The 144179-nt window shown below is 35.8% G+C and overlaps 5 protein-coding genes and 1 pseudogene across 9 annotated transcripts in view; 4 read left to right on the top strand and 2 right to left on the bottom strand.

Annotated features, from left to right (window-relative positions):
* The window catches only part of LOC109006157, a 13632-nt gene extending 8398 nt beyond the window's left edge, over positions 1-5234 (top strand). The window contains exons 6-9 of one of the 4 annotated variants that reach the window (XM_018985372.2): positions 361-449; positions 3271-3332; positions 3452-3548; positions 4781-5234. In XM_018985372.2, coding sequence (XP_018840917.1) covers positions 361-449; positions 3271-3332; positions 3452-3548 — 248 coding nt within the window. In that variant the 3' untranslated portion in view covers positions 4781-5234. Of the gene's footprint in view, positions 1-360; positions 450-3270; positions 3333-3451; positions 4085-4780 lie in introns of those variants that run through there. The other 3 variants (XM_018985350.2, XM_018985366.2, XM_035684692.1) reach the window with 3 other exon arrangements.
* Positions 5235-48560: 43326 nt separating this feature from the next.
* Positions 48561-50197, top strand: LOC109005901 (gibberellin 2-beta-dioxygenase 6-like). The gene is made up of 3 exons (XM_018984994.2): positions 48561-49024; positions 49170-49491; positions 49868-50197. The coding sequence occupies exons 1-3, from the start codon at positions 48561-48563 to the stop codon at positions 50096-50098; spliced, it is 1017 nt and encodes a 338-aa protein (XP_018840539.1). The 3' UTR covers positions 50099-50197.
* Positions 50198-52044: 1847 nt separating this feature from the next.
* On the bottom strand, positions 52045-55046 carry LOC109006181. Of its 2 annotated transcripts, XM_035683996.1 has the most exons (4): positions 54874-55046; positions 53505-53634; positions 52945-53414; positions 52045-52698 (listed from the first exon to the last, which is right to left on the bottom strand). In XM_035683996.1, exons 3-4 carry the CDS (start codon positions 53401-53403, stop codon positions 52270-52272), a joined length of 888 nt encoding a protein of 295 aa, XP_035539889.1. In that variant the 5' UTR covers positions 53404-53414; positions 53505-53634; positions 54874-55046; the 3' UTR covers positions 52045-52269. The 2 variants fall into 2 exon arrangements, with proteins under 2 accessions (XP_035539889.1, XP_018840929.1); XM_018985384.2 differs by lacking the exon at positions 53505-53634.
* A 15533-nt stretch (positions 55047-70579) lies between these two features.
* LOC109005822 (protein FAR1-RELATED SEQUENCE 4-like) lies at positions 70580-72326 on the top strand. The gene is made up of 3 exons (XM_018984871.1): positions 70580-70666; positions 70755-71426; positions 71745-72326. The coding sequence occupies exons 1-3, from the start codon at positions 70580-70582 to the stop codon at positions 72324-72326; spliced, it is 1341 nt and encodes a 446-aa protein (XP_018840416.1).
* A 17347-nt stretch (positions 72327-89673) lies between these two features.
* LOC109006188 (TIMELESS-interacting protein) lies at positions 89674-101334 on the bottom strand. Its single transcript, XM_018985396.2, has 5 exons — positions 100969-101334; positions 93351-93473; positions 91979-92078; positions 90512-90624; positions 89674-90040 (listed from the first exon to the last, which is right to left on the bottom strand). Exons 1-5 carry the CDS (start codon positions 101272-101274, stop codon positions 89831-89833), a joined length of 852 nt encoding a protein of 283 aa, XP_018840941.1. The 5' UTR covers positions 101275-101334; the 3' UTR covers positions 89674-89830.
* A 17418-nt stretch (positions 101335-118752) lies between these two features.
* Positions 118753-120408, top strand: LOC118344222 (annotated as a pseudogene).
* The last annotated feature ends 23771 nt before the right edge of the window (positions 120409-144179 follow it).

Here is a 144179-nt window from a genome sequence, read left to right as displayed (position 1 = left end):
TCCCATTTGATGTAGTCCAAAATTGTGGTACTTTTGTTATTTACATTTCTTGAACTATTAGCACTTTTTCCTTCTACAAGTTAGGTAGATCTCATGTATTGTTCTTATATACTGGGGTTGCACCCTTTTCATATTTAAATAAAATTCTACATTACTTTTCAAAAGAAAAATCTTCTGTAAAATCACAAATAATGCTTTTGTTACACATCTTTCTTTTCACACCCCTTAACTGATGCATGCTACCTCGTGCCTATCTGTTAAAGTTGCAAAGGTGTTGCTATTACTTTTTTATATATTTAATTGTTAATGCCATTGGTTGCAACTTATCCAGTTAACTGAGATTGTTGTTTTCTTTGGTAGTCTCTGGAATAGGTGGCCGAACAAAGCATCTCTTGGAACAGAATGCTCAAGCGTTTAACAAAATCACAGCTAATCTTTCTATATCCAAGGTGATTCTTTTACAGTAAATTTGCAAATGTCATTAATGCAAACCTTAAATATTAGATATGGGTAAGAAAAAGAATTGTGGAACTGTTTACCACCATGCGGAGTTGATATTATTTACTATAAGGGTGAAACTTTAGTTATTTAAAAAGCTCCTTGTTCATCCAAGATACAAGATAACTCCCATTGTGTAGTCCATATGTTCAAAGTGGCCTCCAATGAACGGAGATATACAGTTTGAGCACTGTGCACATGTAACATTGTCAATTTGAAGAAAAAATGACATCACTGGTAATTCTGCCACTTGTGTGGACCTGCCATTCAATACCATTCACCCAAAGATCATTTTGTGTCAGCTAATTTATTTGACTTTTATTGCTTTATTGGTTTAAATTTGGATAACTTATCCCCAAGGAAAGAAACCCCCCAAGGGCGGCAGATTCTTTCATATTTGCTGTTACCAAATTTTGCCTGTTTATTATGGAAGACCATGGACTCAACATGTAAACAACGTTGTGTCCTTTATATCACTTGGTGTTGATTCTCGTAATTCAGTGGGCCAACCTGGATCTGAACCCATGTTTTCCTGCAATAAGATGCTATAGATGATGATACTTCTGCTTAATAAAATATTTTTAAAAAGTAGAATGACAATATTAAAAAATTTCAAGTCTACTTTGTGAGAAATTGACAATGGCATTAAATTATGCATATTATTATCCATATCTAATTAGCAATTTAATTAGTAGCTTAGTATTTTCCGTAATTTACTAATTAAGAAACCATTCTCTTTTGGTCTAGTAGTGATATAATGGATAAGCATTAAGCACATAAAGCTTCCTATTCCTTTTACATCCAAAATAGCTATGTACTATTGGTAGAGCACTAGCATTGGCCTAGCCAAATGTCAGTGCCTCAAAAGTGGTCTGCATTGGAGTAGTCAAAACTCCAATGCTCCACTTGTGAGCTACAGTAAATCAATCCCTTTCTTCAAATCTGGCCTGCCACTATTCATCTCCAAAATAATATTTTACTCTAAAAATATTCCCAATGGCTACTATTGGATAATTAGGTTGAGAAAAAAAATAGTTGGGAAACAATAATTTAAAGTAAAAATTAAATTATTAATTAATATATGGAGTGCATTTGCAAAATATAAAAAAATTAAATTATTATTAAAATATCTAATATTATATTATTATTTTGACTTTTGGATGGATAGTCCAATGTCGATTAACCTCTCCAATGAAAAGCCAAAACTTCAACTTTTATTCAAATTTTGGACTTGGCAATGGCTAACCATTGCCAATGCTCATAGTGCAAATATGAAAATGGTATCAGGACATTCAAAATAAAACTAGCATTTGAAAACTTCTTTCTACATATATGGCTAGAGTAGCAAAGTTCTGCAGTGTAGTATTAGGCTCTGACCTACTTTTTATTTCTCCCATTCTTTAGCATCTGGTGCATGTTAGGATGTAACATGTTAATTGAAATTTCTATTTATTGATCTTGTTTAGCTCTTTTTTTTTTAATCTAAAAACAAGAGTTGTGCCTTTTCTTGTTGTAACGGTTAGTGCAAGCATGCTGGGTAATAGGGCACAAAACACGGAACTTGTGGTCCACTTGCTATGTGTTTAGATCATCTCACCAATCCTGATTAAAGCGAGCTTAAGCGCCAAGGCCAAAGCACTATGCTTACCATAAGTATATTTCGAAAAGTGCATATTAAGAGTGCCTTTTGGGGCCTTTTTGGGGGATGTTTAGATGTTAGATTTTCTAGAAAATTTCAACTTTTTAAGAGAACTTTTAAAATTGCATTTTATGAGGTTTTGTGAAAGTAGTGGGACCCATTTAAAAATGTTTGGATTGAAATTTTTTTTGAAAGATGTTTCTATTGGTGATTGGAAAGGTGGTGGGACCTATTAAAAATGTATGAGAAGAAGATTTTTGTGAGGTTTTTTGAGTTTTGTGAAAGTTGGTTTGGTTCTTGTTTTTTTACAAGAATCAAGATAAGATATAATTATTCTCGTGTAAAGATGTTTGGTTGAGAGTATGAGAAATTTGTGGAAATTTTCATACACTCCTTGTTCCCAAAGCCTTTAAAAACATTAGTTTTAGCTATTATTCGTTTGAACTATTAACTTACCTGTCATAATATTATTATGAAGTAGATGAGGAAGATGACGAGAGTTACAAATCTTTCAATGACAATGATGATGGGCTGATTCTGATTTCAATGGTTTCAAACTAATAGACAGAGTAGATAAAAAAATAATCTCATATAATTTAAATTTATAATAATTATATATAATAAATTATCAAATTTTTATGGTTGATGATGGTATTAATTTTTATGTTATTTGACAAAATAATCTATATACGTCACTTATGCACTGTATTGCGTATGTTACATCGATTTAAATGTATTCGATTCTTGTGCTATTTTAGTTATTGTCCTTGGGATGTTTAAATGTGTAACTAATTGATTACTTGATTGTCATGTTGCATAATACTCTTATTAACAAATTGAGTAATGGGTTAAATTTATACATTTTTATTATCTTGCTTTCTTAAGCCTTTTTGTTGTATGTTCTTAATATTTTGATATTATTTATTATTTATAAAAATGTGTACTTTACTTCATTTTAGGCGCGCTTTGAGCCTAGGCTCTAGGTGGCATTTGCCCTCAAGTGCGCCTGACACTTCAACACTGCTTCACACCCATATTTTCAGCGAGATCATGCTAGCCATATCTTCTCAGTTTCAGATAAGAATAATTGTAGTTTTGTAGCTGGAATAATAAATTTCTACTGCTATCAACAGGTGGAGGAAAACATCAATCTCTTCTGCTGTACGAGAAACAACATTGCTGCCATCCTAAACGAGTACGTGGATGCTCATTATATCTTAAATTTAATTTAAATGCTATCTTTCCTGTTCTGTTAGATGTTTGGGTCTGGATAAGAGTTCACTCTGTGTGTGAATTCTGTTTCAATCTTTGTAGCATGAAACAAATGCCTGGCATAATGAGCCGCATGCCACCGCTGCCTGAACCCATAAATGAGGATCTTGCAAATAGTATTTTGCATTATACAACTTAGGTAAGCCTGCACTTGAGTTACCTCAATATACTTTATTGTTGTGTTCTCTTATAGAGAGAGAGAGTTCCATTTATTTGGGTGGGAGCATTGTCTTTTCTCTTTGCTGAATGCTTCTCTTAGGAAGTCTTATCCGATATTTGACCTCAATCTGTTTGTATTGTGAGGAGATTATCTTTATCATCAAGCTTTTAAAAACAACTGACTGTTCGACTTTTACCAATTCAATGACCTCAAATGGAATGCCTTAAAGTGTCTGAGCTCAGCAGTATACAAGTTCTTTTTCTTTACCGGGAAGCCAAGTTGTATACATGCACTTAGGAGCCTTGCTTATTCGAGAACACTACGAACTGCCTCGTCAATTTTTCGGCTTCGACCTCCCCCGATGTATCGTGTTTCCTCTGCAGGCAGATGTATAAATAAAATTATTTTGTGGAAACAAATACCGATATATGTATAGATTGAGATGCCACTTTTCATTATTTTCAACTGTTAATTTTCATTTGTCATTCACGTTGTGGACTTAAAAGAGTTTTTAACTTTGATTGGAGTTCTTAGTTTTAGTTAAAAAGAGTTTTTTCTTTTGGCAGGAACATGTTATGTGTATATATTATTCCATCATATTTAACAGTTATTTCATAAAATCTATCTCAGATAAAATCGATCTCCGATTTATCTGCAAAGTCGAGTCCCTCAAAAGCACTGTTATCCCGGTTGTATGAGTTTTGCTTTTTGCATTTGGATTTCGAACATGTCACTCTGCTTTTTTTCATGTGGTGTAGATGAAAAGTTTATTGAAATTATAAAATGAATTTTTTTAACTGTTCGTTTTAACACCTAAGATATGGAAAAGAGGCAACATAAATAAAAAAGTATAGTATTTTCATAATTAATTAAAAAACAGGGCCATTGCTTTGAATAAAAATTTGTTAAGACGAACTTTTGTTAAAAAAACAAATGTGAGAACAAACTTATTCATGCAACCGTTTATTATTTGCAGTTGAAATGATGAGAAGTAACCGTTTATTATCTGCGGTTGAGATAGTACCGTTTAGTTTTGAACTCTTCTTCCTTTATATAATCCTTATAATCTCTCAAAAACTCACATATTCATCGCATGCAAGACTATCATACGTAAACACAAGCAGCAATAACAAGGATCGATTATCTTCATGCTTCGATTTCCGAAGATGCATAAGCTTCTTATACTTTATATGTTTGTTCTTTGTCTCAAGCTCTAGTGTGGAACAAGATGACAATGTGCTTGCTCCGAAGCCAATGACGTCGGCGCCACCAACGAAGTCTCCTTCTATGTCCATTTCTTCAGCGACTTCACCGATCACTTTTTTTTTTCCGGCTTTTGCTGGGCAAAAAGAATGTGCATATTGTATCGGTGGCAAGTAAATATGTCCAAGTTCATATCCTTTCCCATAAAACTTTTTATTTGTTAGTTTTATAGCATACAATTCAATTATGCTTTGCCCTACGGTGCATTTTGACAAACAGAACGGGTGCACCATTGCAGCAACAACCATCTCAGAGCATCAAATACAGAGCACTCACCATATACAACAGAATCCCACGCAACAGCTTCTAGAATAAAACTATAGAGAAAACTGTTATTGTTTCCTTCGGTTCTTACGAATCTTGTAACAACCAATATTCCATTATTCTCTCTTTTGATTGTATATAAATACACAACTGTACACTGAAGAAAAATCAATCAATGAAGAATTATCTTTACGTCTTTAGCTTGTTTTAACATGGTATCAAGAGCCCGTCGACTACCGTCACTCTGATCCATGGCCACCTCTTCCCCTTCCTCCAATCTTTCTTCCTTTTCTCATATCGTCACTACCAAATTAACAACAGATAACTACCTTCTATGGAAGGTGCAAATTACTGCCTATCTACGCGGACAAGAACTCTTCGACTACGTCGATGGCTCTCTATCTCGCCCTTCAGAAACTCTTCCAGAATCTACAACTGGCTTACCCAAAACAAACCCCTCCTTCACTACATGGCATCGCACAGATCAATTAGTCTTGAGTATTCTTTTCTCCTTTCTGTCCAACTCCATTTTGGGTCATGTCCTCTCTTCTACATCTGCTCGAGCTCTTTGGGTCTCCTTAGAATCCATGTTTGCTTCGCATTCTCAAGCCAAAGAATTCCAAATTCGTTTCAACTTACGAATCTATCTAGAGGAGACCTCTCCATGTCTGATTATTTTGGAAAAGTTCGTCTTCTAGCTGATTCCTTGGCTGCAACAGGAAATTCTCTTCCTGACAAGGAAATAGTTACCTACCTTCTAAATGGTCTAGGATCTTCTTATGAACCATTCATCACATCTGTGACTACCCGAGCTGCACCACTCTCTTCTACTGAGCTATATCAGCTCTTACTCATTCAAGAAGCTCGTGCTTCTCATTTTACACAATCAGTTGAACCCAGCGTCAATTTCAATGTCACTGGAGGACGGGATCAACGTGGTCGTGGTGCTCCTCGCAGCGGACGTCAAGGCAGAGGTCGTGGTCGTTATCCCCTTCAGAATCGAGGTGGCAGAACCTTCTCCTCCAACAATCCTGCACCTCACTACACAGCACAACGTCCCACTTGCCAGGTTTGCAACAAGTCAGGGCATGTTGCTTTACAGTGCCGACACAGGTTTGATCATTCCTATCAATTTGATGGTCCAAGGTCTTTTTCAGCTAATTATACAGCTCCTGGCTCTTTTTCTGATTCTTCATGGTATCCGGATTCAGCAGCTACGCATCATATTACTAATGATCTGAGTAACTTGAACATCTCTTCTGAACAATACAGTGGTGATGATATAATCCGTGTAGGTGATGGCACTGGTTTACCCATTCAGAATTTCGGCGATTCATCCTTCTCTCCTAATTCTTCAATTTCTTTTTCTCTTCGTAATATGCTTCATGTTCCACCGTTTGATCTTATGGAAATGAAAGTGGATGCCATGAAAGAACTAAGCATACTCTTATGCCATGTTAATAAAACCAAGTTTTGTCTCGGAAAGAAGATGAAGAGAAGAAACTGATTCTCATTGATTAGTTATTAACAAGATCAACTCTGTTTATATACAAACACCAAATGAAAGAATAGAGATGGAACATACAACTCTCTTTTGAGCAATGCTGCTGACTGGACTGGATTGCGCTGTTGATGTGGAGTACTAATAAAAAAAACTAACTAACAACATTTAGACTGGTCACAACTTGGGTTTGGCATCATCTATGGCTGAGGGAAGGCTGTGAGGGCGCCGCCATGAGGAGCTACGGTCCATCGTGCTTTGTTGCTGCGGTGCTCTGTTTTTGTGGGGCTAAAACAGGGGCATTCAGTTCTTCTTCATCCATGGTTGGTTCCCTCTACGTGCGGTTGTTTCAAGGGTGCAGTCTCCATGGACCCAGTCTGTGCAATTTCAGAATTCAGAAAGAGAATTGAACCGAGTCTGTGCAATTTGCAGATTCGAAGAGATATATGTTCTACCATCTGATGCATACAAGGATCTGCAAATTATGAAGATAAAGCATACATTGAGAAATCCATTACAATGAGAAGAAGTCGGTGAGGGAGATCATATGTTTAATGTATATTCGTGAAAAAGCATATAAATGAAGAGATATTATATTCTTACATGCCTCTCGCCATAGTTCAGAAGCACTGTTGGTCCACTCATGATATGTCCCATAAGAGTGTGTTCACTGCTATGTGATTCCACCATTGTTTGGATCCTTTTGCCAAACAGCCTCCTTCTAAAAGTGAAACTGTATCTGAGATTGGAGACTTTTTATTTAAAGTTATACTTTTCTTTCCTCTGGTTTTTTACATCCACTGTAACATTATCAATGGCTTCATGCTTTCTCCAAATGTGGGCACCTGTCAAAATGTGACGATCTTCCAGAAGAAGTTTCCCAAATGATGTTCCTGAGACGGGGGCTGACAAGGACCTCATGAGATATCTGGGGGAACCATTGATCTAACTAGTTTGTGGAAGTGAATCGAAGTGTTTTCTACTGATCTGCATGCATGTTCCTCTGGCTGGTAGAAATAATAAGGAATTTCTTTTCACTTTTATATTTAGTACTTGGCAAAAGATTCTTCCGTCACAATAATACAATACGTACGTTGCATTTTGGTATATTATCACCATGACAACATATGGTACTATATATCATCAACCGCCTTTAGTACTGCGGTTGTTCCTCAAGCAATACTGCTTCATGACCAAAATAATTATGAGGAATGGAAGGTTCGGGTGAAAACGTACTTGCTGTCTCAAGATCTTTGGCAGGACGTTCAACAAACCGACGAACCCTTTTCGGGAAGAGGACGGGAGAATTTCATGCGGCCCACAACCATTTTCGGATATTAAGAACATTATGACTGCCAGAAAAGCTTGGAAGACTTTGGTAGATACGTATGGAGGGCGGCATGTAGCTATCGAGCGAGGTCTCCTCTATTTCCTTCTTATTTTTAATGATTTTCCTTTCGGATCGATTTTGGGTTCTTCTGATTTTATTCAGAGTTTTGTTTTCAGAAATTGGATCTTTAAATTTTTAGTAGTGTAGGAATTTTTTTTTTTTTTTTAAGGACTTCCTTCCAACTTTTCTTTAAAAACTAAAAATTGTCATGAAATTGGCAAGGTGAAGCATATGTTTTCCCTATATCATACTAATATAATCTATTTTACTTTGTTTTAAATTGAACAATCATATATATATATATATATATATATTACATTTTTAATATTATAAATTGACTATGAAATATTTATTGGTAAAGTGAACTCTTTTATATATTCATGTTCTATTTTATATATATTTGATATACATTTTTTAATAGTTGTGAAAGTGATTATGTATAATAAACTATTTAGAATTATAAAACTTAACATAAATAACAATCCGCGCATTGCATGGGTTATATGCTCGTTTATACTCTATTTGAAGGACGTGGTAACATTGTGGAAATTTGTTAGTGGAAATTTATACAGGCCTATAAACAATTAATTAATTTTATAACTAAATGCATGTATAAAAAAAATCAATATTAAAATGCATGAGACATACATATACAACTCACTACATATTACATTGTTTGAACTAATTTACTTAAAATATTACAAGACATATACATTGCTTTAATCAAACTCTAATACACAACAAATTGTATGCAAAAAATAAAAAATTTTCCATCAATTAGCTCTTCTTCCAACAATCACAGGATAGTAGTTTTGAGTCTTGACAAGATCTCTTGGCTGAATCGGCATCCTTAAACCTAATTACAAACATAATGAAATCAGAAACCAAAAATCAGAAGTACAAAAATCAGAAATAAAAAATGTCATACAGGTGAGAAGTGCATCGTTATTGTTTCTATCAAAAGAAGAACATCTCTAATTTGCAAATTCTAAATCTGGTTTTGAACATCTTTATGATGCACATTACAAAAATTATATGTACTATCCTATCGTTCATGCTATGTTATGAAATGCAAACCACTGATTTGGAAATGCCTCTTAGACTCTTATATGCAAAAGTTTGGTTTAATATGATAAAGGAAAGTTGAGGCATTAAAAAAATGTTGAAGAGGATATCCATATGGATATTGCAATATATAGATATTTATTTATTATTTTTTTTTTTTACTAAAAAGCATTACCACTTACTAGATCCAAAACGTATTGGAAGCTCCTGGTTTGCTTCCCATCGCCGTAGACAATCAATGGGAAAACAGAGACATAGAAAACATAAAGAATAGAGAATAGAGAAATTGTTAGCACTCTCTTAAACTCTAATTAATGTATTAACATAAAGAATCCCAGATATAAATTGTTAGCACTCTCTTAAACTCTTTAATTATTGTGAATAATTAGAATAGAGAAAACAGAGATAGAGAAATATAAAAGAAAGAACCTAGGATTACCAATTTCAACACTGTTTGTAGGAGAAAACAGACACAGAAATAATACCTCCTAGAAATTAATATAAAATAATGATTACCAATTTCTACTACAGAGCTCTCTTGTTGATTGGAAGAGTTATCATGATTTTAAATAAAAGTACATACTAGGATGAAATAGTACAGATAATTAAAGCGTGCAAGGGCCTATGCTACATAAATTAATAAGAACAAAATGATCAATAATGCAACTGATATCAGACAGAAGATCATCATCATAAACGTCATTTGAAACATGTTTTTTTTTTTCCAATTTTCTTTTCGGCAAGTGAAAGAAAAGGCTACATAAAACTAATGTAACAAATAAATCAGTGTCCATTTAAGAGAGAATCAACTCATATTTTTAATATCATTCAAGTATTAATGGAAGGACTAAAATTCTATACGAGTTTAGTGTCAAATCTATTGTAAGAAAATGGGTTCAACATCATCTAAAACTTATGCCCACGATTTGGATCTCACAAATCCAGATCCAGATCTTATTAGGAGACTCTGTGGTTATGGATATTTTCACTCTTCTCCTCTTCTAGGTCTCACAAATCCAGATCTAACTCATAAAAACACTACACAAAGATTACTCCATTCAAATATTCACATCAAAATAAACCTAAAATCAACAGACAAAAAAAACCAAGTCGCAGAGAGGCCATTTTACTAGCAAAATAACAAAAAAAACCCAGATCTATCAAACTAACATTATATATTTTATACCCATGTTTAACAAATTATAAAAAAAAAAAAAAAACCCAGATCTAGCACAAAATGTTGTAGCCGTAGCAGAAGAAGAAGGACGCTAGCACAAAATGTCGTAGCACAGATCTTACCTGAACAAATGCTACCCAAGCCGTAGCATTTCATTATCGTCAATCCAAGGTATCTGACGACGCGAGATAGAGAGGGTGAGAAGACAGAGAGATCGAGGGTGAGAAGAAACATCAGCATATAGCATTGTCTTATCGTAACAAAATAGACCCAAATCAGAATAAAATGGACCCAAATCTCAGAGAACAAACCTTGGGTCACGAGGATGAGGCGAGTCGACAACGACAATGATGGGGTCACAAGGATGACGGGGTCTCTTCGTCGGCACTGAGGGAGGGAGGCTAGCATTTCTTTGTCGAGGGAGGGAGGCTAGGGTTTCTTTGGATTGAGAGAGAGAGAGAGAGAGAAAGGGGAATTGAAACCGTAACTTATGAGTAAAAAAAAAAAAACCCGGGTACCAGGTTTAAAATCTGAGTTCCGGATATTAAACCCAATACCCGGCCCGGCTATATTCGGGTTTGGTCATCCGAGTACCGGTCTGGATTAAATCCGGGCTGGAACCTGTAACCGGAACCCGGTTATCCGGGTTCCGGACCGGGCCGGAAAAAAATCCGGCCCGGATGAACAGTCTTAGTCTAGAATACAATTCCACCAAACATCCATACTTTCAACCTTAAAGGCATTTCTAGCCAACTTATAAGCTATCATATTGCCTTCCCTATATACATGGGAAAAAATAATAGGCTTGCAAAACATGTGGCAAGCTTCTTAATCTCATAATAAAGCACACCTAACAGGGAATTAGTCAAGCTATCATCATTTAGAGCATCAATACTTAACAAACTGTCACTTTCCACAACAATATTGGAGACACCCATAGTAGCACATTGTTGCAAGCCTCTAAAGATGGCTAGTAGCTTTATTCCTTCTGAACCCTCCATAGGAATTTCTGCTCGGCTAAGTGCCATAAGGATTCTACCATTTTCATCCCTCAACACGGCTCCAACACTTGCCTTATACCATTTAGGAAATACAACAACATCAACATTCATTTTCAGCCAACCAGCTTGGTTTGCCATTTATAGTGTTTCAAAATATGAACTCTTGTCTTATGGCTAACTTGATCATGACTTCTCAGCAAAACAAAGGCATTTTCGGCAACAATTGCAAGACCTAACATATCCTAATCATGCACAAACTTGTTTCTGCAAAACCAGAAACCCCAGGCCAAAGCAAATAAAATAGCAACTTCTCAGACATAGTCCTTTCACAAAGCTTCAGGGCCATCTCAAATAATGACAGCTGTTTATCAACTATTAACTAAGGAAGATAAAAATGCCACATATGTTGAACAGCCTCACAATTGACCACTACATGAGTGATATCTTCCTTTTCTGATAAACAAAGTCTACAAGTATCATCTGTTAGGACAAAATTTTATCGTATTTGGCACTTTCATTTTCCACAAATGTTTCCAAAATTTCTGTTGAGCCTACATATTTGAAGATTCAGCACACTGAAGACCAAACTGAGCAAAGATGAATCTATAACAGCTCCGCACACTGAACAACCCATTACATTCATGAGTCCAAACCCTTCTATCTTCTACATTATCAGAACATAAATGAACTTTTAGAATATCTGAGACTATATTTGGATTGACGAGAGATCTAAGCTTTCCCCTTCTGATATCAAAGATAGCTACCCTGGAATCCACTGGTCTTGCCATATATTAATAGACCTCCCATTCCCTATTCGCCACCTACACCCACATCTAGCCATTTTCGTGTCTCCCAAATACCCCTCCAAGTATAAGAAGGACATTTGCCTAAACCTGCCTTCATAAAACTGGTATGAGGAAAATATTTAGCCTTTAGTAATTTATGCAATAAGGAACCTTCATCTTGGGATAACCTCCATCCTTGTTTTGCGAGTAAAGCAAGATTAAAGATTCTTAAATCCTTAAAACCCAGCCCTCCAAAGTTCTTTTTCTAACACAATTTGTTCCAACTCAACTAATGAATTTTCCTCTCATTTCCTTTTTGACCCCACCAAAACCTTGACATCATACTTTCTAACTTAGTACAAAAACTAGAAGGTAGAAGGAAGCAACTCATTGTATAAGTTGGTATGGATAGGGCTACGGGTTTCAATAGAATCTCCTTACCACCTTGTGACAACAACTTCTCCTTCCAAGCTTGAAGCTTTTGCCATACCCTTTGTTTTATAGACTAAAAGGCACTCTTTTTTGACCTCCCAACAACAGGTGGAAGTCCCAAGTATTTTTCATATCGTTGTATTTCACCATTACTCCAAAGATTCTTAGGGCAGGTTTGGTAACCAAAACAAAACACAAAATTCTCATCTCATCTCATCTCATCATTACACATTTTTCAAATCTCCATACAAAATATAATAAACAATTCAACTTTTTTAAATCTCAATACACCTTTTTCAAATCCCAAAATAATAATAATATTAAAACATAATATTTTAAACTTCAAAACAAAACAAAAAATTCTCATCTCACCCCCCCAAACTTGCCCTTAATCTCATTTTGAATATCCACGCTCACATTGCCACTAAACACAATAGTTGTTTTCTCTTTATTTATTCTTTAGTCTGAAACAGTTTTGTATCTCTCTATCAACAATTGCACCCTTTTATTTTCTTCCACCTTCGCAAGACAAAAGACAACACTATCATCTGCAAAGGGTAGATGATTTATATTTGGTGCCCCTCTACAAATCTTCAAACCATAAATTTCATTTCTCAGCCCCACATTTCTTAATAAAGAAATTAGTCCTTTAGTACATATGAGAAATAAATATGGGGATAATGGGTCTCCTTGTCTTAATCCTCTAGTTGGCATAATGGGACCCCTTGGCTCTCCATTGATCAAAACAGAAAAAGATGCAGATCCAATATAGTACATAACCAGCTCAATAAACCTCGGATGAAACCCCATCACTTCTATAACAGACTTTATAAAACTCCACTCAACCCGGTCATATGCCTTGCTCATATCTAATTTTAAGGACATAAACCCCTTTTTACCTTTCTTTTTGTGCTTTAAGAAATTAACCAACTCATAAGCAATCAAAACGTTATCAGAATAAGACGCCCAGGTACAAAAGCACTTTGACTCTCACTAATTATGCTTGGCAGTACAGATTTAAGTCTATTCGAAAGAACCTTGCAATAAGTTTATAGGCCACATTACATAAACTAATGGGCCTATAACCACCCATTTTAATCGCACACTTCTTCTTAGGAATCTGAGTAATATGAGTACGATTCAATGTAGAAGGAAAAAAAATCTGAGTTGAGTACTTCAAGTACTGCTGCAAAAATATTGTCACCAACAACATGCCAATATTTTTGGAAAAATATTGGAGACATGCCATCAGGTCCAGGGGCCTTTGTAGGGTTCATTTGATTCAAAGTCTCCTTAACTTCATCCGCTGTGAACTCCATCATCAAATTTAGATTCATCTCATTAGAAACTCTCCAATGATTCTAATAAAGCCAAAGAACTAGTATCAACAAACAGAGAAGAGCTTGTGAAAAGGGTTTGAAAATAGTCAAGAATAACCTCATCCCTCTGAGAACCTTCCTACCAACAGCCATTATCATCTTGGATCTTTAAAATCTGATTTTTCCTCTTTCACTAAGATGCCTTCATGTGAAAATATTTAGTATTACTATCACCCTCTTTGAGCCACAATGCCTTTGAACGTTGTCTCCACATGATATTTTTCTCTCCAACCAAAATTGCACCTCACCCCTTGCAAAATTCATATCTTCTATAGGAACCAATTTCGGGCCCATCTCCTGTAAACTGTGTAGCGTTTTCTATGCTTTATTGAGCTAAGTTTGAACATTTCCAAAGCAGTGCTTATCCCACCCCTGTAACTGAGCTCCACAATCATTAATCAAAACAGAAACAACATCCATATTAGTTGGACCAGCACACCTCCCCCAAACACCTTTCATAATATCTTCACAAACTTTATCACCAACCCACATGCCCTCAAATTTGAAAGACTTTTTAACGTAACGGGAAGAAGTTGCACCCTCCAAATTTACCCAAATAGGTAAATGATCTGAATAAACTACCACACCATGAGTTATCGAGCATTATGAAAACTGTCCCACCAAACATAATTGACCAAGAAACGATCAATCCTTTCACTAATGCATTGATCCCCATTTCTCCTATTTGACCATGTCAACTTTGGACTTGAGAAACCCAAATCCCTCAAATTACAATCTTCAACAACCTCTCTGAAAGCGTAAAGCTGTCTTTCAGGCCTAGGTTTACCCCCACATTTTTCATGAGAATACAATAGTTTATTAAAATCCCCATCACCAGCCAAGGTTCATCATTAGCTCTACATATCTAAGCAAACTCCAAGTTTTATGCCTCAGGTGAGTCTCAAGAAAACCATATATAGCAGTTAAATACCAGTGTCCCATCCTCAAATTTGAATATTTAATAACAACATCAATATGAGTAGAAGAATAGTTAAAAACAAACAGATCAACATTGTCATCCCATAACAACGCAATACCCCCTTTTCTACCTTGAGAACTAATAGCCAAACAATTGTGAAAACCTAACTTGTACTTATAGCATTCAACTTCACGAGTGGAGAGTCTGGTCTCCTGCCAGAACACTACGCCCGGCCCCTCCCTCTGAATTAAGTCACAGAGGGTGCGAATGCCACGTGGGTTCCCAAGCCCATGGGCATTCCAACTGCAAAGTTTCATGGCTCTCGGCAGTGTTGCTCCACAGCCACCGCTGATATCTCAGATTTTGTAACTGACTTTGCAGCATCATCAAGAACTTGAGCTACTTGAAGACACTTTGATGACCTTCCACTAGAATTGCCTTCCTCTAAAGCCCCCTTTCTTTTTTTGGCAACCCCCTTCAACGAACCTCACCTAGAAAGAACTTCTAGATAACCAACGGGTGTCGTTTCATATAGCAGAGAAGTGTGTTTCCACTTCTTACTCCTAAGCCCATCAGGTTTTTGGACACTACCCCTCCTGGCCATCCACCTTGTCATTATAGCTCATCCATTCTGGCCCACCAGGCCCAATAACAGTACTGGAAACCTTACTTGACTCTATGCCAGATGCTTTCAGAAGATCTTTCTCAGTAACAATCGTCCCTAACTTCTCGCCCACCTCAACCTTCCCATAACCGCTTTGTTCCTGCAAATCCGCACCCATCTCGGCCGTAACTACCATTGGTTTAGGTTGAATTTCTGGTGGAGAAAAAGAAAACAAGCCTCCTTCCTCCATCGTATCTGACCCAATCTCAATTACATCCTTTGACCTAGAAGCAGACTGATCTCCAGATGGAGAAATTGGAATGTGTTTTAAAGGATTAGGTCCTCTATTTTTCCCTGCAGATGCGATCACCAAACCCCTTGCCTGCTCAAAGCCACATACCATAAGGAAAATCCTTCACTGTATGCAACTCAGATCCCTATATAGCATTGGAACAATCCCTCTCACCATGTCCCAAACATCCACACCAGTAGCAGAAATTCGGTAATCTCTCATAAGAGAACCGAACCCACACTGGTTCTCCATCCCCAATTATCAATTTTGAACCTCTAAGCAGGGGTTTATCAACTAGCAAAGTAACTCATACTCACAAATACTCCCCCCATTCCATCTCCCCTACCTCCACATCCACTTCCTCAATAGATCCAAGTTTCTCACTGAATAAACTACCAACATAATCGGTACGAGCCATTAAAGGTAAGTCATGAATCCGTACCCAAAATGAAGCCATCTTCATCTGAATCTGGTGAACTTGACTCCGACCATCAACTTCAAACATTAAAACCAAATGTTTATCAAACGACCAAGGACCCTCTCAGAGGACCTTTTCCTTATCCTTTATATTTTCAAACTCAGCAAGAATGAGAGTGGAATTCAGGTCCCTTAACTTCACCCCCAACACCAAATGCCAAGCTTTCTGTATCGTACTCTTGAAAACCTCTTTATTATAATGCCTCGCAGTGAATAACTTCATTATCAAACACTTACCACCACTTAGAAGAGCATCTGCCAACTTCTCCGGTTCCACCACCACCTTCGTATTTTCTTTCTTAGTCAATGTGAGACGCTGATAGAGATCATGGAGAGAGTCCTCCATTAGCAACAAGAAACCTAAATCTAGAAAAATAGGGCACTACACAGACGGCAGTGGAAGATGGCCTCTATATAGATAACCCTCACAAACCTAGAGAGGAAATCGTGAGGGAAACGTGCCACTCACATTTTATTATAATTTGTACTTAGAACTATACTTACAACTAAAAAATATATGTCTGCATAAATGCGCATATGTGTGTGTGTGTGTGTGTGTTTGTATTTATGTGAAAACAACTTCATTAATAAAATTGAATTACAAATGATTATTAGTCCAGATGACTTGAGAAATAAAATTTGGAAATGACTCCTATCATACATTGATATCTTCCACATTCCAAGCATATCAGGCAAGTTTATAAGTTTTTTCACTTTCCATTATGCCCTCATGTTGAGTTTTGCATCTCGAAAAGCTCTGCATTAGTCCTTGAATATCTTTGGTGATATTGCCTATCAGTGATCCTGATTCACCAGTCCCTTGGATTTGTTGGACTATTAGAAGAGAATCACTTTCTATTATAAGCTCATGTAGTTCCTGACGAATGCACATTTGCAAACCTCTTAATATTGCTATAAGTTCAATTTCTGAGGGCTCAGTTACTTCATGTTCTTTTTTGCTAGCTGCCATTATAACTTCCCCTTAACTATTTTGAAAGATGATCCCCACACCTGCATATTGTTGGTCATGGAACATAGCTCCCTCCACATTCAATTTCATGGCATCCTGTGGTGGTGGTTTCCATCAACAACAGTTCTTAATACTGCTTAGAGATTCTCTTTTGGTGTCTTTAAAAGTTTTCAGCACATATTGGGCATGGTTGATCACATATCCAAGTGTCAGGCATTTACCTTCAAACACCGTCTGATTTCTTCTAAACCAACAACCCCATGCAATAAGGAAAAATAGCTCCAAATCTTCCTTGTTGCCTCTCACTTATCTATCGAGCCATATACACATGGTCTTGAGTAGGAACAGAAGTATTTAATGTAGGTAAGTGTCAGATCCAGCTCTCCTTCAGGGATGGGCAATGATACAAGGCATGTGTTGTATCTTCCACTATAGTGGAACAAAACTGGCAGTTGTCTTCATCTAAGGTTTTCCACTTATTCATATTGGATTTTGTAGGCAATCCATTAGTACAAGCTCTCCAAGCCAAAACTTTCACCTTGTTCGGAATTTGCATTTCCCAAATTTCCTTCAATATGCTTTTCTGCCAACCAGCATTAGAATTTTCCCCTTCCATTCCTGTTTTTTGCTCATATATCTAAAGATATGCATTTCTCACTCTAAAGTTTCCATCTTTCTCAAGTGCCCAAATATGTGTATCTTCATGTTCTCTAGAGCTAATAACCATCTTCAACACTTTAGTGGTTGGTGGTGGTGGTAGTAGGCTTCTCACTTTTGATACATCCCACCACCTTGTTTGGTTATCTATCAGTTCCTCCACTTTGGCCTCCCTATTCGTGATCTCCTCCTCTCTCGTGTTATCTTAACCTCCTAAATCAAGGTTTCCAAAAATTATTCCAGATTTGGATTAATTTCCCATTCTCCACCCTCCATCTGTATCCATTAGCGTCTTTTCTTTTACTCCCCAAATGTCCTTCCAGACATAAGAAAGATTGTGTCCCATTTTTTATTCTAGAAAAATCTCCTAAGGAAAATATCTTGCTTTAAAATTTTTTTTGGAGTAGTCTGTCTTCATTCTACATTAATATCCATCCCTGTTTGGCGAGTAGGGCTCCATTAAAAGCTCTTAGGTCCTTGAATCCCATTCCATTAGCTTGTTTAGGAGCACACATCTTTTTCCACCTCACCAATTGGATTTTATTCTCCTCTCGTCTTTGGCCGCACCAGAATTTGGTCATCATCTGCTCTAGTTCATTGCGAAGAGATTATGGCAACTTAAAGCAACTCATGGAGTATACAGGGGTTGACAAAACCACAGTCTTAATGAGAACCTCCTTAACCCCTTGTGACAGTAACTTCTCCCTCCAGCTTTGAAGTTTCTACCATACTTTGTCCTTGATGTCAGAGAAGGCCTTGTATCTTACTCTCCCAACTATAGGTGGTAAGCCTAAGTACTTATCATAATTTTGGAACTCTTGAATACCCCAAAATGATAGAATCTCTTGCTTCAATGTAGGAACATTTCTCTTGAATACCATAGTTGTTTTCTCTCTATTAATCTTTTGGCTAGAACCCATCTTATATTTCTCCAGTAGATTTTGCACAGCTACATTTTCTCGTAGATTTGCTTTGCAAAATAACAAATTGTTATCTACAAAGAGTAGATGATTCACCAAGGGTGCCCCTTGATAAATTTTTATCCCACTAATTTGTTTTGCATGCTTAGCTTGTTGTAGCAAAGTGATCAAGCCTTCAGTGCACAACAGGAACAATTATGGAGACAAGGGATCTCCCTGCCTTAAGCCTCTAGAATGGGTGATAGTTCTATCCATTTTGTAGAAAACCACATCTTAAGCATACTTCTTCTAAGTAGCCCCATTCTAATCTATCATAGGCCTTGCTCATATCCAGCTTTAAGGACACATATATATATATTTTTGCCTAATCTTTTATTCCTTAGAAAGTGTATCATTTCGTAAGCAACCAAGATATTATCAGTAATAAGCATGTCTGCTACAAATGAACTCTGAGAGCTAGATATAATATCAAGTAGCACCATCTTAAGCCTATTTGCAAGCACTTTAGAGATCAATTTGTAAATCAAATTACAAAGACTAATAAGCCTGTACTCTATCACTTTCTTAGGATTGTTTTTTGGAATCAAAGTATGATTGAGTGAGCTAGGAAACTTACCACCATTAAAAGCTTGCAATACAGCACAAGTGACTGATTTACCAACAATGTGCCAGTACTTTTGAAAGAAAATGGGCGACATTCCATCAGGCCCAGGAGCTTTGGTTGGGTTCATTTGGTGCAATGCTTCCACCACCTCAGCCTCAGTGAAGTTTTTCATAAGCTCTCTGTTCATCTCCCCAGTGATTCTTCCGTTGAGTGCATGTAAGAATTCCATATCTCCTCTCTGGGTGCTAGCAATGAACAAGTCATGAAAATATTACAAAATAATCCAATATCTTTCATCTCTCCCTCCATACCCCTTCTCCATCCTTTAGTCTAGCAATTTGGGTTTTTTTTTTTTTTTTTTTCTCCTACAAGAGGCTTTACTATGGAAGAATTTAGTATTTTGATCACCTAATTTTAACCACAGGACCTTGGATCATTGCCTCCATAATATTTCATCTCTTTCTATCCAACAATGTAAATTATTCTTGGCCTCCTGATGGTTCTTCACTCTCAGATGTAGAGGATTACTATTTTGCATCTGTTAAAGGTCAACTCTTGCCTGTTGTATCTATTTTGCCTGTTGTATCTTCCAAAAGATTGCTTGTTCCATTTCATCAGGTTCTCACTACACAGATATTTTACTAATTACTTCTCCCATGTCAGCATGCCCAAGGTTCCTATTCCAAGAATTTGCAATGACTTTTTCACAATCATCCGCTTCAATCCACATAGCTTCGAATCTGAATAATCTTCCACCACTTCTCTTGTATTTGTCTCCCTCCATTTGCAAAATTATTGGTGCATGGTCCGAATGAGCAGCTGAACCATGTACTACTTTAGCATTGGAATACATATTACACCACTCATTGTTGGCTAGAAATCTATCCAATCTCTCACTAATGCTATTTTTCATTCCTCTATTGTTCCACAAGGTATATTTAACCTCTTCATATCCCATCTCAATCAACTCACAATCATTCACAACTTGTATAAATTCCTCCATCTATTTTTCAGGTTTGTTTCTACCACCTTACTTTTCAATTTTACTTAAGGATCTCATTAAAGTCTCCAAACACTAGCCATACTTGGTTTCCTTCCCCCTTCATCAACCTAAGTAATTTCCAAGTTTCAAATCTTCTTGCTGTCTCAAATTAGATTCCTCTTAACTACCACTCTCTACTTACTCTCCCAGCTTCTATCATCCTTGTATCAATAAGGTGTTTAGAGAAGTTCTTAATAGTCAATTGCACATCATTCTTCCACATTAGAGTCAGACCTCCACTACAACCTTCACTATCTACAGCTAAGCAACAATCAAACTCCAACTGAAATTTCAAAGTCTCCATCCTCCTAACTACCAATTTAGTCTCTTGCAGGAACAATATGTCTGGAACTTCCTTCTTGACTAGATAATGAAAGACTCGAATTCCACGTGGATTCCCAAGCTCACAGGAGTTCCAGCTTATGATTTTCATTGTTCCTAGTGGGACTAGGATCCAGCCTATGTAGATCTAGCAATTTTAGGTTTTCCTTGCATGATTTCAGAGTTAGGGTCTTCTTTCTCTATCTCCTTCCACTTCTGTAGTTGTTCATCTTCTCCTTAATCTGTCCCTTCATAACATTCCTTTTGTGCCATTGCCATTTCCTACCTTCAGTTGATCTATTCTTCTCAATAAACTGGGCTATTGGGACCATTATCAAAAAGGAAAGGAGGGCCTTCCCCGTGAGCCCCTCCAAAGGATCATGCTAGGCTCATGTGGCTCCAAGCTCCCCTCTTCCTACGGCCCATTTACCCTCCTTTCCTTTTTAGATAACGGTCAAGTTTCATTCAACTCAGCAGCTACCCCTGGTTTTTTTTCCTTCATAACTTTATATATACACATTCTGCCATTTTTTCCTTCATAGTTGCAACTAGCCCTGTTCGCATCCACTAACCAAGTGGAAGGCAATCCTCGTTGAATGAATCCTTCTGGTATTGCCAACAACTACAGTCCCTGTGATTACATCTTAATCTTACACAAACATAATAGAAATTGGGGAGTCTCTCATATACAAATCTAACCCAACATGATCCATGCGGCTCTAGGTTGATTCGTTTACCTCTCATTAGAGGTTTCGTGATATTCAGGCGAACCCTTACTCCGAGAAATTCTCCTCAAGCCACTTCCCCATTTTCGATGTCAATCTTTTCCACACTCCCAATAGTTTCTCCAATTAGTCTCGCAACAGTCTCATTCATAGCATGCAGTGGTAGATCATAGAGTTGGATCTAGAATGAAGCTTCTGTAATCATGATTTCATTTATTTGTTGCTTCCCTTCAAAATCTTTCATCAGAACTAGGTGCCTATCAAACGACCATGGCCCTTCTCTCTTCACCCTTTCTTTCTCTATGCAATCTTCAAACTCTACTAGCATCAATCAAGAACCCAAATATTTTAATGATATTTTCATAACTGGACGCTAAATCTTCCTCATTTTTTGTTTAAAAGCCTACTTGTTATAATGTTTCTAAGTCAACAGGGACACAATCAAGCACTTTTCACCTCTATTAATCGAGTTCCCAAGTAGGTTTGTATCAACTAGAATCTCCTCTTGTTCTTGCTCAAAAAGAGAGTTTTCTGCATAGCTCCTCTATGTTCTCTTCCATTCCTTTCGCTTTGTTAATATCGTAGTCTTCACCTAGATCCCAAAGGACCTACCTCATAATAGGATTGAAATCATGTACCAAGATACGGAAGAACCTCTATGAGAGCAAACCTCCTGAGAGGAAAAAGTGGTACTTGGTTTTTGAAATGAAACAGTTTATTATATATATGTATATATGCATACACAAGTACATGTTAATGTATATAGTTTTATATTAAATTTTTAATATATCTCACGACTTCATATCTAATACACTACGTGCACATAATACTTACATACAAGCTTGTTCATGAATATTAATCGAGTCAAGTCGAGTTTAATACAATTTTTATTGTTTTATTATCAGTTTTATCATTTTATAATCAATCATAATTCCATGTTTACGCACAGGCTCATTTAACAAATAAATCGAGTGTGAGTTGAGTTTAATCAAGTACAGTTTGAGTAGCCATTTCAGATTACAGTACTTCCCGTGGCTATGGGGGAGGGGGGCACGTTATTATATTTGTTTTAGGTTTTTATTTTATTTTGAATGACACATTATATATATCATAGATATAAACTTTTAGGAAAAAAATACACAAACTCTTCTCAAATTATTATACAATTTCACAACATTATTAAAAGTTGACCCAATTAAGCACAATACTCAATAAAATTGCAAAGCTCTCTCTCACTCTCTCTCCCTCTCCTGATGACTTTCTCAACCTCATTCCTTGTTTTTTCAGCACATTTCACTTGAAATAAACTTCTTGATTAAGTTGAGCGTTGTTTAGAAAATGCTATAAGCATAAGTTGGGTTTAGTGAGAAGATTATTGGTAGATTCCAAGGTGTTTTTTATTTTCCAGTGAGGCTGTTGAGTACGTTTGTATCATGGAAAGAAAGCAAAAAAATTTAAAAAACTCATCACCATTGGTGATGGAACAATGGTTTGGCTAGTGCAAACAGTAGCTACTTGTGTCTCACCTATTGGTAGCAGTGATTTCTATAAGCCTTCACGGGAGGCTAATCGAGCTTTTGTGATGCAACGTCGTGTCAATTTCTACGGCTGCTATTTGTTGAGTGTGGAGTACGAGGATGGAGGTAGGAGTGATTGTGTAGCTGTAACAACCTGCCAGAAATTCAGTCAAGGAATTCCTTTAGGCTCCAGGAACATCGTGAAAACATCGAAAATGTCTCACGAATCGAGCAATTGCATAGGCTTTAATCTGTCAACATATTCAGTTTCTTACCCACTTAGGTGTAAGAAATGCAATTCTATTTATTTGAGCTACTTAGGAGTGTGAGAATGAGAAACGGTCTACACTATTAGTCTCAGATGAATATTTAGGATTTTGCAGAGCAATAAAGAGATTTTCCTTTTCTGGACAACAACTGTTTGAAAACGCATTTTGATTTATTCGATGCACTTAGGAGTTGAAATTCACGACAAAAAGTACACCACTAGTTTCGTATGATTATTTAGGATTTTATGGTGCAAAATTACTTTCACAATTTTTGGAGTAAATAGTAAGTTTCATATTAGCACGCAATCCAATCCCTTTCGGATCACAATGTGAAATGTCCAAATCAGTCTAGAGAAGTTTCAATTGGACACTTGGCAAGATCTTAACCACAATTGGTGAATAGTATAGAACACTTGGTACGAAGACGAACTATAAGATGGAAATGTGAAGAAAAGGAAGGAGAAATCAAGCTTTGTGATCATGTCACCTTAGCCAAACATTATTCCATCCAACCATTCATTTTTTTTGCAACCCAAATAGGGTTTCAACATTAGCGAAACTCCAAATATTTACAATCCAATTGAATTCCCAAACACCTTGTGGAAACCAAAACCCTATATGGTTTCCCACACCCTAATTGAAGTCGATTTTAGTTTAGTACTTAATCATTTGATTAAATTACTTCCACATGCTATTAATCATTCAAATTCAAGTCATTACACCCTTATCCATTCTTTAACACCATAGTATTTTCATTGGGCTAAGAAAAACTATATTTGGGCTTGTTAGAAATCGAAACCCCAAATGAGGACCAATATGTTTAGTCCCATTAAGGCCCACCGAAACCCTTCAACTATGCAAGGCTTCTTGGAGAAGTTTTCCCACTGCCATGAGTGTACTTCCACTGCCCATTTCAATCCCAAATAGTGGTTGATGGGAGGGCAATCCGCCACCTAACCACCACCCCATCACATGGCAACTTCAAGGCACAAAACCATGTGTTGTAGCCCCTAGTTTTGGGCATGGTTTTGGCTAACAACCCATCACCAAAAAGTCACCCTCACATCCCCTCTCAACCCCACCAGTAGTATATGAGTCATACATGGCTTGTCCTTTAGACTTTTGTCACTTTTGAAACACTTTCTTGGAGAGAACTTAAGGAGAAACTTTAGACAGCTTTTCTAGCCTTTCTTGTTCGAATTGTTTGAAGCCATTGTAAGCAGATTCTCATAAAAATCTATTTGATATAAGTTTTTTATATTTGATTATAGTTTCCAATGCTATATTCTTTGTGATTTTTCATGAAGTTTTTATTAGTGAAAAGTTTATTTAAGCATGCAAAGGTCATATTAGTCAATAATCTAGACAGTGTGTGATTCTTTGATTTTTTTTTTTTTTTTTATGAAGTTCTTGGTAAGATCTTCGTCTGATCTTTTTATGGTTTAGATTTAACATATTAACATGCAATTTGGATTTAGATTTGTTGCATATTGAGATTTTTTACTAAGAGTCTTGCATGATATGAGAAAGTTGGAAACTGGTGGTGTAAAAACAGTTTCTGTTTTGAGTTAGCTTGGATTTTTTGTTATGAAAGCATGCTCCTATAGTCTTGATATTCACATATGTTGTCCTTAGAACTTCAATCTATGTTTTGAGTTAGTAGGGGTCCCCCTCCCCTGCCCCCGGGATTCAAGCAAAGGGTCCTCTGCCCCGGGCGAAATCCTCATCCACCTCGCCCCTAGCCAACTCCAATAGTGTCAATGGCCCACTAGGCCCAAAAATTATTCTTGGGCCCAAAAGTGATAAAAAGACTTTTTTTTTTTTACCCAAATTCTAAATTTAAACTTGTAAATATGACCATAATTTAAAAACTAATAACATAGTTTTTAAATTTGCTAGTGCATATTTTGTGCAAGTTGTAGCGTAGTAGGTGTGACCTTTATAACGGAGGTTTATAAAGGTCAAAGCAATACATGTGTCTCACTTAAGTAATGAGGGACTCTTGTATTGCCTGACAAGGCACCTTGTTTCCAAGAGGTAGGCAGAGGCTCAATTAAAACTTGTGGGGTGGAAGGGTCTCTAGGCCATATCTCGAGGCTCAGCGATGAGAAAGGGAGGTAAAAAAAATGGGTCAAGCCTTTGGAAGCCAACCTTGCCCTTTTCTTGGTGGCAGGTCAAGCAATATTTATGGACTCTATGGGTTTGCCGTTGCTGAACCATTATGCGCCAGTGGATGCTTCTTTAGCATAACCCAGAATAGGTTGCCGATCAATTTTGTTCCTCTAAATAGTGGTTTGTCACCAATGGGAGAAGTTGGTGATGTTTCACCTCGAGAAAGTGTTTTATGTGCAGATGACAAAGGCTATGGCTTGTGTATACTCTTTGTCACTAGGGTTCTTTAGAACAGGTCACAAGTCACTTCAATTTCCCTAAATAGGGTTTCGTCATTAGAGGGTGAAAATGGTTGTTTCTCATCAGGAAGTTGTTCTAAGTGTAGAAGACGATAGCATATCTTGTCCTACTATGCTCTATCATAGAAAACTATAGGGCACTTGTACGATTGTAGAGAGGCTTTGGCTTCATTCTCCCCTCATTCACCTCGATATTATGTGTCCTATCCAAAAGCAAATAATAATCTGGCACTTCAAGGGACTAGTCCTCCACAATGCACACAAGGCAATGAACAAAAAGATTCAAATGCTTTCATTAAACATAAATTGGATATTTAAATACAAAGTCTCCATAATAATCAGATTAAAACTAATAACATAACCCATTAATTAAGGTAAACCATTCACTACAATTGAACTTACTAACAAACCTATCATTTTCGCCATTAAGCCCTTTATTCCTAAAGACCAAGAGAATAACCCACAAACAGACCCACATTTGCTGGACCACTAATAATAAATAGTACATGAACTAATAAGTCAATAAGAGATAAAATCATATCCCATAAACTGACTTGTTGCCCCTGGGACTTAAGACAAGTGGTGGCTTAAGTGCGTATCATTGAGCTATTAGATTTCTTGGATAGTTCAGATGGCTCCACATGTGCAAGGGTCATGACAAGCCCCCTTCTTCAAGAACCTTGTCTATAAGGTTCCAAAATTTCTCCCTAAAATCAGCTAGGTCTTCCCACGATGCATCTTCAGTACTCATGCTCGCCCATTTGACCAGAACCTTGGTGACACGACTACTCTAGTGTCGTGACATCTAAGCCTTCTCTGCAAGAGCTTCTTTAATGTGGCATGTATGAATCATCGATGCTTGTGGGGGCAATTGCGGTTGAGGAAGAGAGGCGATATCGAGATGTTTCTTGAGGCAAGAAACATGAAAAATCATATGAATCTTGGTCTCTGGCAGTATAGGTTAAGGCAGTATGCAACTTTTCCCACCATAGCAATAATATGAAAAGGGCCAAAAACCCTTGGGGCTAGTTTTTAGTTCCATCGTATAGTTGCTGAGAGTTGCTGGTAGGGTTTCAAATGGAGGTAAACCCATTTGCTTGTTCAAAATTTCTCTCCATTCATTTCAAATCTGTAAAATGTGTCATTATTTCTTGCGATTCCTTGAGATTATCCTTCAGAATTTTTAATATGTCATCCTTGGTGCGGAGGTTGGCTTGGATTCGTGTTGTGCTTGGTGTGTACTAAAGGAGATGTGGGGGAGGAAACCTGTACATTACTTCAAATGGGGTTGTTTGTGTTGTGGAATGCTCAATGGTTTTGTCTCAAGACACAGCTAACAACAACCACTTGCTCCATTCCTTGAGATTTTCTCTAGTGAAACGCCGCAAGTATCCTTCTAAACTTTGACTGATGGCCTCCAATTGTCCGTTGGTTTGTGGATGATAGGTTGTGCTGAGATTGAGCTGAGTTCTTTGTAGGTGAATTAGCTCAGACCAAAATCGAGAGGTGAAAATCGCATCACAGTCACTTACTATGGACTTGGGCATTCCGTGGAGTCACACAATGCCTTCCAAAAAGTGGTTTGCCACTGTGCTTGATGTATAAGGGTGGTGGAGGGGAATAAAATGTGCCTACTTAATGAGGTGATCCATCACAACCAAGATAATACTTTTGTCATGGGAGATTGGGAGCCCCTCCCCAAAGTCCAAACTAATGTCTTGCCATGGAGTGTCGAGGATGGGCAATGGTTGGAGAAGGCCAACAGGGTGAAGGTGTTCAACTTTGGTTTTCTAGCAGATACCACAATCTCAGATGTGCCTACAGACTGATATCTTTAACCAAGGCCAGTAAAAATCTTTTCAAACCCTTGTTAATGTCTTGTGATAACCTTAATGCCTAGCTAATGGACTATCATGCATCTGTTGCAGGGCTAAGTGGTGAAGGTTAAGAGAGTTACCAAGGTGGAGCCAACCCTTATAAAAAAAACCACCCCAACCACAAAGAATGGCAGCTAAGAGTGAGTCCTCTTGGTACACTTACTTAACTTTGTCGATTCATGGTGTTCATGGTTGAGAGATTGTTGCACCATAGAGTGATCCCTCCTTAGTGTTGATTCTCGAGAGGGCATCCGCAACCTTGTTCTCCTGGCCAACTTTATACACCACTGTAACACCCAATTAATTTAGAAATCCATTTCTGTTGGGTGGGTGTACCAATCCTCTATTCAACCAAATATTTGAGTTCTTGCTAGTCTGTATGTATTTTGAATTTCTGACCCAATAGATAAGCACTTCACTTTTGCACAACCATCACAAGAGCAAGGAGCTATTTCTCGTAGGTAGAGTGCTAAAGTATTCCCCTTAATTCCTTGACTTAGATAGGCCAAAGGCTGTCCCTCTTACATTAGCACAATACCAATGCCTTGTCCTGAGACACCACATTCAATGACAAATGTTTTGGAGAAATTTGAAGTCCCAAAATAGGAGGTGTATTCATAACTTGCTTAAGTTTGTTGAATACTTCAATGGTTGTTTGATCTCAGTGAAAAGCGACCTTGCGTAACAACGCAGTGAGGGGGGCGGCAATACTTCCATAATATTTTATAAATGTGTGGTAGTAACTAGTGAGACTTAAAAAACCCCGCAAAGCCTTAATACAGGTAGGGACTTGCCACTATAGCATGCTGAAAATCTTGATAAGATCAACTTGAACTTCCTGTGAAGAAACAACATGACCCAAATATTCTATCTCATAACACCCAAACTTACACTTAGTCAGTGGTGTTGTTGGAGTAGTTTAAGCACAATTTTCAAGTGTGAGAGATAATCATTCATGAGAAAAATACAAGAACAAACTTTCAATAATAGGAACGAGAAATATCACTCATAAGGCTTTGGAAGGTTGAGGGTGCATTCGTAAGACCAAAATATATCACTAAAAATTCATAATGACTTTGGTGTGTTTGGAAAGCTAGTTTTTGTACATATTTGGGATACACTCAAATTTGGTGATACTTCGACCGTAGGTCCAATTTAAAAAATATGGAAGCCCCACCTAGCTCATCTAAAAGTTCATCCATGATCGGAATAGGATGCTTATCTTTGATGGTCACTTGGTTAAGTGCTCGATAGTCGACACATATACGCCAACTATTGTCGGCCTTGAATACCAAGAGTACTGGAGATGAATAAGGGTTTTGGCTAGGGCAAATGACCCCATTTTCCAACAACTCATTTACTATTCGCTCAATTTTCTCCTTTTGATAGTAAGGATAATAGTAATGCCTAATGCTAACAAGTTTGGCGCAAACCATTAAATAAATGTTGTGGTCTCAACTCCTATGAGGAGGAAGTCCCTGAGGCTCCTTAAAAACTTAGCTGAATTGCTTTATCAGTGGCTGCAACTCCTTAAGGATGGTAGTAGAACAAGTCCTCTATGAGTTCCCTAAGATTGTAAATAAAAACTTTTAGCATCTTCTATAGTGAGACCCGAGGGACTAAGCCCTTGGAGCTAAGTTGACTTGTCATGCCAGTTAAACTTCATGGTAAGCTTGGTAAAATCCCTGAGAATTGGTCCTAGTAAATAGAGACAATTCACACCTAGAACAAAATCACATCCCCCAATGGCAGTAGGTACATAGTGGTAGAGAAAGAATGACCTTGTAAATAAAAAGGGACTGCCTCACAGTAGTCTAAACAAAGTAATCAATCCCCATTAGCCACCATTAACATGAGATTGTGGCTTCCCTTAGCACGTAGCTTGGCCCCTCTTGCCACATTCAGATTTACAAAGTTGTGGGTGCTCACTGTATCAATTAGGAAAATTATTTATTAGTTCTCTAATATGCCCCCACAATCACATCGTTTGAGGAGCTAGTGTTCCTAAAATAGCATTGAGGGAAATTCCTAGCAACTCTCTTTCTTCGGGGGCACCTTGTATCAAAACCACAATATTCAAATTTGCAAAACACAATACAAGAGTTGTGGTCAAAAGTATGTGCTCTTTCCTAAGTATTTCCTTCATTACATAGAACTATTCACAAGAATCAAGCTCCCTAATTTAAGCATCTATTATAGACATAATTGCTTAAAACTATTCTCTCTAATTATTGTATGTATAATAAATGTGAAATATTTCTAATTATGGTATGTACAATAAATGTGATTCCTAAATATCTTTGAACCCCCCCAACAAAAGTGATGTTGGAGAGTCAAGGAGCATCAATTTGTTAACAAAGCACTGATGCCAAGCACGAGGAAGTGCCTTGGTGAGGATATCAGCAATTCGCAAGTCGATAGAGATGTGGGGTAGAGTAATAACATGCTTGTCAAAGGCTTCCTGAATTGAGTGATAGTCAACTTCAATATGTTTCGTGCGCTTGTGGAAAACTGCGTTGGCTACAATCTGAATGGCACTAGTGTTATCTGCACGAAGAGAAGTAGGATCAGTTTGAGGAAACCCAAGTTTAGAGAGTAAACCATGCAGCCAAGTAATCTCAGAACATGCTAAAACATTGCGCGATATTCAGCCTTTGTGGATGATTTAGAGACGTGGTCTTGTTTCTTACACTTTCATGAAATCAACGCACCATCTAAGTATATACACTACTCAGTGGTGGAGCAACGTGTATCAAAGCAACTAGCCTAATCGGCATCACTATAGGAGACCAAGTTAAGAGCTGAGCTAACAGGAAAAAATAGACCACGAGTAGGAGAGCCAAGAAGATAACGAATGATGCGTCGAATGGAAATTAAATGAAATGACGTGGTGAAGTCATAAATTGGCTCACAAGATGAACGGCAAATGAAATATTGGGCCAAGTAATCTTCAAGTAGACAAGGCTCCAAACTAATCATCGATAAAATGTGGGATTTAGAAGGAACTCACCCTCATCTTGATGATATTTGACATTGACTTCCATTGGAGTACCAACAGGGATAGAATCTTGTAATCCAGCCAAAAGAATGATGTCATTGATGTATTTGTGTTGATTGAGAAATATACCTTTGGCACCTTTGTGAACTTCAAGTCCAAGAAAATAAGTGAGAGGTCCAGAATCTTTCATGTGGAATGAGGTATGCAGGGAAGCTTGAAGTTGCTGAATCAAAACACTGTTAGTCATAGTGATAATATTGTCATCCACATAGACAAGTAAAATAACAATGCCCTTGGAAGTTTTATGTAGAAACATAGAGTGATCATACTGACTTTGGACAAAAGAAAGTTGAAGAAGTGTTTGCCTGAATTTTTCAAACCAAGCACATGAGGCTTGCTTCAGCCCGTACACGGCTTCTTTGAGATCCCCATTGGTTGTTTGGATTTGCAAGTTTCCATTATATGGTTTGGTATTGACAAGATTAGCCGATAAAAAGTCATGCAAGTTTCCATTATATGGTTTGGTATTGACAAGGTCAGCCGAAAAAAAAGTCATGTGATTTGAGGTTGCGGAATCAAAGAACCAAAGATTAGAAATTGATTTTTTGTTATCTGTGAGACCAAGAGCAAAAAAAAGCAAAGAACATCATTTGCTAAACAGCCTTTGGTGTGAGCGAAGGAGCTGTAGGCTAGGAGGTCATCAGTGTGGCGGCTAAAGTCATAGGTTCAGAAATTGGTTCTTCCACAGAGGTATGGAAAGCTCGAGGATTGTGATTTTGTGGTCGTTTCTGATATTCAAAAATAACGTGTTATTTGCCTTTGCAGTAATTGCAAAAAACATTTTGACACTGAATTGCAATATGAACAAATTCCTTAAAAATGTAGCATTGAATATTGGTCATGTCTCGACCTCGTTATTTTCCTTATGCGGCATATGTAACATTTAGTATGTTGGAAAAACTCCCTTGTTGTTCCAAGGTGACTTGAGTCGAACTCTTTCTTCGCGAAGAAGTTCATTCAGACAAGTATCCAAAGATGGGGATGGAGTTCAATCCATGAGATTTGAACGAACATTTTCAAACTCAGATCAAAGTTTCATCAAGAATTGATCGCGTTGACTGGTTTGATGAACATTCTCAATAGCTAGAAGAGATGCATTGGGTATGGAAGAATATACAATATATGTATATTCAGTCCATAAGTTAATGAATGTCGAGTAGAACTATTAAATTGATAAGCTGTCTTGAGTATAGTTAGCATGTTCATATTCCAATTGAAAACAGCAAGCAAAGCTGTCTTGATGATAAACTTTTTTTAAATAATCCCTCATAGCCTTTGCTATCCAATGTGGTCGTAAGTTGAGAATAATAACAGGATCCATGGAGCTCAATATCCAACTCATAATGGGAGCATATTTTGCCTCCCATTCCATAACCTTGGTGGGGTCAACGGGGCTTATGATCAGAACCATTGATGTGCCCCCATAATTCTTTTCCCTTAAGATAAATCTGAAATTAAAATTCCCAAGCACAGTAATTCTTACCCAAAATTCTGATTGTAGGTAAATTCATATTTCTCCATGATTGCGTCAAAGAAATAAGTCACAAGGAAAAGGATCAGACTAAGATGACTCGAGTAACAATAAGACACACAAAGGCACCGAGATAACTATGAGAAAACTAAGATGGTTAGAACCCAAAAAGGGGCTCTGATACTAGGTCAAAACCACAATATTCAAATTTGCAAGACACAATACACGAGTTGTGGTAAAACGTGTGTGCCCTATTTTGAGCATTTCCTTCATTATATAGAACTATTTACAACAATCAAGCTCCCAAATTTAAGCATATGTTATAGACATATTCATCTAAGAATATTCTCTCTAATTACGGTATGTACAATAAATGTGAGATATTTCTAATTATGGTAAGTGCAATAAATGAGATTCTTAATATATTTGGCACCTTGAACCTAATCCAAATCCAGTCTATTGGAAACTTCCTAAAAAAATTCTTCTTCCATCTCTGGTTCCAGCTCTTCCAGTAAGAAAAATTTAGGTGTTCAATACCTATGTCTAGGAGCCCATTTTTCATAATAGTAGCAAAGTCCACGATCACGTCTTTCCTTCATTTGGCTAAGATAATACGTTGAACAAGGAGGTTGGTTTTGGGGTTGGTGTTTTGGTTTTGGGCGTGGAGGCTGGTTTTCTATTAGATGAGGAGGATTAGGTGTGTTGGGTGCTGTAAGTCTAGGAAAATTATTTTTGGGAGGGAGGTTTGAGATTGGGGTTGGTTGGGATAAATTGAAAGGCCTCTAGTTTCTGAATTTGTGCCACACCTCTTCCTCGTACAATCGGGCTAGCCCAAAAGCCTTAGGTAGAGTGTGGGTTGAAACATAGTAACCATAATTAGAATGTCGTCCCTCAATCCACTAAGAAATGTGCTAATCCAGAAGTCTTCTGGGAGGCCTAGGATGCGGTTGGAGAGAATCTCAAAATGTGTTTGATATTTCTCCATCATAGATGTATGTCATAACCTAGTGAAGTCAGCCACTAGATCATCAAAGGGTGTGGCTGCAAAGCATATTTGCAAAGCTTGCACAAACTCAGGCCAGGTGGAAATGGGATGGAAAACCAATAACCACTAGTACCAAGTTAAAGCTTTGCCCTCCATATGGAAGGAGGGTAGTTGAATCTCTTAGGTGTCTGGGGTATTATAGTATGCAAAAACTTGTTAGGCCCGAAAGACCCAACCAATGGGTTTAGATCCATTGAATTTGTGAAAGTCAAAAACTGGTTCCGCCTTATGCTTCAAAAACTGGGTTAACATGGTGGTGAGGTAATCTGAAGTGGCTACTGCTGCTAGGGTCAATGTTTTGGGTATGGGAAGAGTTGTACAATGGATGGATTATGATATGGGAAAGGTATGTATAACTGGTGGCAAGGCTGCCAAGTTGTTGGATGAGCTCTTCCAACAAGGTTTGTTGTCGGGCCTAAGCATCGTTCAAGCTAGCATTTCAGTTTTCAACTAGGCAACAGATTCAGAGAGTTGAGATAGTTAGGTCCTCTATGTCATGGAAACCAGCCTGGCTCTGTACACCAATTGTTATGTGTCCCAGTCAAAAGCAAATAATAATATGGTACTTCGAGGGAACAATCCACCACAATGCACGCAAGGCAACGAACAAAATAAGTCAAATGCTTTCATTAAACGTAAATTGGATATTTAAATACAAAGACTCCATAATATCCTGACTAGAGCTAATTACCATAAACCATCAATTAAGGAACACTAACCCACTACAACTAGACTTACAAACAAACCTATCAATTGGGCGACTAAGCCTTTGATTCCTAAAGACCATGACAATACCCTACAAACAGACCCACGTTTGTTGGGCCATTAATAATAATTTGTTGGGCCACTAATAATAAAAGTATATCCCATTAATTGATGTGTTGCTCCTGGTAGGATGTAACAGGTCCAGTCCAGCTTTAGACAAAATTTAATACTGAACCGGTATGCACTGATTTTTCATTTTTCAAAACTGATTAAGCACTAGTTATCCTTCTAAACCAGTACCTCCAGTTTTCGGTCCTGTTCGGTCCGATTTTCTAGTTTTAATAAAATGTAAATTTCTCATAAAAAAAAATATGTTTATAAAAATTAAAAAAAAAACTACTTTAAAAATATCTGTTTTATTAAAAAACTGTTACTATCTACAAAAATCTGCTATGTAAAAAAAAAAAAAAAAATTGCTATAAAAAATCTACTTTATAAAAAAAAAAATTTTGCTATTTAAAAAAAAAAAAATTGCTATAAAAAAACTGCTATAAATTATGCTATATAAAATCTGCTATAAATTCACTAATAGTAATATTATATGTTATATGTTATGGAATATATATATTATATATTATATAATAATATATTGATACTAAATTATTACTAATACTATATGCTATACTAATAGTGATATTAATACTATATAATAATATATGGTCATAATGACATTGTAACACTCGGACCCAACAAGAAATTCGCATCCGAATTTTTTAATATGGATGAAAAGTCCACTTGGATTTTAACGAGTAGTTCGGCGATTTATGAGTTTTTATTGAAAGTGTTAATTAGGTTGAATTCAGCTAATATTTTATGGACCAGGCATGATTTATTTTATTTGGTTTTTGGCCCAACAAGTTATGTAATGAGTTAGCCTAGTTGAAATATGAGTTGAGGCCAGTAGTATTTAGAATATATTCGATCGATGGAAATACGAATAAGCTACGAAGATGCTTTGGAATGCCTTAGCTTGTCAAAACCAAGTTTTGTTAAGCCCCATGCCGTGCACATTTCCTTTCTATTTCTTTTTCCTAGGTTTCAACCACCTATTTAGGCGTCATCTCAAGCACGGAGAACCTCCCTCAACTAGGCTTACTCTTTACGTCAGTTTCTCCACGGCATGCACGTTCCTATCCCCACAACATTCACTGCAACAACTTGCATTAAGAGATATACTTTCACGTTATGCAGTTTTCTCCCTCTCATTTTCTCTTGGGTTTCTAGTCATATAAATAAATATATATATATATATATATATATATATATAAGTGAAGATCCTCAGCATAGCATATAGAAGATAGCCCAAGACTCCTCCGCCTCTGCACCTAGATGGACTAAAAAAAAAAGGAAGCTAAGCCACCTTCAACGTTGCATCGTAGCCCCTCCCTCCACCATAAAAGAGCAACACCAAAGCCCAAGACCACCACCATGCCAACCACCAAAAGTTTTGAGAGAGTACTCTATTTTTGCTTCACCGAAACAAAGGAAGTGATCTTCCCCATCGTGAGCTTCAAGCCATCCACCCACACTGCCACCCCGTCGTCCCCTCACAGCACACAAAAATTGCCACCCGACACCTCTCGCCACCATAAGTCGCCACTCTCGCTCTGTAAGGTCACGTCATGCCACGGTTTCCTCTCCAATCTCTCTCACCATTTTTCGAATTCTCTCTCCCACCACTCACTCTCTCTCGCTCATCACTCTGTATCTCTATCTCTCAGTGCTCCGCCGCCGTGTGGACCACCTGCAACATCTGCCCAATCCTGCCGTTGCGTCCTTCCTTCATCCTCAATAAGCATGGCCACTATTACGTGTTTGTAAATCCCAGTTTTGTTTTCAAAGAGCCATGCATGTTATATTTTATTTCTCTTTCCCAAAATGCCCTTAAATGGGTGCTTACTATACATGTTTTTATAAACCTGTTGTACATAGGATTTGTTTGTAGTATAAAATTTTATATGGAAAATATTTTAGGAGTCTAGATTAATGAATTAATTATTTTTTTTACAACTAAGTTTAGTAAGTAAATAGTAAGTATGAAATTTTTATGTTAACCCTTTAATAAACTAATTAGTCTATTTTAATTAAATGAAATATTTGCCCTCCTACTTTAATCAGTTTTGTTATAATGAATCTTTAAACCAGGATTGTATTTTGTGGCTTAGTTGAATTTATTACTAATATTATTATACAGTTTTAGAAAATGTCTTAGAATTTAATAGCTTAGTCAGAGCATTTTAAGTGCTTATTGATGGATTTGGAGAAGTGATGGCATTTCAGGGTTATAGGTTTTGAGAAATTAAAATAGGTTATTTTAGCATCTTAGGCTTAAATATTGAAATATGTGTTCAATTGGAAATTTACGAGAATTACGTGATTATTTTATAGGTGACGATTAATATTTGTTCGGCATTGTTGAGGAAATTTTCGAAAGACTAAGAAATCCAAGTAAGCGGAGTTCCTATGCTAAACTTTGCATGAAAAGAAAATGAACTGATGTTGATTTATGAAAATGTGCATGATGTATTTGTTTTTGAAAAGAAACGTGAAAATAACATCAGTTATTTGCTCTACATTACTCATGAGATCCATAAGAAAGAGAAGAGTATTTTTGTCATGATTGGTGTAGATATGAGCTAGTTTTTGTGCATTCTGTTTCTGATCTGGAAAAGAGCGAATATGAGTCTTTCTTTTTGAAAGTTTTGTTTTGATGAAATAAAGATGTATGATCCATGAGATCTAAAAGTTTTGCTTTGAATAAATGAAGATGTCTGTATTATGTTTATTTCGAACATGTGGAATTATCTAAAGTTGTTAAGTATTTGGTTTTTTATATGATGTGGCATCTGAAAATCTTGGCATGAGATTCTGATTCTGTATTCTGATTGAAGTCTGATTCTGATGGTTCTATTATGTTCTGACAAGGCCCAACCACAGGTTGTAATAGTGAATACGGCCCTTCCATGGTTATAATTGTGGTTCATAACCTTACCACGGAGATTAAATATGGTATACGGCCCAACTACGAGTGATAATAATGGATATGGCCCAGCCACGGGTAATAATAGTGGCATACGGCCCAACCATGGGTGATAATAGTGGATATAAACAAATCACGGGTTATAATAGTGGATATGACCCTTCCACGGGTTATAATTATGGTTTATAACCCTACCATGGGAGTTAAACATGGTATATGGCCCAACCATGGGTTATAATAGTGGATACGGCCTTTCCACGAGTTATAATGGTGGTTTATAACCCTACCACGAGGGTTAAATATGGTATATGTCCGGTTGTGATGCTCTAGTATGATATGAAGATGATGTTTCAGATTTTGTTATGCCAAAAGATTTTGAATAAGAAAGTTTTCTTCAAGCTTCACTCTGAAAGTTTTGGTAACATGTTTTGATTTTCATTCTGAAAGCAAATGTTTTTAATTATGCATTATGAAAGTAAATATTTTATTCTGCATCCTGAATTTTGAAAATGCTCATGTTTACATACTAATATATGTTCTCTGCTTACTGAGTTATTGATAACTCAACCCCTTATCTCCATAATATTTTTCAGATGATTATGATAGTCCTGCTGGCGAGTAAGAGTAGACTGTATTAGAGAAGTTATGAAGTTCGTAAAAGAATAAGTACCCGAGGGTACAAGTATTTATTTGCGAGTCTCTATAGTTGATTTATGATTTTATATTATTTTAGTACTTTAAGTCGTGGAAATTTCGAGACTGTGTGGAATTCTAATTTATTTCTTTGAGGTAATTAGTTAGTGTCTTGATGGAGGAACATATATTTTTATTCTGAATAAATGGATTTCGTATTTGGATGGAATATCATAGTGCAAAAATCTGTTATGGAAGATGACGTTAGGTTACAAAAGCTAACTTTCCGGACTTCCGAGAACGGGGCGTTACAGATATAGTCAAATTGATATTAATACTATATATAGTTATAATGATTTAGTTATATTGAATCATTGGTTAGTATAACTATATAATAGTATTAGTATTAGTATAACTATCTACTAGTATTTGTTATAGTGATTTTAATTTAGTATAAATATATAATAGTATTTTTATCAAAATATATATGTATGTATATATAATAGTATTAGTAAAACTATCAATATAATATAACTATATCACTGATAGTTATATATATTAGTATTACTATATCACTAATTTACTATGGTATCATATAGACTTATAGTGATATAGTATTAGTATAACTATTAAATTTATCGATACTATAATAATTTATATAGTTCTTTATATATAGACCTAAAGTAGATTACTAATACTAATACTAATAACATTATCTTAAATTTTGAATAAATGGAATGAGAAAGTAATATTAATTACGCATTTGTGGGGTGCCAATTGCTTTGGAGTGCATGTGGTAACAGTTACTCTGAGATGTGACATGATTGATTTGGACTCTAATATGTCGATCTCGTCCTTTTGTGCAAGATGAGAATTAATTAATTAGAGTATCATTTTCTGTTATAAATTATTCCTACAGTAAATTATTTATTATCTATCTAAAATAATTTATATAATTATAATAATATTATCTTCTATATAACTATAATTTATATTATTATATATAGTATTATATATAATTATAATTTATATTATTATACATAAAAAAAATATTTAATATAAAAAAATATTATAAATAATATTAAAAAAATTAATTTAAATATATAATATAGTGAACTGGTCCGATCCGATTCTAAAAATCTTAGAACTAGAACTGAACGGATTTCAACCAATTTTGACATTTTAAAAACTAGAAAAATTCTTGTTGCAACCGACTGGGGGAATCCCTGCGTAACCGGCGTCCACTTAGAAAAATAAAACTATACGTTTCATATACACAAAAGTTCCAAACGACTGCGTTCCATCATTTCTACCCTCCCTCCCGAAGAACTGCACCCATCGTCCTCCTACATAAGAACACCAATGACCAGAACCAGAAACTGAAGAAATTCCATTAAAAAAAAACCAAGGAAATGAAGAAACCCCAAAACCCAGAAAACGAAGAAACCCAAAAATAAAAAATGAAGAAACACCAAACCCAGGAAATGAAGAAACCATTAAAAAAAAAAAAAAAACTGGAACCTGCACTTACAAGATAAAAACGACAGGAAACAAGGCAATTTCGGGTGGATGTGGGAAAGAAAAATCGGGCTTAATGATGGGAGATTCAGCCGAGAAGCAATAGATGTGGTCGGGTGGAGAGGACAACTTTGTATGGTCAACGTGTGTTCCAGAGTTTTTTTTTTTTTTTTGGTTGAATTTTGGACTCGAACAATGAGTTTCAATCGGTTTTGAGTAGACTTTTCAATTTTGTTTTAGTTTCTGACAGATGCTGGCATAATGGTTACGCAATAGTTCCGCACGCCGGTTGTACATAGCAACTCTCTAAAAACTAATTCCAAACTAGATCTGTTCAAGCTAGTTTGAACCGATTTTCAGGTTAAAATTTACACTCCTAACTCTTGGACTTCATACAAGTGGTGGCTGCGTATCACTGAGCCATTGGAATTTTTGGATAGTTGAGATGGCTCCACGTTTGCAAAGGTCATGATACTCTAACCCTTGCGGCAGATGGTAGGGATGATTGTATAAAGGGAGGAGCTTGAGTTATGAACTCCGGACAATACCATGTTGACTACTAAACGTGCATAGCAATATAAATGAGTTTTTTTATTTTTTAATATTTTTTAAATGTCCTTAATTATTAAAAAAATAAAAATAAGTAAAAATAAAAATATATAAGTGACACATACTATCAACCTATGAACTCCCCAAGTTTCTCATTATGTCGTTGGGATGAAGAAATTCAGATGCTTTTAGGGGATGATTAGAGGTTTGTGGATTTGGAATGAGGAACTAAGGAAATGGAGGGTGTTGACTTTGGATTTATTTTTTTGGAGAGAAGAGGCTGGTGTTGTACCCATTCCCTTGCGGCCTTGCGTACCTTTCCCCCAAATACAAGTATGAATAAATCCTCTGCAAAATGGGGGCTTCAGTAAGTAAAAGAGATCGAAGATTGTGCGGGGATATCATTTGAGTAGGGGTGGGCAGCGGGGCCCCGGACCCCACTGACCCGCCCCGTTCGCCTCGCCCCCATCCATGCAGGGCGGGGGCTCCGGCCCTCTTAAGCGGGGTGCGGGGGGCCCCGCCCGCACCCCAGGGAAGATGCGGAGGCGAGGGGCGGATGGGGCGAAGCCCCGCCCCGCTTAAGTTATATATATATATAATATAATTAAAATTATATATATATAAAAAAAAAAACAAATAAGTAGAGTGAAACGGCGCCGTTTTGTCATGGACAAAACGGTGTCGTTTCACTTAGGACTGGTAAGTGGTAAGCCGCCCCAACTAAAAGTGAAACGGCGCCGTTTCACTTTTGGTTAAGGTTCCCCCCCCTCCCCCTTCCCCGCGTCTGTTTCCCTCATTTCTCCAACTCTCCTCTCTCACTCTCTTTGAGTCTCTCACGCGATCTCTCACACTCACTCTCTCTGAGTCAGTCTCGCACTCGCAGTGCCAGCCTCTCTCCCTCATTCGAATCTTCGTCTCACACGAGCAGCACCAACGCTGCCACTCAAAGGTAAGAAGTCCGAAACCCATTCTTTTTTTTTTTTTTGGATTGGAGATTGGAGGAAGGTTGGGTTGAATCAGAGATGGAGGATGGGAAAATTGTGAATTTGTGTGCTGTGGAGAATTTTGTACTTGTGTTTGATTCGTGTGTTTCTTTGTACTTGTTTGTTTGTTTTTGTTTGTAGATTGGAACCCTAAATCAATTTAGGGTTTCAATCCGAAACCCTAATCCGAAACCCTAAATCAATTTGTAGATTGGAACCCTAAATCAATTTACTTGTGTTGAACCCCTCGAATGAAGGGGTTCAACATTGAAGGGGTTCACCCCGTCCAATTGGGGCGGGTAGCACCCCTACATTCGAGGGTTATGAAGATCAATTTAGGGCTTTACCCATTGCCATCGAAGCGGGGCTTTGTCTTTCCTCACTTCAAAAAGAGAGAGAGAATTGAAGAAACTTATCAATGGAATAAATTATGATGTGAAAGAAGGGAGAGCAAGCCGAGGGAGGATCAAGGGGAGGGCATCAAACCTTGTTTTATAAAGCCTAAGATTCTCTCTTCACATGTTACGGGGTTGAATGATGGCTTTGTGTTGGAAATTTATTATGTCAATTGAAGGTGGATATCATTTGTTTGTAGGAAACAAAGCTGAGATTTATTAATTGAAGTATCATTAGAAGCTTATACTGTAGTTCTTATGTGGGATGGGTTTTTCTTACTTCTATGGGGGCTTCGAGTGATATCCTCATGATATGAGACCAGAGGGTAGTAGAACTTATTGAGAGTATATTAGGGACTCCTTGGTGGCTTCCTTTAAATTACTGGTACTCCAAGCTTTATATTAGTCGGCAAACTCAAAGTTTTGAAGAATGACTTGTAGAAGTGGAACGTGAAAATTTTTGGGAATGTAGATTGTGTTAAGAATGCCCTTTTTAGGAGTTGTACGGCCTAGAGGGCTGGAAGACAATTGGGGCTCTTTCCTGGCAAGGAAGAGGTTTGTGGCTATTGAAATTAAGAAGATGATCTCGATCCTGTTGGAATCTCATGGAGGCAAAAATCTTGGGATGTTTAGCTGGGAGAATGGGATAAATGCACAATGTTCTTTCATTGGGTGACCAACTCTCATTGAAAGAACAACACTATTGAGATGCTCCAAATTGATGGTTGCGCACTCCATGACCATTTTGAGATCAAGGATCACATTGTTTCCTATTATGAGAGGCTCCTCACAGAAAAATTTGGTTAGGGGCCAAAACTTGATGGTTTATTGATTCTTTCAGTGCAAATTGATTGGAACGAGGATTTAAAGATGATGAAGTCCACCTTGTGACTAGAAGAATGTGTAAAGATAAAGTTCTTAGACTGGATGGTTTCTCCATGGAGTTTTTTAAAAGTTGTTGGGACGTCGTGAGGGAGGATATTATGAAAGTCTTTCATGAATTTTATTCTTTCAAGAAATCTGAGAAAAACCTTAATACTACTCTCATTGCACTTATCTTGAAGAGGGTCGGGGCCTCAGATGTGAAGGATTATCACATCATTAGCCTTGTGAATGAGATCTACAAGACCATATCCAAGGTCCTAGCTAATTGTATGTGTACAGTCATTAAGAAGATTATTTTGAACCCTTGAATGCCTTTGTCAAGGGAAGACAAACTCTAGACTTGGTGCTTATTACCAATGAATATTTGGAGAGCATAATCAAAGCTAGGGTCACAGGCATCTTATAGAAATTGGATATGGAGAAGGCTTATGATCTTGGAAATTCAGAATTCCTAATTTACTTGCTTGTGAGATGTGAGTTTGGTGAGACGTGGTGTATGTGGATCAAGCATTGTGTGACCACAGTCAATTTCTCAATTTTGATGAATGGCATCTCATTTGGGTTCCTTAACAGCTCCTATGGATTGAGACAAGGGAATTCATTGTCTCCTTTCCTCTTTGTTATCATCAGAGACACGCTTAGTCAATTGTTGAAAGATGCTGTTAGTGGAGGTTTCCTTTCAGAATTTTCAATTGGAACAATGGTTTTGTCAATGTTTTTTCATCTTTTTTTGGCATATGACAACCTTAGTACTGTTTTGTGAAATGGCCCAAAGCCATGTACAATCATTGAGGACCCTCTTGCTTTATTTTGAAGTTGTTTCCAGGTTTAATGAACACACTGGATTTGTCTTGAAACAAAGCACGTGGAGTATTGGTAAAGGTGCTATTAATTTTTGGTATGAAATTGGGGGATGGATGGTGCTATATACCCAAAACGACTGCCAATTTCTCAACCAGATATTCTTCTAAAATATCTATGAACTTCTGCAGGTCCTAATATCTCTTTATTCCAACTGGCATTTTCTCTTTAAAATCAGCCTCGGATTTGCTTTGGAGCTCCTCTCCTACTTTCCTTCTTTCTTGCTTGTGTTTGGAATTCTAATCTACCTCCAAAAATTTCTATTTTTGGCTGGAAGTTATGGAATAATGCAGTGCCAGTTGACTATGCTATTCAATGTTGTGGAACGCCAATAGCCTCCAAGTGTCTGTCCTGTTCTGATCATTTGTTTGGTTTCTCTTATTTATTGAATTTTTCATGGAAGGCCAAACTAATTCAACGGTGGCAATTATCTGCAAGGAAAGATCAAATTAGTTTGTTGGCAAGCATAAACGAATGCTTGTTTTGTAGGAGTTATGATTAGCAAGGAATAATGGAGTGTTTAATTGAATTTCTGCACTACCCTCATCAATTATTAGTCATGTTATTCATTGGCTACATGACTTGAATGGAGTCCTAAAGCCCTCCAAGCTTCCCAACTTTAGATGTTCCTGCCCTCTAAGGACCTTATAGCTTACATCAATACCAATAAAGATCTTTTTTTTTTTTTAGATGTCGGGAAACCTCTCCAAGGCAAGGCCCTTCAGACCCATCTCTACAGAGTAAACTCCGGTCTCGTGCACCACACCTCGGAGTATACCAATAAAGATATGAAGGCCATTGTTATTGCACTGGTGGCTACCTGGCCTTTCAATATAGATGGTGCATTTTTTGGTATCTCAAGAGCTGCTAGATGTGAGGGAGTATTGCATGATGACTGTGGAAGCCTTATCTTTGGTTTCTCATTTTGTTTAGGATTGAGAATCAACACTTTTGCTGAAATAATGGCTTTAAAGCAGGGGCTATTATATTGTCTTCAACTTGAACTTTTTGAGAGATTTTTTTTTTTTTTAAAAAAAAAAAAGCTAACTTCATGGTTCTAGTTAACTGGTTTTGTGGAAAACCTTATCCTCCCTTGGAGTTCAATGCTGTATGGGAAGACAAATTGTCTTTCCTCCTCTGTGCAACACTTTTACAAGGAAGCCAACTCTGTTGCCGATGATGAGCTTGCCAAATCTGGTGCAAATGGCTGTTCTAAGGCTTATTTCTTCTCTTCTCATTTGCCGAAACTATCATGGCGAAAATATAGGTTAGATTAGATTCATCTTCCAAAATTTAGACACAAAGCTTAATCACATGTTGGTTTTAGGACTCGTTGAAATCGTAATCCCGAAAGATTTACTTTTTTATAATATAGTATTCATCTGTCATAGATGAGAACATCTAATAAAATTGGGTACCGTCTTCTTCTCTAAAACAATATTTTCATAATCTTATTTGTCCGACAAAAAAAATGAACTATGACATAATCTTATTTTCTAATGACAAAACATTTTGTGTGGATGGAATAAATACCGATCGAAAAGTGACAAAACTAATCAACCTCAACTAAAGAGACAACAACTTTCCCTACTGAGAAAGCAATGTTTTTGTTCTCATGTTCATCACCTTGTCGTTGAAAGCGAATCAAAATGGATTCATTCTCCATTTCAAATAAAACGAGAATGCAACCAAAACAATGATGTGTAGTCTTATGTATATATAGCAGTTGTTCTTTAAAAATCATTTTTTTTTGGGTCAATATATATTTGTTTGAATGTTTAAATATATTCATAAACCTCGTAGCCTTGACTTGTAGATACTTTCCGGCGCCTGAAATTTTATATATATATATAGGTAAAAGTTTTTTAAATTAATATATATATATTATTAAATAATTTGGAGTGACAAATGACATGTTATTATGTCTTGGCCTTGGAGGGCGGCACCACTTTGTTAAATCCTTGCTATACTCTTTCGGGCGGCACTATGTCTTTCAATTGTTATCATTTTCTTGGTTCTCTTCACGTGTGCTTTGAAGTTAAAACCAGATCACCATTTTTTCCTTTTTTTCTTCTTCTTTCTTTTAATCTATCAAAGCTATTAGAAATATCAGATAATTGAGTGAGATTTCCAACTCTTAGCCTAATTTGTTTTCAGAGATGAAATGAAATAAAATTTTTTGAGATATATATGAATAGTATTGAGATATATTGAGTATAGATTGAGATAAGATAAAATTATGTTTGTTTATAGAGATGAAATGAGATTAATTTAACATTTTTGTAAAGTATTTATAGTTGTGGGGCCCACAATCATTTTGTTTTCTTTTTCTTTTTCTTGGACTGTGTTGCGTTTTGTTTTTTTTTTTTTTTTTCCCTAACATTTCGGCATTTTCCTGCCACTTGGACCCACTAATATTTACCTCTTGCCACAATTCGGCAGATTCGTTGTTTTGACCATTTTTTTTTCACACATTTCGGCGTTACTGTCACTGGGACCCACTCATAAAAACTATTTACTTCCGAACACAAGAAAAAGAAAGGATAGGCCCCACTGGTAGCTTTTTCTGTGTATAGTACAATTGATGAATAGTGATAAAATAATAAGAGATGAAATGAGATGAGATAAAAAAATAGATATTAGTTTTCAAAGAGTGTCTGACCGTACAAAACTTAGAAAATTTTTCAAAGTTCTGTGTTTTATCTTTCAAAGCAAACGAGGCCCAACATATTTCTAATAATATTACTCATTCTTTTTTCGAATATTGAGAGAAAAATAATTAATAAGTAATACTACATACAATCGTTTTGAAAAAGTATTGGATCCACTATTAAAAAAAAAAATTAATGAGTAATACTACATACAATCGTGAAGTGTGCAAGTATCACGCAATCATTTTGAAAAAGTGTTGGATCCACTATTAAAAAAAATAATAATTTTTTATGTATGCCTTATATTTACTCAATTTTTTTCAAAAAATTACACGTTCTATGACTAAAAATATCAAACTATTTGAAATATAAGCTTAGTGAAATTTCCAACTCTTAAGCCAACATATTTCTAATAATATTACTCATTATTTTTATAGAGTAATGTAAATGGAGAAAACAGAAGGAGCCCCTGGTAATATATATAGACATATGGAAAATATTAGATGCCCCGCTAAGGGCTCCCGCTGGCCCTAGCGTTTTTTTATATGTGTTTTTTTTTTAATTTTGTTTTATATAAATATTTTTAATAATTTTAAATATTTTAAAAAATAAAATAAAAATTATAATATTATTAAAAAATATTTTCTTAATCACGAAATAGAATAAAAAATAATATTTATTCTACTTCGTGATTAAGGAAGTATTTTTTAATGATTTTTTTTTTACTTTCTGATTAAGGAAGTGTTTTTTAATAATATTTTAAATTTATTTTATCTTTTAAAAATATTTAAAAGTGTAAAAGAATTCTATATAAAAATAAATTAAAAAAATGCACATAGAAAAATACATACTAAGCCCAACGAGAGCCCCCAGCGAGGGCTGTAGCATGACCATTTTAAATATTTTTAAAAAAATATAATATTATTAAAAAATATTTTCTTAATCATCAAGTAAAATAATTTTTAAGAAAATATAATAGAAAATATTTTTTATTTTAATTCGTGATTAAGAAAATATTTTTTAATATATATTTTTTTTTACTTTCTAATTAAAAAAAATATTTTCTTAATGATGTTTTAAATTTATTTTATTTTTTTAAAATATTAAAAAATCTATATAAAAAATTACTTAAATAAAATACATGTAAAATAATATTACATCCCTAATGGGAGCCCAGCGGGTGCTGTAGCATCACCCTAGACATATATATATATATATATATATATATATATATATATTTATATATATATATTTATATATATATATATTTATATAGGAAAATGCTACATGCCCCGCTGGGGGCTCCAGCTGGGCTGTAGCCTTTTTTTATCTATTTCTTTTAGTTTTTTATTTATATAGATATTTTTAATAATTTTAAATATTTAAAAAAATAAAATAAAAATTATAATATTATTAAGAAATATTTTCTTAATCACGAAATAGAATAAAAAATAATATTTATTCTACTTCGTAATTAAGGAATTATTTTTTTTAATAATTTTTTTTTTACTTTCTAATTAACGAAGTGTTTTTTTAATGGTATTTTAAATTTATTTTATTTCTTAAAAATATTTAAAAGTGTAAATATATATATAAATTAAATTAAAAAAATACACATAGAAAAGTACATACTAAGCCAAATGGGAGCTGTAGCATATCCATTTTATAATTTTTTATTTTACTTCATGATTAAGAAAATATTTTTTAATATATATTTTTTTACTTTATGATTAAGAAAGTATTTTCTTAATAATATTTTAAATTTATTTTATTTTTTAAAATATTTTAAAATATTAAAAGGTCTATATAAAAAATTATTTAAATAAAATATATATATATAATAATATTACAACTCTCAACGAGAGTCTCCAACTAGAACTGTAGCATCACCCATAGATATATATATATAAGAGATTTGCTACACAACCTCCACCACACTCCACACTCCACACTTTTTTAAATTTTTAAAATTTTTAATATTTTTTTAAAATTTTCTTTTGAGTTTATTCTTTTTAAATTATTTTAAATTATTTATTCATTATTTATATAATAAATATTTAATAAAAGAAAAAATAATAAAAATTAAAAATAATGTGGAGTGTGGAAATTGTATGAATAGTAGGAGGATGAGTAGATTTTTTATATATATAAATATATATGTATGTATATATATATATATATAATATATATAAGAAAGATAAGAGACATGTTGGTGACAGATTCTTCATCATAGAGGGCATCATTTCTGTTAGTGTATAATGCAGGCACAGTAAGGTTTTATCTGAAAACAATCATTTCACATGGCTACTTTATTGCTGCAACATGCAAGGAACCCCCAAGATTCCTGTGCAAGAGCTAACCACAGGAACATGCAAAAAAGAAAGAAAAGGCAGGCACGCATATCCACTCCAATTAAAAGCGTTGACAATTGGATTAACTCAGGTGGCTATTCCCATTTACACTTTGGATAAGTATGGTGAAAGCTTTCTATTCCATTTTAACCAATGTCAAAACAGAATTATTGCATGTAACTTATGAATTATGGTGTAAATACAAAATTCTATATAGAAATAAGAAAGTCAAAATATAAATTTTTTTTTTTATGTCGAGAAATCTCTTCAAGGCAAGGCCATTTAAACCCACTTGTACTGAATAAATTCTGATTCCGTATATCGTATTTACGAAACTGATTAAATCGTTAACTTTTTAATAGAAAATGTGGTTTCAAAGTCAAAATATAAATATTTCACATTAATAATGTGTTTGACTTTGATTTGATGTGTTAATAAACAGTCTCATAAATAGATATTTCTAACTGATTGGTTGATTGATCGATATTCGCTCAATCTAAGCATTGGTTCCTGAAATTTTGCTTGAACTACCGAAGGAGATTCTCGGTTTCTATTGCTTTATTGGGGGACAAATTTGCCATAGGACAGGAAAAGTACCTTTTGATGTGGTTAATAAAGTCAAAAGGGGAAATTAGGTTTGGATCCAACCTTGTTATCCTTTGTTATCATTTTCCAACTTTTGTATACTTTAGGTGTGTGAACGTTGAACAGTTTGGCATCCATCTACTGAGACTAGACAAATAAATCCAAAGAGAAATGCTCTCCTTCTGACAAGTGTCGCAATTTGGGAGCTCCCCCCCTCTTTCTCATTTGGTACTACTTTCCATTGTGGTCTTTGTCCTCTACCATTGCTCATTGGAGTCCAACTTCTCTCTCTTTTCTCTCTTTCCCCATCTTTATAAGTACAACTAGCATTCACAATTTCACCCTGCTCTAGTTTTTCCCAAACAAATAGCAAACTACTTAAAGCCAGAAAACAGAACAATGCTGGAATCAAACCCACCTCTCCTGCCGCATTACAAAGCGCTTTTGAGCCACACAGCTGATGAAGTTGCTGCACTTGAGTACTGCAATGTATGGAAAGGTGGAGCAGTAATGGAGGAATGTCAACTGCCATTGATAGACCTCGATGGTCTGAAATGTCTTGATGCGACGGAGAGGCTTGCTTGCTCTACAGCAATATGTAGAGCATCATCAGAGTGGGGGTTCTTCCAAGTGGTGAATCATGGGATAAGCAGTGAGTTGCTTGGGAAGATGAGAGGAGAGCAGATAAAACTGTTTCAAGCCCCTTTTGAGATGAAACAAACTTGTGGGCTTCTAAATAATTCCTACAGGTGGGGAACACCAACTGCTACTCTTCCAACCCAGTTTTCATGGTCTGAAGCATTCCACATTCCTCTCACAAAGATCTCTGAAGAAGCTTGCTATGGGGAGTTTGGCTCTCTAAGGTATACAATAAACACTTGTTTTTTTAAGCATAATGCTTACAGATCAGTTTTCAATATCTACTGTAGGACCCACTTTATATGTCTATTCTAATCCACAATATTAAAAAAACAGACTAATGCATGTTGTTTTTACTTGTGGCAACAGAGGAGTGCTGAAGGAATTTGCAGAAGCCATGGCAAAACTAGCAAGATTGCTTGCAGGGGTTCTAACAGAGAATTTGGGCAACAGAAAGGAAGTGATTGAGGATATTTGTGACGAAAGCACATGCTTTCTTCGCTTGAATCGCTACCCTGCATGTCCAATATCTCCAGAAATTTTCGGATTGGTGCCCCACACCGACAGTGATTTCCTCACAATCCTTTATCAAGACCAAGTTGGTGGACTTCAGCTCATGAAAGATTCCAAATGGGTGGCTGTAAAACCCAACCAAGATGCTCTCATTGTCAATATTGGAGATCTTTTTCAGGTGAAGATTTTGCATTATTTTTTTTTTAAATGCTCTTAAACAAATTATTTTCTCACCATCCAAACAGGGCTGTCTATGTGATGTGGGTTACTGTTAGTCAATTCAAACAATACTAGTCAAAGTTGCCTCGTAGGCAATGACGTGCAAGATTGCCGTCGGTGCTCCTTTCACAACAATGATACTAGGTACTAGGTAGCAACAAACAAAAACAATTAATTAAATTAAATATAGAATCTTAGCTAATTAAAATAAACTTTTTTTTTTTTTTGGCATTTTATGTTCTGTGCAACCAAACCAAGCAAACTTTTCAACAAATCAGTAGAATGATATATATATATATATATATATATATATATATATATATTTACAACTACAGGCATGGAGCAACGATGTGTACAAAAGCGTGGAGCACAAGGTGATGGCTAACACGAAGAGGGAAAGATACTCAATAGCATACTTCCTTTGCCCTTCCTATGACTCTTTAATCGGGAGTTGCAGAGAACCTTCAGTCTATAGAAAGTTTACTTTTGGAGAATACAGGAAAAAAGTTCAAGAAGATGTCAAACGAGACGGCTACAAAGTAGGCCTTCCAAGATTTCTACTTTAGGATACAGATACACATCGACACTGCACAGGGATTGAAATACCAGATTCACAATGCAGGGTGGAGAGAGAGAGAGAGAGAGAGAGTCTTTAGAGTCTTGTGTTGATGGGACAAACCCTAGTTCATATATATATTATATACACAAATTATATATACATACCATTCGTAGCTTTTAGACAAAAAGAGAGGAGAAAACAAGAGGCAAAAGAGAAGAGAGAATACAGCAGTGCACATGGTGTATGTTAAAACAGAAACTATTTATACTTTGTATTCATGTGAAAATCTCACTTCTTTGTTTAAGGATGTAAAGCATGGTTTGGTTGAGGCAACTAAATTTAATTAGCAGTGATGATTATATTGGCCTAATCATATCGAATAAGCGACAATGATTATCAGCCTAATCTTATCTAGTTTTTAGAAGTTGGGAAAAATATCATAGAAGGATAGGAATAAGGTTATCACAAAGACAAGGTTTTCAACTACTAGAAAATGTGGTCCCATGACTGGGAAGAACAAAAGAAAATCTATCAGTAACAGCTCCAAAAGCTGTAGCTAAACCAAGGAAAATTGCTAAACATCTAGCAACAATAACATCATCACATAATGCTCAGTGTTCATTGTCTTCTTCTTCTTCTTCTTCTTTTTCACTTAACAAAAAAAAATGTTCATTGTCAAGAAGATGAACTGGTTAGCATGCAAATAGGACCGAGATCTCATCCAAGGCTATATTGTCTGTATATGTGTATTGAGCACTATATCTGACCAGCACAGATATATATTTGAAGTTTTGATGTCAATTCTATTGATTAAGTCAACAGATGATTCTGAAAACCTAATCACCTAAATGCTATTTAAATCTGTACATCAAAACCTTAGCCTAATTACACAAATGCAGAAAATAAGTTGGAAGCAAAATAGGCTGGTTCTATGTTGTTAAATTGAAGTCGCAGTATTTCTACTCTAGCAATGATGTGTTCACTTCTAATTGAGAGAGAGAGTTCAGAAAAAGGTAGGCAGGCCTGTTGATAGGAAGGTCGAAATACTTCAAAAACATAAGGCATCTATGAAGTACATGGATATAAGCCTAACAGTTGAAGAACGATCTTCTCGGAGGAACCCAAAAGGAAAATTCTACTGCAACACATAAAAAAAGACAAAGGGGTAGCTTTAATAGAAGAGAAAAGAAAAAGGAAACAAAGAGAGGAAGTTAGTTTGGCCATATACACCGTGGTTGACAAGATGCAGGTAATGACTGAGCATGCATAGCCAACTAGCGTGCACGTGCATGCGCGCGCGCGCGCACACAGATAATGTGCCGTAATAGAGTAGGTACAATGTAGTAGAAAGGCATCAATCACCAGCCTCTTTCAAATACTCGTCCTCTTTTCCCATTTAACTAAAATTCGTTTAGGAATTCTGTTAATATGCATAGAAAATATGATCTCTGAAATTTATATATCTATCAGTTTGCAAAATCATTGAGATAGGATAATTTGCTTTTAGCCCTCATCCAATGAACATCCAATATGTTTTTTTTTTTGTTTATCGGTAACACCCAATATGTATCTGCAGTTAAAAAGATAATGATAAACAATTGGAAATTTGGAACACTTTTTAGTGCTGTCTCCTGCACACGGTACACATTTATATGTCCAGGAGTTTGTAGGGCATAAAACATTGAAACATCTGCAACTGTCCTACATCTCTTACCCATAAACTTCCACCAACTCACCATTTCTAATATAACTTCCAAGCTGAGTTCGGACATCCACGCTTTTGGAACTCAGGGCTTTTACAAACTCGTGAAAATTCAAGTCGATATTTGTACTTATAAACCTCAAAGATCATATTCCTCACTGCTAATAAATAGAGACATATAATTACCAAAATTATACCATACTAGCTAAATTCCTATGTCAAATCAAACTAAGTTATCTATTTGGTGGGCACAAAAAAAAAGGTCAGTTCAGCCGTCTTTAGCTCTAAAATATTTGCATAAAAGAATGCCTTCCAGTACAAGACTTCGACCAAAAAGATATACATCTACTGGAGTATCTTCTGTCGTGAGACTACAATAACAAGTCAGCAGAAGTTGACCAATTGATTGACAGAAGCACTATTTACATGGAACATGTGATAATGTACTATACAATAATCTAATTTGAATATCTGATTCAGTCAAGAAACTTTGCTACCTTCTCGCTGAGACTGCTCTTCTTTTTCATCAGGGGCTCCGCTTGTTCTCCCAAAACATTATTCTGATTTAACCTTTCAAACTCATAGGCAAATTGCATATCTTTCACAAAAGGTTTATTCTCCTCCTTGAGGGATTTCTTAAGCAAGGGACCCAAAAACAGATCCAACATGTCCTGAGCAGGATCCCCAGTTCTCATGTCAATGATGGCAATTTCTTCACTGGCCCCAGTCACATTGGAACTATCACAAGCAGTCAAGTCATGCGGGGGTGAACCTCGATTACTATTTGGGACATCAAGCAAGCCCCCTGAATCGTTACGGGAAGAGAGTTTCGTTGGAACTTTCCTTCTGGAACCACATTCACTATTTGATGCTTGCCAATCCTTATTCTTCTCAGCTTCAACATACTGCAAACAGATGGCAGATACTCTAGATGGCCGTTCAATAGATCTACATAATCTTGATGGATGTTCTAGGAACAAATCCCTAGCTCAAGTGTTCTTCGCTTGTTTATAAGTATTACAAAGAATGACATTCCAAAAACCAGGTTATCAATTTAGAATTGTTAAAATATGCTGTATGCAAATTTTACAAATCAGATAAACACAAACAGATTTTCATTTTACTTATTATAGGGAGAGAGAGAAAATAACCTCTTCTGCAATGGTCATCAGATCATCCATTATCAGCTCCACATCATCATCATTTTGAGGCTGATTCTCAAATTCCTCATCCCTTCCAAAGTCAGAAGCCTTTTCTTTTTGCCTTTTACATGCAATAGATTCCTGAACTTTCCTCCTACTCTTATACTTTTTCTTCTCTGAAACAGTTTCAGTGATAATATCATCACACTTTGCTTCTTGTTGACTTGATTTTCTTTTTCTCTTTCTTTCACACTTTACAAAAGAATGTGAATTTACACCCGAAGTGTCCTTCTCTTGAAACAGATTCCCATTATCAGGTCCTTTAGCCACGGTCTTTGAATTGGAATGGTAAGCTTGGGGCATAAGTCCTTCAGGTGCGTGGTTGTTGTTTTCGTTGGCAGCAGTGACACCCAGCATCCATAATGGTAGATGCCGTCGACTTCCATCATCAGTAGCAACTCTAATCATTTCTTTCCTTCCTAGAAAATTTTCACATGTTTCTATTACAATATCAAGCATCATAAATATAAATATAATAACATACACAGTAGGCCAGAGACAACACGCACAGTTGAGTACACAGCACATTTTCCTTGATTGACCACTTCATAGCCTAAAAGATTGGCATAATCTCTCCTAATCAGTTGTGTCCTTGATAATCCCAGTTTTGCTGAAATTTTTGGGTGTAAAACCAAAAAACTAGAAACTACGAGGGTTATTAAGAAGAAAAGACAAGTTCATCTTATAACAAAAGTATAAGGAAGCCCAACAATGTAAAATATATTAGATTCTAGACTCAGTTGATAAAAGAAAAGCAACTGAATGTTTGTGTATTCAATCCAAGCGTTTAAGCGCTATAACTTATATTCGTGTGAGCCCACCATTCTGGAAAAATATTGTTCATAGACTTGGCTTACTTGGGAAGGACAAATCATGTATGGGCTATTTCTTGTTCAATGTTAAGGATCCCCTATAATCTCTTGAATAATCCAGTTATACCTAGTAAAAACCAGAAGTGAAACTTAATGCATGTTTGTGCAACATTTTCACAATCCACCCAATGACGCACTCAAGTGACTCAATGATATCCCTTTTCAAGGCTACAATGAATAGATGGCACCAGATTTTTTTAGAGTAGGCAAATAAGCATTTTATCAAACTCTTGCACCAGAATTTGGAGTATTACGTCAATTCACAGTGTGCAACAGGCAGTAAAAGAAGGGAGATGGTGAAAAAAAAAAAAAGGATAACGACTAGGGACATGACATGCATTGAGTACAATTTTCACGGCATAAGGCCCCACATTTCCTCTTACAACGGAAATATCGCTAAAAGTTAAAGAAATAGAAGGTGAGATGAATATATGTCAAAACTAAATTTTCATATATCCAAAACAAGGAACAATAAACCATTTCAGTGACTAAATATTAAAATAAACCCAATAGAAGTCTTCTTAAAAAAAAACCAATAGAAGTGCAAGGAAATACAGATATTTTACTAAATTACTTGCCCTGATCTTGAACAATTTATTCGCTTCAAATCCTCTCTTTTTTTTTCCGGCGTTGACAAACAGTGGGCAGAAATCTCCGACCATGCAGAAAACAATTGAAGTTGAATTCCTTTAAACTCTATTTGTTTGCCGATAAACCGGACATTCAAAAAGAAAAAAGAAACCCTAAATTCTACAAATTTATGTTGCTTCTTTTCTCGCTCAATCTTCCCAGTGATTATACGGGCAACGAACTAAATCTGATAAATTTTCCCTATTAATCCAAAATTTCCAGGTTTTGTAAGATGATACCCGAAAAAAAAAAATTCCATTGAAATTCTAGCATAATCAGTTAACCAAGTGATCACAAAGAAAAGAATAGTAAACGAACGGGAATGAATCTAGGAAACGAAAAAAGTAATCAGTGTTCTTCAAGGCTTTATACGTACCTGAGCAACTGATACGACACGGATAATCAACAAATCATCCCTATCTCCCCTGCTTCAGATGAATTTCGCCTCCCTCTCGAGTATTCCAAGCAGCTCTTTAAAATGATTTGATTGATGGGATTTTAAATCTTGGAATAAATATACCTTTCCTAGAGCGTTCTGTACTTCGTGGGTGCCCGTATGATTGTTGGATCATGAAAATTCTCTAGACTTATATATTATTTATTTATATATGGAATCAAATAAAAAAAAATTCGTACTCCTGCGTAACACTATCTTTAAAAATATAATTGTTTTAGATGTTTTTAAATTAAATTATTTTATTATTATTTATAAACTAAAACATTACTATCTATAAATTATTTAAAATATAATTGTTTTAGATGTTTTTAAATTAAATTATTTTATTATTATTTATAAACTATACATTACTATTTATAAATCATTTAAAATAATTTTAAATTACGTTCATTTTTTCTTTTTTTTTTCAACAATCATAATTAAATTAGGCCGCAAAAACAGTTACTAATAATTTAAAATTCTAATTTAATAATTTTAATAATATGATATATAAATTTTGGAGTTTATATCATATTACCTATTTTTCATTTATCTAACAATACAAAATATAAATTTCAGTAAATTATACACTCTCATCCACTCTTTAAGGCCATGTTTAGGAATATATATGATATCATCTCATTTCATCTCAAAATTTCTCATAATATACTTCTTAAATATCACTTATACACAATGTTTTTTTATTTAAAGTTTTCAACTTTTTCATCTAGCTATTACCCAATCATTCTAAGAATAATATTAAGAAATTAAAGCAATGTTATACAATATATTCTAATCCTATTTTCATCCCATTATATAAAATGTGACACATTTATCACTAAGGTTATAAAAAAAAAAACCGGTATACCGGTAAACCGAACCGAACCAATGGGTTTGGTCTAGTACTGAGTTTGGTTCGGTACGATATTGGTTTTATTTTTTTTTAAATCAATCATAATCGATTCAGTTCCGATTTTTCTTTTTCTAAAACCGGATCATCAGTTTTGCTATTAGCATTTCCAAATTGTCTTGCAGAATTCGATCGTGCAACTCTGACAACTTGCTTAGGCAACCCTGTTGCTGCAACCAAAGCAGTAAAGCCTCCAAGGCTGTTTCCATCAAAACTATAGGCCCCTTCACTATCTCCTCAAGAAGTCCACTAATTGAATGCACCGAGTCATCACAGTCTTCACTAGAGGGCCACGTATTTGGGGTACATATATGTCATCAATTAGCAAAGCCTTCTCAGGCATATCATCAAACAACTGAGGGGCAGAAAGTTTCTTGCTATTCAGAAGAATTAGAGGAGCAACAGACTTTCTCGAATCCTTAACAGGGTCTATCATTGCCATTAGCAATATGTTTTCTGGTTTCAAATCAGTGTATATGATAGAAAGTTGTTTGTGCAAGTAATCCAACCCCACTAAAATATGAAAACAGACATCCTTCGCCCTATGAATGGGCATACCCCGATAATTAGTATACTTGATAAAGAGTAATGCTACATACAGTCGTGAAATGCGCAAACGCCGTATAGTCACTTTGAAAAAGAGTAGGGTCCACTCATAAAAAATTAATTGCTTTTCATGTGGGTCCCATATTTATTCACTTTTTTTCAAAGCGACTGCACGACGCTTGCACACTCACGACTGTAAATATAATTTCTCCTTGATAAAAGTCATAAGATTATCCCCCAACTACTCAAAAACCATACAAACATGCTGCCCATTAGGACCCGAATGCTTGAAATTATCTAAAAGCTTCACTACTACTATCCCTATTGCATTTGACACTTTCAGAGGAAGAAACGTAATGGAAGGAATGAAAGTAATGTCGAAGTCATTGGCATAAACTCGAATTTCATCGGAATCATTAGCAAGCTTGGACCCCTCCAGCTCTTTCAAGCGCCTCTGCATGTCTTCTAGAATTACCTTGCAGGTCCAAGTCATAGATGGAGAGGGAGAGGACAAGTGCTCCCATATCTGGTTGATCTGTCGACACTATAGGAGGCGAAGACGGGAGGTGTCTCCATGGTTGTCACTGCTTCCTCAATGTGAACTGCGACAAGAACTGTGGAAGCCCCAGCTTTCTGGGCATTCCAAACCCTTAAAGTGAAAAGGCCATATCCACGATTGACCAAAACGAAGGTCGGGAGAGCACCGGGCTTCGACCTGAAGGAAATCTCGAGTTGAGCACAGAGAGTGAGAGTGATTTTCCCATTCTCGAGTTGCCTTTCGTTGAAGATGATGTGATGTTTGTTGGGTGAGATGCCCTTTCTATCTTTGAATTGACTTGGATTGGGAGGCGAGTTGAGACACTGAAAATATAGGCGCCCGGGATCAAACTCTCATCTGATAGCTATGACTTCTCTTCTTATAGTTGGTGAGTAGTTGTTGCTAGTGGCGATTGACAGAAAGGAAGAAGAGAAAAAATAATTTCTAAGATGAAGAGAAGGACACGAGGTTCTTATGGAAGGATTTAAGAACGATGGAAATGGTTTCTGGCTTTAAATGGGATTTTTGGAGCCATGAGAAAGAGTAAGTTGAGCGGGGTTGAATACCTCTTTTTCTTCTGTAGTTGCCGTGTATTTTTCCTCTTTTTGTAGAGCGTAAAGTTGGTTTTCCAGATTTACAAAATCTTGCTCGAAGTTGTTCTGGAAATCTTCAAAGTCGTTTTTTATATCTTTGAATGTTTGCAAAATAATGTCATACCGTTGTTGTGATTGTACGACTCGCTCTATGATATTGAGTACAGATGAAAGGATTTTTTTTTTTTTTTAATTTCCATGGATTGATTAAGTCGATGCCAGGGAAAGCCTGTCTCTAGATACCACTTGTAACACACCTCAAATTACTTACAGAGAAATACATAGAAATAGATCACTTCGAGGGGAGCACATCCATTGAAGAAAGGAAGAAGATGATAAGAGAAGAGAAAATAAAACTTGCATTAACTTTCTAGATGATGAACCCTAGAGCCCTTGGTTCTTACATAAAGAAGATGACCCCTACATGGGCCCAAGCTAACACAACTAAAGGCATGCAAGAGAATAAAACTAAGGCCCAAGGCCCACTAGCTATCTTGTAGTCCAAATACATGCTGAATTTGAAATTGTAAAGAAAATTAAACTAGCCCAAGGCCAATAGCCCATGTCCTTCATTCGGGGATTGTGACATTATCAATCTTGATTTCTCATCAGCCTTCTATGGTAGATGCGTTCCTCCACACTCTTATATGTCCCACTCGGTCCTCAATTGAGGTCGTTCGCTAATCTTTTTGATATGGTGTTTGGATTGCTTCTTAGGCCAAGTGATTTCTAGATCCTCTCAATATATTTATTTTCATGCAAAAATTCCCTTTGGTTCAATATTGCTGTTCTTCTATTAGAGTCTCTTAACATTTTTTGTGTTCTGGTGTTATGTTTCTAGCATTGGTGTTTTAGCTTCAATCAAAATGGTACTTTTCGATGTCACTTGCCTAATCACTAGATGCGGATATTAGCCCATATTGTATGCGCGTTGTTAAAACTAGGAGGATAGCCATGAGCTTAATTCTTGGTAGTGCGACTCTCGGATTTGGAGCACGGAGGACGTTAGGTTGTTGGAATCTTATGGCTGAGGCTGAGCTTGGGAAAAGCTGGGTGGCAACCTAAGAGGACTTAACAAGTGCTTGCGGTGGTGAAAGGGATGGTGCCAATGTTTTGAATATAGCACCGGAAGCCGTACCGGTCAAGGCACTGGAACAAAATATTTCGGTACCAGTACCGTTTCATATACCGTTTCGGAATAATATTTCGGCACCGATACCGTTTCAGTACCGGTACCGTTTTGTGTACAGTTTCGGAATAATTTATACCTGGATAAATTATATATATACAAGCATTAATTGTATTCCAAAATAACAACAAAATAAGTCATAAACTCAATACTTCTCAATACAAGTCTTAAGTTTTAAGTTACAACTAACATAAAGTTATAAACACCAACATTATCATGATAAAATCATTAACGTCACCACGTCATCAAAAATAATCATCCTCATCAAAAAGACAATAAGGATCAGGATTCGACATGTTAATCAAAATATTTTCATCAACGTCATCACCGTCATCAACATCAACATCAACACCAACCTTATCATTGTCTTCCTCATTTAGTGAGGCTAATGGCTCATCAATACTTGCCCAATCCAAATCTTCTTCATCAATAAGCTCAGATTATTCACCCACCCATTCTTTCATTAAATCAATATTTTCAAGATTGATTGGATCTAAAGCATCTCTTCCTTTTCTTATACTCCTGTCAAAATAAAATCAAACATAAGTGAACATGTTATATACTTTTCAACAGTGAAAACATCAATATTAAAAAAGTTTACCTCTCTCGCAGCTTCAAGTTATAACGAACAAATACTAAGTCATTTAAACGTTTATGCACTAATCTATTTCTCTTCTTCGAATGAATAAAATCAAATGTGCTCCAGTTTCTCTCACATCCAATTGCACTACAACATTGACTTAGTACTCGAACAGCAAACCCCTGAAGTGTTGGAGCCTCGCAACTAAATTGGGTCCACCATGCAACTAAAATAATAATATAATTATAAATTATTAATTAAATAAAAGTAAAAATAAAATAAGATAAAATTTAAAGTACAAAGTCACTATTTAACAAATAATGTTAATAAATGATAATACCTGGATTAATCTTATCACGCTGGCGGATTGCTAAAGAATGTCCAAACTCACCTACTGCATTCTTATACAAGTCAAATTCTGCAACGATTTTGTCTTGATAATCGGGATCAAGTTTCATCTTCATAACACAGCTGTTGAAGCCTCTAACAACATCATTTTTATTTCTAAAATTGGAGTTTTAGTAAATTCCATGATTTAGAAAACAACCCACCGCATGTAATGGACTGTGAAGCTGCTTATCCCATCTAGAATCAATGATACTTGTGAATGGACTGCATAAACTAACTTTATTATTGCATCTTGCTTTTATGTTCTCTTTGGCTCTTTTCATTGCATCATACAAATATCTCATTGCAGGCTTTTCATCCCCGTCAACAAGTCATAGAACACGAACCAAAGGCTCACTAACTTTAACAATAAATTGACATTGAGCCCAAAACTCTTTATCTTCTAAAACGGTCTCAGCTATCTCCTTCCCTATATTGCTCTTAGAATGACTTGATGCAATCTATTTATCACAAGTAAACATTTGTCTGAATTCTTTCTTAAACAAAAGCAAGCATTGGATACTTAAAAAATTTGCCGCAAACCTTGTAATTGCAAGATGACACAAATCATGACCTTTGGTAAAATCTTTTCTCATCAATGCCAAAACCCAACCATGGTTATAGATGAACTTTGTTATCTTTTTTGCCCTTTTATAGTATCATCAATAAGGGAAAAATATCTTAGATCAGAAAAATTCTCCAACATTAATTCTATGCAATGAGCTGCACATGGGGACCAGTAGAAAGAGCCATACTTTTGTTGTAACTTTTTTCCTGCAGCTTTATAACTTGCATCATTATCCGTTATGAACTGCACAAGATTCTCAGCTCCAATTTCTTGACCAACCTCATCAAAGATATTAAACAATGTTTCAGCATCTTTTTTAAGGCCAGATGTATCAGTAGACTTCAAGAACATTGTACCTTTCGGACAATAAACTAGAAAGTTGATTATTGATTGTTACTTCTGGTTTGTCCAACCATCTGCCATTAGTGAACAACCAGTCTCATTCCAGACCTTCTTAATTTGTTGCAAATAATCTTGAACCTCATCCACAACCATCTTTAACAAATTTCCTCTCAACTCATATAAAGAAGGTCCTTGAATCTTGGCCCGATGGCAGTCATAGCATCAATAGCTAGTTGATAAAACTTGGATTGAGCCGCATTGAAAGGCAAATTAGCATCATACTACCAGCGTGCTACAGCCATCTTTGCTTTTACAATCATCTCATTTGAATACATAGAACTCTTAATTAAAGGTTGGGCCCCATGAGTTGTTCTTGGAGCAAAAAATCTACTCAATCCCCCCACTGACTTTCTAGTTCCAGATTCTTTCAACTTCCCTTACCTTTTGAAAGCTAAAACTGTCCTTCCATACTATTACTATCATCAATATCATCAGATGTTAAATCTATATCGCCTCCAATCTCTGACCTTATTCTTCTTTTCTTCTCTTTGCTTTTTTTCATTTCATCAAGCAACTCCTTCATTTGCATTTTACATCTTCAGACATCTTTTTACATGCTTTTACATCGTCTGGAATCTCAGCTAGATGATACTTCAACCGAGTGATCCCGCCACCTCTAATTACTTTATTACAATATAAACATACAATATTATTTCTTGCCCTTGGCACTGCACGTGCATGGGCCATGCTGGATCTTCTGATCTTATAGGAGCAAGTGTTGGAGTTGAAGTCATACCACCGGTTGATTGACAACTAGACATTTTTAACTATTAAAGTATAAAAAATTAACACTTATAAGTAAGCAAAATTAAAAAAAGAAGAAATTCAGTAGCCATTAAAATTAACACTTATAGCCAATAAGAAGATATTCATCAAATCCAAACATGATTAGTATTAAAAAAACACCAAGCTCATCAAAAACCAATATACCAAACAAGCAAACACCTGCATCCCATGTCTAGATCCAACACAAAATAACGGGGATATATATATATATATATATATATATATTAATTCAGTAGTCAAGTGTGACTCATATATATATATATATTAGCTAATACTTGAACAATGATATTTTTTTTTTTTATCACAGATTTTATAAGTCACAAAATACCTCATATATATAATAAAACATCTGCATATATGGTACAACTCAGGCCATTTTTCATGACAACTTTCTTCTAATTCAGCACTATATATATATATCTACGTGTGTGTGTGGGGTAATTACAATTACTAATTGCGATCATTCCTATATTAAAGTCAATGATAGCATAAACAAATCAGACAATCACGGATCACCCCAAAGCTATAGAATCATAGATACAATGTAGAATCTAAAAACAAACAAACACTATAAAAATATAATTTAAAACATCTATAAAAAATAAAAATACAATCATGATTTATTTATAAAAAAAAAGTAACAAAAAAATCAAATTAATTTCGAAAATGACCAAAGACGACGGCGACTGTGCGACTACGAGCTACTGGACGATGCGAGCTGACAAATGGTGCAAGGCTGCGAGCTGCACTACTACTGCTGCCGACTAAAGGAAAAGGATGGGCTGCTGAAAAACTTTGCACTTTGAGACTGGGTTTGCGAATTTGGCCTAGCAAAACGAAACTGAAAAGGAGAAAGAAAAGTTAGAAAACCCTAATACGTGAAAGTCCAAAATTGCCCCTAAGAGTTTACTAGGCCGAAACATCAAATACAGGCCGATACATCTGGTATTTTAAACGGTACAGAATATATATATATTATCGGTACCAACCAAGTAACCGATATGGCATATACCGTCCGTACAGGCCGGTACGGTATGGTACCAAAAATAGTGGATGGTGCACCTTGTGCTAGTTCATAGGGTGGCTGGTCAATGGCAGTTATGGAGACAGTGAGCATGGTTCTTGACCAAGCTTTTGGTGGCAATCAATGGTGTTGCCCAGATGACTAAAACAAATAGGGGAGAATTGAGTTGTCTTTAAAAATCTATAATTATAAACCAAATACACAATAGAAAATATGAACAAAATACGAAACAACAGTAAATATAAAGAGTAGGGGTAAGAAAAAGCAAATTCAGTATTTTAACGAGGTTTAGCCTCACTGCCTACGTCCTCGCCTCAAGCTACCCCTTGAGAATTCTCAAACACACTATTCAACCTCTTTCAGGTAAAGATAGAAACCTATTACACCTTTGAGCAGTACCGCTACAAAGAATCTATGTAGAACACCACCCTCTACACTTACAATCAACTTACACGTGGTGATTCAACTATTTCTTGTGTAGAACACATTTTACACGCACAAGGGTTATACACACCATTTTACTGATACAAGAATTGATAGTGGGTAGATTATCATAAAACACTCTTCAATGAGTGGAATAAGAACAATACAGTGCAAATTATATCTCTCTCAAAATGAACAACGGTTAAGGCTCAATGCTTAGAGAATAAAGATTGAAAGTTTTGAATGAATTTTGTAAAACTTGCAATTGATGTGTGTATGCTCTTGTTGTTGTCTATGTTTGAATATCTAAATTAAGCTATTTATAGGCATATGAGACTTTATTTTCAAATTTAAAAAGATTCACATGCCAAAAAAGAGCACCACTCACTTTTCAAAACTTTCAAATAAAAGTTTCTCCTTTTATAATTATCAAAGACAACATCATTCACTTTTCAAACTTTTCAAACCTAATCTTTACTTTTCGTATATGACAAAATGAACATGATTTACTTTTCAAATTCTCAAACAAAATCATCTTCCCTTTGCATATGTTAAAAAGAGCATAAATCACTTTTCAAAAATTTCAAACTTAATCTTCAACATTTTGTATATGACAAAATGAGCATGATTTACTTTTCAAAATTTTCAAACAAAATCATCTTCTTTTTGCATGTGTCAAAAAGTGCATCAATCACTTTTCAAATTTTTTAAATAAAATATGCACATGTGAAAGATGACAATCAATCATCTTTCAAAATTCAAACTTTTAATCATGTCATGCATATGTAAAAAATGACAATCAATCATCTTTCAAAATTTTAAATTTCAAACTTTTAATTTTCAAATATGTCATGCACATGTGGAAAATGCAATTTAATATTTTATGAGAAAATATTAATTTTGAGCCTTAATCCAATTTCAAATTTTATCAAAAGATGTATAAAATTACTCTAAGAGCTTTATTTATAAGGTTGTTCCCTTTTTTGTCCATGCTTGATTCGTTGATATGCTTGGCCCCATCGTGTGTAAAACTTGAGTTTGAGACTCCTTTATGCTTGAATTCATTTGTTATCATCAAAATCTATATATAGATATATAATTATATGAAGTTTGAAACCTTGGAACCTTAGGTTCAACAAATGGCCTCCAGTGGGTGAGTTTGTGGTGGCAAGCATAGGCCTGCCAGCTTTTGGCACACCTAGCTACAAGGTATAGGCAAGCAAAGCCTCACCACCCCACTCAGTGTTCCCCCAGCACAAGGGACGTTGCATTTGCCTAGTGAGGCATGGTGGGCAAGCATCGTGCTCGCCCAATACAACTTCTATAATGGCGAACAGACCTCCCGCTACTTGGGGTATGGTGAGGAGCTTCAAGCTCACCCATTGAGAATAGTGGTGACCCTGAACTCACCTGGCAATAAGTTCAGTGGTCACCATACGAGTCTCGGTTGGCAAGGAAGACTCTGACCCAGTATATACCATCTGAGTGCTTGTGTTTTGGCGTGCCTGCTGGTGTGAGACCGATAGGAAAGGTCCTACCATCTTTGTTTGTGTGTTCCAATGTGGCGAGCCTGAACTTGCCAGCCATGGACTGCTGGCAGGGTCCTCCGGCTAGCTTTTGGTACATGTGGAGGCGAGGGACAATGGGATGGTACTGCAGTCATTGTTTGCCTGACCCAATGGGACGGATAGGGACTCGCCCCTAGTGAGAAGACAAAAAGCACCTGTGCCCACCTCTGCAAGACTCTGGGTGCAAGGCGCAGCTCCATGTGAGGCTCAACCAGCAAGGAAGACTCGAGCATAGTGTATGCGTCAGCGTGCCCATCTATCGATATGAAAGGTCCCGTCTACCTTACTAGCCATGCGGATGGGGGGGATCGTCGTCAGTGAGGATACTGTGGGCACATGTGCCTGCCCTTGTAAGCCTATGGGTTCAAAACATGTATATAATATAAATAACTATGGTCTCCGCATTCTCTGTTCTAGCACTTTGGACCTATGCATACACCTTTTCAATGCAGATTGAGTTGGCTGCCCTACCCCTAATTGCTCAACCTGTGGTGCCTCATCCCTCGTGTAAGAGTTCAAACGAGGTTTAGTGGTGCCAAGGGTGTCAGCCAAGTGGTCAACACCTATGAGTTTCCTCATCCAAATGGAAGGGCACGTGTAGGATATGGATATAAGATTGCAGCGAAAAAGATAAAGATTTATTCAATAACTAGACCTTGCAATACCAAATTCAAACACATTTAAAAATAATGTTACTGTCGTTTCTTATCAACAATAATCCTTAGTTACATACAACCCAATGCAGTGGTCGCCCATTTTCCAAAGACTAAGTACAACTCAAAATAGTGCATAGCACCTACGATAGAGACAGACCTCAGTCATCAGGGTTCAGACGAGGTAGGCTCTTCCTCCTCGAGCATCACTTCTGGTCCTAACTGTGTACCAAAGTCTATGGTTTTGAAAATGAAACCATAGGTAGGTTAGATAGCCACGACAAAACTGCTAATGAAAGATAGTACTCCTAAAGATGCAATGAACAATTGATGTAAATAGTGAGGGGCACATGCATATATGCATTGGCAAGGAATCACCCTCAAAGGCATAAACACATGAGTCTATAAAACATGGTGAGGAATCACCATCTTAGTTCAATACACATATATAAGCACAACAAGAAATTACCCTCTAATACAAATTATTTTTTAAGGCATGAGTTCTAGTTAGGCGAGGAATCATCCTTTTGCTCCATTAGGTAAAATCCTTAAAATCATATTGGTTTCACTCGGTATAACTGTCATCACAAAGAGATTCATCACATAGATATTCATCACACAGACATTTTGTCGCTTGATGGGCAAACAGGGGATGAGTTGCTTCACCTCTCGACATAGGGGAAATCCCTTCTACCCAATCGTTCTTGTGCAAGCCAACTCACGTATGCCCCAATGCAGGTTGACTTTCACATAGAGACAACATGTTGCATCGGGGAACTTCTACCCGACCAACCAACTCAAAGACACATGTGATATGTTGAGGTATTCTACATCTCTACTAGTGTGGCCAAGCATGATACCGCCCACCCCAATCATTCACGGGGAATTCATCTACCCGTTTGAAGCTCATGGTGACGTCTCGCACAAATGGGCACAAAGAACTTCATTTCACCCCCATGAAGGTTGAAGCACGGTACACAACACTCACACAAAGATCTAGATATTTACAATGGGATCATGATTCAATGAAAATACCAAATACGTTCAAAGTCTCGGAAAAAATGAAATAAATATAAGACAAACATAATACTATAAAAAGAGAATTATTTATGTTCAGAAAGAGGGAAAGATTACAGAAATGTGAATGACTCTTACAACAACATTCACCCCACATTCTCCAGCCATGTCATAGAAGTTAACCTACCTTACAACGTTGGGCTTGCTACTTAGTTGTGTCGCTCCTTCCTTGTTCCCTTGGCAGCTTTCGGCTACACGAGATCGCAGGTGTCAAGATCTTAAAATTGAGATTTTTTCCTAATGTCCAAATCCCTTATATAGGGTGGGACCGTCAGACGTCTTTCCTAACTCCAAACGTGCTTGCATAGGAGGCATGTAACCTTGAATGTCGTACTGCATAATGACATAGATAGATGGACAGGGCATGGTCCACACTTCCCTACGACCTGCCAACTCCTTAGTCCATCCTTGAGTGAGGATCTTCCACATGGCATCAAGTCATATCTCTAGGTTCAAATTATATGACTTCTCGAGTCGTAATCCCTCCAGCAAATCCACTTTAGAAGTGACCCTTCAGTGGAGTGTAGGTTTCTGCGTACAACGCTACCAGTCTTTTGAGCATTTTTTGAGTTGTTACGAAAAGCTCACATACTTGATCTGGCTTCTCCTAAGCCATTGCTCGCTTGGGGCGAGTAGCTCCTGTCTTAACAGAGTTATTGACCTCTTCAGCTCCTCGTTCTCGCCTTCATCGCAGGTGACTTTTCTAGCTCGCCTACCATGGGACGAGACACTCATCTTTACCTCTCTCTGGGGACATATTTTTCAGGAGATCCACAAGGTGCTTGCTCACCTACATACTGGACTAGCTACACTTTACATCAACCACAACAATTTTCTTCGCCACACTAATGAAGTGTCCCTCTTCTTTTCCTTCCACTCACCTCCAATGGTGGTAACACCCTTGCACTGGCGGGGTCCTTACATTACGACTCCAAACAGGGGCTCAAAAACAATATCTCCATCTTGCTGTAAGTTTGGGCTCGTATTCGAACACATTCTTTACGACTCCACTCTCTCTCTTTCTCTTTCGTTAGTTCTAACTTCCTCATCAGAAAGGAGACCATACTTCTCTAAAGCTTAAGCTCGCACACGTATGGACTATCAAGGTCATCATTGGAAGCTACTAAGGAGCCAAGCCGCTAACGACCAAGCTCGATGAGCCTTCACTATAAGGTAACTATCTTCTTTGACGTAGAATGTGTAACCAAATGCGACAAGCATTTAGTTTGAATATAAAACTTATGTATTGATTTACTGGAGAAAAAGTCTTATTATCTCACACCTCGTTATCTCACTATTCTACTATGCATGTTATATTATGTTTTCAAAGTTCATACAAAGTTTATTCATGCGATTCCATGACTTTACCCCACATTATTTTTCAGAATGTTTTTCCTATATATTGTTCGTGGGTTTTGGTAAATCTTACAATGTTATATTTTGATTTTGAGTTAAGTTTTAAAGAGGGTATTGGTTGTTTGAGTGGAAGGGGATGTGTGTTTGTCTCATGACCCCAAGCCAATATGGGGTATTATCTTGGTAGAGTTCCCTTGGTCACTTAGGAGCATGTAATAATGGAGTGACATCCCTTGAGTTAATGCTGGGCAACAACAGGCTTGGGCAAGATGGTAATGCTCTCAGGTCAAAATCATTGCCTTTCTGCTAGTTGAGGCTAGAGGAGTTTGTGGTCAGGCGTCACTTGTAGTGAAGTTATAGGCACACTTGTTACCCATGGTGTGACGAAGAGAGCTTGGATGTGTGCACAACCATTATAGGAGAAGTTGTGGTGCACACATTAAAAGGAATGAATGGTTTAAGATGATTACTAAAGAAATGGGAGGGTCTAGGGTCCTCAGTTGTTTTGGTTAATGGAGAACCTGGAATTCTCAAATTTATGAGCTTTATACATTGATGTTGAGCATTGGATGCTCATAAACGTTTATTGCGTTGAAGTTTTATTATTTATGATTGCTCAAGAATTTCATGGCTTGATTTTAACACGATACTTGGGTTTCAGATTCGTTTTAAGGTTGTAAGGTTATGAATAGTACTTGCTCGGTTTTCTCGTTGTCTTTGTAATTAAAAGTATGCATATGTTTATTCTTTCTTGTTGCTCGATGTGCTATTCATCCCTAAGGTGAAATATTGTTTGTTCAATTTTCTCATCTCAATAAGCATGCATTATTGCCTGTATTTCCATATGTCTTTCCTTTTCACATTTTTACTGTCATTACATATATTATACGCATAACAGTTTTAATTTACTAAGATTTCTTGAAATCTCACTATAGTAGTCCCACTACAATTTCACTCTTCGACATCATACATTTTGATGCAAATTTAGGAAATGATGGCGAATACAAGCAAGAAGACCCATCATAGTCCCAGGAAAAAGGCAAATGTCCCCACTTGGGCTAATTTTCTGTTATCACCTAAGTTATATAATTTAAGTGATTTTGAAGAACAGAAGTATGGGTTGTGATAATTTTAGCTAATTTGGAGTTTGAATTATGGTGACGTATGGATACCCATCCGCCCTCCCCCACATGGGTGGGTGATTGAGCTAAATTATTGCATATTTTATACATCCAAAATTAATATATTTCAATTATTTCATGACATTATTATTGATTTTAGATGGAGAAATAGTTAAGAGGCATAAATCTAAGTTGTAATTTGGATTTGTTACTAGCATAGTTTATGGTTAATTTTATAACTTGTGATTTAATTGGTCAATATTTATTCACATGCACAACACATCTTTAATATTTTATTCTTCCTTTTTTATTTTTCTAATTTTTATTTTTTTCATATAAATCAAGACATGCACTGATACAAGACGAGAGAAAAAGAACCAAAAGAATTCAAATGGAAGGAAAATTAGGGCCTGTTTGTTTTTGCAGATGAGTTGAGATTAAAGTTAAAAAATTGAATAAAGTATTGTTAGAATATATTTTTTAATATTATTTTTATTTTAAGATTTGAAAATTTTAAATTATTTATTTTATTTTGTATTAGAATTTAAAAAAATTATAATTATTAGATGATATGATATGAGATAAGATATTTTCTGAAAACAAACCAGACTAGAACTCATGCATGCAGAAAGTAGAGAGCGTGGGAAGAAATGAAAAAAATTCAAGGGACCCAGCATATTTATTTTTCTTGCTTTCTATGGAGACGGACGGAAGACACGAAAAAAAAAAAACAATTCTGCTATGCATAGTCGTCTTATGCAGACGTTGTACAGTCGGCTGACGTGGCGATGAATTAAAAAAAAAAAAAAAAAAGCGAAACCCATTTCACCATTTCGTTTCCCGCTTCTGAGACAAAAATCTTTCAGACCAACTGACCAAGCCATTTCGTCTCGAGCTCTCGTGTGGGTGCAGGTCCACAGGATCCTTCCGTCTCGTGTTGGTGCGATTTGCGGTGGGTAGTGGGTACTCCGTTGGGTGCGTCAACCGAAGGCCGGTCTGGTGGGCTGGGTGTGGGTCAGTTTCGTGGGCTTCGTGTGGGTAAGTCTCGTGGGCTTGGTTTGGGTCAGCTTCGTGGGCTTCGTTGGGGTGAGCTTCGTGGGCCAGCATCAGTTCGGGTCAGCTTCGTCAGCCAGCAGCAGTTCGGGTCAGCCTCGTCTCCATACCGTCGCCACCAAAGGTACCATCAAGACAAATGTTTGCTTCAATTTGCAATAAAAAATGTTTTAACATCTGCAAGTTTGGATGTTTGTTGGATGAAAATAAATTGCGAGTCACATGTATTAGTTTTTGTTTTTTCAAGTCAGTTCCACAAGTTTGGATGTTTGTATGATCTATTTTGGGTTGGTTGAAGATATCAATTTTTTGGTTTGTAGATATGTAGATCATCAAGTTCAAAACAACAGCTCCCAAATGAGATTTTGTTTTTCCTACACATACAAAACAAGTAATTGTATTAATTAATTACGTAAAAATTAAAAATATTGAAGTTTGATGTTGGTAAAGTTTGATTAGTGTGGTCCTTTTGAGAAATGTCATGCTTGCCCCTTTGAATATATTGCATGGGTTGGTTAGCATCAATTGTCTGACATTGTAAATAAATCTTATTTGAATTTTTATCAAATTTTGATCAGTTTTGTAATTCTTGGAAGAAATATGTACAATATTAGTCCTCACTGGTGGTGGATTGAATTAAATTTCCTGAAAACTTATCAAAGACTAACCTTGGATATTGAAGACTTGAACAGGGCATGGGAAAAGGAGAACACTCATCTCAGCTAACACCATCTAGCTCAAATCCGTCAAACTTAGTATGTTATTTCATCATTTAAAAATTTATTGCAACTCAATGTTTAACGTCCTAATTATTATTTTTATTTTTATGTTAGGACATCCCTCAAACTGGTCTACTAAATTATCCAAATTACATGCATGGTTACTTTGGACCAATGCTTGCATGTTCACCAGCTTTTCTGCCATATCCAGATGACAACAAAAATCCAAGCAACATTCAGGTGGTTTTTCAACTTCGTTGTTGTCTTTTAGTTATAACATAACTAACTTTTTATTACGGTTTAAATGTTTTTAGTTTTTTGTTTTCAGCAAAACGTTGGTTACCCATTTCAATATGGGATGGGACCTCCGAGGCCAGTTATCGCTACAAGCTCCGCAACAAGTGCTAGAGTTAGTGAAGAAAATAGGCCCGATTGTTTAGAAACTAAACCTCCATATTCTTCAACTAGAGTTGATGAAGAAATTATATTGGATAGACCAGATGAACGGGAAATTGACGATGGCACTACCGGTACACCACGGGTAGTGCCATCATTGGATAGTGATGATATCATTGAGGAGCCAAAGTCGGGGATGGAGTTTAATTTGTTTGAAGATTTGTTGAGCTATTATAAACAGTATGCAAAGAAATGCGGGTTTGGGGTGATGACACAGAGGAATGAGAGGTCAGAGGATCAAAGTGTCAGATATGTCACCATTGGTTATGCACGGGGAGGGAAGGCCCGGAATAAGAGTTTGAATGTCGCCAACCCACGTCCGATGGGGAAAACGGACTGTAAGGCAAGAATTAATGCCTTAAGAGTTGAGGGAAAGATGCGGATAACAACTGTGCATAATACACATAATCACGGCCTCAGCCCAAAGAAATCCCACTTTTTTCGATGTAACAGAGAAGTGAGTGAGACCGTTAAAAGAGTCCTAGACACAAACGACTTAGCTGGCATTCGATTGAATAAAAGTTACGGTTCTCTTGTTGTTGGCGTAGGTGGTGCTGGAGCACTTCGGGATTATTTTATGAGAATGCAGTACAAGAATAATTGATTTTTTGCATTGATGGATTTAGGCGATGACGGTAGATTAAAGAATGTTTTTTGGGCAGATCCGCGTAGTCGGGCAGCCTACCAGTATTTTGGTGATGTAGTTACATTCGACACCACATACCTAACGAATAGGTATGGGATGCCCTTTGCACCATTTGTCGGTGTAAATCACCATGGGCAGTCGATTCTTTTGGGAGCTGGGTTGATTTCCAGTGAGGACACGGAGACATTTACATGGCTATTTCAAACCTGGTTGCAGTGTATGGACGGTATAGCTCCAAAGGCTATTATTACTAATCAAGACAGAGCAATGAAAAATGCAATTGCTACCGTCTTTCCAGAAACTCGACATAGATTATGCCTGTGGCATATACTGAAGAAAGTCCCTGAGAAGCTTGGGTCGTATGCTACGTACAGAAATGGGCTAAAAACTAAACTGATGAAATGTGTGTATGACACACAAACTATTGAGGAGTTTGAGAAATGTTGGGCTGGGTTTATTAACACATACGACTTACATGAGAATGTGTGGTTGAAAAGTTTATATGTAGAGCATGAGTATTGGGTACCGGTATTCCTGAAAGAGCACTTTTGGGCTGGAATGAGTACAACCCAGCGCAGCGAGAGTATGAACACTTTTTTTGACGGTTATGTTCACTCGAAGACAAACTTGAAGGAGTTTTTCGACCAGTTTGACAGTACGTTGAGGAAGAAAATTGAGAATGAAAATCATGCGGAATTCCAGTCATTTAGCCAGGTCATTCCCTGCATATCTAGATCTCCAATTGAAAAGAAATTTCAAGAGTTGTACACTAACGCTAAATTTAGGGAAGTTCAGTAGCAAGTAATTGGTCTGCTCGATTTGGATCCATCTCTACTTACATCAGATGGTGTAATGAAGAGTTATTTGCTAGAAGATGAAGTTCGTATTGAGGAGTTCACTAAACCAATGACATTTTCAGTGGACTTTAATGAGGAAAACTGCAGTGCTAAGTGTTCATGTGGGTTATTTCAAATGAGAGGGATACTGTGTAGGCATATTTTGGCCGTATTCAAGTCTAACAGTATAAAATCATTGCCAGACCGGTACATCCTAGACCGATGGAGAAAGGACATCAAGCGGAGGTACACGTTCATTCGCATTAGTTATGACGCAGGGGAGCAGAGGCCAAATGGTCATAGATATTCAATTCTTTTAAATATGTGTTATGGGATGATAACTTATGCGGCGGATTCTAATGAGCAATTCGAAGATGCAAAGAAGAGGATACAGGAGATGACTGAATGTTATCGCGGGCAAACACGCAACTTATCTCAAATCCAAACAGGTTCGATTCCGATGAATTTTAAAATAAGTTAATCTGGTTTACTTCGTATTAACTACTTAATATCGACATTTTAAAATTTTTGCTCATAACAGGTTCGAATGTTGGTTTGATGACAGAGGACAAAAATACAGTTGGTAGTTCACAACAAGTGAAGAGTCCACTTGTTGTGAGAGGGAAAGGAAGACCCCCATCTCTGAGGTGAGCATCCAGGATGGAGACGGACATGCGAAAGGTTAAAGCCAAACAAAAGAAAGCACAAGTCAGAGGGAAACGCAAACAGGTGAATGTTTTAAGATTGGGAGAATAATAAAAATAAAAAAAAAAAAAAAAAAAAACATAAGTGTAAATGTGTATTACATTTATAATGTTAATTCGCAAAGAAAGAAAATTTACTACTTACTTTTTTATTAGCGAGAGGGAGATACACCAGAAGGAGATATACTAGTAGTGGGGACGTGCAGGAATTTATTTGGGCCATCAGAAGTGGATATCACCAATCCTGTACAAGTGCAGGTATTAATTTTTCATGCTTTTAATATTTACGAAGAAATTTCTTTAGTATTGTGATCAACCTCCCATTTTTAATATTTACTAAGAAATTTCTTATTTATAAACAGTCTGTTATAGACAGCTGCATATTTGATAGTAGTGGAACCCAAAACCGAGAAACAGTATTTGGCAGCCAAGAAAGTGTAACATTCCTAAACTTTGCATCTACTAATGTAATATTTAGATGACATTAATATTATTGAACTTTGCATGTACTAATTGTAATATCTGCATACTAATCCATGCAGATTCTTTTGGATTCGATGGCGCTCAACCAGACCTCCTTGGGTTCTGATGGATCACAACCGGTGCAAGAAGGCTGAAATTTAATTTTTGCAACCATGGAAGTGATTTGTTTTGTAATTATTTTTGTAAGAAGTTATTTGGTGGTTATATTTCCATCTCTGAGGCAAGCTTGGCAAGTGATCTATTTTGTAAGAAGTCATATTTTGTTTATAGTAAGTAGGGAAATTTTTAGAGGACGAAAGATTTTGTAATTAGTTTATATTGACAAAGCTTGGAAAGTGTCAATATTTCCAATGGAGTATTTTTGGAAATTTGTATTTATTACGATTGTGATTATTTTTGGTAGTGATAATGTATTGCCATTAAACAGGTTCATTTATGTGTGCACATGTACTGAGAATGCATTTGTATGTGTAACAGGTTCATTGCAGTGTTATGGTTATGGGTATTGATAGTGCATTGCCATTAGGCCAACAGATTTTGTAAAGCTAACAGGTTCATTTACGTGTACTATATTTATTGAGAATGCATTGTAATTGCAGTGTTATGGTTATTGATAGTGCACCACATTAGGCCAACAGATTTTGTAAAGCTCACTGGGTTGATTTACATGTAATATATTTACTGAGAATGCATTGTCATCGGATGGTGTTATGGGTATTGATAGTGCACCACAGGTATGCCAACTATGTTGGCTCGCAGCTTTACGTGTGCATTACTAGTGCTAAGTGTGTTGACATTTAGGCAACACTTTCAGCCAACATTTACGGGGACGTTCAGCCAACATTTACGTATGCACGGGTACTGATCCTGCATTTGTTTTGTAAGCCAATAGATTCATTTCATCTCTGCATGTAACTTGGTTCCCAGTAAATCATCAGACTCATCTGTGTGTGTAACAGGATTGACACAAATTCATTTCATTTTAGCGATTGTAAAGTTTTTATTCAATTCTCATGGAAGACCAAAACACGTATACAATTAGACATAAATACAAATTCAGACTAATTATACAAATCTAGTAACTAATAACTAAGTAACTTACATCACACATCAAATAACTAACTTACATCACACATAAGTACAAATTCAGACTAAAAACTAAAAAACAGAAACCACTACCTTGTCAATAAATAGCAGCAAAAAACTAAAAAAAGACCAAAATACACCCGGGATTGCGTGCGTGAATGCCTTAGGACAGATTCTCTTTCAAGAAGCACCAACTCCATCTCTCTCTTCTTAAATTCATCTACTATCTTACGGAGCTTAGTTACATGGATTTCAACTTTAAAGGGTCTCTTCTCGAGCTCTTCCTCCTTCCTTGACAATTCATTTGCATATTCTTGTAGTTCTATATCAGCCCACTTAAAATATTTACAGTATGGTAATCCCTAACAAGTGACAATAAAAATTTAAAAATTGTTAGATGTACGTAACAGTGTATGAATCTATTAAACACGGAGACATTTATTTGGGTTGTAGTTACCTTTGTATTGTACTTTGGACATCCTAAGAAGAGTCGTCCTGGATTTGCCTTAGTATTTGAGTATCTCACTACAGCTTGAACCTCACAGAAGCACAATGGAGGAGCGAAAGTACGTTTGCCAACAGATGAAGAAGACAGTGATGACGACAGCATTCTAACCTCAACCATAATCACAATGGAAAGGCACACATATCAACAGAATTACAATTAATTTTTTCAGAATAATAATAATAACTTGCAAAGATTAAGAAAGCCCTTTCTAGGCCAGAAATAAACATCCTTGGTAGTCAACAGAGGGCAATAAAAAGATCTCATTTTCTTAACGAGATTACAAATATGAGGGAAACAAATAAGCAATTGAACATGTAATCATATCTCCATTCTAAAGGCGAGCTTTAAAATCTAGACTGAGATCTCCTTGCCCTTGAAAATAATCCAAGCACAATCTACTAGATATACACCAGAAAAACTACCACAGCATCATTGCAAGCATACAGTAACAATTGATTGAACCATAGGCATTCTTGTCTACCAGGACCATAATATCCATAATCACTCATAAGTTACTGATACAATTTAAAAGAAACACCACGTACAGATTCAAATCAGGATGCTAAAACAATTTTCATGCCCCTTAAAAAATTGTACAACACATTGAAAACACCATTATACAGATACACGAGAGCTGGCTAATTGGAGCTGATTGCATTCCCCACCTTGAACAAACAACTGCTTCAAAAAAGAATTGCCTGGTTTTGCTTCATTCTATTTCATTCTTACTTATGAAAAACAAAAAAACTTTTACCATCTTTATTGAACAAGAGATTCAAAAACACATTAAAATGAATACTCTTTTCCAAGTTAAACTGACAGGTCCTAACACATGAAATTTTTTGAGAAAGACTACCAAGAACAGGCTGATGTGCAAAGGGAAGGCGCCTCATCTCCCTCTCATTTGCAATATTTATTGACCATGGGATGCAAAAAGACTTATCAAAATGAAAAATCCTTTTTTCCAAGTTAAGCTGATAACTTTCCTAAAATGATTAACATGGACAGGTCAATTTGTGATGGGAAGGTCGAGGCATCTACCTCTCCCCAGATAGCCACATTTCAATTAGATGCACACTCAAGAAGGATGTTCTTTTGGATAAGTACTCAATCACGATATTTGCAAAGTCATTTTACTATTTTTAGTACGAACAAGGGCAAGCCCATTCCAAACCACTTAATGGGCCAAAGGAATCATTTGATTGATGTTCAACTCACACCATGAATCCAAGGATATAATGCACAACAAAGGTACAGAGTAAATTACACAAGTACACCCAAACAACCCCTAGAGATTTGTTTCAATTAACCCATGCGCTGAAAGCAAACATGTAGTTGCAGAAAGGTAATCAAATGCAAACACTTTGTTACCAATTACACTGAATTTGGCACTCATAATCCTCACTCAATGTGAATTTTCAAATGTAACTCTCACCATTTTTGTAGTTTTTAAGTGTTCATTTAGCTTTCAGCATTCACAAAATAAGATCATGAGATGTCACAGGTTCGACTTCCCTTGGGATCAAACTGCATGAACCCAAGTGATAAGGACGAACTTGTGTGCATGAGCCCCATGTCACAGGTTTGATTCCCCCTGGGATCAAACTGCGATTTAAGTGGGAGGAAATGGCGGTGGGTTAATGAATTCATACAATTGCAAAGTTGCCATTTAGAAATTATTTAATTTTTATTGTTTTTTGGGGCATAGGCAGTTGATTTATAATAGTGATGGGTCATCTCTGTTGTGATTTATTTGGTCATACAGATTATGCCTCAGCCTAGTAATTCCTCTTTCTTTAAATTAATCATACTAATCCTTCATTACAGCAGATTAAATAAGAATCATAAACCCAAATTTCTTTTACTGTCAAATCCGACACATTCACTAGTCCAATCATGATCCAAGCATTCAAAAGGAATACAATGCATGTATATCGGATGGCACAACCCATTCACTAGTCCAAGCATGATCAACATAAAAAACTCCAAACCAAAATAGTTGAAAAGTTAAACAAAAGCAACCAACAAAATAAGGAAAAAAAATGCATAATACAAAAAGAAATGTACTTGCCTTCCACTTGGACTGGACATGGGCGACTGTCTTCCTTGTGCCTTGATGAAGGATAGGGGCTAGGGTTAGGGATGAGGGAAAGGGGATGGTTAGGGTTCGGCCTAGATTTAGGGTTAGGGTTTCGAGATGAGGGAAAGGGGATGGTTAGGGTTTCGGGATGAGGGAAAGGGGATGGTTAGGGTTCGGCTTAGATTTAGGGTTAGGGTTTCGGGATTAAGGGAAATGGGCTGGGTTAGGGTTAGGGTTATGGTTACGGTTTCGGGTTAGGTCTATTGGGTCATCTACGAGGGAGGTGAGAAGTCGGGATGAAGGGAAATGGAAGACCTTTGCATTTCGAAACACAGAGAGGAAGGGGCTTCAGGCTTCGCTAGAGAGAACGTAAACGGCTTCAAGGTCTTCGCCAAGAGAGCGTAAATCGCTTCAGGGGCTTTGCATAAACACAGAGAGGAAGGAAGGGGTTCGCGAGAAAGGGGGAGAGGTGTCTTCGAGGAAGGAGAAACATAGAACATTCGAGAGGAAGGAAGGGGTTCGCGAGAAAGGAGAAAGGGGGAGAGGGGTCTTCGGGGGAAGGAGAAACACAGAATGTTCGAGAAAACAAAAAGGAGAGAAGGAGGGAGGGCTAGGGGCAAATGGGTCAAATACAATCAAATTAGAACGGCGTCATTTTATTTTTCCACGTCAGCCGCCGATTGCAAGCTGTTTACATACGCGACTGTAAGTAGCGTTTTTGAAAAAAAAAACAAAGAAGCAGCTTTTCATTTTTGGATGGACGCAGGATGCGCTGAAAAGAAAAGAAAAGGCACGCAGGACCGACCGGGGGAGCTTGCTTTTGGTTTTTGGAGAGATTTTTTTTCTTTTTCGTTTTTTTGGCCTGGGACGCAAAAGGCCAAAAGCAAAGGTCTTTTTTGGGTTTTTACGAAAGACGCGCTGGGTTTTTTTCTCGGGACGAAGCCGCTGCCCAGCCTTTCTCTAGTGCCTGTCATCTCCATTGGCTTGCTCTTTTTATTTTTTATTTAATTTTAATTTGAAATTTATGGTGTATTTTTTAGATCTTTGACTTAAAACTATTCAATTTGGGCATTTTTTTTCCTGCTTGTTTAACTTGATGCTAGTTGGTTTCTTGCTCTTTTAAGCTTCCATTAGATACGTATTACAATGGTTATGGATTGATTTTAAGAATTTTATAATTTGAATACAAACCTTAGAGTTTTATTTTGAGACTTTTCAATTTTCAGCTATTATTGCATAAATTATTTTCTAATTTAGCTTAGTTCATGGCTTAGTTTTATTAATATTTTAGTTTTGTTGCATATTAGATTGATTAAATGTTAATTAGGACTTAATTCATTTCAATTTATTAATTAATTTTCTGATTAATTAAGATTGTTTAGCTTAGTTGGTTCCTTGATTGTTAATTTCAATTTGTTAGTCTCTTACATTTCATTTTGATGCTAAAAAAATATAAAAATATTAATCTAGTTTGCGACTAGTGTCCTTTCATTTCCGTTGGACTCTTCCATTCATTACACATACCACCACTTTTATTTTCTCTTTGTGAATATTTTCACCATTTTAAACAAGTTTGATTTTAAGCAATTTTTCTTAAGGAAACGATTTAGGAATTTATTCCTAATTATTACACGACATCCTCACGCACTTGGAACAGCCTTTATGCTGCTCATTTTTTAGTGAGTCAAGTTTTTAGCGCCGTTGTCGAGAAATAGTTGTTTGACGTTATTTTTAAACTCGTTATTTTTATTTTTATCTTTATTTTCATTTTTTTATCTCAATTGTTTCTCTCACTATCTTTATCTCTGATCACACATTTTATTTGTCACCTACTACTTAGTTGCTTGAACCTTATTTTTGTTATTTGGACTGATGTTTCATGTCTTGGATGAGAGACAATTCACATAGGTTGCTTAAAGTTACATCAAGCATTGAGATGAGTATACACAGCTCAGAGATAGATACTTATTATGTCGCTTCTACAAGCGAGAACACTGAAACTAAACAAACCATGGCTACACCTGCACCACGCACTCTTAGGGATTATTTATGGCCCATTACACATTCATGCATTGTTTTACCTGAAAATGCACCTAATTTTTCTATTAAGCATGGCATGATGTTAGTGTTACCTCAATTCCACGAGATGGATTTTGAAAGTCCTTACCAACATCTGACAGACTTTGAGTTGACCTGCACTACTTTTAACAATAGACCCATTACGGATGAATTTATTAGACTTCATTTGTTTTGTTTCTCTCTAAAAGATAAAGCAAAATTTTGGTTTTATTCTTTGAGGCCTAATTTCATTTCTAGTTGGTCTAATATGCAACATAAATTCTTACAGAAATTTTTTCCTTTTCAAAGAACTCAGTTGATATAAGAGCAAATCAGCTAGTTCAATCAGAGACCTGACGAGACTTTCCAGGTTAGTTGAGAAAGGTTTAAAGATTTGGTAAACATCTGTCCATATCACGGTTTTGAATCCTGGAGCCTGGTGAATTATTTTTACACTAGTCTCACTTCATAATGCAAGCAGTTTGTTAAAACTATCTGCAATGAAGAATTCTTTAGCAAGGAACCTAATGAAGCATTGTTTTACTACCTTGCCGAGAGCACACAATAATGGAACACTCAGACTGATCGAGTTTCGTCGACAGCACAACCACTGAGGGCTATTATTAGTGGGGGCAAATATGAGCTTAAGGAGGACACTGATGTTCAAGCCCGAGTAACTGCATTAACTAGAAGAATGGAGGTCATGGAGATGAAAAAAGTGAAGGCCGTAAAAGCAGTAGAGACATGTTCTCTACGCACTGATTCGAACCACAAGACTCAAGACTGCCAATGTAACACCCCGTATTTTAGTGTATTTTTTTAATTGAAAGATTTTTTGTTATTAATTTAAAAAGTTATTCTCTTATTTTAAAATTGATTGGATTTTTAGTGGGTTATTTTTATGTTTTTAATTTTTGTGAAAATTATTCTGAAGTGCTTTCTTATAATTGATTATTGTAATACATTTAAATTATTTTTCATATTAAATTAGCTTATTATTGGGTTTAATTATTTATTTTCATTTTAATCACTGCGTTTGAATTATTTTATTTCACCTGCTGTTTTAAAATCGTTTCCGTTGGATCATTTTTGTGACCCAAGATGTGAGGATTGGATCTCATTTCTTTCCCTACATTTTCTCTTTCCTCTTTTCTTTTCTTCCTTTTTCTTTTTCTTCTTTTCTTTTCTTTTCTTTTTTTTCTTTCTTCTTTCTTCCCCTGGCTCTCCCGCGCGTCGCAACCCCCCTCTCTCTCTCCGTCCGTTCCTTCGTCCACCCAGCCCTGCCGCCTCGCGCCGCCGTACGCAACACCGCCCGACCCACCGTCCTCCCCAGCCACCAGCGACCACCCCCCTGAAATCTTAGCCCCAACCGCATCGTCGTTAGCTTCCACTCCTTGCGCCGCTACGCCGCCGTCGCGCCACCTCCGGCCACCATCTTCTCACCACATCATCATCAACCTCCTAACAACCCAATGGACCCAACCCCACCTCCGATTTGTCACCGGTGAAGCCCCACCATCAATATTTCCATTTTGGGTGTTTTTGCACTTCAATCGCCTATTGCGCCGCCACCCACGGCCAACCACCACCACCACTAGTTTCACCGACATCCCTAAACCCTACCCTATCAATCTCAGGTCTTCGTTTACACCCGTTCAAAAGTGGGTTTTTGAGACCCACAGCCACAGTGCATTTGGCACTGTTTTGTTGCTGCGTTGCCGCTTCTAGCACCTCCGTGATCTTTCAAAAATTATATTATAGCATTGTAAGTATTTTTCCCAAAGAACTTTTAAGATTTAAATGTATTTCTGCGCTAATTCATATTTACTATGAATTTATTAGTTGTGCCAGACTGAGTCCGAGGAGTAAGAAGATCGGTTGGATTGGATGATGGAGTTGTTTGTGTGAGATTGGTTTATGCTATGAAATTTGTTGGCTGATTCGAGTTTAAATATTGGTGTTTTGAGTTTGACGTTGGTCATGATGAATATTGATGATTTTTAAGAGGTGATGATATATTTTTGGATTATTGGTTTGGTGTTTTAGAAATGTTTAGAAGGGTTTGTTGGGGCCTTTTAACATCTAGAAGTGTTGAGATATTTTTTTCCTGTTGTGGAGTTGTGAACGGAGAGAGAGTAGTGTGTAGTGTCATCCTGGTTAAATTGTTGACGATTGCTTGGGAGTATGAGCTGCTGAAATAAGTGTGAGTTAGTGATAATCGGAGTTGACATTGGTTTTGATGCTTGTATTGGACAATACTGAGATTGGTATAGAATATTTTTGGGTCGAAGTGTGGGCTGTCCAGATTGTTATTTGGTTGTTTGAGTTGGATTAAACTTGCTGAATTATGGTCTAGAAATTGGGTCTTAAGTTGTCTAAGACCAATTTTGTGTTGTTGGACTTTAATATTTAGTTTATATTATTTTTATGAATAGGTGACGAGACGGATAGAGACCGTATTCAAGTCATAGATAATGCGCTGCAGGAGTCAGGTAAGCGGGGTTCCTATGCTAGGCCTTACACGAATTATTTGAGACTGAGGTTGATTTTCTGAAAACTTTGCATATTTTTGTGGTGAAATGAGAACTTGGGAAAAACAAAACCAACCTCGGTCGTTTATTTGCATACTCATGAAATCTGTACGAAAAAGAGAAAAATATGTTCTGACATGCATTGTGTAGACATGAGCTAAATTCTGTCGTGTGGTTTCTGAAATCTGAAAAATGAGCGATATTGAGAATATGAAAAGTTGTGCATTTATTTGAAAAGATGTTCTGGCTTTTGTGTTCAGTGTGTGTAAACTGTCTGATTCTGTTTTGATACTCTGTATTATTTTGATATAACATCTGAAAACCTTTGGCATGGTGTACTGGTTTTCGTATCTGACTCTGTCTCTGCTTTGCTCTGCTCTGCTCTATTATGCTCTGCTCTGTTTGGGTTGGTACCAACTTCTCTGTCTCTGAGTGCACCCACTTTGGAAACAAAGTGGTTTTATTGTGGTCTTTCCTGTGTGCACACTCGGGACTCCGAGAGGAATAAATGAAAGATTTCACCTCTGTCTCTGCCTGGTTTGGCCACCGAGGTTAGCACAAGCCTACCACGGGGGTGAAACATGGTCTATGCTCTGTTTGATGCTCTGTTTGGATCTGATGATGATACTCAGTTTATGTTATGCCAAAGTATTATGGGTTTTACTTGTCTTAAAACCATCGCTCTGTTACTTTTGAAAGTATGTTCTATTCTGCATGATAACTTTGAAAAATATTTTGTTCTGCATGCTATTCTTTGTAAATGCTCATGTTTGCACTCTAGCATATGACTTCTGCTTACTGAGTTGTTGATAACTCACTCCCTATCATTATAATATTTTTCAGATGATGTGGAGAGTCCAAATGAGAACCTGGATTAGATTGGTGAACGTGTTTAAGCTGAGGAGATGTTGTTAGAAGAAGGACTTCTGATTCTGATGTTCTTAGTTATAATGTCTTTGAGTTTTATTTATATCTTGGGTTTCAGTAAGATTTATGAAATTATTGGTTGGGTTATTATGACTACCGGGAGATTTCGGACTCCTTAGTTTATTTTACCTGCAGTAATGACTTTGTGGAGTTTTCAATGTAGTTATTTAGAACTCTTGATATTGAGTTTTGCTATTAAAGATTTGAGTTTTATTTTAGTTGTGTTGGAACCTTATAAATAGCAAGAACTTCTCCTTTCCAAGTAATGTGAGATCCCATACACCACGTACCCTTATTCATATCATATGGGGTATCACAATCTACCCCCCTTAAATTCCCGACGTCCTCGTCAGGCCTGTCCATTGTAGGTGACATGGCTCAAGTCCCATATTTCTGGTTGGAATAGGCTCTGATACCATTTGTAACGCCCCAATGGAAGGCCCAAACAACATGGCCTATACTCCAAAAGGACTAGTCAATGATACAATTGGAGTCCCATTGAAACCTTATAAAGAGCAAGAACTTCTCCTTTCCAAGCAATGTGGGATCTCATACACCACCTACCCTTATTCATATCATATGCGGTATCACAGCCAAATATGCCAATATTTTAGGAGAATGGGTCTAAGCAGATGCAATCAACTAACTGGGTTAATAGAGCACAAAATCAGCCTTTCTCCAACACATAAAATACGGGGTGGAGGAATCATTCAAATTTCTCATGGAGGAATGATCAGTCTGTCCAGTCTCCGCCACCTTCTCAGCAGCCATTTCATCAGGCTGGTCCTCAGCAGGAGCTGGAAATTCAAAAAAGTGGTCTCTTTCACTATTAATGGTCAGCGCCTTAAACCTTTTATTTCCATGTATGATCCAAGTGGCGAAACTCTTTTTGTCCAGACACCTTGTGACTTTTGAGTGCTGTTTCTTTTATTGATTTTCTTTGCTTGTTTTTTTTACTCTTTGTTTAATTCCTTGTGTTGTTGTTTCTCTTTACATTGCTTTCCTTTTTTTTAGCATTGGGGACATTACATTGTTCAGTTTTGGGGAGGAATGCAAACCATGTGATGTAATGCTTAGAGCCTTAATGTGATTAGGCTGACTAAATAAATTGTTGATTCATAGTTCGATATTGATTATTATTGAAATTTATCAATGCATGATAGACAACCTTTCCTTCATAAGCATTCAGTTTTGACACTGAAGAATCATGGATGGTGATAGAACTTCTCTGATTTCTAGTTTTGGAAGTATGCTGAGAATGACTCCAAAATTAATTCTCTTGGGATGAAGGGCAAAACATTATAGGAGATAGCTATTCTTTTACCGTACATCTCATAGTTATTTTCGTTTACTTATCATCTGATCAGAATAGAGAGAAGTACACTGCAGGACTACTGAGTTGTGCCCTAAAAAAAAACATTTGAAGAATGAAGCCCATCTTGGATTTGCCTCAGTGGTTAGGGCAAACTTGGGAATGTGTGGGTTAGGTGCACGATCCTAGGTTCGATCCCCACTGTGCGAATCCATATCATGAAAATAATTTTAAAAAAAAAAAAAAAAAGGGCAACAGTAAGAGGCAAGTAAGGGCAACTCAGTGAAATTTCCTGAGTAAAGGGGCTAGAAACAGTTGCCCAAACTTTGGGAGTCGGGAAGTCAATAAATAAATGATTGAATGGCTTTTAAACAGAGTTGGTGTGAAAATTGCTAGACCCTTCAGTTTTGAGGTAGTGAGGATCAGTAATGATCAATCTTCAAGTGGAAGATCTTTAGGATGCTCAGTGATGCTTAAGGTATAAGATTGTAAACTTCCTAGAGTTTTGCCTAAATCCAATGTGGAAAAGATACTCAGTAGTCCCTTGATGTTGGTTACATTGACTTAAATTTTTTAGAAGTAACATCATTGTGATTGAGAATTCAAGTTGGCTGGTTGGTGTGCTTATGTGTGAAATATTGTTTGATTGCAATATTCTGTTCAATTCTTTTTCATTGTTTTGCTAAGAGACTAGCAAAATACTAATTGGGAGTGTGATTGAGCTGAATTATTGCATATTTCATACATTTAGAACCAATATATTTCAATTATTTCATGACATTATTATTGGTTTTAGATGAAAAAATAGTTAAGAGGTATAAATCCAAGTTGTGATTTAAATTGGTTGATAGCATGGTTTATACTTAATTTTATAACTTGTGATTTAATTGAGCAATATTTATTCACATGCACAACACATCTTTAATATTTTATTCTTCTTTTTTTATTTTTATGGTTTCTATTTTTTCATATAGGCCAAGAGACATGCATTGATACAAGAGGGGAGAAAAAGAACCAAAAGAATTCAAATGGAAGGAAAAATCGAACTCACGCACACGAAAAGTGAAGAATGCGGGAAGAAATGAAAACAAGTCAAGGAACCCAGCATATTTATTTTCAGTTCCACTACGTTCAGTCGGTTTCGCGCACCCCGACTGACATGTCGGAACTTGTTTTTTTTTAAATAAATACAAATTGAAAAACACATTGAGAAGAAGACGACTGACTAATGCAAACCCTTGAGAAGCTCAACTCCATTTTCCCCCCGCATTCACTCCCCATTGTTTCTGCATATGCACTCGCCATTGCCACTCAGGTCAGATCTTGGGTTTTTCACCTTCGCCAGCACATACATCTCTCTCTCTCTCTCTCTCTCTCTCTCTCTCTCTCACAAATTGTGGGTATTCTTGGGTCAACCGATTCCTCTCTTCTTTGTAAGTATCACCATTTTGTTGTTCTTCTCTTGGTTTATTAGCAGCCAAACAGAGCAGGAAATGCTTATTGCTTCATTTGGACAATTCAGAGGTATACAAATGTGGGTTTATTCCTTTATTTGTAATTTTTCTCAAGGACTCTTCTTGCTAGAGATTTTAGATTCTAGGTTGTTTAAACAGACAATCTATGGTGTGTTGTTGAAGTCGTTGATGAACATCACTGTGCAACATCTCCATATATTCATCAGCAAGATCTTTACCGCTGCACAATTCATTAATAAGATTTTCGGAACCACTTCTACCATATAATTGAACTGCATTTTCGACTACATAATAGAAAACATTTTCGGATGGATTTAGTTGCTCAATCCTCTGAGCCATTTGTTGGAGCTTGATCTGGAAGTTTTGTTCATTTTGTTTGTCATCCCTACACAACCTTGGCTCATTATAGTGCGATTGAGCTTCAACTCCATGGCAGGAAAAAGCTTAGATGATCCACCTCTGAGGATTTGGGAAACAACGAGTATCATTTATTGAAACATCCTAGGCAAATCAAAGCCACCACCTTGGCCTGTTTGGTTATCAACCTATTGAACAACTTGATTGATTGTGTTCCTCATCTGGGGGCTCTGAGAGATCGTCTTGACAATGGAGCTACCAATATTTAACGATCGTCTTATATCAAGAAAAGCCAAAAAAAGCAATTGAAAATTTTTATCCTTCAAAAATGGGAACAAGGCCGAACGACAAAGAACGACAAACCAACAAATGTCTGAACCAATGTCTGAACCTAAAAGTATAAAACATTTGTTTGTTTGGAGAAGTTTTCCAAAATTTATGAGGTTTATCTTATAGTAGCTAGCATGAAATACGGGTAGTGCTAGACAGTCTAGCTCGAGAAAGCTTATACTTATACTCCTACCATTGTAGCCATCATTCTAAAATACTTTAAACTTTGTATTCATATCTTCCAAAAAAGCATCAGCAACCTCACAAAAAAGGCTCATTGAGCTAATTAATTTTGGTTTTATTAATTAATTTTCTGATTAATTTGTTTAGCTTAGTTGATTTGTTAGTTACATTTCATTTCAACACCAAAAAATCTAAAAATATGACTAGTCCACAATTAGTGCCCTTTTCATTTTCGTGACTAGTGCCTTTTTTCATTTCCGTCACACTGTTCCATTCATTGCACATACCACCACTTTTATTTTTTCTTTGTGAATATTTTCACAATTTTAAACAAGTTTGATTTTAAACAACTTTCCTTGAGAAGACGATTTAGGAGTTTCTTCTTAATTATTATGCGACATTCTCCGCTGCTCATGTTTTAGTGATGGACAGGCAACCCCACCCACCCATATGGGGGCTAAGGCTGTTCATCCAAGCTGATTTTTTTTATCGGACCGGTCCGAAACCCGGATAACGGGTAAGGGTTCCAGCCCAGGACATACCCGGGCCGATACCCGCATGATTAAAACCGATTTAATCCAGCCCAGGTACCGGATTTTAAATCTGGAACCCAGATCTAAACCCGGTGCCCAAGTTTTGTTTTTAAACCAACGTATCGAAACAAATATGACTTCTTCAGATCGATCTCTCTCTCTCTCTGCAACTTGCTCCGATGTCCTCTCTCACTCTCACGCCGAAACCCTAACCTCCTTTACCTTCATCCGCGTCGTTGTCTTCATCACCTCCGTCGCTCCGTCGTCTCCATCTCTCGCTCTCTCTCGTGTCATTGTCTTCATCACCTCCGTGGCTCTCTCTCTCTCTCTCTCTCTCTCTCTCTCTCTCTCTCTCTCTCTCTCTCTCTCTCTCTCTCTCTCTCTCTCTCTCTCTCTCTCTCGTCGTCATCAGGGTCCCATTCCGCGACCAGGTGAGGGAAATTTCGGTATTTTCTATAATGGGTTTGAGTTTTGGACTGTTAAGTGCCGAAACCCTAGCCTTTCTCTACCGAGTGCCGAAACCCTAATACTCTTATATCTAAGACGTGGCTTTGAGTTGTTTTTGCTTTTTTTTTCTAGATCTACTCTTAGATCTGATCCCATAATTTGCATTATATTTTCTATTTATTTGTAGATCTTAGGATCCTTGATGTGCTCTGATATCTGGGTTTTTTTTTATTTTTGGTTGTTTTTTTACTTGTGGAGATCTGTTATATAACTTTGATGTTCTTAGAAAATCAGTTTCTTGCATTATTTTGTGGAGATCTGCTTTTCAAACAAAAAAACATAGTTTAAGAACATAATAATATGGGTTTTTTTTAGGGTTTTCAGTGCTAGCATTTTTCTGGTTGAATAAAGTATATCTTTCACATGGGTGCTTGTTCTGTTTTTTGAATTTACAAGTGTTGGATAGACATTTAGATCTTATGCTGGGTTTGCCACACTTCTGGTTGTGGATTGCACATCATATGTTTGATAAAATGGTTGGGGCTTCTCATAAAATGCATTGAGCAGGTGATTTTTGAGGTATGCATGCATGTCTATGTCTAGGCCGATTGATTTGCTACAAACAGGGGTCTGTTTGGTTCTATCCCTGAGTCATTAATTATTTGATTGCTAGCTGCATTCTAGAAGGATTAATTATACATCATCCCTAATTTCTCGCATACACAGTAATATTGTGGAATATTATGAGTAATTTTGGACTATATATTTTTTCTCTAACATAAAGTTATGAACAAGTCAACAACAAAGCCGACTATGAGATAGCATATTTTTGTTTGTTCTTTTTTTTTCTCAAAGGTAAACACATGAAGGCAGAAGATTTCATATTGCTATGTTTAAGCCTTTTGCTTTGTTTTTCTCTCTGGGAGTCTTTTCAGGGTGGATTGAGATGTTTAAGCCTTTTGCTTTGTTTTTCTCTCTGGGAGTTTTTCTCTCTGGGATGTTGTGGGGTTACAAGCTATTTATCTAACTGATTTCCATGTCTTTTGCTTTATATATATATATATATATATATATATATATATATATATTTATGTGCAAGGGAATGCCGTGGCATGCCTCTGGTTTCTAGAAGCTCGACATGTTATGAAATTGTAATAGAAGCTCTACTAGCCAAGGGGAGCAGTGAAGGAGATCTGGTACCAAGTATTCCAGAAGCTCTTAACTGATGATGATCAATAATAGCTTGTAATTTTACGTTTTGTAATATAATGTATAAAATATCAAATAATGTAATATGTAGTAGTGAGTTGCATTATATGTTGCATGCATTTTATATGATAAATATTGAATTTCTTTTTTTTGGATGCATTTAGTTAAAAAGATAATTAGTTTTACATGTAAAAAATATGTTTTTTACAATTTTTTCAAGAAAAAATTGTAATAGAATATAGGCTTCTAGATTAAAAAAAAAAAAAAGTACTCGAGTACAACCCGGAACCCGAATGTATCCGGGTTCCAGCCAGGGTCATAACCCGAGTATATCCAATCTAGAACCCAGCTCGGATTTGAAATCTAGGTTCCGGACCTGGTATACCCGGATACCCGATCTGAAACCCGGATGAATAATCCTAATGGGGGCAGGAGGCAAGCTGACCACAATAGGGTCCCGCCCTACTGTTGGGAAGTGTATACATATATATATATATATATATATTTATAAATATTGATATAAATAAATATATACAATTTGTTGATAAAATTGAAAAATTAATTAAATTCGTTAGAGTTGTATTTATTTCATTTCATTGTCTTAGCCGTCAAGGTAATATAATAGTCATACTTAAACAATGTAACACATGTATTGCTTAAATATGACTATTGTAGTGCGTTAGTCTTCTATATAAAGATAGACTAGAAGATCAAGGTAATGCAATAAAGTGAATACATCTAATAAATTTAAATTAGTTTTAAATTTTGTTTGTATTTAGAAATTTTAATTTACAATTTATATATATATATATATATATATATATATATGAATCGTACATTAGAGAGAAAAAAAAAAAAAAAAGGCAACGGTGACAATTATTCAATTGATATTTAACAATTTATGACGCATTCCGGTGAAGTTCAATGCATTACAAATCTAATATGTTACTTTCCATCAAATGTGCGATTTCTTCTTGTGATAAGTTTAGATATTTTATCACTAACTACGAATTAAGAAATAATCTGGTTAATATTTTCTATCATTAATAAAATTAAGCCAACCGCGTGTTTGTCGTTGCCTTTCTTTATTTTCTTTTTTGTATTTTTGGGATGTTGGCAGTAAAAAACAGTTTGATTCGCGAATGAAATGAATTCTGGATAGTTTGAAGGTGCCACTTTACGTACAGCGATCTAATTAGTAAGTAAAGCATCATTCACAAAAAATTAAAAGGAAATGAGGGAGTCAAGTAGCCTGGGATGAGCGGAACCTTGCGGCGGCGGCTCTCTCTAATGCCTTCAATCTGTTTGCTTCCATACGCTCTCTCTGTTCTTCCGTGACCTGAATTTCCCTAAAGTTGGCAGCTCCATTGTTAGGAACCTGATCTGGAAATTCTTCCACACACCCACTGGCACCAAGTTTGTCAGCAGCCACCATCTCCTCAGCATGCAAGTTCTGCATTTATGTCCAATAAAAGGGCAACAAGTTCCATGTTGCCAATTCATGTACTTTTCTCATAAGATTAACTAGGAATTGAATTTCAAAGGTACAGATAAGAATTAAAGGAATATATATATATATATATATATTATTTCAACGAAGGCTGACCTTAATTAGTTAAAATTAATATTATATTCATGAGGAAACCATATTCAGTTTGAATATTAACTATATTTATTTGTCTAGCATCTACTTGGACAATCAGAAAACTAATTCCATACAATATCGCAGGCATTTGCTGAAATTTCAAATAATAATTTATACGTGCAACTAGTTTTACCCAGACTATAATTACATGATTTGGCAGCAATTAGATTAGTCGTTGGATTTCAATATAATCAAAACAGAACAGTTCCACCGACTTTTATTTACAGAGTAGCTCTGAACTGCACGATAGCTTAAATAAAACGAAACGCAAGAACTTACTTCAGTATCGTTCTGATAACTGTCGTGAAGCATGGCTTGCATATCATCAGCATCATTGTTCCTCGAAGATGGGTCGGCCTGCTGATGACTTAATGCCTCATTGTCCATGGCTTCTTCAGGCGTTGAAAAACATTAAAAAAATTAATTAAAAAAATTATAAAAAAAAAAAAAAACCCTAAATTCTACCATGTGAGCCAGCCAAGAAAGAGACAGGACAATTGTGCCTAATTGTACTGCAAACATCTATTATTAGATAACTATTCATGTCTTCAAAAACAGCCAGAACTTCAGGTTATGGATGAGTTACATATCTATTCCAACTCATCCATAACCGAAGTTCTCATTCTACATCTTTCCCCACCGTTTTCAGTTTCTATTCAAAGTACTCTTATAGATCCTAGATTGGTCGGTCTTGGTCCATGAAATAGAAGACCGAAAGTTTTCGGTCCGGTCTTGGGATGGGATTTTTCCACCCCGGACCAACCAAATAGTAAAATAAAAAATATATATTTTATATATATTATTTATATAATAATTATATAATTAATTATATAATTTTCATCTAACCTATCACCATTTACAATATAAAATTTTAAATATGTAAATTATAATTACAAATTAATATTAATGTAATTAACTAATCCATATTAATAATTCACTTAATTTTAATTTAGTAATTTAAATAAATTTTTTTTATTAATTTATTTGAAAAAAAATAATTAGTCCGGACAGATAACTACCAATCTGATCCGGTCCCTATGGATATTCTGTTTGGTCTGGTCCGGATAAAATGATGGACCATTTCGGTGCATCAACCCCCGGACCAGACTGACCGATTTACACCCCTACCTAAATTTACTAGATATGGGTTGAAGTGATGACTCATTTGTCATCACCAACTTCCCTTCATTTTCTCTTTCTTTTTCCATCATCTTAGATAAATTTTATAGCATAACCAAACTAGAGCAAGCCTTGACTATAATCATCCATAACCAACATCAACAAGCCCCTAACATCACATGAAAAACTAAAAACAGTAATCTCGGGCAGCGGGAACAGAAACTAAAATTTTGAACTTTCCTTCCTGTTGCACTACAAACATAACTCTTTCTGTAAACTTTTTGAAAATCAACCTCTTCTCAACATTTGACTGTACCCATGACCCGGTGCACGAATAACACATCTGCATCTTTAGAATGTCCTCCGCTACTGAAAATTCTCGCTTTCATCATTTAGAATGACACTACTTCAATCACTATCTTGACACCAATTTGACCCACTTTTCCTTCTTCCCCACATCATTGGTATTCAATATCTTCGCTTATCTAATAACTAGCTGCCTTTTTTACATATGTTATCATCATGGCAAATAACTGTGGTCTATTTTGCTTTACGCATAACAGTATTCAGAATGCAAGTGAAAACATCCAAATGCCTTTGCGACATCATAACTGGCAGGTAGCATACCTTGTTCAACATTTAAATTGTCATACTGTACTGGTGGTTCTTGCAACTTTGTCGGATCCCCTCCCTTGCCAACCCTCTCTCGTAGTTCTCTGAGACACATCTGTTCATAATAGAACATTGGACAGAAAAATTATTACATGATGTATCCGTAAGTAATACTGACAACACTACATATAAAACTTTTAAAACTTGTTTTATGTGGATCCCAGTGGCAATCTAATCAGTCTGGTTTGAGACTATCATGCTACTAGGACATTTGGAAGGAACATTTGAGAATAGATTAGAAATGCAGTGTCAGAACTAGCTTTGTGCCGATTTAGTGAAATGCCCAGATCTACTTCAATTACCTTTATTAGTTATTAATTCACCCTAATTTCCCTTGGTCCTATCTGCCTAAATGAGATCCATAGCTTCAATCTAAACTTCAAAATTACAGAACAGATATACCATAATGATCATTTTTTCCATAAGATACATCAAAAAAATCAATAGTCAAACTTTAAGTCTTATTAATATATCTTGGGCTATAACAACACAAACAAAAATGAAAAGACTTTTAGAATTTATTAGCTCAACTAATGTGTTTATTTGGCCTCAATGTGGGTCTTTGAGGGTGAACAACAGCTATGTGAACTTGTCTATTTATAAGTTATTGTCTATCCTTAGCCAATTGTCCCTATTATATGTTTTTAAAATGAGTTTATTAGTATCGATTAAGAAGTTTGCAGGGAAAGCTTTCAGAATTTGGAACAACCATAGTGTCATCAAGCATGAACTTGCCCAATCTAATCAATTGCATAACCTGTTAGGGTGCAGCCTAGCTGTCAAGGCATAATTGGGAAGAGCTTTAGACTCAGACATCTTGAGTTCAATTCCATACTAGTAGTTTCCTTGGATTACTGAATACACAATTCTGAAAGGTGGGGTAGTGTATCTCGGGTTCACTACCCAGGGATTGGCCCGAAGGGCCTAGCCTTGGTGTCATAGAGAAATTAGTATATTATGGGGCACTCAAAAAGGAATTTGGATGTAATATTGGACGGGAACAATGATAATCCAACACAAATTTCCAGTTAATTGCATTGCTTGCATAACTATACATTCAATGCTATGATGAAATAAATGAACTAATCCTCTATGCTTCATTAAGGAGAATGATAAAAACATTTCCTCTACATTTGCTAAATCATTTTGACATGCAATAACTTTCCATAACTTTCCAATACGCATTATCTCCACTTATAGACATGCCAAATCATTTTGATATTTTGTTTCAGGCAAGTAATATAGAAAGTGGTTAGAGGTGAATCAGTTAAATACAAGAATATAACTAATTATGAGATTGAAATATGTTAATATAAAATTATCTCACCTTGACACGCTTTGTAGCAGCAACTTGTTCCACTTTATGTATAAACTGATCAAATGAATAATAAGGGAGTAAATGGGAGTGCCATTCACTATATAACCCAATTAGGTTTCCCAGATCGCTAACCTACAAAGTACAATTGATAGATGTAGTTTAATTTATTGTTTAAAAGGCAGAAAATAAACCAATGAGGCAACAATAAACATCAATGAAGCATTAAAAGAGCTGAAAATTTAAAGGACAACAGAGAGAATGTACAGAAGCCTTGAACTATTTGATCAATGCTTATTGGCAAATTTTCTTTTACTTTGATGTAGAAGGATGCCAGAGTTCTGGACTTCGATTGGATATTATCTGGGCAAAGTGTACTCTGAAGAACATCAACTTCTACAAATAAGCCGCAAGACTTTTAATCTCTGAAAGAGGAATGGAAAGTTCACTACCATCGAAAGAGGTAATGATCAGGTAACAAAGTATCTGTCGAGAAGATGCGTCACATTGATGAAAAATCACTTGAGAGCCAGAGTAGAGGGCTGATTTTGCAAATAAGAAGAAATTTGAATGGAGTATGGCTGGATAATGACATTTCTCATGAAGTCCTTGTCGACAGATTGGATACTCAAGTCAACAGTTTCCAGCCCAAGTTAGCAAAACGACCATATTGATATATTAACATCTTATTTCAAGGACTCTAGCTTCCATAGAGTTCCAGACTTGACCTCATCAGGTAAAATAACTATTTTATTATTACTATTCTTTGTATCCCTCCAAAAGGAATCCGTTATGCAGAAGACTTTTGCAACCAGATAAAAACTACTTTTGAAATCTATAGGCAGATAAGTTGACTGCAAGGTGAGGGAAAAATCCATGGAAGTAGGCACGTTCCTCAAATAACAAAACCAAATTTTCATGTTGTTCTGACTTAACAAATCGCCATACTTCAATTAGCTGTGATGATATGACCAAGCTTTTGTTTTTATGGTTCACCAGTTACAGAAAAGAGAGGATTAGGTCATAGAGCTATTTTGTTTCATACACCACTGATGTAATTCACTCGAAGAAGCTTATCTGCATTCTAAAACAGTGTTGCGTTAATGGCAATAACGCAGTGTGGTGATTAGGGTTTTAGTCCAGATTGAGATAGTGTGCTGGTTGGATAGGATGGGATTGTGTAGAGAGGTGGTTATTGATCAGAAAATTTTTGAGTTCAGTAAGGAGAATGACAAGTGGTGGAGAATTACTGAGAGAAGCCGTCGTGGGGTAAAATATATTTCTTTGGATCATGAAGCCATGGGATGGTTGGGTTCAATGGTTAGGGAGTGTGCAGTTTCTTTGGGCCCTGTAGAGTTCCTGAGAACTCGTAGAAAGGGTAATAATGTTTTTATGGTGAGGAGGGGATGGAACAACAATGGCTGGTTTATATGCATTTCAGAATATGGGCATGATAAGAGGAGAGGTATGTTATTGGTGCCGGAAGGAAGGAAGGGAGAGGGGTGGAGAAACTTTGGTATTTCTCTGCAGGAACTAAGCTCTTCTTCCTCTGTTTTGAGTGTGAGAAACAAAGAGGGTATGGTTCAGGCAGGGAACCCGGAGAGGTTTAGGGGTGGTGGTGGTGCTCCTTCATGGACAGCAGTTGGGGGACAGTCGTACAGTCAAGCCCTTCAAAAGGGCCAGGTTAGAGCTGTGGGCGCTGGGTTGCCAGGCGTGGGAGGTGCAGAGATCGTGCATGGCAGTGTACTGTTGGGGCCAAATCAGGAAACTATATTAAGGGTGCTGAGGGAGATGGAGAAAAAAGTTGGGAATTTATTAGAGGAAATAGTTTGGCTAAAACGGTGCGTTAAAAGCAAGGAAGAAATGAATATGGATAAGGACTGGGTTTCGGGTGTTAGTAAAGATATAGGAATGGGCCGTGATTTGGGAGTAGAGTTGGGCCCGTTTGTGGAGAAACCTGGCCCGAAGGATATGGGTTTGGCTCTGGGCCAGACCGTAGGCCCAAAAGCAATTTGGCTGCCCAAGCAGCGGGAGACCGAAACATCAGTGCAGTTGCCGAGTCACGAGATATCAGCCCAGGTGCCGATAAGCGCCGCGTTGGTCTCCTTCCCACCGGCACAGAAAGATACCCCGGTCGCGGTCGAGCTTGACGTGATCGTAGAAGATCGAGATATTGCAGAAGCTGGCGAGTTCGCAGAAGATGCTGAGATCGCAGCAGACGTTGTTTCAGTGGAGACCGTGAGGGCTAATTCCCTGTCGTCGCAAGGGGGTTTGTCGTCGGGGAGTACACAGAACCAGCCGTGTGTGGTGGTCGAAGGGTTACTTGCAGCTTCAAGGTCCATCTCGATGGAAGAAGATGGATTTTTGGGTGAGATACCGCCGCTGAGTCGTGGGGTATTTCTGGGAAATACTGTCGTTGAGTCGAGGGGTGGGGGGATGGAAGGCATCGTGGTGAGATCTGAGCAGTTGCCTATCACGATTGACCCACTAGCATTGGAGTTGGTTTCTGTGGAAGAAAATAAGGTAGGAGATGGGACTGTACAGATAAATTTGGCTGCCCCTGCCAGTGGGAAACCAGATTTAGTGTGTGGCTCGGAGCTGGCTGTTTTTACTCCTGTAGAGGAGGAGGGGGCCAGCCTAACTCCTTTGTGTACAGTCCTGCCTAGTTCTAAATATGGGTGTGGTTCGTCAAAGTGGGTTTTCAAGAAAGTACAAGAGATTCAAGCAGTCATTGGGATTTCGTTTGGAGGCTATGAGGAACAGTTTAAAGCTCTCCTTGTAGCTCTTGAGGATAGTCATTTGAAGTCAGCTTCAAGGCGTGATAGGGAACTTAAAAAGTTAACGTGCTCTGTTAATTATGATGTGAAAGAAGGGAGTGGTGGAAGGGATAGATCGAGAGGGAGGGGCAACATAGTTTTATTATGAAGCCCAAGATTATATCATGGAATACTCGGGAGCTCAATGATCGTAATAAACAAGCTAGTATTAAATCGTTATTGCGGTTGTGGAAGGGGGATGTAGTGTGTTTGCAAGAAACAAAATTGCGACACATTGATAGAAAAATTGTGAGAAGTTTATAGGGGTGCCCGTATGTGGGTTGGACTTATTTGGCCTCGTTGGGAGCCTCAGGTGGAGTATTACTAATGTGGGATAAAAGAATGGTTGAGATGATTGAGGAATGTATTGGAGAATTTTTAGTTGCGACTCTTTTTAAAAATGTGGTGGATGGATGGGAATGGGCATTTGCAGGCTCTTATGGTCCTAATGTGGATAGGATTAGGAGAGGGATGTGGGAGGAGTTGGCGGGTTTATATTACTTATGGGATGTGCCTTGGTGCATGGGGGGGGATTTTAACACTATTCGTTTTCCTAGTGAGCGATCAGGGCAGGGTAGACATTCGATGGCTATGGAGGAATTCAATGAGTTCATTTTTAATCTTGATCTCATGGATCTTCCTTTGGCAGGAGGTGAGTATACTTGGTCAAATGGACAAGTTTGGTCGAGATTGGATAGATTTTTGGTTTCTCCCTCGTGGGAAGCTAAATATCCGGAAGTAAGGCAGAAAAGACTAGCTCGAGTCAGTTCAGATCATTTTCCTATTCTTTTGGATTGCGGGGGTATACACAGGGAGCACAGATATTTCAAGTTTGAAAACATGTGGCTTACAGCAGATGGGTTTGTAGAGATGGTGCGTGCTTGGTGGACTTCGTATCAGTTTATTGGTACCCCTAGTTACATTCTTGCTGGCAAATTGAAGGCTTTAAAACAAGATTTGAGGAAGTGGAATTTGGAGAAGTTTGGTCACATCGACAGTCAGAAGGGTACACTGATGGAGGAACTGCAAGACTTAGAAGAGAAAGAGTTCTTGGGAGATAATTCGGAAGATGTGGCATTGAGAAAGGGCATGGTTATGGAAAATTTGGAGAGGGTTTTGTTGTCAGAGGAGACTTCTTGGCGGAAAAAATCCAGGGCTCTTTGGTTGAAAGAAGGTGATAGGTGTACAAAGTTCTTCCACAAAGTGGCTAATTCACATAGGCGTAACAATGCTATTGAGTCTCTTAATTCAGGGACCCAGGTACTAGTTTCTCCACCCGAGCTAAAAAATCATATAGTTCAGTACTATGAGACCCTGCTTTCAGAATCGGTTCTTTGGAGGCCAAAGTTTGATGCTTTGCATTTTGAGGCTATTGACCCTCAGAGTGCAAATGTGTTGGAGAGACCTTTTGGCAAAGAAGAGATTTATAAGGTCATTTCAGGTATGGCAAAGGATAAAGCGCCGGGTCCGGATGGGTTTACAATGGGTTTCTTTCAAACCTGCTGGGACATAGTAAAAGGTGATGTTTTTCAGGTTTTCAATGAATTCCATTCTTTCCAAAAGTTTGAAAAATCATTGAATGCGACCTTTATTGCTCTCATTCCCAAGAAACATGGGGCAGATTCTATTGAAGACTTTCGGCCTATAAGTCTGGTTAGTAGCGTGTATAAGATCATTTCAAAGGTGCTTGCTAATCGGCTTAGTCCGGTGTTGGAACATATTATCTCCAAGTCCCAGAATGCCTTCATTCGTGGGAGACAAATTCTTGATTCAGTACTCATTGCAAATGAGTGTTTGGATTTCATATTACGGGAGGGAGGTTCAGGTGTTCTGTGCAAGCTTGACATGGAGAAGGCATATGATCATGTGAATTGAAAATTTCTCTTTTACTTGCTTGAGAGAACTGGATTTGGGGATAGGTGGATTGCATGGATGCGGCATTGTGTTTCAACCGCTCGATTCTCGGTTCTAGTTAATGGCACACCTGCTGGTTTTTTTGACAGTTCGCGGGGATTGCGACAGGGAGATCCTCTATCTCCTCTTTTTTTTGTTATGGTTATGGAGGCCTTAAGTAGGATGATGCAGGCTGTTGTTGGGGGAGGTTTCTTATCAGGATTTCAAGTGGGAAGTGATTCTGGTGGTTCCATGATCATTTCACATCTTCTATTTGCAGATGACACGTTAGTATTTTGTGAAGCGACTAGTAGCCACATCCAAACTTTACGAGCTTTGCTACTTTGCTTTGAAGCAGTGTCAGGGTTAAAAATGAACTTGGGTAAGTCTGAGATGGTTCCTGTAGGTGAGATCTCTAATATCCTAGATTTGGCAAGTCTCTTGAATTGTAAGGTGTCCTCGCTCCCTATGAAATATCTGGGTCTCCCGTTGGGGGCAACTTTCAAGAATAGAACTATTTGGGATGAAGTAGTGGAGAAGATAGAGAAAAAGCTTGCTGGTTGGAAACGGATGTATTTATCAAAAGGGGGTCGTCTCACTCTTATTAAGAGTACACTCACTAATCTCCCTACATATGCTCTATCTTTGTTTCCTATGCCTGTAGGGGTGGTGAATAGATTGGAAAAACTTTTCAGGACTTTTTTATGGGGAGGTATGGGAGAGGAAAGAAGTTTCATCTTGTTAAATGGAAAACCGTATGTGCCTCAGTTGTGAATGGGGGGTTGGGAGTTTGTAATTTGAGAATTTTTAATAAAGCATTATTGGGAAAATGGTTATGGAGATATCACATGGAGAGGGGATCATTGTGGAAGGAAACTATTGATGCTAGATATGGGGCCGATTGGGGTGGTTGGTGCTCTAAGGAAGTGGGAGGGAGGTATGGTGTGGGTTTATGAAAGTACATAAGGAAGGGATGGCCAGGGTTTGTAAATCAAATACGCTTTGTGGCTGGTAAGAGCGTTTGTATTAGATTTTGGCGAGACGTGTGGTGTGGAGATTATACTTTGGAAAGGGTTTTTCCGGCCTTACATCGTATTGCAGTTAATGGGGAAGCTTCAGTGGCAGATGTGCGTGTATACTCTCATGGTGTGCAGCAATGGAATGTTCTTTTTATTAGGGATTTCCATGATTGGGATTACCTATAGTATTAGAATTTTTCAGCCTATTATACTCATTGGAGATTCCTACAGCGCAGCGAGATAGTTTGAAGTGGCGAACTAACAACCACAAGATATGTACAGTAAAGGCGTATTACAATATCTTAACAACACAACGAGGTAGTATTCAGTTTCCCTGGAAGAGTATTTGGAGATCTCGTGTGCCTTCGAAAGTTTCTTTTTTTGTTTGGAGTGCTGCTCTTGGGAAGATATTGACCACTGAAAATCTGAGAAAGAGAGGTTGTGTAGTGTTGGATTGGTGTTACATGTGCAAAAAGAATGGAGAATCTGTGGATCATCTATTATTACACTATGAGTTTGCAAGGGTGTTGTGGGATGAAATCTTTGTAAGGGTTGATGTTGCTTGGGTTATGCCTATGAGGGTGGTGGATTTGTTGGGGTGTTGGCCAAATATGCAAAGTAGTCATCAAGTGGTAGCAGTATGGAAGATGATTCCGTTGTGTATTATGTGGTGTATTTGGTTGGAAAGGAACGCACGTTGCTTTGAAGATAAAGAACGCTCAATGACCGAGTTAAAGAATTTTTTTCTCCATACTTTAATGTGTTGGTTTTCTACTATTGTATTAGATGGGGATAATATCCAGGAATTCTTGTCTTTATTTAATCGTTCTTAGAATGTAATTAGGAGTACTTTTGTATACTTCCTGTGTACAAGACATATGCCTATTTCATTCATATATATAATATTTATCTTTTACTGATAAAAAAAAAAAAAAAAGAGGAATTAACATGAAAAACTGTTGAATGTGGCTTGATTTTATGCGACAAAAGCCACAGCCACATTGCAAACATTCCTTCAGGCTCAGAAGCCTTTAAAATCAATCATTCTGCAGCCCTTCCAAGCTATTTTCCAGCTGGCTAAATTAGAGGAATTTTCTTTGGCCACTTTTTTGTTTCATGGAAACCTTGCACTTTTGACTGATGTTTCTTAACTCTCTTTTTTTTTTCTTTTTCTTTTTTTAATGTTGTTGCATGCAGTAATTTAATTCTTCAGGAGAAACCACCATTGTTGAGTTGACTGAGACTGTTGACGCCATGAATGTCATACGTGTGAAGGGGACGAATGACAAGGAGTTAGAGCAGCGTATGAGGATGAGATTTATTGATGGCATTCTTAAGATGAAGCTAATACCATGGGCAAAGCTTTGGCTGGGCTATATACATGCACGACAAAAAAACTTCGGAGACATAGAGAGAGGCAGATAACTGCACTAAGAGAATCAGTATAAAGGAAAACTCCCTTTATGAATATGTGAGACTTCGCTTATATTGGAGTTTTGGATTTAGGTGTTTCCTAGCACTCCATCTTTGTTGGCGAATTCTCGAGATCTCTCTTGTATATAGTCCTACATATATAGGTGGCTACCTAAAGATGTGCAAAACTGTGTAGAAAAATAGGAATAAGTGCTTCAAAAACGAATTATACACGGCATATGGCCAATCGTTACGGAGGTTTGAATGCAAGAAATGCGAGCCAAAATGAAAGAAGGAAAGAAAAGTTCTTATGATTTTGTCGGAACTATCATATCATTCCAGATTTAAAAGAAACATAAATTAACTAAAAACATTTTGTCCTAACTCAGTCTTATTATCCGGAACAACTAAAACACAATATATTTATAGGGAAGCGGGGAATTTCAAATCGAATCACATTAGAGAGAGGGCATGCGGAGTGCAGAATACCTCATGACCACGGCCGCGGTACTTGAAGGCGCGAGGAAAGTGGCGAAGAACGTAGCCGAGACCATCATCAGAGAGGAGGAGGTCCGGAGTGAGCTTTGGCCTGGATCTGGATTTCACTGCCTTCTGGGAAGATTTGGCAAGAGCAGCTGTGGACTTTGGAGGGGAAGATCTTGTGGAGTCGAGGTCAGGGTTGGGAGCAGAGACAAAAGCGGAGGAAGAAGTAGAAGAGGGGCAGTCACGTGACCAATGGCCTGGGCGGCCGCATTTGTAGCATCCTGTTGGTGCCGCTCCTTTTCCATTTTCCATTTCCTCTTGCTCTTCCTACGCCCCTGCCTGCTAATTAATTTGCAGCTCTTTTATATATAAATATATATATATATATATATATATATATATATATATATATCACCGTGGCGGGAAAAAGAGGAGGGAAACACAAACAAATTGGACCCGTTGGGTCAAGGATGAACACGTCACGCGGACCGGAATTGGGTCAGGGCTTGTGTGTTAAAATTACGGAGAATGCTAATGTGGCTATCAATTATGTAAATTAAATGTTCCTATTCATCTTTTTTTACCTTAATGATTAAGAAAATGACTATTTGTGAATTTGTATATTTTTTTCTTAATGGTTAAGAACGTTTAAAAAATCATTAAAAGAAAATTATTTGCACTATTGTGCATATTTAGAGTACACATTTGGTGTCCACCCTAGTTGTTAATGCCGAAAAATTTCATAACAGGTTGGAAGAGGAGAAAAAGTCATTCCCGACCCTCTATGACGATTCGGCCCTCGATTGATGTGGTTTGGAGCCCCCGACACTAGTCTGGTGCAGCTGTACAACTTCGATGCTCACATTCATAGCGGTGAATGGAAAATAAATGTAAGAAAAATCAAAAAAATGGAGACACAAATTTGCGTGGTTCGGCACTGGGCTTATGTCCACAAGTCATTTGGAAGGAGAATCTACTATAATATGAGTATTTTACAATCTCTTTTGGTCTCTTATTTCTCACTGTATAATGGAAGTCAGAGATCTATTTGCTAGAGGTGATATTCTCTCTGAAGCCCTCTTCGCGAGGTTGAAGAAGCTGAAGAAGTCCCTTGTAGAGTCGTCTGGCCCTCCCCTTTTATTTGATACGATCCCTCTTTCTGCATGCCCCTCAATAATGGTGAGGAATTGCAACCTTTTTCCTTGCATGTCTGACATCTTCTTTATTATTTTCCTTTCCGTCTCTTCCTTCCCTTAGCTCTGACACATTCTTTTCCCTTGTCCCCTTCTTGTCTCCCCTTCCTCTCTCCTTCTATTGTCTTCTAGTGGAGGGAGGTCGTTTAATGGGCTAGGCTTGGTTTATTCGGACTTAGGATATTTTATTTCCTTCAATTGCCCACGATTCTTAAGGTCCATTTGCTCCAAAAAGAAGGCCGTGAGAATCTTTAAGATAAAATCTACGACAAAGATAGTATGTTGAAATCCATAAAGAAATAAATTCCAAGAGGTGCACTCGACTGCCTACGATGTGAGCATGGAGTTCGACTTTGGCGGGAGATGGACTTGACCACATAAGGTGCAAGGGTGGAGCTCGGCTTTTGGCAGGAGATGTACTCGACCATCTCAGGTCCGAGCGTAGAGCTCAGCTTTTGGCGGGAGATGTACTTGACAGTGTCAGGTGCGAGCTTAGAGCTCGGCTTTGGTGGGAGACGGGCTTGATCACGTAAGGTGGTGTAAGCACGAAGCTCATTTTTGGCAAGAGCAGACTTGACCGCATAAGGTTCGAGCACGAAGCTAGGATTTGAGGGCGAGGGTTGGGCAATCAAGTGACTTGCCCGACTGTTGATCTCCTGGGAGCCCAAGCGATCCCTGACCTTTCCTTGCCGTGAGTTCATCGCGAGGGAGGTCAGGCAATCGAGTGACTTGACCAGCCTGTTGACTCTTGGCGAGGAACAGGTAGGGTCAGGCAATCCTTGACATTTCCCGCCCATGAGTTCATTTGTATAGACATTTGCCTAATAGGTTGCATGAGGTCTCTTTTGTTTTTGATGGCTTTGGCGGGTTTTTCCCCTTGATATGAACCATTGTTGGTGTTTTTGTTTCGCTGTTGATGTTTGTTAGTAGTAACCCATACTAAGAAATTAGGGAGCTCGTCGACCCTCTGGGTCCATCTTAGGCAGTTGCCAAGCCTGTCGACTCATTCACAAACATAACCCGCGTGAGGTGGTTGTGGAGCTCGAAGGCTCGTTCTAGAAGGTAACACGCTGGCGGCAACTGTGGCACGAGTGTAACACTCAGTGTTTGCAGGAAAAGATGCTATGCTAGTATTGTTGTCCAGGAGCGAGTCCAGTGACTTGGCTTTATTTGCGTAAGGTTTGGCAAGTCAAGGGATTCAACTTTGTGGCACTCGAGGGTCAGCAAGTCAAGGGACTTGTGTCCAAATTGTACCTCGTGATGAGTAAGGGACTCGACTTGGTGCTACGCGAGGGTTGACAAGTCAAGGGACTTGTATCCGATTTGAACATCGCAATGAGTCGAAGGACTTGACTTTGTCAGTGCAAAGGTCGACAAGTTAGGGGATTCATGTCTGACTCGTACATCGCGATGAATTAAGGGACTCAACTTTGTCAGCGCGAAGCTTGACAAGTCAAGAGACTTGTGTCCGACTGGTCAGAAAGTCAAGGGACCTTTGTCCAACTAGTACATCACAGTAAATCAAGGCACTCGGCTTTGTTGGCTTGAGGGACAACAAGTGAAGGGACTTGTGTCCCACTTGTACATCGCAGCGAGCGAGGGACTTGGCTTTGTGGGTGCAAGGTCAGCAATTCAAGTGATTTGTATCCGAATGGTTGGGAATTCAAGGAACTTGTGTCTTATTTTTACATTGCGGCGAGTCAAGAAACTTGGCTTTATTAGCACGAGGGTCGACAAGTTAAGAGACTTGTGTCCAACTAGTCTGGAAGCCAAGGGACTTGCGTCCGACTCATACATCGCTGCGAGTCAAGAGACTCGGCTTTGTGGGCGTGAGGATTGGCAATTCAATGGACTTCTGCATCGTGGTGAGTAAAGGGCCTTGGCTTTGTTGGCACGAGAGTCGGTAAGTCAATGGACTTTTGTCTGACTCATACATTGAGGTGAGTAAAGGGACTCGGCTTTATTGGCACGAGGATCGGCAAGTCAAAGGACTTGTGTTCGAATCGTACATCGTGGCTAGTCGAGGGCTCGACTTTGTCAGCGCGAAGGTCAGCAAGTCAAGGGACTTGTGTCCGACTTGTACATCACAATGAGTCAAAGGACTTGGATTTGTTGGCGCGAGGGTCGGCAAGTCAAAAAACTTGTCTCCGACTTCTACATCGCGGCGAGTTTAAGGACTCAATTTTGTTAAACAAGACACTCATCCTCACTAAAAAGGCCAATTCGATTAGCGTAAAAAACCCAAATCACAAATATGGGGTTTGCAAACCCGAATCGCTTTGATAGAGCATGGCGAGGGTTGGAGGCGTGCCAAAGAGGCCAGTGGGCAGCCATGTTTTGGCAATGATGAAAATCCGGGTGCCCTCGATGCCAAGTAATTTATTCTAATGGAAACATATTAAGACTACCTAGTGACACCCGAGTGGGGCTATGTAACCTGTGTTTCACGCCACGGGAACCAATTCTGTTAGTAAATGAAATTCACATAAATTTTAAGATATACAAACTAGGGTGTTGTAGTCGTTGTAGCTGACTTTTGCTTAACCGAAATTGTCTGCTGCCTGTTGCTGTTTCTTCATCTTCCTTTTTTGTTTTTTTTTTTTTTTTTTTTGGGGGGGGGGGGGGGGGGCAATGCACTGTGGGCAAACCAAACATTGTCTCCATTATGGTAAAGGACTTGGAACATTGCATGGAGCGTGGCCGGGGAACTCCCTGTCAGTGATGGAATGTGTTGGCAAGTGATGAACCATGTGGTTTGAGTGGTTTTGACAGTCGCCATGTCCCGGTGTCGTCGTGGTTAAGGAAGAGCGGCAATCGAGAAAGTTATGTGGCTGAGCAAGGGGCGACCAAGCAAGGGATGATGAAGCACATTGCAGAGGCCATGCAACGCTCCCTAGAGGCAGCTCGTGTTGGGCCAGCCCTTTCCTTGTGGCCGAGTGGCTGGGCAAACCTTGGTCGAGCACCTACAATGTGGTTGTGATGCTTTGTGGCCGAGAAACTCCAAGGAAGCTCTGGTTGAGCATGTGGTGGCCAAGGAAGATGGCCAAGATGCAGGTGTCCAAGATGTTTGTGGCTCGAGACGCACGTGTCTGATGAGGTGCAGGTTGAGCTGCATGGCCGAGATGCAGGCTAAGCTGCATAGCAGAGATGCTTCTGTGACTCAATTGCGTGCATGGTCAAGATGAGTCTGTCCAAGTAGCTTTGACAGTAGCCGAGGGGCTGGGTTCGTGGTGCTTACATGTGGTCGAGGAACTTGTGTTGGCCGAGGAAGTGAGGCCTAGTTACTTGGCTAAGATGTATGTGGTGGGATGCAAGTCAAGATGGTGTCGAGCAACTTGCTCTGGCCGGGCACCTGCTCAAGCCGAGTACTTGTGCCCGCCATTGGGTGGTTGAACAATATAGCATGTGGTGGCCGAGACAAGATGGATGCCCGCGAGCTTGCCAAGAAATTGGTGGTTGAGATGGGTGGTTGAGTGCATGGCGTTGGTGGGTGACTATCTTCATGGCCAAGGAGTTAGTAGAGCTGTGGAGCACCCCGTCGATGACAGAGATCGTAGGTGATCCTGGTGGTGATCTTCGGTTGCCACAATGGACTCACGGCTATTCACCGTGAGCTTTTGGGTGCATGTAAGGTGCACTGGGTGCGTGGCCAAGGGCCGCCGCGTGCCCACTATAGTGGTCAGGGATCACTTATGAGCTGGTAGAAGACGCCAGCGGTCCACGTGGTGACCGCTGGTTTGCGACTAGAGGCTCCTAGTTTTAAACAAAATTTAAAACTTAAGACTGAACCGATATGAACCGGTTTTGCACTTTCGAAAACTGGTTACATACCAGTTACCCTCCTAAACTAGTACCTCTGATTTTACCGATTTCGGTCCAGTTCAGTCCGGCTTTCTGATTTTAATAAAATGCAATAATACTAAATAACTATAGACTATACAAATACTAATACTATATACTATATACTATACTAATAGTGATAGTAATACTATATATAGTTATAGTGATATTAATACTAACACATTATGTTAACTATACTATTATACTATTATAGTGTTACCAATGCATATAGTATAAGTATATGTGTATTATAGTGATATAGTGATACTAATACTCTATGTTATAGATTATGGAATATATATTATATATTATATAATAATACATTGATACTAAATTATTACTAATACTATATATTATACTAATAATGATATTAATACCATATAATAATATATGGTCATAGTGATTCATTGATATAGTCATAGTGATATTAATATTATATATAGTTATAGTGATTCAGCTGTAGTGAATCAGTGATTAGTATAACTATATAATAGTATTAGTATTAGTATAACTATATATTAGTGTTAGTTATAGTGATTTAATATAACTATATTAGTATAAGTCAAAGTGATTTAGTATAACTATATTAGTATTAGTATAAATATTAGTTAAAGTTATAGTGATTACTAATTAGTATAACTATATATATTAGTATTTGTGATAGTAATTTTAATTTAGAATAACTATATAATATTATAAGTATAACTACTAATACTATAATGATTTATATAGTTCTTTATATATAGACTTAAAGTGGATTACTAATACTAATCAGGGCATAAAATGTAATTAATATATTAATATACATTAGTATAATAATATATACTAATTAATTAAAATGAAATGTAATTAATATACTAATGTATTATATATTTATCAAAATGAATATGTTGAGAATTTATTAGCCCATAAAATGATATTAATATATATATTTTATGTTTAAAGTATATGGTCAAATAAATTTTCATGTTTAAGATTAAAATTTTATGTTTAAGTTATAATAACATTATCTTATATATAATTATAATTTGTATTATTATATATATTATATATAAAATATCTATAATATAAAAAATATTATATATAATATTAAAAAAACTAATTTAAAATATATAATATAGCGAACCATTTTGGTCTGGTCCTAAAAAGCATAAAACTAGAACCGGACCGATACTGACCTGTTTTGGCCGCTTCGATCCGATCCGGACTAATTTTTCGACTAATTTTTACACCCCTACACACCGGTGGAGACAGATGATGCCGGCAGGCCACAAGGTGGCAGCCGTCACCTTCCCCCGGTTGCGCCATGGCTGGACCAAGCTCTTGTCCCTATATGCATGGCGAGGTGCACATGGGGTGAACTGTTCACGGCCCCCGTGGACAGGGGGCCATAGCGGCGGAGCCAGAAATCTCCGACGGTCCATGTGGTGACCATCAATGGGTCAACTAGGCTCGCGGCATATGCACGACAATGTGCATTGTGCATGTGTTAAGGGCCTTGGTCTAGTCCTTAAATATTAAGGTCCACGAGCTTGCATTGTCCTTATGTTGACCGAATGTGCATTGCCAACTTGCTTGGCCTTGAACGTATGATGACAATGGAGGGTTCCTAAGTTGATGAATGTATGGTGTTTAACAATGAAATTGATGATAATGATGAGTTCGGGTGATCCAAGTGATGATTTGGTGTGTTTGATGTAATGTGAAATGGTTTGCATGCTGCCCTTGATGTTGGTGCCACTTGGATGATACTTAGGGTTTTGGGTGGTCGCTAAGGGAGTTACGAATTTGGGATGAGGTGGACTAGGGTTGGCGTGTAGGAGGATTTGGAAAGATGGAGAGGAGTGAGCTAAGATTCCTAAATTGTAGGAATTAGTTTAGGAATTATAGGGTTTCCCATTTGGCAAGGGATGAAGCTCTTTGGTTGACTTGAGTGATTCTAGGAATGGAGCGATTTTAAGGATGGAATGATTTTAGGAAAATTTTTAGAATGTAAGGATTGGATTTGGAAGATGGGATAAAGATTCCTAAAATGTAGGAATTTCCTTATGAGGCTCTTAGGCTGTGTTTGGGTGACCAAGTGTCCTCAACACTTTTCAAGTATTCTCGTACTTTTGAAAATACTTCACATACCAAACAACTTAAAATACTCTCAATGGGACCCACAAACTCACTTCAATCTCTACTCATAACTATTCACAAACATTCTATAATACTTATCACTATTATATATAAATAAAAAATAAAATCACTATAATATTTATCACTATTAAATATAAATAATAAAATCATTATAATATATAAATAATAAAAAATCACTATAATATATAAACAAAAAAATATTTATCACTATTATATATAAATAAAAAATAAAATCTCTATAATATATAAATAAAAAATAAAATCACTATAATATATAAATAAAAAATAAAATCACTATAATATATAAATAAAAAAAATAAAATCACTATATATATATAAATAAAAAATAAAATCACTATAATATATAAATAAAAAATAAAATCACTATAATATATAAATAAAAAATATTTATCACTATTATATATAAATAAAAAATAAAATCTCTATAATATATAAATAAAAAATAAAATCACTATAATATATAAATAAAAAATAAAATCACTATAATATATAAATAAAAAATAAAATCACTATAATATATAAATAAAAAATATTTATCACTATTATATATAAATAAAAAATAAAATCACTATAATATTTATCACTATTAAATATAAATAAAAAAATCATTATAATATATAAATAATAAAAAATCACTATAATATATAAATAAAAAATATTTATCACTATTATATATAAATAAAAAATAAAATCACTATAATATATAAATAAAAAATAAAATCACTATATATATATAAATAAAAAATAAAATCACTATAATATATAAATAAAAAATATTTATCACTATAATATATAAATAAAAAATAAAATCACTATAATATTTATCACTTTTAAATATAAATAAAAAAATCATTATAATATATAAATAATAAAAAATCACTATAATATATAAATAAAAAATATTTATCACTATTATATATAAATAAAAAATAAAATCACTATATTATATAAATAAAAAATAAAATCACTATAATATATAAATTAAAATTAAAATCACTATAATATATAAATAAAAAATAAAATCACTATAATATATAAATAAAAAATAAAATCACTATAATATTTATCACTATTAAATATAAATAAAAAAAATAAAATCTATAATATATAAATAAAAAATAAAATCACTATAATATATAAATAAAAAATAAAATCACTATAATATATAAATAAAAAATAAAATCACTATAATATTTATCACTATTAAATATAAATAAAAAAATAAAATCATTATAATATATAAATAATAAATAAAATCACTATAATATATAAATAATAAATAAAATCACTATAATATTTATCACTATTAAATATAAAAAAATCATTATAATATATAAATAAATAAAAATCACTATAATATATAAATAAAAAATATTTATCACTATTATATATAAATAAAAAATAAAATCGCTATAATATATAAATAATAAATAAAATCACTATAATTTATAAATAATAAATAAAATCACTATAATATTTATCACTATTAAATATAAATAAAAAATAAAATCATTATAATATATAAATAAAAAATAAAATCACTATAATATATAAATAAAAGATAAAATCACTATTATATATAAATTAAAAATAAAATCACTATAATATATAAATAAAAAATAACATTACTATAATATTTATAACTATTATATATATATATAAGTAAAATCATTATAATATTTATCACAACTATATATAAATTAAAAATAAAATCATTATACTATTTATCATTATTATATATAAAAGTAAAATAAAATCACTACAATATTTATTAATATTAAAAAATCACTATAATAAAATCATTATAATATTTATTACTAAAAATAAAATCACTATAATATTTATGGGACCCACACATTTATCAACTACTTACTCAAAAGTCAACAACTCAATATACTTCACACATCCAAACAACTCAAAATACTCTCAATGGGACCCACAAACTCACTCCAATCTCTACTCATAACTATTCACAAATATTCTCAACACTTCTCAACACTTTTTAACACCCAAACGTACCCTTAGTGTTTTGGCTAGGGCTAATTTGGATGGAGGGAGACTATCTTTAGAAAGTGGAAATTATGAAAAATATGGGATTTGAAGGATGGAGGTAAGAAAACACAAGAAAATAAATGAACAACAATGGATAAATGAACTCAACACATATTCACGAATTGTAAAGTGATGATCCTCTCATTTGGATTCACGAATTGCACCCAAGTAACCCAAGTGTAAAAGCACCAAAATGATCTCAAGAACAATAAACCGTCCATAATGGCAAAATGTCAGAAGATGTAAAAGAAATGACTAAGGGTCCTATTTAAAGCAATAACATAAGTTGGAAAATCGTAAAAGGTTCACTTGTAAATTAAGTCTTGGGTGGGCCCCATGTTGGCCCATGGCATATGTTGGCCCCTTAGTGGGCTAAGCTAGCTCATGGCATGGGCCATGGGCATAGCTGGTGTCGTTAGCCTTGTTGCTGGCGTGGTGGCTGGCATGGCTCAGGCGTGTGGCCTAGGTGCTGGTCTTGCTGCTGCTTTGGCATGGCCCAAGCAAGGGGCCTGGATGTTGGCCTGGGCTGATGCTGCTGCTGCTACGCATGTGCGCGCGCTAGGTGTGCGCATGTTGGATTGAGCGCTGGGCTGGCTTTCACTAACCTCGCTGGGATCTTGGACATGTCATGGCAGCAGCCATGGCATGCTTGTGGGGCTGTCACGGCATGTCTGCGACAATGTTAAAGGGCTATCCGGGCTTGTCAACAATAGTGTCAAGGCATGGACCGCTTGGCCATGGGCCACTTTTCTTGAGGTTTTGAAAGCATAGCACGGACTAGCATGGTGTACAGGTGCACAGTGATATGCCATACTTGTGCAAGTGCACCATGCCAGCGACTCGGGATGCACATGTGCATGTGTAGAGTGCACTTAAGTGCACAGTACTCGCCTATGTACTCTCCCTCTTTTTGCATAGTGCACTAAGCATTTTTCGCTCAAGTGGCGAGTAACTGGAGTTCCCGTTTGGGCAAGAAAATGTTTATTCACCCATTTTTTGCGACAGTGTTGTTCGTAAAAATAAAAGTGGGGAAGTTGATAATATTTATTTGGAGAAAACTTTATTTACTCATTTAGAGATTATTTAGTGCACCGAAAAATTGTCATTCCCCCACTTCTTCCGATGTAGAAAGTAAATCAAATCCCACAAACGACACCAAATGTTAATGCCAAGAAATTGCACAATAGGCCGGAAGATGAGAAAACATCATTCCTGGCCTGCTGTAATAATTCAGGCCTCAATTGATATGGTTTGGAGCTCCCAACAGTAGTCTGGTGTGGCTGTACGACGTTGGTGCTGACATCCATGGCAGTGAATAAAAAATAAATACAAAAAAAATAAAAATAAGAGAGACACAAATTTATGTGGTTTGGCACTGGGCTTATTACGTCCACAGGTCGTTTGGAAAGAGAATCCACTATAATATGAGTATTTACAGTCTTTCATGGTCTCTCATTTATCACTGTACAATAAAAGTCAGAGATCTATTTACTGGAGGAGATATTCTCTCTGGAGCCCTCGTTGCAAGGTTGAAAAAGTTGAAGAAGTCCTCCGTGGAGTCGTATGACCCTCCCCTTTTATTTGATACGATCTCTCTTTCCGCGTGCCCCTAGCAGTTGTGAATAATGATAGTCTTTTTCCTTGCGTGTTTGAGCTCCTCTCTTTTCTCAAATTTCTCTTTTTTCTTTTCTTTTCCGCCTCTTCCATCCTTTTCCTTTAACACTTTCTTTTCCTTTATTTCTTCATTGTCTCTCCTTCATTTCTCCTGCTGTTGTCTTCTAGAGGGGGCTTTTTGATGGACTAGGTCTGGTTTATCCGGGCCTAGGATCTTTTGTCCCCTTCACTAGTATTATCTTAAAATTATTGAATATGATGTTTTATATATTATCCTCCAATTTATTGATATAATATTAAAAATTAAAAAATTATTTGTTATAATTCACTTTTCAGTCATTCGTTTGATGTTTGATCATGGATTATAAAAGGATAATCAATACTACTATTTTTAACGTGTTTTGACACGCTGTAAGATGTAAACGGCCTACACCCCTTGCATTCCAAGAAAATTGTTGATACTTTTCATCCCTAATTTTATAAATATTGCGACTATTTTGAAGCATGGGAAAATACTTTCTTGTTCTAAAATAGCCGATTTTACCCACGTAGGCATACTTACGATTAGGGTTGCAAACAGTCCGGTCCGGCGATGGACCGAATATTTTCGGTCCATCATTTTTTCAGATTGGACCAGACCGAACAACCAAAGGGACTAGACCAGACCGATAGCTGTCGGTCCGGCCTACTTTTTTTTATTTTTTTAAATAATTAATAAAAAAATTATTTAAAATACTAAATTAAATTAAGTGACTTATTAATGTGGATTATATAACAAACACAATAAAAAAATATTTTATATGGTCAATGATAATAAATTAGATCAAAATTATATTATTAATTTATATAATTATTATATAATTAACTAATTGATATTATATATTTATTAATTCATAGAATATTAACAAGTGTTAATAGCATATTTAAAATTTTATATTGTTAATAGTGATAGGTTAGATGAAGATATATATAAAATATTGTTAATTTATAGAATATTAACAAGTATTAATAATATATTTAAAAATTTATATTGTTAATTGTACAATTATTATATATATAAAATATTTTTTTTTTCATTCGGTCCGGTCCGGTTAGAAAAATTCCTAGACCATGGACCGAACCGAATGTTTTCGATCTTCTAAAATGTGGACCGGACCGGACCGGTCTAAGTCTCGGTTTGGTTTAACCGGACCGTTTATCACCCCTACTTATGATACATCGTTGATGTTATAATTTGTAAGTTAAATTAATTAGGCATATTATCCGTTGAGACTACCTATTATTGAAAGAGTTTTATTTTGTTTGTGTTTAAAAATATTCTCAATTCATCTCATCTCATCTAATTATTACAATTTTTTTAAACTTTCAATCAAAATATAATAAATAATTCAAATTTTAAAATAAAAATTATATTAAAAAATAATATTTTATCAGACTTTTTACTTTTATCTTATCACAACTTAGGGGTGTAAATTCAAACCAGAAAACCAGTCTGAACCGGACCGGACTGAACCGGTTCCTAGAATGTGAAAACCGGCCGGTTCCGGTCCAGTTTCGGTTTTAGGATTTTTGGGACCAAACCAGACCAGTTGATAAAAAATTATATATAAAAGATAATATTTGTATTATTGTATATATAAGTTTTATACAAAATATTATATATATATATATTAATATATATAAGTTTTATATATTATGTATAATTATAAATTTTTATGTGAGATTTTTATATATAATATATATAAATATATATATTCATATATGAAATAATTTCTTTTTATAATTTATAAATTATTACATAAAATGTTAATACTAAATCACTAAAAGTTTATAACTAATAGTCTAATACTAATAGTCTAATATAGACTAATGACTATAGTTATACTTATAATTAATACTACAAGTTTTTACTAAAAGTTTATAAGTTTATAACTAATACTAATATATGATTTATAAATATACCAATAGTTTAATATTAATACTATTATATAGTCTAATATATTATTTAGCTATACTAATATATAAGTCTATAACTAATAATTATAGACTATTTAACTAATACTAATAGTCTAATATAAACTATAAACTATAGTTATACTTATAATTAATACTAAAAGTTTTTACTAAAAGTTTATAACTAATACTAATATTAAATATATATTTTATAACTAATATTAATATATAACTATACTAATAGTCTAATATAGACTATAGTTATACTTATACTAATATAGTTATACTAAATCACTATAACTAATACTAATATATAAATATACTAATAGGTTAATATTAATACTATTATATAGTCTAATATATTATATAGCTATACTAATATATAAGTCTATAACTATTTAACTAATATTAATAGTTTAATATAGACTATAGTTATAGTTATACTAATATAGTTATACTAAATCACCATAATTAATACTAATATATAACTATACTAGTAGGCTAATATTAATACTATTAGACTAGTCTAATATATTATATAGCTATACTAATATATAAGTCTATAACTATTTAATTAATACTAATAGTTTAATATAGACTATAGACTATAGTTATACTAAATCACTATAACTAATACTAATATATAATTATACTAGTAGGCTAATATTAATAATTTAATACTATTAGACTATGGTATATTAAATGTATTACAAATATATATATTATATAGTCTAATATATAAAATATTTTACTATAGTATATTAAATGTATTACAAATATATATAAGTTTTAATTATCATTTAAAAAAAAACACATTGAAAAGATATTTTTTTTTTATGAAACACATTGAAAAGAATTAAACTTTAATTAAATAGTAAAGGCCAAATGGCGCCGTTTTTAGCTACAACTAAACCCTAAAATTAAATAGTCCCTTTCGTGAATATTGAATCATCTTTCCTCCTCTCATCTCTCACTTCTTAGACTTAGACTATACAGAACTTTGCCTCTCGCCTCTCGCTCTCTCCGTCTCTCATGCCGTCGTGCCCTCAGTGGCTCACTCTCTCGTGCCCGTGAGTCGTGACTGACTCCGCTCTCATCTCTCACGCTCTCGTCTCTCGCTCTCAGTCTCAACTCTCTCGTCTCTCACTCTCAACTCTCCTGCCTCTCACTCTCTCGTCTCTCACTCTCAACTCTCTCGTCTCTCAACTCTCTCGCCTGTCGTGACGTCGCCTCTCAATCTCTCTTGGCCCCTATCTCAGTCTCTCTGCCGATATGCCTCCACGGTAAGTTTTTTTTTTTTTTTTTGAAATTACATACTAGCCTACTATGATTTTTGTGATTGGATTTTGTGATATTAGGATTTTTGTGATTAAGTTTTGTGATATTGGGATTTTTGTGAATTTATGATTGTCGATTGAGTTGATTGGGTTTTGTGATATTAGGTTAGGGTTTTTGAATCTGAAATTTAGGATTTTTTGTGATTGTGTTTATTATTGTGTTTGTGATATTAGGGTTTTGTGATTGGGTCGGATGGATGTCAATCAGGGATTCTACTGGTTTGGTTTTCTTGTGTGTTCTTGAATCATTACGATGTTTTTTTACATTGTGTGTATTCTCTATTTGAATTTATGTATGTGTGTATTCTGTACATGTGATGAATCCATGTTTTAGCATGCTCGGTCTATCACAAGCTCAAGTCCCTGGCTGAACTAACAGCCAACCAAAAACAAAAGTCAGAATCTACTTAAGAGGTCCAAACCCAAGAACTATCAATCTGCTAGAAAATGAATTGGACCTAAATATCCTACGTCTGAACCTTATAATAACTCGTACACTATCCTGGTATCATTCAACTCATATTAATTGGACCTAAATATCAATATGTGAAACTTACATTTTAAAAAAAATCAAAAAATGGGGCAGGATCGGATCGGAAACCGGTAAAATCGGAAGTACCGGTTTATGAGGGTAACTGATGCGTAATTGGTTTGTGAAAATACAAATTCGGTACATACCGGTTCGGTCTTAGATTTTGTCCAAAATCGAACCGGACCGAACTGGTTACATCTCTATCTCAACTCAACTCTCTATTCAAACTACCTTAATGAGTAGTCAGTCACTTTATGGAATCAACTAAAATTTTCTACCCATTTTAAAGTAATAGCGGAAGTAACATATATACATATATTCCATCGTATATGCATCTTACAAAAAAATTTCATTATAATGGAGATTTGACATATAAAGGGATAGGTGTGACTTAATCAGAAAAATATTACATGGGGTTGACATAAAATTAAAACTATTAAAATTTTGGATGGTGGGACTTTTTCAAAATTGGCACCTAATCCAATAAATCAGTTCAAAACTTTTTTTTTTTATTAAATAAAATCCAAATCCAAAAACGTAATTGAATTTATATATATATATTTATATATATATATATATATATATATATATATACTAGCAGTAGGTAACGTCCAAGGCACGTTTGCCTATTTTTTTTTTAATTTTTTTTATCTAGTGATTGAAGAAGTGTTTTTTCAATAATTTTGTGAATTTTTTATTTTTTTTAAAAATGTTTATGATGATTAAAAAAATACATGAAAAAAGGAAAAGAAAAATAAAAAAGTGAAATACACATTCAAGATATATTTTTAAGCTACTTCTTCATTAGTTGTAGCAGTTCTTTTTATTTAATTAAAAATATTATCATATTTAAATTATATTAAAACTCTAATTATTTATATTGTTATACTTTTTTAAAAATATTTAACAAAATTTCATCATTTATTTAATATTCAGTAAAACTTTATCTTTAATTTAATGATGAGAAATTAGTATTTTATAAATTGAAGTTAATTTTAAGTGTATGATATAATATTTAAAATTTAATTATCTATTTTATGTTAGTTTAAATCAATATTTAAACTTCTACCGTTAGATTAAATCTGAAGATTAAAGATGAAGGGTTAGAATTTAAAACTCAAAAACCAATATTTTTTCCTACTTTTCTTTTTTTGCCCTCTCATTCCTCACGCACGATTGTGGTATTACGTTGTACATTGACATTCACACGGATAAACCCAAAAAGAAACAGAAAAACTAAACAAACATGTGAAAAAAAAATACTGTTCATAATTACTGTTTATAAACAGTAATAAACGGCAAAAAACCATGCGGAAAAAAAAAAATCTTAACTATTTATTACTGTTCATCTGTAAACAGTAAATTATAGGCACTTTTAAGAATAGGCTATATATATATATATATATATATATATATATATATATATATCTCTATTATATAAGAGCCTATCAAACGGTTGCAAACATAAATTCTTGTTTTAACAGAGCTGAAATACTTGTTTTAACGGCTATGAAACGGATGGTCCCATTCTCTCGAAGCTTCTCCCCCTCCCACTCTCTCGCTCTCTCTCAGTCTCTGTATATTCTCCCCCTTCAGACCTACTCTCTCTCAGCTATCTCTGTTTTTCGCCGATTCTCTCTAACCCCCAACCTCCATCTGCTTTCTCTAACCCTCACACACTCAGACCTACTCTCTCTCACCCTCGACCCTCCTCAAACTCACTCTCTCACATCTCTCTTTTGTAATATATTTTTCGTCAGAAACCAGTGGTCTGTCTCTCTCTGTCCTCGCGATTCTTTAATCGTGTCTCTCAAATCTCCTCTCTACAAATGTTTCCCGTGCTTGGTCTTAAAGAAAATGAAGAAAACTGCAGCCTAAGTCAGCCAACGAAGAACACGGTTGTTCTTCACGGGAAAGGTGGAGTTTTTTTTTTTCTTCTGATCCGAGTTTTTTTTTCTTTAAATCTGAATGTATGATTATTTGAGATCTGAAGTTTTCTTTTTTGTTTACGGCAGCCAACTCCATGGGAATCTCCTCAAAGGCTTTCGATTCTTCACATTGTGGTTCTTCCCTCTCTCTCATTCTTCCCCTAGAGCTCCCGATTCTCATAGCTTGTCTCAATGCTTTTTTTTTTTTGTTTTTTGTTTTGTTTTTGTAGGCAGACTAGATGCTCAGAGACTAGCACAAGCAAGCTAAAGATGTTTTGATCTCTCTTGGAGGGACTTCTTTAGTTTTAAACCCTCTCGAGGTGAAAGTTTTGGTTTCTTGGTCTTCGGTATCCATAAGAGGGATTTTGGACATCAGACGCCGAGGAAAAACTTGCTCTCATAGTGGTGTATCTTTGGGTTCCTCTTCTCTGTTCTTGTTGTCGGTGTGGTCTGGGTATGGTTTTTATGGTTTTGTTTTTATTTTCTCTTGGTTGGATGTGAATCTGTGGGATGGTTTGGATTTTGTTTGCCATCTCGTTATTTTTGGATTGAAAAACCTGTGTTGTTTTTTTTTTTTATTTCATTTTTGTTTTGCTTGTTCTCTTTTTGTTCTGCATTTTTTTTTTTTGTTCCATGTGAATCTGGTTGTTGGATTTCTCTTCATTGCTATGGACTATTTTTGGTTATGTTTGCCAGTTGCTTGGATGTGAAATTTTCTTGTTCGTTCTTATGGGGTGCCAAATTGAGCTCAGAAATGGCGGTGTCCATACATACTGGTATTTGGGACAGCGTGAGAGAGCTAACCAGAATGGCCCATAGAAAGCGTAGCGATCCTCAGCACTGGGCGTTACAGGTATCTTCGAACTTAAACTCCGCTGGAGTGGCTCTGCCATCTATGGAGCTCGCCGACGTGTTGGTGTCGTACATTTGCTGGGACAACAACCTTCCTATTCTCTGGAAGTTTCTGGAGGTTGATGTTAAGCAAGACAACAACCTTGCCCTGCTCTCCGCGAGGTTTGTGTTTCTGTTTTGAATGGTTTTCTAGGTCACGTTTTGTTTTATTTTATTTTTGGTGGGGACTATTTTGGTGATTTGGAATGGGCATTTTTGGGATATTGTTTGTGGGGTATTATCGAAATTATGTGAGATTGCTTTGTGAAGCAAGCTCGCTAACTCTCATGGCTGCACCAGTAGTTGATGCAGACTACCGCAAGGAAATCGGCAAGGCTCGTCAAGACCTTTGCGCTCTCATCTACAGCAAGCAATGCGCTCCTATAATGCTCCATTTAGCGTAAAGGCTCTCTCTCTCTTGCTCTGCTTTAGCAATGTAATCCCCATTTCATTCCCGAGAAAACTACGAAAAGAGAGAATGGAAATAAAAATTGAAAATCTCCTGCTTCTTGTTGCCGTAATCTTGGAAAGTTGCAATTTTTCTTCTTTTATGATCTTCTCACCATTGCTGATTGACAAAACAAAGAATTAACTATTTAGGCATGCTATGTTAAAACGTTATGATTGATCTTAAGCATGCACGCAAGCGTATGGTACAGGACATTAACCATGCATAATGCTCGGACAGGTGGCATAATGATGGGACCTATGATGCCAAAACAAAGACTGGAGGTCCTAATGGCTCAATCAGGAGTGGCGTGGAGTTGAAACATAGTGCAAATGTTGGTTTGGAAATCGCTGTTGGATTCTGCGGTGAGCTTTTACAGCTTAATGTGTAATATAGTTTAGCAAATCTGATTACGGGTGGGTCAAGAAGTTTAGAGCTTAGTTTGTTCTCCAGGGAAATGAATTGATATTTTGCACCTAATTTTGCATTGGTTTGTCTTCTCACTGATCCTGGGTTTGTTTCTTCATTTTGATGTCAGAAGAAGTAAAGTCTAAACATCCAAAGATTACATATGCCGATCTCTACCAGGTTACGATTCTATTTCGAGAAGCATACATTTGTCTTCAACTACGTGGTCTTACAGATTTAGCTCATCTTCAACTGCGTTTTGGATTTTTAGCTTGCTGGCATTGTTGCAGTGGAAGTCACTGGACCCCTCTATTGACTTTGTTCCAAGAAGGAAGGTATATTCATGGAAGAATTTCTATAGCACCTATCCATGATCCGTACTCTTTTTTAACTTTCTTAACCTCAAGTAGGATTCATTGGAATCTCTTGAAGAAGGGTGCCTTCCTGATGCCAGACAAGGTATGTTATTAACCAAGTTGCTTTAGTTTTTATGGGTGATTTCCTATGAAACATAAGCTACCCCAGTTTGCTGTTTGATTTATGATGATTGAATGAAGTATAGGTTTTATATCTCTTCCTTGAAGATTGTTAAAAGTGAATATAAATATGCTAAGCTATCCATCACGATGCTTATGTATGATAAATATTGGAAAAAACTTGGTTCTTCTGTGGCTGATGTATAAGTTTCTTTACTCCGAGTTTGATCTGTACATGCACATATTGGAGCAATTGACACGGGACAGTCTATTTCATGGTAATGGAAAACACATAACAGATGGGATGTTGAACAATATATTCACTTCTTGTCCCATTTTGTTATAGGTGCAAAGCATTTAAGAGATGTCTTTTATCGCATGGGCTTATCTGACAAGGACATTGTGGCATTGTCTGGAGGCCACACATTGGTAAAGTTCTCCAAAGATTGAACTATTTGTGAGGAAAAGTTTTTTTTTTTAATTCATATCATCTATATGATTTGTCTTTCATTTTGTTTCTTTAAGGAAAGGCACACAAGGAGAGATCAGGATTCGAAAGTCTACCTTGGACAACTGACCCTTTGAAGTTTGATAATTCGTATTTTGTGTAAGAAATCAATGAAAACTTAATTTGGTAGAGAAGAAAAACCTATAACAAACTCATTTCCATTTGACAAGATGATATTGTACATGGTACATGTATGTTATAATGGACAAAATCAGGGAACTCATTTCCTTTCTTTATACCTCAAGATCTCTCTCTCTCTCGACGCGTAACTGTGTGTAATATATATATATATATATATATATATATATTTATGTGTGTTGTATAGGTATATGTGTGCGTGACCTTATTTTTTTTGTTCAACTATCTTGTTTTTGGCAATCACATTCACGGAGATAACTTTTGTACAGGGTCATTATGCACCGACAATCATGATCGGTGGCATATAGGCTTTATTTTGAACTCCTTAAGAGCATTCTCATTGGATTAGCTAAAAGCTAAATCCAATGAGAATTTAGCTAATAGATGATAAAATCCCTCACATTGAATTAGCTATATTCCAAATATTTGGAATATAGCTACAGTAAAGTCTAAATTAATTTCCAAATTTGGAACACACTATTCATTCATCAAATCACTTTTATATTATTTATTTCTCTCTCCAGACGTCTGCATCTACGGTCCCTTCCCGAGTTTTCTCCTTTCCCTCGCAAAACCCACGGCTTTCTCATTTCGCTCGCAAAATCCAGAAGCTTCTCGCACCAAGACCCCGAGTCGACCATAGAGACCCACCACTGCACCACAACTGCACCACCACCCCACGTCTCGTCGGCAACAACGGCACAGCACCACCGCGCCACCGCACTCCTGCTCTTGACGGAAACGACTAAAAACCCCAAATTTCTCTCGCCGATCTGCTTCTCCGAAGGTAAGATAATCTCTTTTCATGTATAAAATTCGATAATGAAGATGATCCCTAACTTTATTCCGCACCTTGCTGTCCCTCGCATTCCTCCTCTCGAAACCCTAATCTTTGACTGTGGATGGATTTATCTGTTTGTGTATCTTGAGGATTACAAATCTGTTTGTGTAAATTTACGGGTTGCATGTAAATTTACGGGTTGAGGATTACATCTCTGTTTATGAGCTCCCACATCTCTGTTTATGAGCTCCCACAGCACGATTACATCTCTATGTACATCCACCTTGTGATTGTAATGCTTCTTATCTTCGTGCCTTAGCGTGACTGTGCTGTAAAGCTGTAACCAAATCGTAAGGTGAATCATTAGTAATTTAAAACACCTCAAGTGTATCTGCTTCCTGATGAATCTTTTTGTTTTTTATATATATATATATAGGTAATCAAGAAATTTTATTCATAGAAATAGGCAGCAAAGCCCTGATGAATCTAGGATTAAGCAAAATTCTGATGACTTCATTTCCTTTCCCTTTCATAGAAAACTTGATGTTGACTGCCGACCATAAAACAGTTAAACTTGCAGATTTTGGTTTAGCTAGAGAAGAGGGACATATCATTGGTTCATATAATAAATTGATTTTGACAGAAACAACGGGATACCAAACCAACTGGACGACATGAAACCTTCTCTTAAGAAACAGCACACCAAAGAAATTTAGTTGCTTGTTTGGTTCTTCAGATTGTTTAATTGGTAAACTTGCTTGTTTGGTTGCTATTGCATTGCATAGCATGCTACCTCTACGTTAGAAAAAAAAAAAAAGATTCCTGGAAATGCATTGTGCTGATTTAGTGTAAATGGATGGAAGAACATACTTGATAGATTTTTTTTTGTACACATGCAGCTACTAGTTTGGATGGAAGAATCTGTTTTTTTTTTTTTACACATGCAGCTACTAAGTTTCATAGATTATATAAAAAATGCTTGTTGAGTACCAATTGTCAGTGCATGTAAACCATAAACGACTCATGTTTTTCGTTATCCTTATAATACAATGAAGGATGGCTGCACCATTTGATGAGAATCATTTCTTCACCACCCTCTTACAAAGTGGTGGACATGAGGAAGGCAGCACCCCGTTCAATAGCATAGATGATAATGTTCTGGTCCAAGCTTCACATTCACATAGTGATTTTAGTGGCTGCCTAGTCACATATGCTGAAAATATGTTACTGGGCAGCCACTATGTGACTGGGCAGCAGTCATTTTAGATGACTCTTTTGTGCTCCTTTTGTGGATGATTGACATAGATGTATTTTGTGGAAACAATGTATTTTGTAGAAACCACCTGAATGTATTTTGTGGGAACCACCTGAATGTATTTTGGTAAAAAAACTATATGGTGGAAGAAAATTTGGTAAAAAAAAAAAATATAGTTAGATGGGAAATATTGGATTGGTTTGTAAATTAAGACATTTATATAGAATTTTAGATAAGTTTAATTAGACATTTGTTGTTATAGCATTAAATGACAATTGAAAAAATATAATTTTTTTAAAATTTAAATTTAATTAGAATATGATTAATATATAATATTATGAATAGTAAAATATGATAAAATAAAATATTTTCATAATTAAAATAATTAAAATATTTTTGAAATTATTAATTACTCATGAATAAATGGATAATCTAATGTGGAGATTTGATGTGAATAGTCAAAATTAAATTCATCTTATATTATTTTATTATCATATAATGAAAAAATGGCTATTCCAATGTGGAGACTTATATAAATGGAATAATTAAAAGCAAAATTCATCTTACATTCATCAAAAATATACTTTAATTTAGCTATTTCAATGAGAGTGCTCTAAGAGACATGCCTTTACCCTTAAATTTCAGATAAATGATTTGAATTATCAGAAGTGAGTTATATTATCTGAGCCATTTATTTCTGTTTGGTTCACCTTGTCACTATCATTTGATTGTATTCATTAATCATTTTTATTAAACCATATCATTTTTGTAGAAAAAGTGTTTCACTCAATTAGGCAACGTGCAAAGCACGTTGTTCCCTACCTAGTATATATATATATATATATATATATATATATATATATATATATATATATATAAACAGCGGAAATGGAGAGAAGGGGACTGGAGAAGAAGAGAAGGAAGAAGAATATGGAAGAATAAAGCAAAGCAGATAAATATGCACAATTAAAGGCAGGCGGTTGAACCGACCATATGCATGGATGCATTGCAAAATAAAGAAAATAATACAGATAATATGAAAATAAACATATTCATAAACTTTTAATATGATTACAAAGTTTATGGCACAAGGTAGAGCAAGATTTGCTCTTGGGTAGTAAGGGTAAATAGGCAGAGAATAATTGATAACTTACAAGATTGTTTTCGCTAAAATGGTCTCTGCCTAGAAATGAAATGAGGTTCTCCTTTTATAGATGAAGGAGTCCCTGTTTACATGAGATCCGTGACTCACAGCTGTCAATTACTATTGAAGCACGGGTAAGTAAAAGGAAAAGTAAATCCGTGAGTGAACAGTGTTGGTACTGTTTAACCACGGGTGTCATCATTGCGTCTGGCGGCTGAGCTGCTTTCGGCACAAAATGACAAAGCTTAAAGGAGACTGGTGGGTCCGGTCTTCTTTGAACTCAAGTAGTAGTTGACAGAAGTGGGATCTTCTGCCAGGTAGTAGGTAGCAATTATTCTTCATCTGTGTCGATTCCGACGAAACCGGAATTACCGAAGAAATTGCTGTATGAAGCCTCTGATGCAGTATCTGAATCATCTTCAGTTTTGCTTTGAGACTTTGATAATTCTTCTTTTAAAATGTTGATTAAATCCTTTTTATTAAGTCTGTCGAAGAGTAAATCTGTTTTCTTCTTGGACTTTGAGGATTTGCTGGATGAACTGTCCTTATCCTTATCCTTTACCCCCCCAGATTTTGTTGGAGAAGTAGGGGCCTGAATTAACAGTGGATATTCAGGTGCTTTGGATGGTGTAGACATGATCTGTGGAAATTCCTTAATATTCTGCAAATTGGGAGCAGACTGGAGAAAATCTTTGATCAGCAGGTCAACAATTTTTTGATTATGGGCGAATTTATCCCACCATTTTGTGAAATAGATTCGTGTCATTACATCACCATTTCTTTCATAGTTCCATTTGAAGATCCACGGGAAGTGGTACTTCTTACAGAAAAGCAAAGTATGGTGAAATTTTCTGGAGTGATGATCCAGGGTTGGACCAACTTTAGTAGAAAAATGTTGATAAGCTTTTAAGAGCTCACCAGGAAGATTTTCAGGAATATATCCAAATTGGTTCCACCATTGGATGAACCAAAGAGGAAAATTTCCTTTAAAATGTTTATCAAAACAAAAGAACCATGAATGGTCCATAGCAGGAGTTTGGAAGAACATGAAGCGCTTCCAAGCATCAATATAGTCAAAATAGGAAACATGAGTGTCTATTAGGTCAAGTCGTTTAGTAGAAGATGGAAAGGGTCCCCATTCTGCTTGGGTGATGACTCGATGAAAATAGGCACTGTGATAAATCAATTTTTTGGCATCAACCTTGTCAGGAATAGGCTTGATCACCAAGGAATTTGTTTGAATTAAAATACTGGAGTAAAACTGGAGATTTTTTGAAAAATCTTCAGGAATCCAGTGAAAAAGAGGAGGAAAGTAAGAAGAAGAAATTTTGAAAGCATCTGTATATATCGTGCTATTGGGCTCGATATGAAACAGATAGGAAACAAAATTCTTTTTCAAATACTCAGCTTTTCCTTTGGGGAGGAAAAATTGAGGAGTAATAGGGATGGGTTTTGACTCAATTGCTTTCGCATATGGGTCAAAAGTAGTAGTTACCGCAGACGAGAAAGTCTGGGGTTGAACAGGCTTGCCAAGTGGCTGGAACCTGTTAGCAATATCTAGTGCTGTAGAAACTGCACTAGTGGTAGCAGAAGGTCCAGCCTCATTCTTGATGAGGTTTATACTGGGCATTGGAGGTGGTGGATTCACCTTTTTCTCTCTCTCTCGGGGTTTCTTTTTGCTAGCCATGGTGAGGTTTTTGCAAAAATTCACGGGTGAGAAAGTCAGGGATAAAATTTTGTGTGCCTTTGATATATTCAATATTAAAATCAAAAACACTTAAAATAGCTTGCCATCGTGCAAAAATATGTTTTGATGCAATGTTTTTAACATCTTTTTCTAAAACAAATTTTGCAGACATGCAGTCAATTCTGACAAAAAATTTTTGATTTAAAATGTCAGATTGAAATTTAGATATACATAGTACTATAGCCAAAATTTCTTTTTTAATAGTACTATATTTTTCTTGTGCAGGATTCCAGGTTCCAGAATGGAAGCGAACAATTTGTTCGGATGAACCTGGTGAAACGCATTGTTTCAGAATGCCACCATAACCAATGTCTGAGGCATCAGTCTGCACGATTTTGAATGAATCAGAAGTAGGGATACCAAGGCACGGAAGAGTTTTGACATGTGCCTTAATTTTCCTTACTAAATTAGTATGGATTTCTGTCCAAGGAGGAGGATTAGAAAGAAGTCGTTTGAACAAAGGACGACATTGTTTCCTCATATCCTTGTAGAAATCAGCAACATAATTGAGAGATCCTAAGAACCTCTGCAATTGTTTTTTATCAAGGATGACATCAGGGAATTTGTCAGCAAATTCGATGGCTCTTTGGATTGGCCTGATTTTGCCTTCAGAGATGTCATAACCAAGGAATCTAATCTTGGTTTGAAATAATTTAATTTTTGTTGCCGAAACAACAAGGCCATTGAATCTAATGATGTCAAGAAACGTTTGCAAATGTTTCCAATGTTCATCAATAGATTTGGAAAAAACAAGAACATCGTCGATATAAACGATGGTGAAAGTAGAGAACGAATTGAAAATATCGTTCATGATATTCTGGAATTCACTGGGAGCGTTTTTAAGGCCGAAAGGCATGACGTTCCACTCGAAGTGACCAAAAGGGGTAACAAAAGCAGTCTTATACCTATCTGACTCGGCTATTTGGATTTGCCAAAAACCGGACTTAAGGTCAAATTTGGAGAAGACTACAGCATCACTCAACCTATGAATTAAGTCTTGCTTATTGGGAATAGGGTACCTAATCCACTCTAAGACTTTGTTCAAGGGTTTGTAATTGATGACTAGACGAGGGGTACCACGTTCTAGTTCTGCATTTTTCTGGACATAAAAAGCAGGACAAGACCAAGGTGACTTGCTATTCCTGATAATGCCTTTATTACGAAGATCAGTTATCTCCTTTTGACAATATTCCAGCGTCTTGCTATTCATCTGAATAGAATTAGCTTTTGTTGGAATATTGGCTTCATTAAACCCTTTAATGTATGGGAGAGAAACTATGTGTTTCTTCCTATACCAGAAAGCATTGGGTAAATCAGAACAAACATCTGTAATTAAACGTTTGTTAAAATCATCAATTTTTGAAATTAAAATAGAATTGGATAATTGTTCAGAAATATTTTTGTACTTGATTTCCTGTTGGAGGAAATTCAAATGTTTTTGTTTTGCTAAAAACAAAGATTTCTTGCTCTTATCCGAATCAATTTCAAAACGAGAAGCAAAGTGAAACTTTACTTTCTGACCAAAAGGGTCGGTAGTAATACCGTCTTTCTCAGTCATGAAAGGATATAAAGAAGAGATAAAAGGGATTCCCAAAATCACTTTGTCAGACATATTTTTGACTAAAACAGAGGGAATCCGAAAACAAACATTATCCTGGCAAACATGAGCATTATTGAGCTCATAATTAATGGTCATCTTTGAGCCATTTGCCGAGAATAATCTTTCGGTTGATTTTTTAAAATATTTACTAGGAATGAGTCCTTCTTGAATGCAATTCAAGTCTGATCCGGAATCAATCATAGCAACAACAGAGAATTGAAAATCATGAGCAACAATGATATTAACTCGTGAAAACCATTTAGGAGGAATAGTATGACGAATTAAACAAATCTGGTTGTCGGTAGGTGAACCCTGTTGACTAGAACCAGCCTCAGTTTGCTCATTATCAGAAGGAATGTCTTGATCAAGTTGTTTGTCAATCTTGATTAATAAAAATTCTTGTCTTAAAACTTCGTTCTCAGATTTGAGGTTGTTTATTTCAGATCTGAGATCTATAATTTCTTTTTTGACAGAATTTATTTCAAATTGTAAATCAGAAACAGAAATATCCTTGGATTTTTTCTTTGAAAATCTTTCCAAAGTTTCTTGAAAATAAACCCTTTGATTAGAAGGTTTAGGATCCTTTCGGAGTATTACCTTCTTTAGCTTTAGAAGATAATCTTCTTTAAGCTCAGGGTTAGTAATTTGAGAGATCAAGGTTAGCAAAAGATTCTCTTCTTCTTCCTCCTTTGTTAAGACATTGATTGTCTTACTAGGAGGTTTACAACAAACAGAATTACAATTGCAACCTAGCTTTAAGTCAGAGGGATTAGGAGTTGAAGCTTCAGAGTGATATTCTGAATCACTAGAGCTGTACTCAAGAATCTTCGATGATGAAGACGAATCTGTTTCTAGGAGTCGAATCAGTTCTTCTCTATCATTGGGATTAATATCCATCTGGCTAAGTTTCTTTTTAAAAGCTTTGGCCTTCTTGGGACATTTGTTAGCAAAATGCCCAGTCTTGCCACATAAATAACATTTTCCAGAAGAATCATTTTTGGAGTCTTTGGAATTCCTTTTCTTTGGAAAAGATTTGGTAAATGGTTTTTTATAAGATTTCTTATAAAATTCATCACGGGGTTTTCTCCTGAAACCACCATGAGGTTTAGTAATTTTATGCTTTCTTTTAGATGGAGCAATACTAGAAAGACCGAATTGTTCACAAAAAGTGCCCATTTCGTATTTGGCCTTCTTACTATTTCTCATCTGTTCACGAAGCATTCTTTGATCATGACACATACTAATGCCAAGTTTCTTAACAACACTGAAGATATCACCATAGGTGTATTCCTCGTAGTTAAGTAATCCATCAGCATCAGTAAGTTCTTCATTGACTTTATAAGCAAATAGTCGAGGTAATCCATCAATAAATTTCTCTTTCCAGTAAGGCTTTTGACTGTCGTCACGAAGCATTACTCGAGAAATAAAAACATCTTGATACCACCTATAATCTGACATCTGATGACATCTGAGATTATTCAACTGATCGCTTACGCGACTAGTTATATTAGATGGTGTTCCAATAAAATGTTTTAAAATAGTAAAAATCAAAGTGTTGATACTATCAGGATGTGCCATCCCAATAGCTTCATCAAAAATAGGTAGACCTTCCTTATTGCATTTTACTGCATGCTGGATGGCTTCCCTAGCATCACTGGTTAGGTACTTATCCCACCAGTTTCTTAAAACTCCAGTAAAACCTTGAGTTAAAATTATAACAATATCTGGTTGTCTAATGTTATTGTTGATATAAGCATTAGCAACCATTGACATTTTACTCATGGTATTGATGATTTCTTGTTCAGAGAATCCATCTATATTCCATTCGTAAACTTTGTCAGCAGAGTAAGAAGATTGGTTTTGAAAAACTTTTTCTTCAAACTGTAAATCAGGAGGTGTAGGTCTGGAGTACCAGTTTTTCGTCAGACTCATTGGTTTGGGTCCTTTTGAAGAGAATCTGGCTATTTCCAGGTTTTGAAAATTCTTTTCAATAAGATCAATATCCTTGTCTTCAGAGGATTCTTCTTTAGAAGATTCTTCCGAAGTTTCTTCAAGAGCAAATCCTTCACCATTACTGTTAAGAGTACTAGTAGAGGGTCGTTCTTTCTTTAGGTCAGCTAACAATTGATCAATTTTGTCTAAATTTGTGGCCTGTAGATTTTTAAAATCAATTTTTGGCCTTTCTTCAGGAAGACTGATCAAAGGTTTTTCAATCTTTTTCTTTGGCTGATCTTTAGGGAAGACCAAAGGATGATCATTTTTAAAAATAGGGGGAGAAGTAAAAACAGGTTTCTCCACCTTTTCTTCAATCCGATCCAATTGTTCTCCAATCGTTCGAAGAGCAAGATTCGCAAAATTATTTTGAGAAATAATCTTTTTTGTTTATTTCAGAATCTTGTCCTTTTCTGGATCTTTTGAAACAATAGTATCAGATAGTTTGAAAGGGGAAGCAATAACTTCCGAACCTTTAAAAGGGATTACTACAGTCTCCAAAGGAGGGTGACTGGATTGGATCACAGTCCTTCCTTCTTCATTGACAAATTCATTTTTAACAACATTCAACGTGTTTTTTGAAACATAAGTATTTTCTGCAAAATCTAGGAGAGAAATATGCTGTTGAAGCCTATTCATCTCTTCCTTCCATTTGCGTTTAACACGTTGTTTTTCTAAATCTGAAAATTTTGCAACATAGGCTTTTCGCCTTTGTTTGTTTTCAGAGGAAGTAAAATCTTTTAACAAAGCGGGTAAATCAATTTCAAAAGATTTGTTCAAAACATTTAAACTGTGATGAACAGGTGCAAAAACAGGTGCAACAGGGGCTTGCATATCTGAAGCAGTTGGTGACATGGAAGACGTATCTTCTTTGTCTGCTTCTTCATTTATGTTCTGGTTTTGTGATGAACCAGTTTCTGCTTTTGCTGAATAAAAAGCAGAAGTAACTTGAGAGGAAGTAGAAATTCCTTTCATTTTTAAAGCAGGTTTAACAACAGGTTGGACTGTTCTTACAGAATTCTCAAGAAATTGATGGAAATTAATATCCTTTCTTGGATTGTTCTGAACAGGACCAACAAAACTAGATCTGGAACCAGCAAAAGAATTTATTCTTCTACTACTGGAGGTTTCAGATTTATCAAAAGAAATTTTAACATCTCCATTGAGGTATTGCTGGATGATGTCAACCCCAGCATCCGGAGCAATATTCCTTGGAGGCAAGGGCATTTCTTGTTCCAAAATCCATTCATTAGGGAGAGAAATCTTATCCCAATAAATCCTTTTCGGAATTTTAATATCCACATCTGAAGAGCTACTCTGGATCAGTAGAGTATGCTTTCCAGAAGGTTTTGCAATAGCTTTTGGATCTAAATTCGTTTTTAAAAGACGATAATAAATCCTGAAAATTAAAGCAAGAGGTTTACTTCCTTCAATCATGTGATATCCAGAAGTTAAAATATTTAAGATCAAACATTTCAAAATATGGTTCTCAGTTAAAGCTAAAGTAATATTTGGAAAACAATCAAAATGGACTGGTCCTTCTGATAAAGAAGATTGGACCATTCCGAGAATGCTATCCTCAAATCCGAGGAATCTGCCATCTCTTAAACAAAAAAGAACAGAAGCATTGATGCCTAATCTTGTTAAAGGTTTAGCAGCAATTTGCACAGAACCTATGTGAATATATTTAAATCCCTGAGTTTTATATTTTAAAATATCTTTCTCATTGAGGAGATAACATTTTTCTTGGGATTTAGATATACTATAGGTTTGTTCGACTGTTCGAACATTCAAAGTATTCAAAAAAGTATTTTTAAACCAAGTGGTTTTATAAATATCAGTAGGTTTAATATCTGGGATCTTATTCTCTGCCTATTTACCCTTACTACCCAAGAGCAAATCTTGCTCTACCTTGTGCCATAAACTTTGTAATCATATTAAAAGTTTATGAATATGTTTATTTTCATATTATCTGTATTATTTTCTTTATTTTGCAATGCATCCATGCATATGGTCGGTTCAACCGCCTGCCTTTAATTGTGCATATTTATCTGCTTTGCTTTATTCTTCCATATTCTTCTTCCTTCTCTTCTTCTCCAGTCCCCTTCTCTCCATTTCCGCTGTTCTGATACCAAAACAGCGGAAATGGAGAGAAGAGGACTGGAGAAGAAGAGAAGGAAGAAGAATATGGAAGAATAAAGCAAAGCAGATTATATATATATATATATATTTATAGTACGTTGGAAAATATCATTTCCCAGCCAAAACAAATTGCCACGCAGGCCAAAGAGTTGAACCTGCTGCATCCAGGCAGGCCGAAGAGTTGAGACTTGGGTTGGTGGTGCGGTGACGGGGCGCAAGTGTCCGTTTGCAAAATAGGAAACATCATTTAAGAAAAAATATTATTATTATTAAATTATTATTATTATTTTGATTAATAGAAGAATAATTCAATGTAAAAATCTCTCATAAATAAAATAGGCAAAATATAAGACATGTGATTTTAGTCAAATTTTATATTTGTTTTTATTATTATTAGTATTTAGTATTGGATCATGCAAATGTGTCATTTTTTGACTTTTGGCTATCTATTCAAAATTTAAATCTTACTTTGAATTAGTCATTTTATTTTATATAATAATAAAGAAAAGTTTTAGATATAAATTTTATATTCTGTATACTACTTAAAAGTATGTAATTTTATATTTTTATCTTCATATTTCATGAGAATAAAAAAATAAAATTATATATTATTTTAAGTAATGTTAGAGAGAAGTCACTAGTACATACTTTGCACTTACTGCGTAACTACTTTTAGTTGATTGTTTCTAACACTCACTTAAAGAGATGTATAGTATAAATGATACCTCATCATGTATACAAAATAATAATAACTTCTATCTATATTTATTCTTTAAAAAAAGTTATTTGACTGCTAATGCTTTATTCTTCCCTCCCTCTAGCGGCTCCTTCTCCCAAATCCTTCAAGTTCACGTTCTCCTCCGTCCAACTTCTTCAATAGCATCTCCTTCTCCCAGCAAAACGCAAACCCAATCGCAAGTTGTTCATGAATTTGAACAAGAAAACCCACTAGCAAAACCCAAACCCAATCGCAAAAACCCTAAAAGAAACAGGAAAAAGAAATCACGACAGAGAATTTATCCAAGGCCGTAACGCACCAGATCTCACATTCGCGACAACCCACCATTAAATCCCATTAACAAACCGTTTACTTCCACTGAAAAAATCACCAACTAATACAATTTGCACAGATTGCATCGTCACAAAGAAAAGAGATGGATCCTTTCTTTCTCGATTAACTGCAAGTTTCTGTATTGTGTTCATCAATTTATATGGTGACGAAGGGCCGAAGGAAAACCAAAGGTGGAAGGAGGGCGGCTGAGGCTAAGATTTTTATTTAGGGTTTTTTTTTTTTTTTTAATTTTAAAAAATAAAATAATTTTAATTTTAATTTTTACATTTCATTTTTATTTAAAAATAATTCTAATCGTTTGTAAAGTAAAATTATTGATTAAGATTTTATACTATTTTTTCAATTAATAAACGACTTAATTTTTATTAAAAAATTGTAGATTTAGAGATTATTTTATCAAATTTACTTTTATAAGACATGCATTAGATCCTTAGTGGTCGTTTGGGAACACAATTGTTCTTAACTATTTTCAAATATTTTTAAATTCAATTTTTTTTCTCATTTTTTAAAATTTAATAAAAACTATCTTAATTCAAATTATTTCACTACTATTTATAAATATTCTGAAATATTCTTAATATATAAAAGAGCCCTAAAAGTAATTATAATCATTATTGTCAATAAAGTTCTATAAATAACCTATACATTTGGAAAAAAGTAGGCCCTTGTCTTTTCAAATGATCATACAAAAAAATTTTATGAACAATTGAAAATTAGATTTTGATATTTGTAATTTTAACATTATATATGAAACTAATAATGGAAAAAGAAAAATGTATTCTTAGAAGGAGAATACTTGAAATAATTATTATGTGAAATATTTTTAGTGATATATTTGGAGGTTCTCTTATTGGGTTCATTAATTTTTTTAATTAGATATTTTTTTCTTTTAAAAAAATTATACTTAAGAGTCTAAGATTTTTTTTGAAAGAAAATACTCTAACTATAAAATGATTATATAAAAATAATTTTACAAATTGATGTGATTTGATGTGATTCGTTAGATTATAAAATTATTTTTATTATAAAATAGATCCAATGATCAGATAAAATTATATTAATTTATAAAATTATTTTTATATAATTTATTTATAGATATAACAGTAATCTTTTTTGAGTCGCTTTCTTCCGATAGGAGCCTGCCTAATTGGCCTAACGTGAGGGCCGGCCCTGGGTGGAAGTAGAAAGGCACGAAATATGAGCCGCTGGCCATTGTTTGAAAGCAAATGGAGGAGAAAGAAAGCAATTAGTTTTAAATAGGGGTAAAATGGACAATAACAGGTTGATGAGGTGGAGGGTGTGCAGGATGTGTTAAAGTGGGAAGGCTTCTAAATAGCATTTTTGATAAAATATTATTATTATTATTATTATTATTATTATTATTACCTATTTTATCAAGAGAAATGATATTTGTCATTGTAAAGTACAAAAAGTACTATACAATTTTTTTTAAAAAGTAAATAAATACATAATTTATATGAAAAAAAAAACTAAATGTTTAATAGTGAATCTCATTATTTTTTAAAAAGATCGTACGACGCTTGCGCATTTCATGACTGTATCTAGTATTACTCTTATATTAATACATATTTTTATTTATTTTTTAAAATACTTTTTTATCTTTTATTATAATAGGTGTCTTATATTTAGTTTTAATAATACCTATCCAAAGTCACTATAAAAAACCTATGCAATTTACGTATAAAAACTAGATTCGAATAATGCAATCTGTTTTGGCTCGATCCAGTTCAGACTTCACAATCAAAATTTTATAATCTTTGATTGACCATAATCAAATATGAATAATTCAAATCTTTCTCCCACAAATACAATAATGAATGTTGTAGGTAAAAACTTAGACTAATTCCTTCTGAGCGTGGGATATGGTCAGCAATGTTTTAGATCCTCATAATGAATTAATATGATCATGAGAGCAGATATCATGTCTATGTTTAGAGGTGTAATCGGTCAGATTTGGTTCGGTCTGATTTTGTACGTTTCTTATAACAAAATTGGTATATATCGGTTTTTAAAATTTAAGCAACGATACCGAACCGATTCGCTATCAAAATCGGAATTTCTAGTTTTTTCAATTTTGATTCAATCCGGTTCGGTTTTTCGATTTTACGGATTATCTATATTAATAATAATATGATGTTTACATATACTAAACTAATAGTCTATTTATATTACAGTATAAGTACATTATTGATTATTTTATAATAATTAACACATACTAGTATAGTATTGAAATTAACTATAATCTATATAAATTCTAGACTTTTTACATGAGTATATATGAACAAATGTGTAAAAATTTATTTATAAAAAGAATTTATATTATAATTTATTATACCAAAAATGTATTTATCCTTGATATATATATATATATATATATCAAAAGTAAGTTTATATTAGTAACTTAATATTAATGTTTATGTTTAAAATTAAAATTTTATGTTATATTAATTTTATATTATAAGATTAAAAATTTATATGTTATATCAAATATTATATTAAAAATTATAAGATTAATTTTATGTTATATCACATGTTATATTAATGATAACTGCTACAGACACATAGAGATTATACAAAGTAAACCCACAAATTAACATGGTTTCGTGGAATCCGTTAGATCTACTTTATAATAAAAGTAACTTTACAATTTGATTTACCGCATCAAGTCATATTAATTTGTGAGTTTGCATTTGTATAATCATTTTGTGGCTAAAATATTTTCTTATATTAATTTTATGTTATAAAATTAATAGACTTGAATAATAAGATTAGAATTTTATGTTATATCAATTAACAATTTAATATATAATATATAATATAATATAATAAATTATAAATATATATGCCGTTTAAACAGATTTTCAAAATATGAAAACGAATACCGCATTGGTTTAAGATCGATTTTGGTTTTTAAGAACCGATACTGCACTGGACTGGTTACAAACTGAACAAGTTCGGTACGATTTAAACCAATTTTTAAAATATGAAAACTAATACCACATCGATTTAAGATCGATTTTGATTCATAAGAGCCGATACTGCATCAAACTTGTCCGGCCCAATCCAATTCAACCGATTAACCTAGTTAAAAATGTCCTCTAACCTTTTCAGTAAACATAACCCACATACCTATTTAAAAACCATATTACATTATTGCCCTTACTTCTAAATCATCGGAGCAGTGATTTCTTTTACGTTGGTCTTGACTTTACGTGAGCTTGTTATAGTTTGGACTCTCGTTTTTATGCAAGTGACACATATATTTTATGAAAGTTAAAAATTATATTATCAAGTATTAAATAAAAATTAGATTATAGTAATAACTTACAAGAATTTGAAGTATTATTAAATCTATTTATGAATGGAATATTTTCCACTGTTAGTTTATAGAATTAGATTAAGTATATTATAAGTTTTAAATAACATTAGTAATTATTAGGTTTAGTATATGACAAATAATTATTAAATTATTCTTCACAATATGAATTTAATTAAATAGAATTTATGATGCGCTCTTCTAGAAAATTTAATGGGGTACGGTACATCGTATAGGTGACGAGCAACGAAATAAAAATTCAAAAGCCACACTACAAGATAAGTAGATTGATCATTAATTAGAATTAGCATACGTTAGCTAATTATTTATATATTATTATTAAAGTTAGTTCTTTAGAAGCCAATGTTTATGTACCATATATGTTATGACATCTACAAACACGTCATTCATCAAAATTCATGATCATGTTTTATGTCTCATATTATAGTTATGTATATATTATGCATCTCATGTTGCATAAGACACGTAAGTTTTTAAAAGATCAAGTGTAAGATAAAGACCATATTAATCAGATGGCTCTTCAGATGCATGGTACAAATTTAATCAGGGTGGATGTGTAAACCACAAACTCAAGCGTGGTCCACCATAGTATTATTATTGGATCAGATCAGCGATTCTCTTGTGGCTACAGGATGTGGGACCGATACACAACTTTACATATAGAGTTAAGTGTGTTGGCAAGTTAGGCAAGTCAGTTAATCTAGCTAAGTCATTATACCAAAAATATTTTCAAGTCATGCATGTTATCAACGTATTTATGAACAGTCATGATTGTAATTCTCAACATAAAGTATTTTATGAAAAATCTTATGTTAAGTATATTTACGTTATGATGAGTTTCTTACTAAGTCTTTGATTCATTTTAGTTCTTTTATGTTATTAACCAACCAAGTGAGGAGGATGAGTACGAGCAGGCGGGTTAGGTTTAGATGGAGCAGTTTGATTTAATTCTAGGCTTTTTAGTTAATTTATGACAGATATTTTTTTCAATTCAGACTTCGATCATATTTCTCAAAATGTGTATTATTTAATAATTATTTTTATGAATTAAATATTTATTTTATTAAAATATGAGATCTCTTGCCTGGTATTATTTATGAAAGTATATGACATTTCTAGCCTGCTGGAAGGGGTGTTACATAACTTGAACTTATCGAGTCTTGCAGGTGAAGACTTCACATACTTCACTGCATTTCGAATATTCATAATTGATTCATCAATTTCTTTCCACCCTTCATTGACAATGAGATTCAAAATATGTGCATAATATCTTATGTGCACAAACTCATTATCTAATACCATACAATTTCCAAGTATGACAATTTTCCTCAAATAATCAATGGCCATTTTATTGGAAGATGCATTGTTGACAGTGATGGTAAGTATCTTTTTTATACCTCCATTGAAATATGGATGACTTGATTTCTCCTTCTTTTGTCATCCCTCTATGATCAAAATTTTTTATAAAATTCATTATTCTCTTAAACAAGTTTCAATCATTATTAATAAAATGAGATGTTATGCATATTTAGTTAAGATTTTGAATGGATGTCCATAAATTAGTGGTGATGCAAATCTTATAATCAAATGTCATGAACATGTCCCTTAAGTTGTCCTTTTCTAGCATGTATAACTTCAAACGGTCTTGCATAATAGTAATGCAAAAAGGGATTGAAAATCTAGGCTCAATCGTAGCCATAATCTCTTTAAACTCTTGACATTCAACAAATCTAAATGGTAGCTCATCCAGAATTATCATCTTAATTACTGCCAACCTTATTTTCTATTAATTATACTCGGTAAATCCAACATTAGGACTATTAGTTGTACCATCACCACCATCTTTCTTCCTAGCTCCAATGGTTTTTTATTGGAGGCTATCCTTTCCAATCCCACTAGTGAGAAAGACTTTACATGTGTCATTATGGTACTTTAAGGATGAAGTGTCTTGTTTTTTAGGATGACATAATAAAACCTTACCACAATAATTGCATATGACTTTGTGCTTATTGGGATCCTCGTATTCAATCCTAGTAAAATGCTACCATACTTTTGATCTACTCCGAGATATTTTGATAGGAGAGCGAATATGAGGAGGACTAGCTGTAGGCAGAGAGTTATCCAAATGCATCACATTAGGGATTGATTCAGACCCCAACAAAGGCATAGTGTCACTAGATACCATAAGGCTCAACTGTAATTTGAGATACCAAGCATCATTAGTCAAATTAAACAATTATATACAACAACCAATTGCTAAATACATATGTAACCAATATTTACAAATATTAATGTAATGCACGTCTTTGTGATGAGACTTTAAGAAATAACTATAGAAAATGAGATGAGAATTACTAAACTTTTTAAAACTGTTCATTTCCTCCTCTGGATATAAAAGATTCTATAGTTAAAATTAAAACCATCTTGTAAATTTAAACGAGAAATTACAACGGAATTCATTAAATTAAATCATAAAGTTTTTACACAAAATGCGAGTTCATACATTAAATAAATTACATAAAATATGCATAGGCTTCTGTTATCATTTATTTGGACCATGTCTGTCCTGACGATTTGTCCTCATCTTGTTCTTGGAAGGGAATGAGCATACATAAAAATAAAATGAGTCGAATACTCAGTAAGCATTACTTTATACTGTAAAAATATACAAACATAGGTTTTCATCCATATATTTATCATTCCTCTTCAGAATTTACATAAAATATTTCTTTTCTTTGAAACTATTAAAATGTGGGGTTTTTTTCTTTATAAAGATTATAATTGCTCATAAAACATTTCCTATACTTTTTACATTCATTCATAAAGAAACTAAACCATTGGCTGGTATATATTATTAAGCCCCGTGTGTTGAGGTTAGTGATCTTTTAGAGCTGAATTTTGCTCGTGGCCATAGGTTCGGAATCCCTTTCGGTCAAGGGACAACATTGGGTGTACTACCAGTACTACTTACCGAGCATTGCAATTTGCCCAGTCCATTGATACTATCATTCAATCAGTTATGACCGTTATGTAGGTTCATACATTAAAACATTACTTATATTTCTTTTATTTTCCTTTCCTTTCTATTCATCATTCCATTTCATTTCATAAAATATCATTTCATAGCATAAGTATAAACATCAACATTTAAATATGATTTCATAGCATCATTTAAACATCATTTCGTAACCTTGATCATAAACATCATCATTGCATTTCATGGGACATAAAGACAACAGTATTACATATAACATTCATTTGACATGCATATTCTTGATGTGTATACAAATGGGTTGTCAAAGAAGGTCATTACATACATATACCTTATAACATTAGTACTTTAGCATATTGTCATAAACCATCTTTTCATTTTCCTTCATTGCATAACATTTTTCATAAAAACTTTTCATTCCATTTTTCATATCATTTAGAAAGCTCTAGAAGCATATGAACATAATACTTACTTAGACTCCATGCCAATTTCATTTCATACAGTCCATTCATATGCGTGTCAGATGACAACCTACATGCATTCATAACTAAACATTATTTCCTTTTCAAGGGCATATACAACTTAAACTTAGAATTTGCATAAAACTATCATTGACTTAAACTACCTTCACTTAGACTAATTCAGTTATCTAATACATTCTTCATACATTCTTTTACTATCCTTTTTACACTTTATAGGCCAACACATGACATTCAACTTCATATTCTTATACTTTAAAGGTTAAGACAAACTCTATCACCTTCATTGTTCTCTTCCTACTAAATCATCCATTCCAATGTATGACTAGTATGACTAGAACAAAGTTACAAAATTCAATCTTAGTCAATATATATATCCATTCCTCGATTCATATATGATAACCAACACTTTATCAAAATCCAAACCAAGCATAATACACGACTTTAAGCCAATTTTAAGGCTTAAACATTGTATATTCATGCGTAAGACAGATTATACAATACATATGGTAAATCTGTCTAATGCATGCATCGAACTAATTTACACATATACCCTACCTTTTTTTATCACCTAAGATCTAATACAGCTCACCAATCTTGATATATTCAATTCCAGCCATACTTCACTTAAAAATCTAGCCCATGACATCAAATACCATCTACACAATTATGTAATCACAACATTAATATCCAACTCAATTTAAGAAAAGGGCAAAGATGAGCCTACTAAGGAAATGATGCTGTCCAAATTAAATCAATCGTCTTTTACAAAATAAAAGTAGGTTATGGTCATGAATTCAAGGTGTCTAGGTGCAGGAAATAGAAAAGAATGAAGAAAACAAAAGAATAATACAAGACTGGAATTTTTGAAATTTCTTGTAGTTGGAACTAAGTGTTGTTTCCTTGTTTCCCTTGTTGTCATGGTTGGTATCCTTGCTTCTATGACTTACTTGGTGTGAGATGATGGTTTACATAAAGGAAGGGAGATGAGTCGCTAGAGAATAAGATGAAGAAGTGAAAAAGATACCGAATACAAGCTATCACAAGAAGTGAATTGGTGAAATTATCTAAGTGTTTCGGGACTAATTTGTATTGTGTATTTTTCCCCTTTTTTCTTGCTGCTCATGGAAATTTAAAGGCTAGGAATGATATATAGACTATGGCTCAGGTTTTGTGAAGAAGAACAATGAAGGATCAAAAGAGGACAAGAAATAACTATGCTGTATCTATGTTGTATCTTGTTACACTATCTGTTTTTTGGCTACTAATATCAGTAACTTGGGCTGATTCCATGCCTACTTTAAGCTTCTATGGTAGCTAAATGATGCTTTTACAAAGTACTTTGGGTGGAGCATCTAACTATTGGGTGGGAGAAGGGAATTTCAGTGGTGACGGGTTGGATAAACTACTGCTATTGTAGTTGTTGCTACACTAGAGTTTACTAATTTTGTCATGGGTTGCCCTCGTGCAGGTGGGCTCCCTAGCGGAGCTGCTTCCGTGTGGATGGGCTATCGAGCTGGAGCTGTTTCTAAGCTGCTCCCGAGGTGTTTCTGAGCCGCTTCCTTGCAGATGTGTCTTTCGTGTTGTGATTTCTTGAGCTGTGTTTTCTCGTGCTCACATTGTCCTCCGAACGGGTGACTTCCGGGCTCATGCAGGTGAGCTGCCGAGCTGAGGGGCTCCGATGGTGGACCGTGGAGGAGGGCTCAGTGTTTGAGTTCCCAAGATATGCATGGTGTCCGAGTCCCGAGTTGTGAATGTAGTTGCGATTTCTCGAGCTGTGTTTTCCCATGCTCACCTTGTCCTCCGAGCTGATGACTTCCGGGCCGTGCAGGTGAGCTGCTGTGCTGAGGGTTTCCGATGGGGGACCGTGGAGGAGGGCTTAGTGCCGCCGTAGCACTCATGTGTACACGGCGAGGTACACACGGAGTGGTTAGTGAATCGCACCCATGGACGGGGCCTTGATGGCTAGGTTGAGAGAGCCGGCGGTTCACGTAGTGACCACCAGGTGGGTAGCCTTGCTCACTGCTGGAGGCCGTGAGCTCTTCATTGTGTGCATGGTGACGTGCGCCTGGGTGCATGGTTGTTGGTCACTACGTTCAAGCAGCGGGTGTTGGGGACACCACTGGGGTGGCCAGAAGATGCCGGTGGACCACAGGAGTCTTTCTCGGCAACCCTTAGTCCGTGACATAGCTGGGCCATGCCTTGGCCCAGTGCATGGGGGGGATACAGTTTGTATTGGACCATGTCGTGGGAGAGTAGGCGGTCGGAGATCGACCTAGAAGAATCAGACGGCGCCGGTCGTCATCATGGTCGCCGCCGACTCCGCATCTGGGTTGTGCCACTGCTGGGCCTCGTTCTGTGTTGTTTGGAGTCCCCGGTAGTGTTCCGATGTGGCTGTACGGCAGATGTGCATACCTTTATGGCAGTGAATGGAAAACATAAGTGCAAAGAAATAAAGAGATGAACATATAGATTTACGTGGTTCGACATAATGCCTATGTCCACGGGCATTTGGAGAGGAGAAATTCACTATAATACTCTTGTTTACAGTCTCTTATGGTCTATCCGTACAATGATGATGTGAATGTAAAGTTACTGGAGAAAAGCATTCGATGGAGCTCTCTCTGTTCTCTAGTTGTAGAAGAGGTAGAAGAAGAAGAAGGAGAACTGAAGACGAAGAAGAAGCCGACTCGGAGAAGGAGAACCTTTTCCTCTATTTATCTGAATCCCTTTTCATGCGTGCGCCCCCTCCTTGACATCCCATACGCCCTTGTCCCCTATGACCCTTTTGACCCCCTTGGCGTGCTGTCCCCCATGATCCTTCTGACCCCCTTGGCACCTTGTCCTCCCTGACTCACCTGACCCCCATGACTCCCCTGACCCCCATGTCCCATTGTCTCTAATCTTGGTGGGCTAGGCCTGGTGGTTGGGCCTGTATGGGCTTATTTATTTTTCCCCCTCACATTTCTGTGTCCAAACAATCCCTAAAAATTTGTTACAACTACCATATATAAGAACTACCACCAATTATTTTCACTGTAAATTACAAATTGTGGTTCCCTTCAGAGGCGGAACTGTGTTGTAGATTGGGAGGCTACCGCACCCCCCAAAAGTTTTAAAAATTAGTCTTATATATTGTATAATTACAATTTTAAGTATAAATATTCTTAAAATATTGAAGATTGCCCCCAACACTCAAACACACAGTATATCACTCAAATATTTTTATGTCCGTTAACATAATAGTCTTGATTTGACATATCTATATCTCTTTATTTGTCTTTGGTGTGCATTGTGCGGTTTGTTTAGTTTCATATCAATGATATCATATAAGTTTTTTTTGTCTTTTTGAGCTTACATAGTTATATGATTTATTTTATTTTATTTTTCTCATCTGGGTCATTCTCGACTTCATTGAGTTTCTTGCCTATCACCTGTACATAATCTTCCTTTACAACCTTTGAGATGTTTTTAAACACATATTAATTAGTTAACTAGCTAGAAGTTTCATGAGAGTTTATCAAATAGTTAAAACAAATCTAGAAGATTCTTGCATATGGGAGGCAATAGATTTATCTAGTTAGATGATTGATGAGACGTTTCTAGAGAGATAGAGAAAGTATGTGAAGAATTTATTTTCTTTTGTGAAGAATTTATTAGTTATTCACATGTTTTTTTTTCTCACTTACTAATAGTAGTACAATTATACGATAAAAATCTAACGACTTTTATATTATTAGATTCTTTTTCAGGTTTATTCTTGATTTATAAATTTTTCTTAAAATTTAGAAAAATATGAGTAAGCCGAGAACAATTATATAATTTTATAACGTATGATTATTTTTTTTATCTAGTCACATACAAAAAGTACGTATTACTTATGTTGACACATACCGCATACTTGCTGATCGCCCCCAGACACCAAATCCTACTTCTGCCTCTCGTTCCCTCCCTTGTCTTTGTTTTTCTCATTGCAATGAAGTATTTTTCTTGCAAATACAATGTATTAGGAGTAATTAATAAAAAAAAATGTTCTTGTTTCTGTTTGGCCCTTTTTTTTTGTCAGCTAAATTTTCTAGCAAATGACCCTTTCCAGACAACTGACCAGTTCACTATCAACTTTGAATTGAAAGTGTTATATGAGCATGCGTAGTTGGTATGTGTTATGAACCCTAAGTGCTGAGAGGAAAACATGAAGTGAAGAGAGGCGCGGGGGAACTGAAGTAATGTTTTGCGAACTGAGGGAAGTGAAGAAGTCTTTGCTCATGGAACGGCGTCGTCCTTAGTTATCTTAGTGGGTCTTACGTTGTTGTCATGTAGTGTGTTACTACATGAAAGAAGCAACGTTTTGGCATGGAGAAGCCAGAACGGTGCATCCTAGTTAGTTGAGTTTTATCTTAGGTTTGTATAAAATGTATAGTTTTTGTATATATAAACCAAACGGTGCGTTTCTTGCTGTGAGGAACTTTTAGTCGAGTATGAAGGTCAGGGGGGATTATCTTTACTGTGGGAGTTTGTTAGAGAGTGAGTATATGAGTGAATGAGGCACCTTGAGGAGGGGTCTTTTGATCCTGAGTCTATTGTTAGTAGCTTGTAGCGGGAGGAAGGAACTGCCTCGAATAGTTCCAGTGTGAATCTATGTTATGACAATCAGTCTTTATTCGTTTCATTGCCTCTTTCTCGTTCTATCATACACCTTGTGTGCATTTGATTAAACCATTGCAGCAGCTGTCCCCCATTGTCGTAATAGCTCACGGTTACAATCATCACAGAAGTAGGAAGAATCATAACAGTATGATTCTGACAAATACGAAATTGTCAAACAAACAATGGCCATTGCGTTTGACCTTGCTTCCCCGTGGCCAATTATTAACAACTACCATAGAAAATTTCAGCGGTAGCAACGAAATGGAAAACAAATTATACATCACATATAATTTTTTTATTTTTTTATTTATTAAATGTGTGGTGTATGAATGATGAGTAAAAAAATTCTTTTAGTTTAACAAGAATAAAACAAATAAATAAATAAATAAAAAATCAAGTATGGTGTATGATGTAGGAATGATGAGTAGAAGAACTCAAATCATAATACCCAAAAGTTCAAAAACTAAGATCGTCCCAAAAAACGATAATCCTAGTAGTTCAAGTCATCCTTACTTTCGGTCAGAGAG

This window comes from Juglans regia, chromosome 13 (genome assembly GCF_001411555.2).
Source record: "Juglans regia cultivar Chandler chromosome 13, Walnut 2.0, whole genome shotgun sequence".
In the NCBI taxonomy this organism is placed as follows: Eukaryota; Viridiplantae; Streptophyta; class Magnoliopsida; order Fagales; family Juglandaceae; genus Juglans; species Juglans regia.
The sequence above is the reverse complement of the archived record's forward strand: the minus strand, read 5'-3'. Positions and strand labels throughout refer to the sequence as shown.

Coding starts and splice junctions, on each gene's coding strand:
- LOC109005901 (XM_018984994.2), top strand. CDS start 48,561: ATGCTGGAATCAAACCCACCTCTCCTGCCGCATTACAAAGCGCTTTTG. Junction 49,025..49,169: donor GGGGAGTTTGGCTCTCTAAG/GTATACAATAAA, acceptor TTGTGGCAACAG/AGGAGTGCTGAAGGAATTTG. Junction 49,492..49,867: donor ATATTGGAGATCTTTTTCAG/GTGAAGATTTTG, acceptor TTACAACTACAG/GCATGGAGCAACGATGTGTA.
- LOC109006181 (XM_035683996.1), bottom strand. CDS start 53,403: ATGATTAGAGTTGCTACTGATGATGGAAGTCGACGGCATCTACCATTA. Junction 52,699..52,944: donor TGATGACCATTGCAGAAGAG/GTTATTTTCTCT, acceptor ATCTGTTTGCAG/TATGTTGAAGCTGAGAAGAA.
- LOC109005822 (XM_018984871.1), top strand. CDS start 70,580: ATGCATGGTTACTTTGGACCAATGCTTGCATGTTCACCAGCTTTTCTG. Junction 70,667..70,754: donor AAAATCCAAGCAACATTCAG/GTGGTTTTTCAA, acceptor TTTTGTTTTCAG/CAAAACGTTGGTTACCCATT. Junction 71,427..71,744: donor ACGGTTCTCTTGTTGTTGGC/GTAGGTGGTGCT, acceptor ACCTGGTTGCAG/TGTATGGACGGTATAGCTCC.
- LOC109006188 (XM_018985396.2), bottom strand. CDS start 101,274: ATGGAAAATGGAAAAGGAGCGGCACCAACAGGATGCTACAAATGCGGC. Junction 92,079..93,350: donor CTGCTACAAAGCGTGTCAAG/GTGAGATAATTT, acceptor TATTATGAACAG/ATGTGTCTCAGAGAACTACG. Junction 90,625..91,978: donor CAATTTAAATGTTGAACAAG/GTATGCTACCTG, acceptor CAACGCCTGAAG/AAGCCATGGACAATGAGGCA.